Below are 142,856 nucleotides of genomic sequence, written 5' to 3' on the forward strand. Positions count from 1 at the left end.
AGAATTGTCCTATAGATTTCAAACGTTGTAACAATTTGATTATCAGTGTCTTAGATTATTTGTCCATGCTTCTTAGTTTAATATGATTTATTGTTCATTTTCTCCATAGACAAAATTATCATCATATCATAATGTTAAACATCAGTTCAGTTTTCATTAAAAATGCATTACATAGCATGTTTGGTAACGTCGTATTATGAAGAAAGCTTGAATCTAAGATTAATTAATTGAACAGAGTGGACATAAATTAGAAAGTAAAACAGGGATGACATCATTCATAGGTATAGATGTTACAATCTATGTTGTGACAGGCAAAGTTATTGATAGAAAAGAACCCTCTGCAGGGTCAGCTAAATTCTAGTTTCTGATTGTGTATATAGCACCCTCATCTTATCTCAGTATTTACTAAAAAAGCTTCAAACTTCCAAAAAAATCTAAATTTTAAAAATAAAAATTTTTGAATGTACTGTGGTAATACGGCAGCATACGGACGGGCATTTTACAGAGTTGCTACGCAGTGGCTTATCAAGTCAAGCCTTCTGCACTAATCCTATTATATCACCATTCACCTCATGACCGCAGATGACCCCATCGGCAGCAGTCAGATTGGACTGGCTAAATAGGGGAGGGGCACGGACACTTAGCAACCCCGCGCCCCTCAGGCAACTATCCTACCGGGAGATGGTGCCTTCCCCTTTACTGCAGCTTACCCCACAGATGCCTACCGCCGCGGGCTACGCCCTTGTCTCCCACACCCCCTTCAAACCTAACTCATTGTTATCATCTATTTTGTATATATATAGTAATCACCCATTGTAAATGTATTCAGTTTAAATATAATTTCTGTATGAGTAAATCCTGCTAGTTTGTTTTGGTAGAATACTTCAAGGCTAGGGGCTCGTTGGATTCGAACTCGCAACCGGTGAGCTGAAACGCTTCGGCTTACCACAGTACAATTAATAAATCGTTTATACATTATATCGCTTTTCCCTTTGACCGGAGTAGCTGTAAATAGATATTGCAATAGTTGGGTTATCTGCTGTACAACTTTGGAAATTAGGCAATAAATGGACAATCAATTTTCAGTTGATCCTCTGCAGCTGAGTAAATCCCATGGCTAGGCAGCTGCACGTCAGCCGCTTGTAAGCCTCAGGGAAATCAACCTTTTACTATTTTCAAAAACAAATTTTAAGCATCCAAACCATGGAGACTCGTTCTACCCAGAAGTTATTGATGGGTAAACAAATAGACAAACTAGGTTTTACATTAAATATCCTTCACAGAAATATTTCAAAAGCCTTTTTTTATTATAGCAGACTTATGGCGCGATTTAAATGGATTGGAAGTTAGAAAAAAGTAAATAAAAATATATAAAATATTAACTAAATTAAGATTGCTAAAATTTGATATTACAAGAAATTAAGCTAGAGTATCATATCAAAACTCCCAGATTCGAAATTAACGCTTACAGATATTGAGACATCCTACTAGTTTTATTTCAGGACCAATTTTGCAACAAAAAAAATTGTGTATTGTTGTTTGTTAGAAAAATATTAATCACTTTTGGACTTTGGCCAACATATTAAAACTTTGATTTCCTAGCTTCCAGTTAATTCATAAAAGTCCTAACAATAGAATGTCAAATGTTTGTTAAAAACAAAAGGTTTTAACTAAAGGACAGCAACTAAAGGCAGAGCATAATAAAAGTAATAATAGTTATTTATTGCATCGTATTATAAACAACTTTCCACGGATGTAAAATGTACAATTATAAGATTAAAATCAGTTTTTTAGCCTGAGTTGCTAAAGGTACAGGCCCAAAAACTGGTTTTATTCTTATGATCGTACATGCTATACATAATTTTTCAGTATGGCTGAAAACTGGTTCTAATCCACCGGATATTAATCCGTTTCTAAGCGATACTAGAAAATATTAAAAGCAAAGCCATAGGAGCCCCAAAAAACTTGAAAAACTATCTGGGGAATTAGTTATAGTCAGACACACTGACAGACAGTAAGTCGGTCAGTGCGTTATGAAGATGGGCAATAATAAAGATGCTATACATCTATTAACAAAGGAATTATTACAAACCAAGTAACCCCACTTAACTGTGTAGATAATGACTCCCCCTTTTCTGCACAGAAAGTCGTCATTAATATTTTTAAGGACATTTTTTGAGAATCTATGGACACTTCATTCGCTGATTTAAGGGAGATATGCAGATTTTTGTAGCTACTTGGCTGTGTTATGCCCCCTCTATTATCTTACTTTAATGCTGCATCCATAAATTAAGCACCCAAGATTTGTTATTTTTTAATTCAATAAATCTTGCATTTTCTTTGTACGTGTTAATACATTGAAGATATAATACTTGTTTATTCTAAGTTATTTAATTTGAAAATAATTGGAGAAGGAGTATTATTGTTGTTTGTTAGAAAAATATGAATCATTTTTGGACTTCAGCCAACATATTAAGACTTTGATTTCCTAGCTTCAAGTTAATATAATATTGTACCATGTTGTCTTAGGAATCATTATTCCAAAATAAAGATAAATAGGACATTTATATGAAACAAAACAGATTGTCAAAAATTTAAAAATCAGCATGTTTTAAATGGACATACCGACTTTCTGGTAATGATTATAGAGTTGCTATGCTTTCCTAATCGTACCTAACCGTTATAAGAATCATCATGCAAAGTTTTGTTGCATGACTGACGAACCGATGAATAAAGTAAATTATAAACAGGAAACTTAATAGTTTAGGCCGGGAAACATCAGCCATCCATCTTAAACAGCCGCTAAATCACATGTGCCTAATACCGTTTCTGACCTACGAACGGACAAGAGGACATCTTAAATTACAGAGTAGCTTCTTTATTGAATTTATTCATCGCTTAACAAAGTATCTACATCAATACTGAGTGATTTATTGAATGAGGGAGACGAACAATTGTAGAAATGATACGCATCTATAGAAGGGGGAAGGTGATGTAGTTCAATAACCACACACCTTGTCTCTCGGAGTATCGAATACAAATAGCGCACAACACGCTCGTACACACCAACGCCTATACACACACACACATACACACACAAACGCACACACATATCAATGATAAATCTATAAATACACACAGAAACCACCCCCCTTTTTCTCTCGGTCAATTGTTTATGTTTAGCGCTTAGAGGCGTGTGTATGTTTGTGTGTATTTGTGTGTGTGTGTGTGTGTGTGTGTGTGTGTGTGTGTGTGTGTGTGTGTGTGTGTGTGTTTGTGTGAGTTTACGTATATTTCTGTCAAACGTCGGGATGGTTTTTACCACTTTAGTTTGACTTAAACCCCTGTGCTAGATATTTACCAATAGACATTTGTTATAAAAGAATATAGTGTTTGTTATAAAAGTGTTTTCATTATTTTGTATAGGAGATATATTTTTAAAAGCGAAGCTTTTCTATAATTTGGGTCCGAACGTCCGTACGTAACGGATAGCTCTTTTCGTAACTTTAGGCATGTTAGAATTGTCCTATCGATTTCAAACTTTGCATGAGGATTCCTACAGGAGTTACCAGAAATTCCGTACGTTCATTTCAAACATGTTGCTTTTTAACTTTTTAACAACAAACTTTATGTGATAAAATTATCCGATTGGTCTGATTTTTGGAATACTGACTCCTAGGACAACAAAGTATATTGTTATAAGCGAAGCATCTCTATAATCAAGTCCTCTATCAGATCAATAAAAAGCTACATTTTAACTGTGAAAAATAAACCCTTAATAATACGTGATATAATAGGATTGATATTTAAAACTCAGCTAACAAACCCTTTATTTTTTTAACATTTAATTCCCTTTGTAAAGAACCTAAATTTACATGTAATATCTATTTAATTACACAGGAAAAACGAAAGAATCCCACTAACCGACAGGTAAACAAATTATAACCCCCTCTTGAATTTTAACATTAACATTTTTTATCTGCTATAGGTCTATTAGGTTCGAATCATGACATTAAAGACGTAACTTACTGCTACGTTGTAAGATTATAAAAAATTGTAAAAAAGTAAATAAGTTGCAAAACTGCACAAAAAAAGGATACTGTTTAAGAACATACTAACATTTTACTTATATCATTGTACTTTCTTTCGATGAATCAGTATTCCATACATCAGTTGAAAAGGATAATAGTAACACTTATATCACATAAAAATTGTTGTTAAGAAAGTTAAAAATCAACATGTTTTAGGTATTTGGTTTTAAAAATTATTGGGGTGGGAATACTCGTATATACTCGTTATTAAAGTATGTTTCCTAAAACTGTGTCACGGAAGTGATAATTATAGGTATGAACCATAATGAAGAATAAACCAAGGATGTCTCATGTAACTTATCATATAATGGATATTAAAATTATAGATGTAGTGTTTGAAAATGATGATAACAGAGTTTATATTTAGCTATTTCTTAGCCTCTTTTTCGGCCAAACTATCTATTTTACATCCTTTTAAACTATTCTGCCCTTTTTCTTTCTCATTTTCCATTTCGCTTTTTTTTATCTCGCGCTTTCTCTATCTATTTCTTTCTTCCTCAATTTAATTTTTTTCTCATAAATTGTTTTATCCGTATTGATTAAATCCATTAGTAATAATATATAAGTATGAACCTAATTTTAGACAGATTAAATATAATTTTATCAAGATTTTGTTTAGTAGTGTATCTTCTTTACAACTAGAGGATTTCAGTCATTCTATCCATACATATTACGTCATAACTTATATATACTTGCATATAAAAAAAGTAAGCTTTTTGTTTGTTTATCCTTTAAACACTGAAACAATTGAGCTCTTCATTTTATTATTTTATAGCTGCTCTACATATGTATACATATATGAGTCTTTGTTTTTTTGATGTGCGTCTTCTTATTATTTTTCTTAAATGCTGACTTATTATGATTCCAAGATTTTAAAATTATGTTCATATTTGTGGCTCGGCCCCTAGTCTCTAGTTTCGACCATAGAGGTGACAGGTTTCACCTATTTAAAAAAAAATACTACTACTTCATTTTTTTTGGAGGGGGATAGCTTAAAACAACCACATAAATATTCCCCACAAGCACAACCCCATCAGTTCATCGGTTAGTGAAATTTTGAGCTTCAGATAGAAAGACAGATACCGTTCTGCTCGTTTTTACACTTGTGCAACATGGCTATTTAAAAAAAAATTCGAAAGGGTTTTTATAACAAATTTAATAAACAACAAAAAACAAATTGTATTGAATGAACGTACTGGCATACTGTTAATAATCATAGAGTTTTCGCACTTTGTAGCGGATTCCTTATTATTGAAGGAATCTTTTTTAAAAAGACTTAAACTGATCGGCCGATTTAGAAATGCCTAATGTTGCAACTAGATTTTTTTGTTTTCAATGGATGGGTGGACAATAAATTTATAAAACTGCTTAATCCTTATATAAAAATAAGAGGATCTACGTATGTCCCTCTGTCTGTCCCGGAGGTTCTCGCTAACCTCTATACCCAAGAGAAATTGCACCTCGTAAGAAAAATGATCGGAGATCGACTGCCGCCACCCCCCCCTCTTCCCCCTTACTTCAAGTGCCCCTAGAGATCTCTAGGTGCGTAGCCACTAGTGTAACTATAATTATAAAGATTAGTTAATCACTAAATCAGCCTGGAAAAACATTAATTCTTAATGAGCGATATTATAAAGTATTTAATCATACGGTGTGAGACTTTTTTTGACTTACTTTTGTAATAATATTTTGTTTTTTTTATCATTTATAACTTTTTGCTATGTTTTTGTTAGTAAAATGTTTGAAATAATAAAAATAACTCTTATTTTATACACCTTAATTGGAACTGATGATCTATTTTTATAGAGAAACATATGTATTCCGCAAATAAATAGTTAAAAAATTAAATGTGTTTATACATATAATAAAGAAATAAATAATTATTGTAAATGTGATGATAATTTTTCAAAAAGAAAATAATTTTATTTTGTTTGAAAAGTCAGCCTAAAACCATCCCAAGACTTTATTTTAAAAATATCATATCCTAAGTCTATATTTGTACAATGTACGTATAGGAAGCTTCCCTGCAACTTAGAACTCAATCAGTTCAGTGAGTAGCGAGAGATTGAAGGACATATTAAAAACCTTTATACTTTTATTAAATGAAGTATAAACCCGCGATCGTGGCTGAATACGAAGCGCACCCTCTTGTCGCCGGGGAGGTGATACGTTCGAATCTCTGGCTGACACCGCGTCATAACTAAAGACGTTAAAAATGGTTCCTACTGCTGCTATGTCTGGTGTGCGACATAGATAGTAAATGTAGGGGGAATGACTTGGCCCATAAACAAGCGCAACTCACTACCATGCACAGTCAGGACTTCTCAGACAAAGTTCGTGCAATCAAAGGGTTGGTTGTCTGATGGATATACCTTAACCTAATATCCTTGGGTGCTAGAGTATCGCATCCCATTACACGTGGATGATTCTCTGTATTCTCTAGATTACCACTATAATCGAAGGTGATTCCCGCCATTACGAGGTAATGGTAAAAATGAAGTATAATTATGAAAAGAAAAAAGGGGAAGTTTTTTTTGCTGTATTGCTCTTGGGTGGGAGTATTAATTTACCGGTCTACATTTTTCACCAAAAGATCCTACGTTCTATTCAAACATGCTGATTTTTAACTCTTTGGCAAATTTTTTTTGTATTAAATAATTCTCCTATTCATCACATTTTTGGAATGTTAATATTCTGCTTATTAAGTTTTGGATCTACAAAGTGTGTAATGTCTGTTTGTTCTACCGGCTGATTCGCTTTATTGAACGTTACAATCCTTGTTTTATAATTATTTAATTTGGTATTGCCAATTTTTTCTTCAGATATTTTCATGCACAATATAGAATATAAACCTCAAAGAGAATTTTAAATTTTTTTCCTGAACAAAATTTACGCATTTAAAATTAGAAAATGTAATTAGATTTGTCTTTTAGATCTTTAAAAAGATAGACTAATAGCAATCTTATTTTGTTTGGTAGGTTTAATGCTATTTTTATTTAAAAGAAAGGTACGTCCTTCACCGACAAATGAGTTGAAAAAATATTACCTTCTTTTATTTTTTTTATATTGGAGTATCCAAAATCTGGACCTCAACTCAAATTATCAAAACAATCTTTCTTATACACAAGAATTTATCTTACCCCCCCCCCCAAAAAAAAAAAAAATCATTAATTAAGGGGGAGGGGGGGACTTGTTTTGGAGTCAGGGTAATACCTATAAAAAAAACTAAGTAGGTGGGCAAAATACCCTTTAACCATCCTATGTAAATCCCTATAATTAAATCTAAAGAACATTTTATTTTTTTTTAACTCATCCTTTATGCCTGATATTTTGAGGGTCATATAGATTATAGTATGAAACCATGCATATACGAATACAAATACAAAATGCAGCCAATTAAAAAAAACTTTTTATACTTTTTTTCTTTTATATCATAATTGCAAAGTTGCTCGTTGATTCATTTTTTCTTTGTCACTACGAAAGGATCTCGCTAACCACGAACCGATATGGTTCTTCTTTAAATTGCAACTTCTCCTATGTCCTGGAAAGGTTTAAAGCTATTTTGGGGGTCGGTACCACCAGCTTCCAAATAAAAATCGCCCCTAAAAAAAAATAATTTTGTAATTTGTCTATTAAAGTATTATCTTTTCAACATTGAGGAAGACACTATAATGTTGGATGTACGTCTATAAATAAAGTGTAGATGCACTATAATTTTGAATTATTTATAGTATAGCTGCAATATAATTTGGATAAAATTGTTCTTGTCCATAATTGCATATCCTTTGATTTTCCACAAAGAAACAAAACATTTAAATGCAGGCAGAAAAAAAAAGAAAAAACATGAAAAAAAACTATCCACAAATCAAATTTTTGTGTTGGCTTCGATAGGTGCATTACTGGCTCTTGTACAATTGTTAATGTTTGTAGGTACATGATGTACGATTAGCTCGAAAATGTTTTTGTCCTCGAAAAAATTTAAGAATTTACTGCAAGCCCTAACACTGTCCGGCCCTTTTAAAACTAACCTAAACAAAGCATCAATAAATTTGACAAATGCGGGATTAGCGGGAACATAGAACATGCTTGAATATAGGATTATTTCAAATTTCAAATTTAAACATTTAACTTGAAATAGTTATTTCTTTCATCGTATTATAAACCGCTTTCTGCGGACATAGAATGTACAATTATAAGATTAAAACAAGTTTTTTTAGCCCCAAGGATTTAATCTTATGATTGTACATTTTTATATTCGCAGAAAGCTGGATATAATACGATGCTAGACATAGTTTTTTCGTATGGATGGGACCGGTTCCTATCCACCGGATTCGAATGAATACGAGAATAGTTATTTCTCGTATCGTATTATAAACGGCTTTCCGCGGATATAGAATGTACAATTATAAGATTAAAACTAGTTTTTTTAGCCCCGTGGTGCCAAAGGCACCGGCTAAAAAAACAAGTTTTAATCTTATGATTGTACATTTCTATATTAGTAGAAAACTGGATATATTACGATGCTAGACATAGTTTTTTCGTATTCATGAGAACCGGTTCCTATCCACCGGATTCATATGAATACGAGAAAAGTAATTCTAGAATTTAAAAAATTAAAGAAGTTTTCCCTATTTTTTCAAACATTTCGTGTACTATACAAATTCAAGAAAATCGACAACATTACATGATAAATACAAAATCTTTGTACAAGATCTACAGATTAAAATTAAATAATTCAAAGAACTGTTTAGAAACTGAATTGAATATATTTAGTAAATGTCATTTTTTTTCAGCAATAAAACGTATGGGGAATACATAGAATAATAAAATAATTCGACTTTTTGTCCAAGTCTGTCAGTCTGTAATGTTATAAGGCTAATGTGATTTTATCGTCTGCTATTAAAGATAGAGTCTGCTTGTGAAGATTTGCTATACTATCTGGTGCGTAATTTACTTTGTTGGTTAGTCTGTTAGTTAGTCTTCAAAGTATCAAAAAATGATAATACGTGTTAAAGGTTTCATGGTGTTTTTTTTTGCAATAAATCTATTCTTGATTTAAAGTTTTTTTTTGTGCTTCGCTATTTAAAGATGTTGTCCTCCTTGTTGTTTACTAGAAGTTTTACAATCATAAATTCTTGGAGAAGGTCTTGTAAAACATTTGTTTGTTAGTTAGGGACATTGGTAAACATTATGGAGCGAGGAGGACAACTTCCGTAGACGCGCAACCATGTACGTAGGCATAGAGATTAAAAATTGTAGACTTTCAACCCATTTTGATATAAATTAAGATATTTTTGAGACAAAGGCTTAAAGTTTGTTATTGATTGAAGTGCAATATTATAAGTTACCAATATAATTAGTGAAAAAGAGCAAAAAACTGTTAACTATCATATAAAGAAGTAAGGTTTTTTTTTGTCTAAAGCTTATAATTTCAATTATTACTCAACTGATTGATTTCTTCCTTTTATGGAAGCTTCACATAGGTCCTGAAATAGTTTATGGCCATTTTATTTTTAGAATTAAGCCTTGGGATTGCTAATTTTCTCCTTCCTATATACCTCTTTAAATTCAGAGTCCCTAGTGTGTTTAAAAAGAAAAAACGTACTTGTAATACAATAAAACCTTTCATAATCATATATCATTTCAGTATCAACTATTATGCTCAATTAAATGTTGCAAAAAAAAAATCTATATGCAATATAATATCTTTAAAATCATAAAAGATATCTTAACCAGACTGTAAGTAAACATTGTATAACTTTTGCTAAACAAACTTGGAAAATTTCATAATTTATATTTTTGTTTATTTTAGAAAATGCAAGGAGAAAATGTATTTAAAATAAATAAAAAAGAACAATAAATTTAACATGAAATTTGTCCTAAACTGTCCAAATTATAAATTTTTATTGGAGACTTCTTCGCTGAAAAAAAAACAACGTCGCAAATTAAATGTTTTATGTTTTTGATAGCGAAGCTTTTTGCACATATAATTAGGGTCGTTCAATCTTTACGTCCGTTATTGATAGCTCTTTTTTTTAATTTAGGAATGTTAGAATTGTTCTAGCGAATTCAAACTTTGTTCTTTTGTTCCTGTATCAGGAACGACGTTAAAAGCGTAAAATTTGTATCAGAAAGTCCGTACGTCCATTTAAAGTTAGCTGCTCTTTAAAACTTTTTGACAAAATAAATTGTATGTTATAACATATTCAATATTTATATAATGATTATTTCCAATTATTCTTAAAGACAACAAGATACAATACCATAAGCAAAGTATCTCTATAACCAAGTCCTAAAAATTTAATTATGTCCTAATGACCAGTAATGCTTTTCAAGCACTTTTTACCAAAAAAAAGCACTTGAAATTTTGTTCTGCTTTGTTCTGACACTCAATTGTTGCTGTTTGTTTGATTTTAGAGCTTTGCTAATATGGATGTTGCCATCCTTGTTAGTTGTGCAACAGCTATATATCACAAGTTAATTTCAGATAAAAAGTTAAAGTTAATAAAATGTCAACACTTTATCATCTCTAACAAGAACCATACTTTCTGTGTAAAAGGTAAGCTTAGTTAATACAATTTTGATAGGTTATTTAAGATATCTCGCTGGAAAATAGCCTAAAACCTGCCCAGAATAGATAAAAGCTATTGGTCGGGAATAAAGAAGGTAGAAATTACATTAAACATATAAGTATAGATATAGAGTTCAGATAACTAAATGGATCCAGTGTTGGGGACCTTTTTCGTCTGCTAGTAAATTGATTTACAAAATTCTTTTGTAACGACTTTGCTTTGTTAATATTTACGACGCCATTGGCTGATATTCAAAGAACCAATTGAAAGTTGGGACAGGGTCCATGGGGTAGGGACATACAGTTATCTAACTACTTTCCCCTCTTTTGGTTTACATAAAATGAAATAACAATCTTTTATGTGATCACATTTATTGACAGAATAATTTTTAAAAATATTCCCTTATTTGCAATATTACGAAACTGCGATATATAATTTTAAGTATATTTTAAGCGAAATAAATGCTTTAAAGTATAAAAATCATACTGTAATTTTTACTTTATTGTTTAAAATGCGATAAAAAAGTATTAATCTCACTAACAGTTATAATGAAAAATCATTTCTTTTTCATCTTTGAAAGAAAACTTTTGACATATATTTGCTAATTACTTATTTTTTTGATCATTTCATAACAGTGAGATATGATACTGGATGTTTCACCAGATTTCCATGTACTTTAATAAAGTGATATCAACAGCTGGCTAAAATAACGATATCCCAATCCACTCTGTTACCCCATCCCCTCTTATCCTTTAAATGAACGAACTGGTCATTAAATGAGGTCCCTATTAGCAACCTCAATTGACGATAAATTTGCCCTGTCAATATATCCACATATACAATATCCATTAATATAAAGAATACTAGGATTTCAAATGCCTATGATTTAGTTGTTCGAATAATCTCTAATTTACTTATAGATAGAAGTTTAATATATTTAATTGTAGCTGTTTATTTTAAGATATAAAAGCCTTAAAAATTTCATTTAATCTTAGAATTATTTGCTTGAAAATGGTAAATTAGATAAACCGAACAAGTTATCATGATTACATTTAAGCGCCGCACTATAAAAGTTGTATAATGTTTTAGTGTTATTTGACGATGCGTAAAAATTATTTCATGAATTTAAGTAATCAATTTGAAAACTTTTACATTAAATATTATTATTACATAAAGTAGTGGCTATGCCCATAGCATTTAATAGCTTTATTAAAAATAATATAAAGATATTAACGGAGTATACAACTTAGAAATTCAAAATTTTAAAATTATTATTTTAGCCATTTGTATAAAGTCTAATAAAGCTCTAAAAAGATGCATTAATTAATATACAGCAAAAATTGATTTAAGATTATTTATTTTTCTTCTATAAAAGCTGTACCAACAAAAGCGAAATGATTAAATAAATAGTTGTATACTCTGTTTAAATCCTACGAGGCATTTTCATACTAATGATTGATTGACGAAAGACGACAGGTCTAAAAAATGTCGAAAAAACGCGGCATTCTTGACTCAAAAAATCATTAAATTACCAATTAATTTATTTTCTTTACATACTCATAGTTACACCCCTAGAGGCCTCTAGGGGACCTTAAGTTAGGGGGGGGGGGGGTAGAGTCACAAATTAACTCAAAGAAAGTAAAATTAATTCTAGGGTGTAATGCATTTTAATCTTTTAGATAAAGGTGACCAAACCCCGCCCCCCCCCCCAATAAAAAAAACATTTTAGTAAAGGTAGATATATTTCCTAAAGAGAAAAGCCCAATAATCCCAGCAGTTTAGGAGAACTTAGGCTTCAAACGGATAGGCAAACATCTCATTGCTAATAATTTTAATTCACAAAAATGAAGGAAAATTATGAAAAAATGTAAAATAAAACGAACATTTGTAATATATATTAAAACAATGAGAGCGTAAAAATTACAATATCATATATAATAAAAACAGTATAATTACCAGTATCCTTAATTGAGAATTAAACATTAGTTTTTAAGTAGCGTAGATACGCTTTAACTAGGGTATGTATGTCGCTATGTTTAAAATTTTCTACACTTTTGTGTTTACAAAGCATATTGTAAATTACCGCAAAATTCTGATTTGTCAAACATTACTTGGTACTGTCTTGGCCCAAAATAGGCACAACTCAATACTATGAACAGTTAGGACATCCAGACAAAGGTCGTTGATCAAAGAGTTGGTTGTCTTACAGGTGTTTCTTTTCCTAATACCCCGGGTGTTTAGATAGAAAAGGAGATATTTAGCTCACCTCGAATATCCTTGGTTGTTAGACGTGACATTAGAGTGTCATACACACCAGCCTCGCCCATATGAGGTAATTAATAGGTCGATAATCTATGGTTTTTTTTGCAGTTTACAATTTTCTTGTTAATTTACAAAAACTGATTTTCTAATGGATATAATTGTCTTTGTTTTGCTGAAACAAAATATTAGGGGTCATTGTTATCAGAGCTGGATCTTTAAATCATTTTAATGGTGATTTAGATCGGGGTGCGCCGAATTTCAGCCAATTACAGCGTGGCATTAGTAATATTTGCGTATGAATATTAATTGTCCAATTTATGGATGGAAAAATCAGTCTTTGTTTTCAATATTAAACATTAGAATAGTTATTTATCGCATTATAGACAGTTTTTGTTGCGGATATTGAAATATGAAATAATAAAACCAAAACCAGGTCTAACAAAACTGGTATTTATTTTATGATTTTTATTTTTATATTCGTTTTAAAATGTCATTATGTCATTATGGCCGAGACCCGGTTCTAGTCAAGCGGATATTAATCGGTCTCGAAGTCATAATTTAAAATGATATTTGTTTACATTGCATTCTCAACGGCTGAAAACCGCTCAAACGATTAGGAAAATTTATGAATTGTAAAATATTTTTTTAAAATTGTCCCCAAAAAAACCAAAGTAAAATAGTCATTGCCTTTGGACTGCAAGAATCATTAGTTTATTTTCTATTTGCTTATTCGATTCCTTTACTCCTGAGCATTAACTTGTTGAATATAACCACAATTTTAAATGTAAATAATAGAGTTTTTTAGAATATGCATAAATATTTTGAAATATAAATCATCGAATATCTTAGCATAATTAAAAAGGACATTTAAATTCAAGATGTATGTTTAGCTTTGAGGTTCCACAATCTTATTTTTTGAAAGAGATTATGCTTATTCTAGAAACTTTTCGTCTCTTACATGATATATCAGAAATGCATAATATACTTAATATTATATTAGTACTTTAATTAAAGAACTAGCGGCTTCGCCCCTAGCCTCTAGGGGCTTTGCCCCAAGAGGTTTGATCAACCTAATTTTTGTATTTTAGATTTAAAAAGAAAAGTAAAAAAAAAAATTTGGGGGGGGGGTATTTTTCATTTTTTGGGGGGGTTGGGGGTGTCCCACCCCCCGAGAAAATAGCTTAAAACCATCACAGGACCAGTAGGTATATTCCCTGAAGAGTAGAGCCCAATCGGTTCAGTGGTTACTGAGATCTTAAGCTTCAGACGGACAGACAGACGGACAGACGGACAGACAGACATCGTTCTACTTTGTATTATAGATATTCCATATAGGCGTTATGGAGGGGTCGCGATTATTTTGTCTATTGACCTGTTACTTTATGTTTCAGAGTTTAAATTGAAGAGCCACTTTATATATAGTGTTATAAAGTATTATTTAAGGTTGATCTAAGACAATTGACGTAGTGTGTTATGATAAAGTAAAGCTTTATTTTATATATGCCAGAGACAGGAAACATTATTGAAAAGATATGATTTATTTTGAAATTAAACAATAAATGAATCTGATAATTTGATATTTTGTTGATGTTTAATGAGAGAATGGTTTATATATCTGTTCTCTATCTTATGCACGGACAAAGACCGTGCAATTAAAGGGTTTGCTAACTGCTATGCACTGTACCATTAGTATGAGGTGAAGGGTCTAGACTTGAGTTGACAAGTTTGCTCAGCTGTTTAGTATAAAGTCATAAGTATATGAATTTATAAAGAACGTGTTCTAACTTTTGTGATTCTTTCAATAATTACTTAACAGAATTCAAAAAGTAAGGTGTCAAATTAAAGATCTTACTATTTTTGTTCATAATGGCAATTTTTTTCTTTTTTTGTTGCGTTTTAGTGCCTTAAAATCAACTTAATTTAAAAAAACTTAAATTACTTAAAAAATAAGAGGTCTAAAAAAAAGCTAATGAAAGTAAATTAATCTAAATGATTTTAGAATTGTTATAACAACGTTTGTCTATGTCCCCTAGAAATATTGAACTGTCATGAAATAATTGAATCAAGTATTAAATCATAATATTATCAATATTAAACATGTTAACAATTGTCCTTAGATTTAGTATTATTCAGGGATCTTAAGGGATAAGACATTGAAATATAAAGTGATTTAATTCCCAGATGATAATTAGCAGAATTAACCTTCTGTAGATTAAAATTATTAATTGACATGTATGAAATTTTGAACCAACTTATCAAGATTTTGTAGAAGTATTACAAGTTTGTATTCCAAACGAATGAGAAATCGTGTTTATAAAACTGTAATTACAATTAAATGTCCCCTCTATTAAGTATTATCACGGAGGAGGGACTTGGATTTTAAAATATACTCGTCCCCAAAATTTAGTAACAATGTTCTTACATTTGATGAGTATTTTTGGGACTTCACTTAAATGTTGATTGATTTGTATTAACTAATCACACTTTGAATTTACTGATTGTGTAATTTTGTAATTTGGGATGTACATTAATTCATTGTCTTATTGTTTAGGATATTAAAATTATTGTAGAATCACAAAACCTATAATATTGAAATAATTAATTGCAATAATACTTTAAGACTCATTTGCTACGCTCAACCAATAACATTAGTTTGCTCTATTTTAAACCTAATATGAGTTATGTCAAAATAGAAAAAACTAATTGTTTAATTGGACTTGCATACTTTGCAAATTTGAGCTGTAAATCATAGCTCCAAAAAGGTAAAGGAGAAGCAAAAAAAAACCGATGATTATATAATATCTAATTTATAAAATTTATAGCCTCCTAACAATAGAATAGCTTCGCTGTTAAAATAAATGAGAATCTCGTGGGGAATGATAAAAGAAAATTAAATGTATGTTCTGTCATCTTTTAATCTTTTAGTAACTTAGCGGAAAATTTTAATGTTTTATCGCAGCAGGACTTTACAAATCTTATTTTTTACAAGCAAAGCTTTTTATAACAAGGGTCTGTACGTTATACATGATCTGTGGCTTTACTTTGCCTTTATAGTTTATATCAATCAAATTGATTTTTAATTTAGAGGAGTTTTATAGAACTTATGCTCAATTTAAGTGTAGCTATACTTATATTAAACAAACGGATCATGGAAAGAAAACGAAATAGCGAGTTTTTTCATAGTAACTTTTGATAGGTAGTGACTGCCCCGCAGGGTTAGAGCCGCCTGCAGTGGCTAGAAATAGAAAAGTTACCGTGAAAATACGACGATACCCGTTACTTCGTTTTCTATCCTTTATCTAAACAAACTTTATCAATTATTTGTTTAAAGTTTATTTTTTTGCTTATATGAATATTAACATCCTTGTTTAAATTGTTTGACCATTTCATATTTTTTATGTCTGTGAACATTCTTAAATATATATGAAATGGAAAGATTGATAAATAGTAAGATATAGATTGAAGGACAGAAAAGAAAAGATATAAATTAAGCAAGGAAATAAATGAAAGAGAGAAAGAAAAAAATATAGAAAGATAGGAAACTGAAAGGGAAAGAGAATGTTTGCTCTATAAAAACTCATTGATGATTTCCTCAAAGTTCACCGTTGAGCATAAAATCCACTTTTATCTTATTTAAAAATAAAAAGCCCTGCATGGTTGCCTAATTACAGAGTAACTTCGCTACTAAAAAAGGGTTAGGGGGCAACAAGGGAAAAAATTGAAGTAAATTTAGTTGATTATTTGCAGTAATGTTACTTGTCAAGTAAAACAAATTAAACACACAGCTATGCCAGGGAGGGAGGGGACATTGGGCTGTTTATTACACTAGTCCCCAAGGTTATAATTACATTTTCTTATTCGTTGGCTCAAAAACTTTGGGGACTTTCAATGAATTTTGATTGGATGGTTCATTACGTTGGATGTCCAAACGTTTCAAGCATTAATTATGATCTACAGAAGGGTTATTTTGTTTATTATTACTGTGATGTATACCAATTTTTCGGCCTTTGTCTTATCCCTTTAAATCCCAGCAGCCATTCAGTCACGTTTGCTAATTTTTAAGAAACACCACTCTACAATTTGGATCCATTTAAATTTAGCGAATTAAATTTTAAGATTTGATGATGAATGATATATTTGATAACTGACTAACAAATGAATTAATATAAATTATTTAAATTCAATAATAATTATTTATTGCAACATATTGTAGACAGTGTTCCGCGAATATTAACATAAAATTTATAAATTTAATTCTAGTTTTGATGGTCCCTTATTATTATTATTTGATTAGTTGTGAAAAACATCTTTAATACGATACTATACATGTTTTTTTTAGTATGGCCCAGAAGCGGTTCTAATCCAGCGGATATTAATCGGTTTCGAAACCACTGGAAGTCGTAGTATTCAGGCGATGTTAATTGAAAATAGGAAGCTTTCTGATTAATTATATACTATTAGAGTAATTTTAAAATTGGTTTTTATCTGATTTTATTGATAAATTTACACCATTTTAACTGTTTCTATCAAATTATTAATTTAATTTGATTAAATTATTATAATCAGTTAATCAAAATAATATCATTAATTAAGTTTATGTAATATTTCAAAATTATGAACATTAAACAGTTCTTCTAATATGGTTTAAGCAGGGAGGGAGGGAACATTGGAAAAGAACTTTGAACTTATTCTGTCATTCGTTAGTACAAACTGTTTAGAGACTAACATTTAATCTTGATCGAATCGTGCAAAGTAAGTGTCCAAACTTTTTAATAAATAATTTTTATCTACAAAAGGGGCACTTTGTTTATCATAATTTGAGGGTGCATTAATTTTTGCCCTTTATACCATTTCCACAAACAAGATGAAGAATATCAACAATTAAAACTTTTAGATAATTTTTGAGACTCGAAGTGGCTGAAAAAATGAACCGTGTCACTAGATCCATCTCTTTTTCAAGGGTTTCCTTTCCCACTTCTCCTTTCATCTCTCCCTTTTATGACGTTATACGGCAAATTTTTCAGCCACTTTATATATATTCATAATTTTTATGTTTATCCTGATCAATAAATGATATATCTATTCATTTATTCCAGAATAAATGAGGAAGAACTAATATTTATAATTGATGAAGATACCACAAATGCCACTTAACAATGTATTTCTATCAACTGTTCATTGTGATTAGTTTAGGCTTTTTTGGGCAAATGTATTCCCCCTAATTATTAATGTCTCACAAATAATACTTCAGTAGTAAGTACAATTTAGTACGGTTACGGCCGTTTTCATTTTAGTAAAATCCTTATACAGGGCGTTTAAAAAAAAACTGCGTTTTCCGGTTTTGGGAAACAACCAGTGGGAGTATGAAAAAAGTAATTATATATTCTTATTCTCTATACAAATATGGATTAATTTTATAAAAGGTTTTTATTGATTACTCTAAAAACAACGGCGCATTTTAGAGTTGATTAATTCTAAAAAGCATGAATGATAATTTTTTCGGTCAGTTTTTAAGGCTTTTTATAATGTTTTATAAAAAAATACTATTCCTATCTGTCTAAAATGATAAACAAACATATTTTATTTTCATTTCAATTTTTATTCAACTTATTTACAGGTTTACTGAAATATAAAACGCATTTTTTTATCATAGACAAAATCTTTAAACTTTAAACTCTCCCCCCTTCAAATACGGATCAAATGTTTAATATTTACGGTCAAACCATAAATCTCAAGTGCATACATCAACATTTAAGCTATTAATTTGTAGGTTGCACTTTTAAGTAAATAAAACAAACTGCTGTAACTTTTTTGTTTTTAAAGATAACTTCTTGGGATAAAAAGTATTTTAATTTTTATGTTATAATCTAAAATACTATAAAGAGTTAGTCACCTAAAGTTTGTTCAACCAAGAGAAACGAGAAATGTTGCAATTTGTAAGGATCTAAAAAGCGTTTTTCAGAGAAAAAAAAGGGAAATAATGACAAAAAATTAAACATGCACTTTCATTTAACCATTTACCATATTATTAATGGGATTTTAAAACTTTTTTCTAAAAAATTTACAAGTTATTTTAATCAAATTGATATATCAAATTTAACATCAAGCATTTTTCTCCTACATGTACCTATCAGAAAAGCCGTATTTTTAGAGATATTAAAAAACACCTTAAGGAAATCTGGTGTACATTTATACATAGAATATGGACCTATAATCATTTTTTTCATACTCCTACTGGTTGCTTCCCAAAACCGGAAAACGCAGTTTTTTTAAACGCCCTGTATAAAAGTTTCAGGATGTCTGTCTGTTGCTAATGATCTCACTAACCACTGAACCGATATAGTTCTCCCTTACAAAAAAAAGATCACTAAAGCACACCCTTGTTTTAATCCTTTACTTTATGACAATTTAAAATCATAAATTATTTTAATTGGTTTTTGTCCTTCTGTATTCCATCATTGCTTTGAGATCATTAAATTTTATTTATTAGTTTTGGGGTCTCAATTAATATCATATATATTATTTATATCATATCATATAGAATGACGTGAGCGCTAGATGGAACCTTATGCGACCTAAAGCTAACGATGCTGCGATTAGTTTTTTTGTTTCTAAAGATATTGGGATAAATGAGCTAAATTTTGCTGACAAAAATTTATCCCTTTTAGAAGCTTGTTTGACATTCCTTTATATAAAAAAGTTTCAAAACAATTTGACGATTCTTCAAGTCTTAAATGAATATTGCGTCTTGTTGACGTTTTGATGAACAAACCCTGTTAATAAAAAGCTACACTCTTAAACGCATATAAGACCGTCTGATTAAAGACGATTATTTCACCTCAAATGACAAATTCTAAGTAGTTTTTATCTCATCTTTAAACAATAATTATTTATAAACGATGATTTTGAGAAAATTATTGGATTTGTGAGAAGAATTGAAATAAAGAGATAAGGTTTTAAAAAAAAATTACTGCTTATATTTTGGGGAATTTAGATATGTGTTTTTATGTTGCAGTCATAACCTATCAAGGTACTAAACTTTGAAAATAAAAACATGTAATTTTTCAAAATTTTTTTTCTTCTAAATTATTATTTATTACTGCTTGTCTATGTGAACTGTAAATAGGAACTGTTTTTAATTGTTGTCGTTACATTTGTTGACAATGGCGCTTCGATACAAGGGAGGGAGGGGACCTTGAACTGAAAATTGTACTGGTACCAAAAGTTTTAGAAACCTCTTATTGGTTGACTCAAAATTTTGGGAAATTTTATCAAATGTTGATTGTTTGGTTCAAACTAGCCTGGTACAAACTTTTTAATCTACTACTTTTATCTACAGAAGGGGAAAATTGTTAATGATCATTAGGGACGTACGTCAATTCATTTTTAAAAGCGAAGCTTTTCTATAATTAGGGTCGGTCCGTCCGTACGTCCGTCACGGATAGCTTTTTTCGTTAATTTAGACATATTAGAATTGTCCTATCGATTTCAAATTTTGCATGGTGCTTCCTTTAGTAGTTAGGTACGATTTAAAAAGCGTAGCAACTTTATAATCATTACCAAAATGTCCGTACGTCCATTTTAAACATGTTGATTTTTTTACTTTTTTAAATAGCTTTTTTCGTTAATTTAGGCATGTTAGAATTGTCCTATCGATTTCAAATTTTGCATGGTGATTCCTGTAATAGTTAGGTACGAGTTAGAAAGCGTAGCAACTTTATAATCATTACCAGATTGTCCGTACGTCCATTTTAAACATGTTGATTTTTTTTACATTTTTAACAACAAATTTGTATGTGACCTAATTATCCGATTGGTCTGTTTTTTGGTATACTGATTCCTGGGACAACAAAGTACAATATTATAAGCGAAGCAACTCTATAATCAAGTCCTAAAAAAGTAAGTATGTCCATAATCATTATCCTATATCAAGCAGTTTTTCAACAAATTTACTTACAATTTTGCTTTGACTCTTATACATTCGCATTCTGATTATTCAGTTCTGACATTATACAAGTGTTAATGTCCGTTTGTCCTACCGTTTCAGAGCTTCGCTTTTATGGATGTTGTCATCCTTGTTAAAGAATTGATCAAAATGTTGGTCTAACCATTTCTTCACGCCTATTTTTTTATTTTTTATTTCAGAACCTTTGTGTACATGTCCTAATTGTGCACGTTTTCAAGGAATTGATAAGGTATGTGTTTTATTTTTGGTATATCAATTTCCGCAATTCTATGAAATGCGGGTATCAAACCTTAATAATTAAATATTTTAATCAGTAGCATATACAATGGAACATGTACGCTTTGTTAATTGACCATTTATAACAAAAACTTGGTCCTGTGATATATGTTCTTTACATCTACATACATATACAAACAAAGTATGCTTAGACAAGTCATATTCTAATTTTATTCTGCTTCGGTTTTCGCAGAGGGGAGGAGGTGGGGGATATTTCATATGTTGGTTTAAAAACTTTTAGGGAATTTTGTAAAATCTTTTGGGGGTTTTAAAACCTCCAGTGTCGAAACTTTTCAACAAATATTTTTTTTCTGAAAAAGGTAAATTTGTTGAAACAATAACACATAAGGTAAGCTTTTTATAAATAATGAGAAAAATAGCTTTAAAACTGCTAGATATTAATATAAAGCTTTCCAGAATAATAGCAATAGTATTCTTAGCTTGACATTTGAGATATCCTATGTAACATGCAAATTGAAATACCTATATACAAGTCTAGCACTAAGTATAATCCGTTGCGATTGTTTATGGTCACGAAATTCCCCGAAGTCTTACAAACAATGTCGTAAATCTGACTAAACTTTTACCGACTTTAGTTATGACGCGATTTGTGCCAAGAATCGGACTCATCACCTCCCCGTTGACAATAGGATGTGTTTTGCGTATTGCTACAGTCCCGGATTTTTTAAATACTTTGCAATTTTTGTGTTGGGGTTCTTTTGGACAAATTCTGCGAGCATTTTTATTGCAAAATTAGCTATGCATGAAATACAGCCGATACAAGGCATATTTGCCAGGATATTAATCAAACTTTAGGGTAAGCACAGCCACGGATAGGGCTTAGGGTATAAAATAAACATTGTAGTTTACAGGTAAAACAGTTCATGGGGTATTAGACAGTGATCTCAAGGGATAAGACAAGTTATGATAAAATGATGCACATCCCCAATGATAACAAACAAAATTACCTCTTTTGTAATTAAAAGTATACTTTTAAAAGTTTAAACACTATTAGTTTGGAACCAAACAATCAAAATTGAATACAAGTTGATGAGCCAACGTATACGATATCGTGGTCATGAAGCATTGGTTACAAGTGTAATAAAGAGTTCATTTCCCATTGAGCAATATATAAAAATAGCCTTTGTATATCCCAATGTTTGTCCAATGACTTTGTGCTTACTATTCTAGCTTGCACTGAAGATTACAAATGTTAATTAGGGACTAAATGCTATAAGCATGGACTAGGCTTATGCCTGGAAATATATGTTTATATTTATGAATAGACAGATAGACGGTTAGAAAATTGCATATAAAGAAATAGATGGATAAAAAATAGATAAGTTGATAGATAAATATAATAAATCACTTTGTGAAACAAAGATAAATAGGTTGTAAGATAGATATATATTTAGTTTGGCGAATTAATATTTGGAATTAATAAAGAATTGTTAGACTTTTGCCTAGGAAATAGTTTTAAATAAATGAACACGTTGATGGAAAAATTTATAGATTTATAAACGGCTACACTATTTGCTATAAGAATAGGTTAGATTTGAGCATAAATAGATAATTAGAAAGATAGTTAGATTCAGGGATAGAGAAAGAACGAGATTGATAGAGCAAGAAAGAGAAAGAATGAATAAGAGAGAGAGAGAGAGAGAGAGAGAGAGAGAGAGAGAGAGAGAGAGAGAGAGAGAGAGAATAAAAGTGTTAAGAAGAGAGAAAGATAAAGAGAGAGATACATCTGAAAGTAATTGTAAGTAGATTTTAATCAAACATACTGTGTAAATCATGATTCTAACTACATATATCATTACTTTATGTATATACATAGTTAGATCCACAAATATACTTTGTAAATCATGATTCTAACTACATATATCATTGCTCTATGTATATACATAGTTAGATCCACAAACATACTGTGTAAATCATGATTCTAACTACATATATCATTACTTTATGTATATACATAGTTAGATCCACAAACATACTGTGTAAATCATAATTCTAACTACATATATCATAACTCTATGTATATTCATAGTTAGATCCACAAACATACTGTGTAAATCATGATTCTAACTACATATATCATTACTTTATATATAAACATAGTTAGATCCACAAACATACTTTGTAAATCATGATTCTAACTACATATATCATTGCTCTATGTATATACATAGTTAGATCCACAAACATACTGTGTAAAGTCATGATTCTAACTACATATATCATTGATCTATGTATATACAAAGTTAGATCCACAAATATACTGTGTAAAGTCATGATTCTAACTACATATATCATTGATTTATGTATATACAAAGTTAGATCCACAAAAATACTGTAGAAATCATAATTTTATTCTAATCATATGAATTCTACTAGTAAACTGTAATATGTGTATGCATCTAATTAGTTGCATATAGCTATTTAAACTCTACACCAAGAAACAGTATTATTTTTGTGTATCTAACTATTTGCATATAACTATTTAATTTCTACAGCAGTAAACAGTAATATGATTGTGTATCTAACTATTTGCATATAACTATTTAATTTCTACAGCAGTAAACAGTAATATGATTGTGTATCTAACTAGTTTCATATAACTATTTTATCGGGCAGGTTCATATCGGAATTAGACAAAGAGGGGATGTGCAACAGATAAAACTAACTTAATTAAAATTTCTGACTGAAAAAGAATTTTTAAAAATTGAGTTTTAGAACGTGACTACTTTAAAAAATGTATTTCATTAATAAAAAATATGCAAAGACGACATTCAAGTCCTGTCCACTTATAATCTCAGTTTCTAATAGTGCTAGAGCGCTAAATATTTTTGTGCATTTCCCCAGTTTAATAATGAATTTAGGTTTTAAGACCTAGGATAAATTTCAAATCATCCAGAGGTGTATTATACTCATAAAAATCAGTTGCAGATCCCCGCTTTAGTCTCAGAAAAAAGGCCAAAATCGACCCACCCTACTATTTAAACTCTACACCAGTAAACTGTAATATGTTTGTGTATCTAACTGGTTGCATATAACCATTTAAACTCTACACCAGTAAACTGTAATACGTTTGTGTATCTAACTAGTTGCATATAACTATTTAAACTCTACACCAGTAAACTCTAATATGTTTGTGTATCTAACTGGTTGCACTTATAACTATTTAAACTCGAGTCTTATCAAGAAAGTGGTAAATCTTCTTAAATCTTAAATTATGCATAAACTCAGATATGCAGGGAGCTTAAGGGATAAGACAATTGATGATTATAATTGATGAAAATACCTAATTACTAAATATAATTACCTCTTTTGTAGAATATTTGTTGAAAAGTTTGAAGAAATCAATCAAGATTCAATAAAAGTTCCAAAATGTTTTAAGAATGTTTTAAAACTTTGGATATCAATGTAATTTATGTTAGAATGTACACTCCCTCCCTGGATGGGACAATAAAGGATTAGTTATTTCTCGCATCGTATTATAAACGGCTTTCCGCGGATATAGAATGTACAATTATAAGATTAAAACTAGAGGCACCGGCTAAAAAAACTGGTTTTAATCTTATGATTGTACATTTTTATATTCGTAGAAAGCCGTTTAAAATACGATGCTAGACATAGTTTTTTCGTATGGATGAGAACCGGTTCCTATCCACCGGATTCGAATGAATACGAGAAAAATAATTCTCATTCCCCCCCCCCCCGTTATATATCCCAATAATGGTAAAAATAAAATATCCTTTAGACTTAATTAGATTAAATTATACTAAGATGTGAATAAAATTTTGGTAATCTACTTTTATAGGTTTTAAAATATGGTTTAAACAAAATCTTATACAACAAACTTTAGTTAAAGAGTAGATGTAATCCTTAAATTTGTATATTATTAAACTATGTCCTTTCACTATGTGGGATCATGAACAAAATAATTATATCCTTATATTATATTTATCATTAAAAATCAACACAATTGGGATTTTTAGAAAAATTATAATCATGTGTTTCATCGCTTACGTTTTTATAAAACAAATAAAGAAAAATTAATTATTTTACAACTAAATTTATTGTTCAGAATAGCGTTATATTGTGTACCTTTTTTCAATTCTACTGTTTTTCTCTTAACTTTTAAACTTTAGCCTGAGTTCTACAACCCTCTCCCTTCCTCCAAATAAATAAAACTAAAAAAGTATTTGCTCCCCTAGCATCTTGGGGCTAGGTCAAGGAAGAGCACAAAAATAGCCAAAAACCCTCCTAAGACTTAAATCTAAAAAATAGCCTAAACCCATCCTGGGATTTATGTGAAGCTTTCTTTAAAGATATAACTCAATTAGTTTAGTAATCATTGAAATTTTAAGCTACACACAAAAAATAACCTTACTACTTTACATAATAAAGGATATTATTGAACAATATGATTTTCTATTTTATTATTATTGTACATAATTGTCCGTTCTTGTTATTAGCTGTATTGAAAACTACATATTTATCGTTATCTATTGGTCATGCTTCAATGAAAGAACAATTTTTTATATCATTTATTTTTCATCAAATTTTTATCACATTTACGTACTTTTTTTTTTATAAATATAAACACTTTCGATTTTTTGGCCTTTTGAAAATAAGGAATATAGTTTTCACTTTTTCCATCAATTGAAAAAAAATATATCAATATTTTAAGTTGATTAGCATATGTTTATTATTAAAATATTACAGTTAGGAATTTCTTTTTAATTTAACTTATGTGCAAAATAATCTTTGTTGTTTTTGGAGACCTTAACGAGAAAACAAAAACACATCGTATTAATTTCTCGCAAGATTAAAAAATAATTATAAGAAGCAACATTTATTATTCATTGATATGATGTCTTATTGTTTTAAAAATCATCATAAAAGTTTCAAATCGATTTTAACATGCCTAAATTTGCGAATCAGTACTATTTGTTAGATATGAATGGACAGCCGAGCAAAGAAATGCCAAGAAATAAACTTATAATTCATAATTAAATAGCTGCCTTTGCAGTTGAACTGAAAATATGAATTATTCATTAAGTTTTAACCTTGTAGATTTTTACAACCCTTACACATGAATAAAACCATTGCCAGGGGTTAAAGAAACAACAATTAGAAAGAAAAACATAGCATCATGAATAGAGGGTGAAAGATAAATAATTAAAAACTCTTTTAAGATATCTATTGGGGTATTGGGATGGCTGGTTTGAGGGTTAAGCTACTCCTCCCTAAATTTTCTGCCCCCCTCCCCCCCTTAATTATTATTTTACATTTATTTCGCATCTTTGCTATACCTAATTTCAAACTTTTATTCCTTTATTTTTTTATAATTATAATTTTTAATCTTTTTTAACATCACTAAATGCATGAATCACACATAAACAATAAAATTGGTTAAATTGAACCTTACTACTTACAGTTATAGCTGCTGTTATAAATTGTTTGTATTTAATTACACAAAATTAAATATTTTCCGTCCGTTCTTAAAGAAATTATTGTCTTTTTTATAATCTATCCTTATACAAAAGTAACAGGATGTCTATCTGTGTATCGTACCTGCTAATCTAATGATTAAGACATACATAAGAAATGACACAAATTATCGAATTGCAGTATTTACCTAAATACATTAATGAAGTCTCTCCAAAGATGATGTGTACAATTAAATATTGGTGTGAAGAAAAGGGTTGAAGGTTAATTACTTAATATTATGTTTTTTAGACCATTGTAAAAAAATGAAAGAGAAATATTGTAAAAAAATATTTTCATAAATCGAAATGGTTTTTAAAATTTCTGAAAACCTATCAATGTCCTTTTCATAGTCAGGGAAAGGAAAAGTATTTTTTAATAAAAATTTATTTTTAATTTTCAATAGATAATCAGATTTTAAAGAACGTGTCCTAACTTTTTTTTTTATTAAAAGAGCTAGTTGGTGCTTTAAGTAAATAGTAGATATTAAATGATCCATAGAATTATTTAGATATGCAAGCAGTCTTTTGGTAGACCTCTTATTTTTGAAGTAATTTAAGTTTTTTTTTGAATTACGTTGGTTTTAAGGTACTAAAACGTAACAAAAAAAGAGAAAAAAATAGCCAAGATGAACAAAAATAGTATGATCTTTAATTTTACACCTTACTTTTTAAATTCTGTTGAGTAATTGGGTAGTCCCATAGGGTTATGACCACCCTAGGGGGTTAGACAAAGGAAATGCGTAAAATTATTATTCACTTGCGCATTATCCTTGTCCCTGTAATTGCAATGTGCATTTATTTGTAATGCATTCAAAATGTCTGTCAATTAATCATTCAAATGAAACTTAAAACATTGTTAAAAAAACAAGAATATTTACGTTCATAACAATAAAATAGAATGAAATAAAAATAATAAAGGATTGATGTAGCTGAATTTGTTTCAAAATTGCCCTCCCTGTTGGCTATTTCAGCTCTAAATTGAACAAGTTACTTATGGAATACTAAAAACCTGCATCTTCACACTAATTATTAGGAATAACGAGGACGATTACATTAAACAGTAGCAAAGCTGTTTCAAATTAAAAACATAACAATGTGAGAAAAAAAAGAGTATAGAAAAGGGACAGAAAGAGAGAGAAATTAAGAAAGAAAGAAATAGATTATTTTATGGAGAGAATAATAAGAAGAAGTAGACATAGAGACAGAAAGAACAACCACTTATAGAGTAGCTTTACTTCTAATAAAAGACAAGTATTATAGAACATATTATGCGTGTAAAAAAAAACAATAGCACGTATTTTCTCGCTACAATTTAGCCACTAGCTAAAAAGCGTTGATTCATATGAAAAATTGAAGGCTGTTTACTATATTATTTCTTATTCATAACATTATAACATTATACTTCCTACATATTAACAACTGGTTAGCCTTAACAAAACTATTTAAATTCACTGTATTTAACTTTTAAAAATTATGAAAAACTTTTCAGATCCAGACATACAAACCCTGATTTTAGAGATTTTACCCTTCAACTAGAATTTAAAATAATCAAATGCCATCTTACTTTTACTTTTAATCCAAGAAATCACCATTAATTTCCAAATTTTTTGTTAACATAATTAAAATTAGAATAAAAATAGCCTTCTTCTGGGGACATATATAAATATACTACGCTTTCTAAACCTTATCTGCAAGATACTTCAAACATGCAAAATATATGTTCAGAGCTATACGTTACGTTTCGTTCAGACGAACACTCTAAAATGAAAATGCTTTGCTTTTAAAAATGTTGGTATCAATAACAGATCTACATTATGTATTACCTCCCTTCCTTTTTCAATATCCTCTTTTGTCTGCTACCAAATTATTTCCAGCTGCTAGGCTGTGTTGATATCCTCGACACCGTGGGTTGATTTTTAATGACCCAATTGCAAGTCGGCACAAGAACATTGTGATGGTGAGATACAGTTATTTAACCCTTTCACCCTCTAGTGTTTTACTTTAATTTATCAGTAATCCAACACGTAATATGATGTTAATAGAATTCTTGTATTTTGTGAATATCCTATTTTACTTATATGGTAAATTCTAATGTTGTCCTATGTATTGAAATTATCATACATGCATCAATAGAGTGGATTAAAAACATTTAAATTCTTAAAATCTAGTAACGAAAACAAATCGGCAACTAATAAGAAATGTTCGTCTGGTGTCTGCTGTCTGGTGCTATTCCTCAATGTGCTTGGCGAGCGCGAGCGCATAACCCCCCCCCCCTCCCACACCCTTTATATTCTTATGTATTAATAAATTTAAAAAATATTAGAGGGATTCCTTCAGTCTAACCCTTACGAGGAGTACTAACCCTGTACCCAATAAAACCTAACTTAACCCAGGTTATAGAGGAATAATAACAACAGGCATAATTGTCCACTTTAATTTCATTTATTTATTTCCAAGAAAAGAAGGGGTGGGTTTGAACGCACTCTGAGGGAAACAGCAAAAAGAAGCAGATACCCTTTTCTTTGTTTAATATTTGTATTATTCCGTTGAAGAATGTTGATTTTAAGAAAGAAGAATGATGTTTATCTTCCTAACTGTGTACATTTTATGTATAAAATACATAATTTATACATGCCTTTACAAAATACCTCTTCCTGATGACAGATTAGTTCGAGGTCCTATTTTGTACTGTACTGTAAATTCTGTACATGTGGTTTTTTCTAGTTTAATACTTTTAAAATTGCTATAAAAGATTTTTTAAAATCCAAATATTTCTCCTATAAAATTGATATTTCAATGGTTATCTTTTCTTGTATTCATTCTTGGACCTATGGGTATCTGACACCCTCTTCCTATTTGAATTCTATGTAATAAATAGTTTATTTAGGATATAAATATAGTAATTCATATTGGTACAGACAGATTTTAGGCTATTTTACTAGTATAATATCCCCCCCAGTGAGGGAGGGGCAATTGGTTAAAAAAATTTCAAAACTTTTTGTGCTCGAACGTTTAAAAAATAATTGAAATATCCAAGGAGGTTATCTTGTTTATTATCATTGGGGGTCAATGTATATCAATTTATCGTCCATTTTCTGATCTGTTAATATCCCTGAATCTCGTCTCCTCCAAGAGCCAAGAAATTGCCGCATTAGTATTTTTTTAATTTTAAAACTGTCTTAATTTTTAACTTTTTATTGTAGGTATGTTTTGATAGCAATAGGTTTTTTTAAATGAATTTTTCAGTTTTTAAAATCTTTTTAACAAAAGCAAATCTTTAAGGCAAGACAAGTTATTGCTTTTAGACTTTTGTTTACTAAAAGTTAACAAAAAGGTAAAACTTAAACACTAATATTAAAAATTTTAAAATTTCAATTACTTAAATGATATTTTGGTCCCAATAAAAAAATAGCATTAAAAAAACATTGAAATACTTAGATTTCATGTTGTTGGTGTGTAAAATACTTTAATATTTTTCCCAATGGCCGGGGACAGGGAGATATTTTCTGAGATTTTAATCAATTTATTTCATTTAAGTTAAAGTTTATTTTAGTGTTTAAAAATCATCCTTTTTTTGGGGGGGGAGGGGGAGGGTAGAACTTCCGAATATGCATATACAATTCTTGAATTTTGTCAATAAACAAGAAAGATTATTTCCATTTCTTACTTATTAAGTCAAAATGTTATTTTGATTAGCAGCTAAAAACTCTGAATGTATGTTCCTTATTTCATGTCAATATTACAGGGTGTGGCACTTTTTCTGTCCATTTTTAGATACATCCATGGGAAATATTTATACAAAATTATTATTTATATAACAGTTTTGAGTGACATATATGTAATTTTTTACTTTTGTATTTCTATTTATGTATATATTATGGAATTTTTTAAGAAAAGAAATCTAAAATTTATTGAAAAATTGATATAAATAGGTCCATAAGAAAATTAGTAAAATATAATGCAAATGTCATAATCTAAGGATAAAATAAAATATCATTTATTGAATTGTGTCAGACTGACCAATGTCAAAATACGAAATGAGTAAAAAATTTGCAATATATCTTATTGCCGCATAAATTTGGTGTGCATGGTATCTCTGCACTTAGACAAGGAATACTTATAGAAAAATAAATTTTCCAGTATAGCTCCGAATCAGAATAATTTCCGTTAGATTAGAACTGGTTTACATTAATTCTTGTTTTTTGGCCTGCTAATTTGGCCTATAAGGTTTAATAAAACAGACCTACATCCTATAATTGTAAGATTTTCATCCGCGGAAAACTGTCTTTAATACGATGATATGAATAGCATAAAAAATTTGAAGTTTTTAATAAGAAATAAATCTTAACATTATTTGATGATTTTAGAATACATTTCCAATCCTTGGAACTTACAAAGGGTATATGATTGCGAGCACACGAGATAATATACTGTAATTACATCATTTAATCCTAGAATAATTTTATATAGAATATTCACTAGAATTTACTGTAATTACATCACTTAATCATAGAATAGTTTTATATAGAATATTCAATAGAATTTACTGTAATTATATTATTTAATCGTAGAATAGTTTTATATAGAATATTCCCTAGAATATACTGTAATTACAGTATTTAATCAAAGAATAGTTTTATATAGAATATTCACTAGAATGTACTGTAATTACATAATTTAATCATAGAATAATTTTAGAATATTCTCTAGAAAATACTGGAATTACATCATTTAATCATAGAATAGTTTATATAGAATATTCACTAGAATGTACTGTAATTACAGTTTTTAATCATAGAATAGTTTTATATAGAATATTCACTAGAATATACTGTAATTTCAGTATTTAATCATAGAATAGTTTTATATAGAATATTCTCTAGAAAATACTGTAATTACATCATTTAATCATAGAATAATTATAAATAGAAGTTACATAAGCACAGGAAATTATGACCATAATTCTATTTTATATCAAAATACTCGACTATCATTACTCTATGCAATTGTAAGGGCTTGTGGCAAAGATCAGTTTTGAAATGTCCCAATAAAACAGCAAATGTTTTGCTGTTGTTGAGCAGTAAGGCTTGTTGCTTAAAGTTTTGACGTAAAAACGATCAACTTAGCCTTTATTACGCACATGTTACTCAAGTGTCAGTCATGTCCAATGCCATAAATAATAATTTAAATGGCAATAAAACTTTTAGTAAAAAAATAAGTTTGATTGTTGTAACTCATTAAATAATAATTGTCATGCAAAGTTATATTACTGGACTTCAAACAAATATTTCAATAATTTTAATCAAAGCTTTGGGCTAGAATCAACATTTCCAAAGATTAAATTTCTTTCAAGTATAACTGTAATTTAATTGTTAATTGTTAAGTTTCTTTATTTGAAAATATCTTTTGATCTACACTTTTCATTACAATATGATTTGTAATCATTCGTTTCGACCCCAGAGATGCCCTAGCCGTCGAGCTTCAGACATAGACGTCCAAGGGTGGGTGTAAAGGGGTTTAACCCCCTCCAACTTTGAAACCTCTCATTTCACCCACTTCAAAATAAAAAAAAAATACATTATATGACTCCATCAAACCTTTAGAACACCTATTTTTACACCCCCCCCCCCCCACATCCCAAAAATTTTCGGCTGGAGAAAAGTTCTTCGGTTTTTAGCCCAAAAAAATGCACAGAAAACGATAAGAGTGTCAAAGACTCAATAATCTCCAAAAGCTATGCAGACAAACAGAAAACAGACCAAAAGCTACAAAGATAGACAGAAATCAATAGGTACTTTAGCTTCGCTACTAAGTGGACTTAAAATCTGATGTACAGACTTAGACTTACTTATGACAAGTTAAAAACAAACCAGCCAGCTTACTACAGAATGACACAAAGTCAGACAGACAATCAGACAAAGTTAATTATATAGTTGCTCTACTAACAATATCCCTATTGTTAAAAATAAAACATTATTCTGCTTTAGGATATTAAATAAAACAATTAAGACTTTTATTTTGAAATTAACATAAATTTTAATCTATTATTCAAAATACAATATGATTTCATAATGAAGTTAAAGATAAATAAACGGGAAAATAAATTGCTTATTGGCAAAATGATTTAATTTTCTTTGGGGAATTTGGTTGCCTTTGGTCTTCCTCATAAAAAAAGTAACAGGATGTCTATATGTCTATGTGTGTGTGTGTGTGTGTGTGTGTGTGTGTGTGTGTGTGTGTGTGTGTTTGTGTGTCTGTGCCTTTATTGTTCGCTAACCGATATGGTTCTCCTTTACACTGAAGCTTCTTAGAGGCCAATGGAATTAAGAAGTATTAGTTACTGGGGTAGTCGCTAGTTTAAGAAAAAATAAAATAAAACTGAAAAATAATGGTTGAAATTAATAATGATATAACTTTTGTTTAGATTTGATAATTTTTAATATTATTATTATCTTATCCTATATTCCTGTTATAAAGAGGCTAATTAGAATTATTTGTGACCATTCAAATGGAGAAGAACGCCCTTATAAGTTTTTGTATGGTTTACTATGAAAGGTTAAAATAAATAAAATTTTGCATAAAAACTTCTTAATCCTAATAAAAAGTAACAGTATGTCTGTCTGTTTGTAGCTTAAGATTTCGCTAACCGATATGGATTTCTAAAAAGAAGGTTTGATCTTGCCAACCGATATGAAGATTCTTATATTTCCAGAGAAGGTTAATAAATATCTTAAGTTACAGGCCTCTAGGGGCAAAGCCGCTTGTTACATATAAAGTGCATCACAACTTTTATGTTCTTTATTTCTCATGGCACTACGCCTTACCCGTTTCCGGGATTTAAATGAACACAATGCTTATAGTGTTTAGTAATAATGGCTTCTTAAGCATTATAAAAATTCATATAGATCATTTTTAGACGTTTTCCCCTCTGGGGGGCTAATTCAAAATTATACACCATTTTTAAAGTCAAAGCTTTTGTACAATATATTATTTATGTCCGTAGCGGATTTATTAAATAGTTAATTCAGGCATGTTAGAATCATCCTAATAATTCCAAATTTGCATGATGATTCCCGTGACAATGAGGTACTATTTATTAGCAGAAAGTACTGATTGGAATGGTTGGTTGAAATAAAATTTTTCTATTATTTATCTTTCCCTGCATTGTTTTACACTGAGAGTTGGAATAATGTTGTTGTCTTTAGAAACAATAGCAGTTGTTTAGACAAGGAAGATTATTCTGTAAAATTAATTAATTAAATTAAAAAAAAAAGAAATTACGAACTATTTATGTTGATAAACATATAATTTAACGTTCTATGTACAGTAGACCGCGGGTACATAATTAAAAAGAAACTAAAGATATTTATTTATATTTACGATTCTGTAGGCAATTTCTACAAAACCATTGTTAACATGATTTTTTCAATATTCCTAATGTATTCAGCAGGTGTTAAGTAGCGCAGCTACCTTATGAATATTACAATATGACCGTAATTGACACAACATCTACAACAGTTATCTAAATGGTGATTACCAATTAGATTACAATAAGTGGTTGAAACGTTTGAATACTCAACTTAATGAACCAACCAATTAAAATTCAATAATTGAAATCATTAATAAAATTTAGAAGCCAACGAATAAGAAAACGTTAATATAAAACTTTGGGGACTATTGTAATAATCAGCCCAATTCCCCCTCCCCCCTGCACCCACATACATTGACAACGCCTGACAAAATATTTGTCAGTATAATTGTTCCTCACCCTATATCCTAGGTCTAGCGTGTAAAAGTGGTCAATCATTTTTTCCAACAATCACACTTTACACCCCCAAGCTTAATCGATGTCCATTCAATTCAACAAAATTTGTTCTGTATTTTAATAACAAAGAAAATTTACACTTTTTATTCTTTTGTTAGTTGAGTTGCTTAATGGCTAAAAAGGTATAAAAGATACAACATTATAGAATTAAGTTAATCAATATCAAAAGCTTTAACTTAAAAAAATGTTTCATAAATTTGTTTTTTTAAGTAATTAAGTGTTCTTTGTTTACCCTAACTTGACCTAACCTAACTTAAATACATTTATTTTCTATAAAAATCATTAGGTGATTATTCAATAGTTTTTTCAGATTTTGTCAAACCAAAAATAATTTTATTTGGCAATTAATATCAAAACAATTTCAAATATTGAATTATATTTTTACAAAAACGCTTGAACATCATTTTTGAATCACAATTGAATTTAGTCGGCTTAAGTATAATTATTATTATAAACTCTCTGCATTTCCCTTTTTTATTTTCCCAACACTCCATTCATCTCCTTGCTACAGTAAAAGGAAACTCTGATAATTTGTCTTATCATTTCATAACATTGATTTTATAGACGAAGACATTTTTAGTTTACAAATTTAGTGTTTTCCAAATATACAGTATACGTTACAAAAAATGACCGGTCTTTAAAATGCTATTGCCCCCCTTCTAATAAAGTTTTAACCATATTTTTTGTGTGTGTGCTCTTTATACATATGTATGCTTGTGTTTGTTGCGGTCAATGAGATTAAAGAATATTTACCCACATTTGACAGGCTATAAAAGAAAATATTCAAAATGTCAAAAATCAACCAATTATGTATTTTGAGTGATTTTTTTCCTTCCTCTACTGAAGCGGTCTCACTAAAAGATGTCTCAGCTCTTTGATAGTTGAGATATCAAGCTACCAAGCTAGGATAGTACACTGAGATACCACAGTGAGAGGGAATCGAAGACAAAACTCCAATATCTCAACCCTAGCTCCACTTATAGGGAGCTAAAGTCAAACCAAAGACTCATACCTGGAGTCCTGAAAATCGAAAATGGAAAATGTCTCGATTCTAGCCTATGAGGGGCCCTAAGGGTACTCTAAAGTCATTTTAGACTATGGATTCAAATGGTAACTGCTTTTTATTCCTTCTGCCATCACCAAAAAGCTAAAGAACTTATTTCTAGCCCTTCTGTGGGCTGAGATCTAAAAATTGGGCACCCTGGGCACAAAGCCCAAATTTCATTGATTTTGAGTTCTTGATGCATGCTTTTTGTGCTCAAATGACTTGTATGAGAGCTAGGAAGCTGAGTAAGGTGTCTATAGAATCAAAATTTTATGCTTGAGATAAAACTCTAAATAACCCCTAGCCTAAAATTAATTTTACTATGTGATTTTTGGGCTTAAGTGAAATTCACTAAAAATAATAATAGGTTGAATTTTGGCATTTTTAATTTTTTCTTTTATAGCCTGCCGGATGTCGGTAAAAGTTCTTTAATTTAACTGACCACAACACTGCACACAATTATACATATATAAAAAGCACACATACAAAAAATAGGGTTACAACTTTATTAGATGGGAGGCAGGAACATTTTAAAGAGCGGTCATTTTTCGTAACGTATACTGTATATATATATATATATAAATATATGTGTGTGTAATGTATTAAGGATATACTAATAGTAAAAATTATTTGTTGTTATAATTCACAAAAAAATCTATTTATTGTATTAATTTCTTTGACCTTGCTCATTGTCATTTAAATTTAGTTAAATAATTTTTATATGGAAGGGGGGTTGACTTAAAAAAACTTATTTCTTCCTCAGGATTATGAATTTCTTGACGACCGATTGGCCTAGTTGTTATTGAGATCATGTTTGGCATATACATTCAGCGCTTTAGCATATAGGACTAGCAAATTTTAAAAACTATAGAGTTTCCTTTTGATAACCTTGTAAAAAGTCAGAAAAAATGGTGGAAAAAATAATTGACGAAAAGTGATTTATGCTTGAGGGGCAGTAATTCATTTATTAGATCTAGATCCATACTCAGGAAAACGGGCCAATAAGAAAACAATAAAGGAACGAAAGAACAGTTTTGTTTATTTGTTTCATTTTATTCATATATAATGAGCTTTTAAAGGAAATTATATCATGAAAAAGTTTCGTCGTGCGCATTAATGGAATAAATCATATGTTCGTATTTTTCTTTTATAAGTTGGACGGCTGATTTTGACTGAAGGCCCATCTAGGGTTATATATCTATTATTACAGTGCAGTGGTGGAAATAAATGAATTTGGAACATATTTAAGAATAACTGATAAATTACTTCATGTTTTTTACAAGTAGCGTAGGAGCGTAGCAATTAAATAATTAAAACTATGCTTATGATTATGTATGATTGTTTATCTAAGATATTTTTTTTTATAGAAATGATTTTATAATTCTTGACTTTTATAAAAAGAATTTCTTTTAAGATATTAAATAAGAAATTAAGGTCGAGACGTTTATGAGACATTACTTGGCACAAATACTTTATTATAAGACTAGCGGATACGCCCCTAGAGGCCTCTAGTGGCACTTTAAATGTTTTTGTTTGTTAAAGTCTCTACGTTACTTCTTTATGTTACGATACCTCTTTATGTTACGTTGAAGTCTCCCGTATATTTTAAAAAATTACATTTTCTTATCATTTCTCTTGGGAGGGTGGTTGTACACTCCCCCAAAATAGTTATAAACCTTCCCAGAACCCATAAGAATCTACCCTGTTAAGAAGAACCCGATCGGTTCAGCGGTTAGCGAGATCCTTCGGTATAGACACACAGACACACAAACACACACACAGACATCCTGTTACTTTAGTATAAGGATATATTATTTACAGACAGCTGAGAGTTCAGGAAAAAGGGGCGCAGCAATGTATCTTATGTAAAATAAGATACATTTTAAGTTTATAAATTTCTATAAGTTATACTTAGTGTCACCGAAAATATATACATATAACTAAAAGGTGGTTCCCAGTTTGGTACAGTATTGCTAGAGATCTTAAGGGATTAGACAATGGACAATAAATGATAATAAACAAAATTACCCCTTCTGTAGTTTAAATTATGAGCTAAAAAATTTAGACACTAATAGTTAAAAGTTTAGAACCCAACTTTAGGTGCATTTATGAAATTTTGATTGGTTGGTTAGTTTTAAACTATTCACCCAAAAATTGTAATATACAGAAGGGATAGTTTTGTTATCATCATTTGGAAACGTAAATCAATTTATAGACCATTGTCTTATTCCTGAAGATCCATGCGAAACATTACGCTATATCTTATGTATTTATAACTAATAAGTTCAAAGTTTAAATTCAGTAGAATGATTATAACTTTGATAAATAAAACACAGACATAATGACGATGATACCTTTATTGTATAAAAGAATCTCTTTTACAATAATTTTACTTGAAATTTTACAATGTTTTTGTCAAAATTTTTAACAAATATAAAAGAAAATTTATGTCTCTTTTACATCAAATTATAATGACCCTTTAGAAAAATGGAAATAATACAACTCACGCAAATAAATTATAACAAGGACAATTATTTTCATGAGTAGAACAGCTTTTGAAAAGCTAACAAAACAATAGTTTATAGTATTTGAATCCATCTGTTTCAGCGAGTTTCTTTACTTCGTTTATACTAGAGTGACGGGGAATGCATAGAGAACAATGTACTTTGTACACATAGGTAATTATATAGTTGTGTTAAGACAGATAGACAGACGTTTTAAAGAGTATGCTGTGCATTAAAAAATCCCACGATTGAAAAATTTGATCAAAACTTTTTAAAATTTGAAGAAGTGCCAGGGTTGATCCTATAGGAACTCCATACAATTTGTAAATATTAAAATAAGTAAAACCTTTACTTTAAACTTATACATGATTGAAATATCCTATAAATATGAAACCTTGCATGCTAAATAGTCTTTGCTATTCTCAATAAGGCGGATTTAGTTTTCTTTGTTTTGTTAACTTTTCCTGGTTCAATTTTCTAGCTTTTTTATCTTGACTTTGTCTTTTAAAAACATATTTGGCTACTCATTTTGAATATTATCTACCAAAACAGTACATCCCAACCCCATAAAAGCTTTATTGACAATGATAATTCCCCCCTCCCCCCTCTACAATCCACAAAATATCTAACTTTACTGTTTTAGTTTAATTAAAAGTCTTTCTTCTGTACATAAATTGAATTTAGCATTGTCATATATTTTTAAATGTGCAAAAAAATGTAAAGGAAATACACTACAACTATGCTCGGAGGATATTATATGTATCATTGTTCAATAATGTGTGAGTAAGTATTTTTATCACGCAAAAAGTGTTCTTGAATATATCAGTTAGGTCACTCTGTATGTGTTATTAGTTTTGCATTTATAGTGAAAAATAGATAAATAAAAGAAAGAGAAAGATTGAGAAAAAGAGAGAAAGAAAAAGAGAAAGAGAAAAAGAAAGAAAAAGAGAGAAAGAGAAAAAGAAAGAAAAAGAGAGAAAAAAGAGAGAAAGAGAAAAAGAGAGATAAATAAATATGGAAAGGGAGCGCATTAGAAAAGTTTTTAGCGAGGGAGGCTAAAATATATCTTAAAATCAAATAGAAATTTATAAAAAAGACTATAAATTATTGGTTGTATTTTATTTGTAAGCTTTAATTTGAACAAGATTGTTCTTGGTTAATGTGTGTGTGAGTAAATTTGTAAGTCTATTGTTTTAAATGCTTCGTTTGTGTTACAAAAAATTGGTCATAGTGCAAAATTCTACAAACACACTGTACCGCGCATTTTCTCTTCCTCATTTCATTTTCCTGTGTGACTTTGAAACCGATGAATATCCACTGGATTAGAACCTGTAATGGGCCATACAATTACATACAATTTTCCACGAATAATAAAATGCAAAATGCCAATCAGTATCAATTTATTGTACCGGGTCTTTGGCATCTTGGGGCCAACAAAAAATTTCCTATTACATTTTACTATCCGCGGAAAACTGTCACCAATACGATGCGATATATAACTAATGGTTGTTTTGTTTAAAGAAATAGCTTAAAATTATTTAGGGTCAGAGGTTTTCATGAAAAGCACCAATAGATTGGTATACCGTTTAAGAAATCTTTTTTTTAAAATGAAATTCATACTACTTATTACTTTGTTCGACATATAAAAGTAACAGGATGTTCGTCTCTCTATAGAAAACTACTGAACTGTTATAGTTCTCCTATACATTGAGGCTTTTAATAGGTCCAGGAATGGTTTACAACTATTTTTATTTCGGAGGGTATCTCAACCCTCACAAGAGGAAAAGGTCCCAACCTCCAAAAATATTTATTTTTACTTTTTATTTTAGAGGCATCTAGGGACGTATCGTATCCGCTAGTATAAGATAATAGGAAGTTTATTAAGGTATCATATAAACTTAATGAGGCTAATAACTTATAATAACTGCTACTTGTCTATTGTAAAACAAATACAATACCCCTTGGTATCATATTTAGGCGGCAAGAGATAAGTATAATTAAATATAAATTACTGCCAGCTTCGCAACCAGCATATTGAGGATCTGTGTATAAAAGGGATCTGAGAAAATAGCCTAAAAGCTTTCAAAAAATAATTTAAATGTAAAAGAGTCCATTACAATCACGGGACCTATGTGAGATTCTCTTTAATAAAGGAAGACGAAGAAAGTCCCTCAATGACGTCATAAAAATGAGGGATGAGGAGAGGAGGAGTGGGAAAGAAAACCCCTAAAAAAGAGATTTTTTGAGGGACTTTCTTCGTCTTCTTAACCCTTAACGGTCGGGGGTTTCTATCTCATTTTCTATCTCATTTTCTCTGTGTGAAAGATAAAGAGCCCAAACTGCTTGACTTTTTAAGTGTGGGTATGAGACATAACTAAGAGTTGAAATTTTTTGAATATCTCCATCCTGGCGGGCACAGGATGCCAGCAAACCTGGCAGGGTCATCCAGGTAAAGAGCAAAAATATTTTTTTGACTTAAACAAAGCATTTTATCTTACCAAAATACTAAAATATCCTCTAGTAGTACATCCTCATATTCAATATAGGTGTTCAAGTCAATTTTAGGTTCCAGGTATGATCCTGCAGGTCCTGATCCTCCAGGTCTCCAGAAATCTTTAAAAGGCTCCTGTGGCCGCAATTTTTGACTTAGAGACTTCATTTTTCAAACTTAAGCTTATCTTACGTGTCTACATAATGTATAAAAAATTTCATAAAGATCCGCCGCCGTTTTCCCGCCGAACGCCGACTGCGGCGGCTGGCAGCTGCCAAGTACAGCTGCGGCCGCTGAAATTATATTTTGATATTTCAAATATAAAATTTACATAAAGATAAACATTTTCTGCAAAAAAATTTTATTCTAGGTTCAAAAATAAAAAAATTACAGCCGTTTGAAATTTATAAGTAAAAAAGGACCTAAAAACAAAGGTTGTTAAACAAAAGGGTGAAGGAAGCGAAAATTGACCTTGACTTACTTAAGGTCGGAAATTTATCATAACACAGGGGACTTGCACAAAATTTTTTAGCCCTCTAGCTCTAATAGGAACTAAGATAATAGGGGGGGGGGGCGTTGAACGCCCCCCCCCCCCCGACTGATTAAGGTGCGGCAAGGGGCCTGACTGTAAGGGGTTAATAAAAAACTCAATACGTTAAGAAGTCAGAGAAATCTTAAAGTAAAAAATAGCATTCGGACTTTTTTAGAGATCTTAAGTATAACATCTCAGCCAAACATTTAATTTCTTTAATTTAATAGGATAGTTTCTTAAAATCCTTATTACTGTTCGTAACTAATAAACCAAAGCAACGAGCATTATTTTTATAATTACTGTGTAAATTACAACAAATTTTATCGATAATGTGCTTGGACGTCCCTTTGTTTCAAACATTACATCTTCTGAAAGGCTATAAGAATTGAGAATATTGTATCTATGTTCAGATTCGATGCCAGAAAGTGTCAAAAATATGAAATTTGGTGAATTTGTTAGATTTTTATTGTATCTATGTTCAGATTCGATGCCAGAAAGTGGCAAAAATATGAAATTTGGTGAATTTGTTAGATTTTTATTGTATCTATGTTCAGATTCGATGCCAGAAAGTGGCGAAAATATGAAATTTGGTGAATTTGTTAGATTTTTCTTCTTGTATTAATAATTATTTTTACCTTTCAGAATGTCTGGGCTGCCTCGAGACAGACGCCATCCTCTAGCGGGCCGAGAGTTTTGTGACAAACAGAAAAAGTTATACCTCAGTCATCCACACATCATACAGACCAATAACGACGGCAGTATCATGTTCTACAGACCAAACCAACCAATGGTCGGGGCTAAAAGTAAATCTCGGTCTGTGATTGGCCCAACCAAAATAAATCAATCCAATGGCGAAGTGTATAAATTAGCTGAAGAGACTATAGTTAAAAAGCCCGCCAAAAGTGAAAATCGGTTATTTTGGTTTCTAAAGCGGGACAAGGGTAAAAGTTCACCCACGAAAAAGACAGAATTGCCTGTAAAAATTTCACAAGAAATGAGAAAAAACAAAGAGATTGTAAAGACACCAGCTAGAAGCAAGAGCTTTGAGACAAATTCTAGCATAAGGTAAGATTTAAACCTATTTTTACAGTAGCTTTGCTTCTAATAGTAGATTTATTTTTCCTAATACTTATAAGTTTTAGTCATTTACTTAATGATTTTTCTGTTTTTTTATTGTCAGGTAAATGAGAACAATGGTATATAAGTCTAAAACATGTATCACGAATTAGGGATGGTGTATGTGGAAATAAATAAACTCTAGAAATATGGATAGCTATTATATAAAAGAGATTTGTTCCTTTCGATCTGGGAAATGGCTAGACAAATTTATTTATCTAAAGATTTATAAGGACCTATGCACAGGTTTTAATATATTTTTAGTGAGGAAGATTTTAGAAGAACAGTTTTTTTTAACAAAATTACTTCATTAACCCCATTTAACGCTCTAAAATCTCAAGAAAAATTGCCCCTTCAAACACCCCTCATCCCCCCCCCCAAATGCTCCTCTTTTAAAATTTGCATCTTTGAAATTGTACCATTTTACCATGCTCTATCCATTTATCCTAAAGTTTATTTTTTTTTAAAAATCTGAATCCTTACATTCTTGTACTTGGTGCATTTTTATTTTAACAAAATTGCTGCAGTTCAACGTTTCAAGGTCATTTTAGCGGCAAGTAACAAAAAATAGATATAGCGGATCTAGATGGTTAAACTGGCCCCATATTCTAGAAAACTTAAAAAGGAAATTTTAGCAGAAATCTCCTATACAGGGTAGGTAGCTTTTGTTTATTGTTAAATTTTATATATACTATATATTCCAATAATGCGACGGGTAAAATCTTTAAATATAGAAAATATAAAATACTATTACCATGAACACAGTAAAAGTGTCGGAATGATTATGACGTAAAAAAAATGAGAGGCCATTATTGACCAATGGTAAAATTTATAGTGGCCTCTCATTGGCTAATTTTTTTTTACCTCATAATCAGTCCGACACTTTTACTTTATGTGCAAATTAGCAACTTCAAAATTACCACATTCATTTAGAAAATATTGAGGCAAAAATACAATTTTTTCGAAACTTAAATTGTTTTAGCATTTATTTTTATTTTAAAACTAAACTCTTGTAAGGGTGGTGGTACCCTCCCTCAAAATAGTTATAAACCTTCCCTGGATCTATGAGAAGCTAGCCTGTATAGGAGAACCCTTTCTGTAAATAACTGTCCTTGTCAAAAATTGTATTTGTAACAAAAACAATCTGCAGTCAAAACTTTAAAATATAATTGACAGATCAAGACATTTACGTCCAAAGGTAGAATATCTTTGCTAATATATAATTACTGACATTAAAAAATTTAATAAAATGTAAAAAAATATACAAGCAATCTGCATTTTAGAGATTTGTATAGCTTTTTACAATGCATACATCTTTACGTTAATGTACTGTACATCCCCAATGATAATGCACAAAATTACCACTTTAATAGGTTACAATATGTTGGTTAAACGCATGGACACTCAACTTAATAAATCAACCAATCAAACCAACCAAATTCCCAAAGTTGTTAAGCAAATGAATAAGAAAACGCCATTGTAATACTTTGGGGACTAGTGCAATAAACGGCCCAATTCCTACCCCCCCCCTTCTTTGAAAATTGTAGTCATATTGTTTAAACAAACACCCTTCAGTGAATATATTAATGGCAACAGACCTCCATACATATAAGACTTGCTGAGTAGAATTACTGTGGACAATGACACATATATAAAACATATTGATTTATAAAAGTTAAGGTCAAAACCTTGAATATGCCATATCTGTTTATTATATCCATATTAAAAGGACGCTCTACAATTTCAATTTGTAAAATGTTATAACATATATTTATCATGAGATTTATAAACAATTGGCCGCGTTTATGAAAATTTAATTTTTAACAAAGTATAGATCGTTGTTTTTACGTTTTTATGGGAATTCAAATTAATAAATGTATGCTTTTTAGCAAATAGTCTTAAACTTAACTAATCTTTAATATTTCTGTTTCTGTTTTGAAAAAGAAAACGTAGAGTATACTCTGAAAGAGACACACGCCAGCCAATGGCTAAAACCTGCCCCTGGCAAAAGTGTTGGTCTGGTTTCTTCCTACCATCCAGCAATTTATGTTTATGCATTACAGATAAACTCTGAAAAAATGTCCATTTGTATGTTTGTACAACTGTAACATCTCTTATGAAACCTAAATTTTTAGTTTGCTATTAAAGATAGATAAGCAAAAATACATCTATGTTAGACACAATTGGTATATTGATATATGGTTAATTTCTTCACCCTCAAAAAGGCTTGGACGTCTTTGGTGGGGGTAGTGTTATTTTCCTGGCAAAATATGATATTTATGTACTTTATTTGACTATTCATTTGTAACACATAAAAATTAGCAAACTTTATTAAAAGCCAAACATTTATTGTTTCATATGGACACCGTATTTTTTCTGTCAAATTGTGTGTTTTTAAGAAAAAAATTACTTATTGTTTTCAAAAAATGAATAATAATGTTTGTTCTAATTGTTCTATCTATCTATCTATTTATCTATCTATCTATCTATCTATCTATCTATCTATCTATCTATCTATCTATCTATCTATCTATCTATCTATCTATCTATCTATCTATCTATCTATCTATCTATCTATCTATCTATCTATCTATCTATCTATCTATCTATCTATCTATCTATCTATCTATCTATCTATCTATCTATCTATCTATCTATCTATCTATCTATCTATCTATCTATCTATCTATCTATCTATCTATCTATCTATTTCAGTGATCCAGAGAGTTCTAATTCTGACCTACTGCTGCCTAAAAATCAAGATTCTCTGAAATATGACTTAAGCAGGTACAACTTCTTTATTTTGATAAGCGCGAACTAGTGGCTTCGCTTCTGACTTTACAGATATGGGATGAAATTTATTTCAGGGTAATTTTTCTAAGAAAACAATTCTACCTCCACACATATCCTGATCAGATCAGTACTGGAGTTGACGAGATCTTTTGGTACAAACGGAGAAACGGACAGACATCTCATTATCCCTTTATTTGGAATACTGTAGTAGCAGTTATCTATTTCATAGGTTTAAAGATTATAGTCGAGTATAAATTGATAATCTAAAGTGGTTGATTAAGTGCATCCAAAAGTTTCTAGTGGGAAATTGGCCTCTTATCTAATATTGTTAATCGACGTTATGACATAATATTTTCCCCCTTCTTATCTTATTAATCCAATTTTTATATCTTGCGGCTATGGAAATTCATGAAAAAATCCTCCAATATAAAAACATCTGTTTTAAAAATATCCTTAAAGACAAGGAAAATTTTTGCTTTTAAATGGAGATTATAAAATATGAAAATAAAGATAATTACGAAAATAAAATAATTTTAACTTTCAAGAACTTTTCTTACTAAACATACATGTGCTATGTTCAGTGGTCCTAAATTCATAGAGAATATAATATATATGATTATAATAAAATTTTATTATTTTTTAAAAATTAATTCTATAATAGAGGGAGGGGGGGGGGGTGTTCGTCGCCCCCCCCCCCCAAAAAAAAAAAAAAACTTTTTAAAAATATTTTCTTTATAAATTTTAAAAAAATGAGTTATCTAATTCAACCCTCCCTTCCCCCCCTCTCCTGAATAGACCTTTATAGGCCTCTATTGGCGTAGCGAATAGTAAGATTATAAAGTAGATGGAATAGTATATAAATATTTAGTAGCTCCGTTACTTAAAATAAATCAAAATTATATGTGTTTGTCTACTAGAAAATTACTTTATATTTGTTTTAAATTTTAATGAATAAAGATAAATATATTTAAAGTATATCCTTGATTTGATCTTTCTAATATCTTATCTATAATGTAATCCATTTTACAATGATAGGCAAATATCAAACATTATCTTTTTATTTTGATTGCTACCTTATGATATCAACAATATCAAATTCATCTATGCATCCTGTACTTTAAGTAATAGGATGTATGTATGTCCACAGGGCATAACCCTCTAAAAAAATTGTTCCAATCCGACAAATTTAAACAAGGATGACAACATCCATAAAAGCGAAGCACTTAATCGGTAGGACAAACGGACATTTACACTTATATAGTGTCTGAACTGAATAATCAGAATATAAAAGTATAAGAGTCGAAGCAAAGTTGTAAGTAAATTTATCGAAAAACTGCTTGATAAAGGATAATGTTTATGGACATACTTACATCTTTAGGACTTGATTATAGAGTTGCTTCGCTTAAAATATTGTTGTTTGTTGTCCCAGGAATCAATATACCAAAAATCAAATCAAACGGATAATTAGATCACATAAAAATTTGTCGTTAAAAAAGTAAAAAAATCAACATGTTTAAAATGGACATACGGACATTCTGATAATGATTATAGAGTTGCTACGCTTTCTAAATCGTACCTAACTACTAGAGGAATTACCATGCAAAGTTTGAAATCGATAGGACAATTCTAAAATGCCTAAATTAACAAATAAAAGCTAACTATCTCGGACGGACGTACGGACGGACCGACCCTAATTATAGAAAAGCTTCGCTTTTAAAAATCATAAAAAGAATATGGAGTGTTTTCATAACCGATTTTGGAGAACAAATAGTTAGGTCAGGCATATAGCCACTTGAAGAAAAGTAAATAATTTATCCTTATTTATTTCTATCTCAAAATAAATACATACTTTATAAATAAAGTGAGATTTTTAGTTTGTAAGTTAAGATCTCGCTAACCTGGCTGAACCAATTATTATATTAGGGAAGTTTCATATAGGTCCCAGTATGATTTTAGGTTATTTTTTTCAATATTTGAGTTTTGGGGTGGTTTTTATGTTTTTATTCTTATATCCAATACTTCATCTTTCGAATACCCCCAAGATGTTAGGGGCGGATTATCAATCCACATTTATTTGATATACTTCTTTGTAAAACATAGAATAATAAATGTTTATAAGTTGAACAAGAATCATGGTATGTTCATAATTTAACCTAGTTGTTTTTTTGATGATTTTATGTAAACTCTAAGGTAATTCTAAATGTTATTTTCTATGATTTTATATAAACCCTAAGGTTAATTTGCAAAAACAAATGTTTTGATGTAGCATAAGATACCAAATTTAATTTGACCTTTTCTTAGACAACAATCTTTCTACTTCGTTCTCTCTCTCTCTCTTTTTTTTTCTCTTGGGTTAAATCTATCTATGTCTCTCTCTATTTCTTTTTTCCTTTCTTTTCATCTCTCTTTCTCTCACTCTCACTCTGTCTCTCTCTGTCTCTCTGTCTCTCTCTGTCTCTGTCTGTCTCTGTCTCTCTTTGTCTCTCTCTCTCTCTCTCTCTCTCTCTCTCTCTCTCTCTCTCTCTCTCTCTCTCTCTCTCTCTCTCTCTCTCTCTCTCTCTCTCTCTTCGTCTCTCTCCGTCTTTCTCTCTCTCTCTCTCTCTTTAGTCTTTTTCTTATGTAGATATTAATATAAAAGATTACAAGTTTAATGCTGATTGTCATGAGATTTAAATATTAATTTTTTAGGGTCTTTAAATCAAGGCCATACTAAAATTTCTAGGTGTTACAGTTTTGGAACAAAAAAGCAACATTTTAGAATAGCTTTTTATTTGTTTTCTAGACGTCAATATTTCTAGGGCCAATTTGGTCAAATGTAATTTCAAACACAAAAGTAAAGATTTTTTCTTGGGGATTTTATCTTTGCAGGATGGAGGTAAACTATAAGAAGCTTCATTGTAAAGGAGAACACTCAAACATCCTTATACTTTTATATAGTAATAATAATGATTTTAGGGGCACGCGAATATCACCGATCAAGAGCCAGGATTCCGGTTATTCCGACTCTGAAGAGTGGTGTCGGTCACCAAATGACTATCTAACAACCGCCGCTGAAAATGACGGCAGACGTGAAAAATCGCCGTATAAAGGCAGTGCTCCCGCCACAACGACTGATTACAATCATGGCTCCAACGTGGCGGGTTTGCAAGAACCGGAAATTTGTGGGCTATACCCTGGAGGGGCGAGGGAGCCAGATCCGTGGGGTCGGGTGAAGCGGGCATGGAGCCAAGAACAGGCAGTGTGGTCACGGGAATTGAAGGTAAACTGCATTTTTAACCTTTCAACTTAACATTTTTTACCGTTTGTTATTGGTTGTTTTTTTTTTTGGGGGGGGGGGGATGGGTGCAGTAATCGTTAATTCAAAAATACTTTGATACCATTCTTAGGTTAGGTTAAGTAGGATAAGTAAGGGTGAGAAAATCCCCTCAGGAATAGGAACAGAGCCAGGCATTGTAAGAGCTCCTAGCAAGGCTAGAAGCACCTTTTTTAAATAAAGATGTGTAGGGGGGGGGGGGGGAGTATCGCTAGTTCACCAACGAAACATTATGATTATACCTATTTTAATAAAATTCATTAAAACATCTTTTATCTGTCCAAGGATCTGGACTATGAGGACTGGCGCAGGATGCAGGACTCCAGGACAAAGGTTCTAGAATTTCTGGACAACACAAACAATATGATTCATATGCCCACAACAGCTGATTATCACACCAACAGTATTCTAGTCACTGATTATGACCTAGCTGCTAAAAGCAGCAGCAAACATAACATCAAAAGCAGTTGTAGCAGCAGTAGCATTAGTAATATTAGCAGTAACAGCATGAATAACATCAGCATGGACCCTGGCGCCAGTAAATCATCAAAAGATGAAAAATCCACGAAAAAATTGAAAAAGAAGAAACTTCGCAAAAAGGAAAAAAGCAAGCAGAAGCCGACTTTGTCTGAATCTGAAAATATTGATAATCAGTCACAGACAAAAACAGCTGGTTCGGAACAGTTTGTGTCGCGGATTTTTGTACCGTTCTCGAGTAATGTTTTCCAAGATGGCGGCGTTCAGAGTGGAGCCATTCCTGCAATTGAAAAGACGTCTTTTAATAGAGATTTATATAATGTTGAAAGTCAAGAAAATATTACAAAATCAAACAACAATTTAACAATCCGCATCCAGCCACAAATGACGCATCACACGTTGCCGCGGACTAATCCTGTGGTTGTGCGGACGCGGAGTGATGCGGCTGGGGGATTAACTGCCGTCAAAGATGATCCTACTGCTGCTGCTGATATTGGTGGGGTTAAAAGGTCAAAGAGTTTGACTGCTGCCGAGCCTAGTCCCGTCAAACAGGTTGGAACATTTTTAAAAATTCTTTTGAGGAAGGTCTTGTCTTAGGGGTCGTTATGTAAATCGAAATTTTTTTATCTACAGAGTTAGCCCCTAGATTTACATCCTTTATATCAAAATTTTATTATCATAACTACTTCATATATGAATATTATAAACCAAAATGATCGTTGTAAAATGACTTTTTCCCTATTAATTGTTATTTATAATGATTCCTATAATGAAATTTGACTTTCATAATATGAGTGTTGCAATAGAACAACAAATACAGGATTTTAATTTTTTCTATCATTCATTTGTTTAATAGTAATTTTACTGCAGACAGACCTAATTCAATAAGTTGCGGAGCCCTTTTTATGTGAGAATCCTAGCGTCTTAATGGGAAAGCATCAACGGGCTTTAAAAATTCCAAACCGAGAGTTATTATTTGGCCATATATTTGCGCCATTTATTGCCACGTAGAATAGCAAAAATACATTTTTCCCAACCTCATTCAGTAGGTTATTGAAGCTAATAATGAAATCATGTTTTTCTGTTATTTATATTTTCAAAATGACTGCATATCTGAACCAAATAGCAGAAACTTTATTGTAAGATTTTTTATTATCGTAGCTATTATATAGTTAAGGCACGTTTGTATGTCAAAGGCGTGCGACTGCCGAGCCCTGGAAAAAAAACATTGACAAAAAAATGTTTTTCATGATTTATGAATGTACAAATTTAAAAAAAAGTGATTTAATAGGTGTAATAAAATTATAGTAATTTTTAAGTTATCTTTAATTTAGTCAGAAACTTAGTGATAGTTAAATAAAGGATAAATTAACTTTTAAAAACGTCTACCTCTTACAACAATGTTAAAACTTTGCATTAGCCTGTACTATAACCCTTTTAATTTATAATAGCGTCTACGCCCCTAGAGGCCTCTAGGGGTACGTAAAATGGTTTTTTTTTGTCTTTTGAGGTGGTGGTATACTCCCCTAAACTACAAACCTTCGGCGGTTAGCAAGTTCTTTGGTACAAAAAGACAGATAAACATCCTGTTACTTTTTTTATAAAGATCTAATTTAGAATAGATGTTCAAGTAAAAATAATACATATAATACTCTATTTTAATATAAGTAATAAGTATATTCCCTTTTCCCAAATATTTTTGTAAGATAATAATTTATTAGATAATTGTAAGAGTTTTTTATTACTTATAGACAGTTTCTAATTTATTTGATTATTTAGTTATGATTTTCTTTTCTTTTTAGTTTTAAGAATGACAAAGCTTGTAAAAATTGTTAATTTTAACTTTCTAATCTAACTTATCTATAAAATTGCTAACCTCTCTAGATTATACTTTATCGCAAAAAGAATCAACATACAATTATATGTATATTTCCTGAATTAACTTTTTAATGTGTTTTTCCAGTATGGCTTTGAAACCGATTAATATCCGGTGGATTAGAACTGGTTCTCAGCTATTTTTCTTTAACATGGGCCTTCGGCCTCTCGGGGATAATACAATTGGTTTTAAGGCGTTATCCTCTTTGAAATGTTGAAAATTTGTTTATCACCCCCCCCCCCCTCGACAGATAACAACTATTTTAGGTTAGGTTAGGTTATAGGCTAGGGAGCCGAGCGCTGCGGCTAGGCAGGCCCGGGAGCCGAGCGCTGTGGGCAGTGTTCATAGTTCTGGTGGGGGGGGGGGGGGGGTACTCAAATTTTCAAAATAAAAAATTCTTAGAGGATATTCCCGGTTTTTACCTTATTTTTTTCATTTTAATATCCGCGGAAACCTGTCTAATACAAATGCAATAAATAACTATTTTAGTGGCTACATGAGTTACCATGCAATATTGATCAAGAATGCTCGAACATGCTACAATCAAAGGTAAATTTATTTAAAAATATATGTCCATTTGTCAATTGATATTTTGCATTTCAATGATGATTATCAAAAGTCTGTAAATTTAAGTTATTGGTTGAAACGTTTGGACACTGTTTTCCTAGAAGTACCAAAACTTTCAAAGTTTTTAGGCCAAAGAAATAGAGAACGTATCTATCTATATATCTAGAGCCTACAGCTGGAGGAGGAAGCAGATACCTGACCCTGGATATATCTATCTAACTATCTATCTAGAGACTACAGCTGGAGGGAGGAAGCAGATACCTGACCCTGGATATATCTATCTAACTATCTATCTAGAGCCTACAGCTGGAGGGAGGAAGCAGATACCTGACCCTGGATAACCTGTACAAGCTCCAAAGTCAAGCTGTCACCCTTTCAAATACTTTTGCAGCACTCTGCAGGTGACAGAAAAATCACGAAACCTCTGATTGCAATAATCTTGGGTTACAAATGATTTCTTATGCTACTTTTAAAAATTGCTGAAAATGTTAAAATTTGCGGAAAGGGAGGAAGACGTCAGTCGACTCCAACCCCCCTCCCCCCCTAAATTGTATTTTTAGTTTAAAAAGAAAGAGAAAAAAAATGAAAATTCAAGTTAAATAACCTTACCAGGACCTATGAGAAGCTACAATGTTAAGAAGAACCATATAGGTTCAGCGGTTAGCGAGATCCATTGGTACACGTAGACAAACAGACATTATGTTATTTTTATTAAACCAGCTTAAATACCTGCTTTTCAGGGACTTGGAGCAAATGAAGAGACGTGAGTTGACCAGCAAGGTGAAAGAGCTGGAGTCTGGCCTACAAAACCTCATGAACAGGCAAAACATACAAAAAGAATATAATCTATAAAATATAGATGTAGCAGCGACTAAACCTCAAATTTAAGCCCGTTTTGATGCTTTGATTTTTTTTTATAAAAAAGGGATTGCCATGTTTGGGTTAAATTCTAAATTTGTAAAAGATTGATTTTCTGAAACTTATGGGCGGCTGACGCGAGCTGCCAAGCCATACAAATTAGCGTTCATTCTATAGGTCAATTGAAATTTCTGATACAGATTTGTATGAGAATCTACTTAACATCTCACTGTATCTGTTTGTCTGTCCATCACGATAGAGTTGAATTGAGAATTCCAGTAGAAAAATGCATTTTTTTTCACTGCTACCATACTAGTAAAGCTACCCTTGTAAACGTTATTTTTTATGGTTTCGTGATTTTCTTGGAGTTTTTCATATCCTCTCTCTTTTTTTCATTGTTATGAGAACTGAACATCTACTCTATATTTCCCTAAGTCTGCTTGTCCATTCTATGATTTTTTGTGCTTCGCTACTTATGGATGTTATCATTCTTGTTGTTTTATATGTTTATACTTGATAGGCACAATAGTTGGAGGTTTCAGAGCTACCAAATTGATCTAGTCATTGCTGAACTTCCTGGTTTAAGGTAAGACAGAATAATAAAACCGTTTCCCTCAGAGTCGAGAACTGACTCCAATTTTTTTTTTTTGAGGGGGGGGGGTAGCTTTTTACTTTTGGTTAGCTAAAGTCATTGCAGGTATATGCTACGAAGGGTAAACTCCTCGGGTATTATGTCAGATGACACCCAGCAGACAACCAGTGCTTGAACGATCTTTGTCTGTTTGTCTGTAATGCATAATTATGTTTTAGAATAACAAGCAAAGGGAAGGGAAATGATACATTGATGTCTGTATCTCAAAGAATGTTTCATCTGCTACATAAGGTAAAGTATCTTTTTAAAACAATAACAAAAATCACGAAACCTTTTAAAATATAAATTAGGATTTTATTGCTGTAAATTTTTTTGCGTGCTGAATTTTTTTTTTTGGTCTCTGCTATCTAAAGTAATTTCTAAGCTGGCCTTTAATTAACACAATGCCTAGCTGTAGGATGATTTAAAATATTTTCACAAAGGATAATTCACAGTATTTGTTTATAAATATCTTTCGGTGAACCCTTTCAGTCTATTGCAGTTTAGCTATATCCTAGTACAACTTAAATTCATACTGTTATGCGTGTGCGTATTTAGATGAAGATTATGGTTTCGCGTGGGGTAGCCTCCAGAAGTCAACAGGATCTAGTCAATATTTTACAGGTAAAATATTTCAACATCTATTAGCATTACTTTTAAGAAATAGTAAAATGTTAGAAAAACACATTTTAATAAGGCAGGTTATGTTTTGCAGTTGTTGCATTTGAGTTTATATGTAAGCTGTGTCACTAAGTTATTATTTAATTTTGGGCTATGGGTTTAATTAGGTTTGGTTTGTTGCGGCAAGTTGAAAAACCCCGAAGCCTGAATTAACTGAAATTGAATATCAATCATTTCATCTCAAATATTTTATATTATATATTTTTCTTTAAAAATAGATTTACTTACACAATTATAAAAAAAATCATTCAGAGTGAGGGAATTATCTTTTAACATATTTAGGAGTATGGTGACATGTTTACAAATTTAATTGAGGCTCTGCTCACTGATATAGTAAAGGAAAGTTTAGATGTGTTGGGCAAGTGCAGAACAGAAGCGTGTCTCAGGAAAGGATTTATATCAATTATAGAATAGCTACACTATCTAGGGATCTTAAGGGATAAGATAATGATGTACATCCCTAATAATGATACACGAATCTACCCCTTGCGTATATTATAATAAGTGGGTAACATACATATTTAGCCACTAAACTAAATGAACCAACAAATCAAAATTCAATAAAAGTCCCTAAACTTGTTGTGTCAATAAATAACAAGTTGATATAAAACTTTGGGGACTGGTGTAATAACCAGCAAAATTACCTCCCTGATTCATAATACATATGAATGCATATTTTAAAAAAAAGAAATAAAAATTTCCCATTTTTTAGAATATACAGGGTGTCCAAAAAGTAGGAAAATATTGATCTGGTCAGAAAACAATATGGCCAAACAAACTTAGACAATTAGTAGAGTAATTTGAAAAAAATAGCCAATTTGGACCAATTTTTAGCTCTACAGACGCTAAAATCACATTTACAGGGAATCCCAAAGTTAAATTTGACAACATTTTAGTCCCGGGTTGTCCGGACCGTTATATATGTACCACATATGCCCACAGATAAAACACAGGATTTAAGCCAGAAAAAAACGTTTTTTTTTCGGACAGTATGTATAGGTTGGATAAAAGTTTGATAAAAAAATATTTTTTTAAATTGTGAAAAAATGGGTGTTTTTTAAATTTTTGTTACCTACCTCCATAGATAGCTAGATATCTAGACATCCAGGGACTCTAAAACTTTTTTTTGGCCATCCAGCATCCTTGAATTACCCAACGGACCAAAATATAGAGTATTAACAAAATCGAAGAGGTACAGAAAAGTGGTACACTTGGCAAATAATGCACCATATAAAAGATAATATTAAGTCTGATCTTTTTTTAAAAAAATTATTTTTATGTCAAAACCTTCTGCAAATACTTGGCAAACAAACTTCTAAAGATTACATTTACTGAAATTGCCATAAGATGATAGTATTAATATTTGTTTAATAATTTTGTAAGCTTTTTATAACTGCAATAATTGTAAGTTAGAATTTAATAATGTTTTTAATATAATCCAATTATGACAGAGACTCTCTATGCCTGATATCAAAACTCGGACTGGAAGGAAACCATATTTGCCGCATTTTTGCCCGTGAGGGCGGAGTTGCAGCCCTTATTAGGCTGCTGGGACCTACCTCGCCATTTCCACAACATGGCGCGGTTGTGCTTAGAGCTTTAGGTACAGTTTTTTCTGGAAAATATCAAATGAGGAAACATTTATGTACACAGATTTGTTAGGTTGTTATCAAATTATCTCAACATTTTTTTGTTCGCACTTTAAAACCAACTTTAGAATATGAATAAAAGATAACAAAATTATGAATGTTTTTCCAAAAAAATATAAGAAATAAAAAAAAAAGATATAGAGTTATAATATTAATTGCTTGATTATACTGTGAAGATACCCCCTTCCTCTCCAAAATAATATAATAAAATATTTTGTAGTGTTATTAGTAAGATTTTTCCTAATAAAGTAGTAAACCCACTCTAAAATTAATCTTCTTAATAGTTCCAATGGTTTGGCTAGCTTTTCATGCTTATAGAAAACTTAGAAACTTTTAAAAATTTCCCTAAAAGCTAAGAATATACAATTTCTGTAAATTTTTAGAATAATATTCAAAGATAACTAATGGACATGTTTACATAGGAACCATTTGTTGTGTGGAAGAAAGTATAGAAGATCTTCAGCTGAGGGGAGGGTTAGACATCCTAGCACAAACCCTGCGGGAATCCACGGAAACTGTACAAATGGAGGCTGCAGGAAATTAGATTTTAGAGTGATAAAATAATTTATTTACATTTTTTAGCACAGAAACCCTATCATTAATTTTTTAAGTTTTATCTCTCTCCTTTTTTATCTCTTTCTCATTCTCTGTCCCTCTCTCTCTCTTTTCTTTCTTTCTTTCTCTCTCTCTCTCTCTCTCTTTCCCCAGGGTACAATATTAAAAACAAAGCTTCTCTGTAAATCAAGAATGTAAGTATGCATTTGTTCTGCTGTCTGACTTTAAAGATTCGCTATTATATATATTGAATAATCTTGTTTAAATATATGATCAGGACACATAAACTTATTATGACTCTAAAATCTGACAAACTTGTGCAGGAGTGATGGCCCAGATCACTAGCCCCTGGATAGAGAACTGTATAGATTCTACAAAGCTGGACGAACACGCCTATGATATTGTCAACTCCCTAACTAGCCTGGCGGGGCGCACTAGGTTCACACAAAAATCTTTATTTAACTAAATTAAATGTTTTTGTTTTAAGTTTTTTTTAAAGTTTTGGTGCTTCTCTTTTTAAAGTTTTAATCGAGAACTGACCCCCTTACCATACTTTTAAAAATAAATTGATAATATGGGGGTGGGTAGTTTTTTTTCCTATGCCTAAACTCTTGCAGAAGGCCCAAATCCTGCGGGGGCCTATACTTGCTTTAGTTTTGTGTGGCTAATCAGTACAAAATATGACCTAACCTATTTCTACTTAAAGTAATAATAAAATATTTCAAAATTAGGTGTTCTTAATTAAATAGGGAAACAACAAAATGTTAAATACACATTTAGAAAAAAATGAACAGACAGACGGCTAATAATTTTTAAAAGTAAAAAACTTAAACCATAAAGATTTTGTTTGTCAAAGGTCAAGCGAGACATTCTTGTTATGCGCGGCCGCGCTGGCCAACCTGAGCTACCAGTCCCCGCTCTTCTTGACCGCCATGTCCCAGCTGGACGCTGTTGCCCCACTCCTCACATTTGTGTACGGACGTGTGAGGCCGAGTATTTATATTATGGATCAGGAAAGTTGTGTATATGTTCATTGGGTCAAGATAAATATTCTGATAATCATCTTAGAATCTAAGAATCTTTAAAAAAATAATCATAATAATCAAATAGCACTTAATTAACATTTTTTCGGCAAATATTGTCTTTAAAAATGAAAAAATCTTTAGCCTTTTATCTATTTTACATCAGGATCAGTATTCAACTTTTTTTTATTATTTCATAAATGAATCATTAAATATCCATTTACTATGGAGTTTTAGGTATAAGACAATGTAAGATAAATTGATATACAATTATACATACATCCCTAATTATGATAAACAAAATTACCACTTATGATTATTAATTATTTGCAAAGTTTGTACACCAATAGTTTTGAACAAACACATTAAACTTCATTTTGGTGCCCAAAGTTTTGAAAATCTTGGGTACTAGTGTAGTTTTAAGTTTAACATCCTCCTCTCCCGGCCCATAAACACATTGCAATATATGAACTAGGTTGCCACTATCCTGGCAAATTTATCCGCTAGTCACCACACTAGAGAATCACTTACTAGACAGGTAAAATTATGTATTGTATAGCAGCTACTAGATAATCACTTACTAGACAGGTAAAATTATGTATTGTATAGCAGCTACTAGATAATCACTTACTAGACAGGTAAAATTATGTATTGTATACCAGCTACTAGAGAATCACTTACTAGACAGGTAAAATTATGTATTGTATAGCAGCTACTAGAGAATCACTTACTAGACAGGTAAAATTATGTATTGTATAGCAGCTACTAGAGAATCACTTACTAGACAGGTAAAATTATGTATTGTATACCAGCTACTAGAGAATCACTTACTAGACAGGTAAAATTATGTATTGTATAGCAGCTACTAGAGAATCACTTACTAGTCAGGTAAAATTATGTATTGTATAGCAGCTACTAGAGAATCATGCACTAGACAGGTAAAATTATGTATTGTATAGCAGCTACTAGAGAATCATGCACTAGACAGGTAAAATTATGTATTGTATAGCAGCTACTAGAGAATCATGCACTAGACAGGTAAAATTATGTATTGTATAGCAGCTACTAGAGAATCATGCACTAGACAGGTAAAATTATGTATTGTATAGCAGCTACTAGAGAATCATGCACTAGACAGGTAAAATTATGTATTGTATAGCAGCTACTAGAGAATCACTTACTAGTCAGGTAAAATTATGTATTGTATAGCAGCTACTAGAGAATCACTTACTAGACAGGTAAAATTATGTATTGTATAGCAGCTACTAGAGAATCATGCACTAGTCAGGTAAAATTATGTATTTTATAGCAGCTACTAGAGAATCACTTACTAGACAGGTAAAATTATGTATTGTATAGCAGCTACTAGAGAATCACTTACTAGACAGGTAAAATTATGTATTGTATAGCAGCTGCTAGAGAATCACTTACTAGACAGGTAAAATTATGTATTGTATAGCAGCTGCTAGAGAATCACTTACTAGACAGGTAAAATTATGTATTGTATTGCAGCTACTTGTAGTTGTAAGATTACAATTCATAAATTATCATAGAGTTGAATCGCTTTTTATAAGTTAACAAGCTATTTAGACAATAAGGTTGTACCTGATCGGTCTAAGAATCACTATTTTCAAACGTTAAAATATTAGTAAATGAGAAAAAGTTGAAAAATGAACAGTTAAAAATGGACATTCGGACTTAATGGTAATGATTAAAGAGTTGCAAAGCTTTCTAAACTGTGCTTAAATATTTCAAGAATCAACCTGCTAAGCTTAAAATCTATAGGACAATTCTAACATGCCTAAATTGACGATTTCAGCTATTCCTTACGGATGAACAGACATATTGGCCTACCCTAAATATTGAAAAGCTTTTAATGATTACATAAAAGTTTCACTTTAAGAATACTTTTTAGTGTTGTTTGTTCTTGTTTAGGATTTAGTACCTGCACTGCTTTTACTTTTGGCCGCAGATCCTAACACCCCAAACACGGCTAATTCTGCCACAAACGGCGGCCTGGCTGCAAACCCAGCCGTTACTGTCAATACTACCGGCGGCGGCAACATATCCTTGCCTATTCTGGCGGCTACGCAACGAGTGCAACAAAAAGCGGCCATTGCAATTGGCCGGCTGTCTGTGTATCATGATATTTGTGTGTCTATAGTTTCTGGCGGCGGCCTGGAGCGGCTGGTTGAGTTAGCCGTTTGCCGAGCGGCTAGATTAGACAGTGATTATACTCTAGTGTCCGTTGTAACGGCTGTACGTAAAGTAGCGGTTACTCTAGATATTCGTGTAGATCTGGATCGGCTAGGAGCCACTAATCTTCTAGAATCTGATATATTACATTCTCTGAAATTATATAGTCCTTTACAAGAGAGCTTTGTATAATAGTATTTTTGTTTAATGTTTTGTTGAAATCAAATTAACAATTGTTAACTATTAAATAAAAATTATTAAAAAAACAACATTAATTAAGCAAAAGCACTTATAATATAAATATTTTTTATTTTATTTTAAGTGATTTTATATTTTTTATTAAAACTTATATTTATTTATATTCTATATCTAAATTTGTAATATTGTATGTCGTACAAATGTTCAGTAATAATATAATAAAAGAAAAAAAATATTTTATTAAGGAGAAATGTAATTAAAGTTATTTAAGATATAAGGTAGTGGGTTATTTATGTATTTGATAGTTATTTCTCGCATCGTATTATAAACGGCTTTCCGCGGATATAGAATGTACAATTATGAGATTAAAACTAGTTTTTTTTAGCCCCGGGGTGCCGAAGGCACCGGCTAAAAAATTGGTTTTAATCTTATGATTGTACATTTTTATATTCGTAGAAAGCTGGATATAATACGATGCTAGACATAGTTTTTTCGTATGGATGAGAACCGGATCCTATCCACCGGATTCGAATGAATACGAGAAAAATATTACATAATTCAAATACCCTCTGAAATTTTAGATCTTTAAGTACAGTATAAATATGCAAAAGTGGTTTGATTGTTGTTTTTCTCATTGCGGTTGATATAGAGAGCAAATAATGTTTAGAAAGTTTTAAAATGTTTTATAAAAACAAGTATGAAAATATTCATAAGTAGAAAAATATTATAGATGGGCAAATGGACAAAGTCATTAACAAGCAATTGCCAGTTGTCTGTTAAAAAAGAGAGGAAGAAATAAAAAACATGACAGAATATAATGTAAACTTCCTAAAAATATTTATATGCATTCTGTTGCAGGGTCGATTAATTGGAGAAAAAAATCTAACTTCAAAAATATGTGAAATCCAAAATTAAAGCTACGAATCCTATTATCTAAAAAAACAAAAGTTCATTATAACGACGGAAAACTAATTTTGATAGCAAAAACTTTGAAAATCGGAACAAAAACACCTAAGCTTTATACTTTAAAAAAGGGCTAATAAGCTTCTTTAAAGCAGTCTGGCCACCATGGTTGTTTTATACTTAAATATGAAAAATGGTTGACAAAAATCTTCAGCCGTCCATCTTTAACAGGAGACAAGAAAATAACTTTTCCCAAAAAATGTTTCAGCGAGACGGACGGACATCAGACTTACATTTTTTATAGAGCCGCTTCGCTACTTAAAAATGAAATAAAATGCAAAGTTATCTATCTAATATTGAATTATATATTTAAAGAAAATATAGTCTAAGAATATTTATATACAGTCAATTTCCAAAGTTTTAAAGGTCATTCATATAGTCATTTCTATTCCAAATAAAGCCATCAGTCTTGACATAATCTAACCAGCAATGGTTGTTGTTGTAGTGGTTGTAGTAGTTGTGGTTGTTGCCAATGCAGCATTCAGGGGGAAGAGGATGTTGCATGGCAGAGTCGAGAATATCAGAGTACAGCTGGTGGTAGAGGCAAAGCTAACAGCAGACTTAAAAGAATTTTTTTTTAATAATTGAAACCCTTAGATTTACAAATTCATTGAGGCGGTTTCCCTAACAGTGCTTAGTCGAACACTGAATCCCCTTCCTTTATTTGAAATAAATTGAAATAGTGAGAGGGGTATTTTAGGTCAGGTTTTATACTGTACGCAGTAGTAGAGATAGGAAAAAGTATGGGGAAAAATTTAAAATTAAATCTAATGGGATAAAATTACATTCTGCAACTAAAAATTAACTTTATCTAAACTTTGTAAAAATATGACATGTATGAAAAATGGAGATTAGCACTCGATAAGTCTGGAAAAGGTAATACTTACACAGGTGTTGAAGCATCTGATCTTGGCAAGAACAAAGAAGAAGAATCTGTTGCTGGATTCTGCTTTTTCAACAGCAGATGCATCAGTGTGGATAAGTACAACTGACAGCACAAGGAGGGCAGCAATCAGATTCTTCAGCATCTAAAGAGTTTAAACATTAGTCACTAGAAAGGCATTAATCACTGAATAGTATCCAAATTGTTCAAATATTGGCCACCCTCTTTTACATATTATTTAATATCTATTTAGCTTCACTGAAGCCTCCCCCCCCCCGCCCCATTATTCTTGAAAAAAGAAGATATGGAATAGGGGGTGATTGGTGCTTTATCCTAAACACATTTCTTGACCACATCCCTCCCTCTAAAATGCAAGTTTTTAAAAAATTGTTTCTAATCTAATCAGTACTATCCCTTCAGGGATCATCTATACTTTATTTTTAATTAACCTTAAATAATCATCAAAAATGAGGTTTTTTAAAAAAATTTGTGGTTTCAATGCAATGAGGAAACTATTTGATAAAAAATTATTTTGTTGCAAAAGAAATTGCAATCATTTGATTTATATAATTGGGTAGTAAATATTATTCTGCAATTTGAAACTAAATTGTAATATTTCTTACCATTAAAATGATAGTTTACCAAATAGATATTTGACTAAATGATAACTATTAAAATCTTTTCAATCTTTTATACTCTTTTACATTCTTAGTTTGACGCAAGTTTAAATTGCACTTGTGTTTTTATTAGATTCTTTTGTTAATTTTTCAATGAAAGAATGAATTTATAAGTTATGGAAACTGGATTTATGAAAGATTTTATTACAAATTTTGCAACAATAATATGTATAATGATAATTTTTTCATTTGGGCTTTTCTTATATCAAGGCATTCAGACGATTCCATAAATTAATTAAATAACTTTCAATCAAGTTTCAATTATCATTTAAATTTTTCATTACTAATGGTATTTCTATTTCTTTTAATTTCCCTTTAAAATTTTGTTTACTTTCCATTTAGTATTTGCTCTTTTAGCTTAAATATTTAGCAAAGATTAAATCAATGAGCAACGTAAAGAAATATATATATTTCATATTTGATTTTTTGAAAGGTCTCTGCTGCATTATGTCTTCACCTGCGGGGAGCCTCTGGGGGCAACTTTAAATTTGAAATGAAAATAATATAGGGGATCAGAATATTAAGGTTGGAGATGGGAAGAGGGAAATAGTCCCAAAACATCCCAGGATCTATGTAAAGCTCACCTAAAGAAGGTGTATTAACTTTTTTTTTCATAGCTAGCCGGTGCTTTTAGTAAGTAGTAGATGTAAAAATTTTCATAGAATTCAGATATGCAATCGTTTTTTTTTGTAGACCTCTTATTTTTTAAGTAATTTAAGTTTAAAAGAAAAAAATTAAGTCGATTTTAAGGTACTAAAACGCAACAAAATAAAGGAAAAAAATGGCTATTATGAACAAAAATAGTAAGATCTTTAATTTGACACCTTACTTTTTGAATTTTGTCAGGTAGTTATTGAAAAAATTGATTTTTTTAAACCCACGAGAATAAAAACTTTGAACTTAATTTTATCATTTCACAGGTAAAAAAAATATGGGTTCATATATACCTTTAGAATCAGAAAAATATTACGAATCCATTGTAGGCAAAATTGAAAAAAAGTAAAAAAATACAAAATAAAAAAATGGCCTATTGTATTTTGTTGTACATGCAACACTTTCGTCATCCCCTAGTTACCCCCTCTTTTCCCCCTTCCCATTTTTATTCTCAATTAAAAAAATAAGGTGGTTGCCTGTATAATATAATATAATATTTTCATATAATTCCTTTTATTGTAGTTTATAAACTATATTGTAAACTTTTTATTTCAAGTTTGCTTACAATGGATTTGTAATATTTTTCTGATTCTAAAGGTATATATGAACCCATATTTTTTTTACCTGTGAAATGATAAAATTAAGTTCAAAGTTTTTATTCTCATGGGTTTAAAAAAATCAATTTTTTCAATAACTACCTGACAAAATTAAAAAAGTAAGGTGTCAAATTAAAGATCTTACTATTTTTGTTCATAATGGCCATTTTTCCTTTTTTTTTGTTGCGTTTTAGTACCTTAAAATCAACTTAAATTTTTTTTAAAAAACTTAAATTTTTAAAAAAAAACTGAAATTTTTTTTTAAAAAACTTAAATTTTTTTTTAAAAAACTTAAATTACTTAAAAAATAAGAGGTCTACAAAAAAAACCGATTGCATATCTGAATTCTATGAAAAATTTTACATCTACTACTTACTAAAAGCACCGGCTAGCTATGAAAAAAAAAGTTAATACACCTTCTTTAAAAACTTATTTCATTAAGAAGTTAGAAAGATCTTACATACATTAAAACCTTACTACTTTTAAACTAAATATAATTATTCAATTTACCTGTTTATCTTCTACCAGTCAGTATAGATGTAGGGACCAGAGCTGCATTTATGGGTAAGAGGATATAGCAGGGCAAGTCGAGAAGATCAGGATGCAGCTGGTAGTAGAGGCGAAGTTGACTGCAGACTAAATATTTTTTTTTAAATTCATAATAGATTTATAACCCCAAATGGGCAGTAAGACACAAGAATCTGTCAAATAAAAAAAAGGAATTTCTAGCATCTGTACGTTTTTGTTAACATTTATTAATATAATATGTTTCATTCTATAAATCTCAATTGCGGCTTCGCCTCTAGCCTCTAGGGGCTGTTCAAGAGGTTTAATCAAACCAATTTTTCGTATTTTAGATTTTAAAGAAAAATTTAAACAAAAACTTTTTTGGTGGGGGAGAATTTTTTTTTTTCTCAAGAAAATAGTTATAAACCTTCCCAGGACATATGAGAAGCTACCCTGTAAAGGAGAATCCAATAGGTTCAGCAGTTAGCGAGATCTTTCGCTACAAACAGACAGACAACAAACAGACAGACAAATAGACAGACAGACATCGTTCTACTTTGTATTATAGATAATACAAAGGAAATAATAAAAACTAACTGCTATTTCATATTAATGTAAACATTCCAATCAACAATATGGCCAGATTGTTCCTCCGCTAAAATCCTATTGGTCCAATCTGGAGAGTATTAATCTAGATCTTTAATATCTATTTATAAAAACTTGGGTCTTGTTTAGCTATCCACATTTAATGAGAGGTTATTAAAAAAAACAATACTTCGATACAACAATACTTTTATAAATATAATTTTACAAATAGAAAATTAAAAATGAAATTTTAAATAATTATTTGTTTAAGGGGGGGATAAACCCCCTCCAAAAAAAAACTTATTTGCTGAAACATGATAAAATTTATACAGTGGTAGAAGCTAAATCTGAAGGGGCAATTGGATAGCTGTATAATGTGATAACAAAATTCGACTATGAACTGTAGATTGTAAAATTCTGTCATCCTCATATTAAAAACATCAATGAAACACTAGAAATAAACAGAATAAATAGACTCGACAGCCTTTAAAACTTACACAAGTGGTTAAGCATCTAGCCTTGGCAAGAAAAAAGAAGAAGAATCTAATGCTTGGCTCAGTAGCTTCAACAGCAGAAGCTTCAGTGTACATAAGTACAACTGAAAGGACAAGAAGAACAGCAAGAAAATTCTTAAACATCTAAAAATGCATTGTTAGAGATTCTAAACCAAAAGTTTATTAATTTAGATTATTCTCTATGACAGGATTCATTATAAAATCTTCATAAAAGTAACAGAAAGACTGCCTGTCTGTCTGTGTGTGTGTCTATTTGTCTGTCTTTTTGTATTTGTGTCTGTTTGTCTAATCTCTCATAATGTTCCTCCTTTACAGTGTAGCTTTTCAGTTTAGGTACTGGGAAGGTTTATAACTATGTTTCCAAAAAGAAATTGCTCCAAGAGAAAATGACAAACTCTAAATTTTTTTTTACTTCTTACTAAAACTAAAATTAAAAGTGAGGGAGGTACACTTTACTGTCCCCAGCCCCCCTCCCCCCTTAGAGGTGTCTAGGGGCGTAATAATTATTAAAATATTACATTTTATACTAATTGATAATGTTACCTTAAAAATGAAGATCAATCTCAGATTTGAAACTGAATGGTGACTTTTGATGTTTACATTAAACTTTTATACTTAACATATTCATCGATTGATTATGTAACTAATATCTGCACACTTAAGTTTTTTATTTCATTTTATGTATTTGCAAATATATAATATATCTGCAAATAACATACAAAAGTAAGCACTAAAGAAATAAACATAAAACTAAGCTTTTCAAATATTTATTTAACTTACAAATAATAATTAAATTATAATACAATTGCTGTTTAAAATTTTCCATTGTCCAAATATCATTATCAAAATATTCTTTCCATTGTCATAAACCTGGAATATTATCAATATTAGTATAACAAAAAATATTTATATAGATGACAAAGGGGGCCGGGAGGGGGCTGGGCTGTAGGGTTTAACTCCCTCAAACTTTAAAACCCCTAAAAATATCATAGATTACACCATATCAAACCTTTGAAAACTCTCATTTTAACCCCCTCTAAAAAAGCTTTGACGTCCTTGATTGGGTTTATAAACTAGACAAATTTACCTTCGTGGAATTCTCAGCCAAGAATCACTGGTGCTGAAGTAGCTCCAGCCAGCAGTGCCTGGATGGGAAAGAGGAGATTGCAGGGTAGGGTCAAGAAGATAAGGGTACAGCTTGTAGTTGAGGCAAAGCTTACAGCAGACTAAATAATGATTATTAAATAAATATGAACATTATTTTATTACAGTTAATAATAATTCCTAATATAAGAAATAATTTAACAAATAACACATATTTATATTTTTCCTAAACATAAAATAGAAGAAAGTAGTCTTTAAAAACTTACGCAAGTAGCTAAGCATCTTGCTCTGGCAGAAAAGAATAAGAAGAATCTATTGCTTGGCTCAGGAGCATCAACAGCAGCAGCTTCAGTGTACATAAGTACAACTGAGGACAACAAGAGCAGCAAGCAAGTTTTTCAGCATCTAAATAGTTCAAATATAAGTCACTAGATAGCTCTAGTGTTCTTAAGTAAAACTGAGAGGACAAGAATAGCAGCTAAAAGGTTCTTCAACATCTAAATAGTTTAAATATAAAACACTAGGTAGCTCTAGTGTTCTTAAGTAAAACTGATAGGACAAGAAGAGCAAAAAATAGATTCTTCAGAATCTAGATAGTTCAAATAAAAGTCACTAGGTAGCTCTTGTGTGCATAAGTAAAACTGATAGGACAACAAGAACAGCAATGAGCTTCTAAATAGTCCAAAAATTTGACCACTCGATTTCTTTAAGTTTTTATTTATAATTATAAAAATTCTTTTCAATGTAAATAGTTCTAACAATATAGAGAGAATATTAATAAGATATAAATTAAGCAAGTAAGTAGTATACAAAAACGAACATTAAATAAAAAAAAGATAAACAAAGGTTGATATATTCTTACCTTGTGCTAACACTTAATCTAAGTTCTATGACTATTGACTCTTCTGAATTTGCTACCTTTTTATACTCAAGTTGCATATTGATTGATTATGCAACATAAATAGCGCTTGAAATTTTATAATATTCTCTTTTTTTAGTTCTGCAAGAGGATTTATCTTTTTTTTTCTTATTTAGTAGAAAAGAAATATTTTGATAATTTATAATTAAAAATTTCAAAATCTCATTATTCTACAAAATAAATCAAATGACAAAAGATTTACTCTATTGTTATGGATTATAATCCAGCAAACTTTAGATGAGGCACTTTTTTAATGTGTAGAAGTAAAAAAAAATTTTAAAGAAAAAAATAATAAAAAAAGAAAAAAAAATTAAGGTTGTTTGGACATTTTTCTAGCATTAGGTAATACATCAGACTTGTTATTTATAGAGTTTCAACAAAATAATAATATTAGAGAGAAAAATCTAGTTTCATACAATAGAAAAGATTTTGCAGTTAAAATAATTTGTTAAAGTTTTGTTTTAATCAGGAATAAGGTATAACCAACAAGCAAAATAAATCTAAAAAAATATTTGGGGGGCAAATGGAGAGGTCGTCAATTTTACGATGTGTTGCCCCCCAACGACAGCTGAAAAACAAGTATAGGTTTCGTGATTTTCTTCCGAATTAATTTCGTTATTGGTATGAGCTGGTTTTAATTCTAATATTTCAAGAGAAAATAAATTCATATTATAATAACATATTATTCAATTTAATTAACACTAAATCAAGAACGTTCCATGAGGGGTGTGGTGGGTTAATGTTTACCGTCCCCCCAAATAAATTAAAAAGCACTGTGGACACTACCAATTTTTTTTTATAAAATACATTAGATTTTACCCCCTAGATAAAATTCTAACCATGCACTCCAAAGTATTTTGCAAAAGAATTACGGCGCATTTTTTGGCCTCACTCAACCCCCCAAAAATATGTATAATTACTGTAGACACTACCAACTTTTAAAAACTCATTAGATTTTACCCCTAAATAAAATTTTAACCATTCACTTCAAAGAATTTTGACAAAAAAAAATACGGCTCATTTTTTACCCTACTCATCCCCCCAAAAATATGTATAATTACTAACTCTATTTTAATTATGCTACTACTACACAAATAAAAATAAAAAAAAGCTTGGACTTCCTTGTACTAAATATCTTTATGCATTCTGATTGGAAAAGTCAGATTATACCAGAAATTATGGAAAATAGAACTAGAACACCACAAAGATTCCACGAATTATAATGTGTGGAAATTGGGCACTTATGGGTATAAAATTATGTGTTTTTTTCTCAATGAAAAGTCGGTTAAAGGAACCCTGCAAGAAAAACCCCGCTTTAACTGCTGAAAGCCTGCCACGAGTAGACCCAATGCCTAATATTTGAAGCCTCCAGCTTCAATAACAAAAAAGATACAGACATTTCAAAATGATTATTTTAGTACAATGAAAATTTTGAAAGATTTTGATTGCTCATTATGGAAATTTCAATATTAAATTACGTCGTTTGGAAGCAGAATTAAAAGATAATCTTTGTCAGAAACTTAGAATGCCAGTAAAAGCATATAATCATAGCAAGGAAAAATTAAACTAATGTAGGTAATACAGATGCTCAGCTGTGATTGGTTGTTCAGCGGACTTAGCGACGACTCAGACTTCTGATTGGCTGGAAATCCTAAAGGCTGGCATTCTCACGCTACAGTGCTCTCAATACAACGCAAATTTTTTCAATGATTTTGACTATAAAGAAGAGTGTTTTTATTGTAAAAATGTTATCAGTTGTTGGCATCTTAAGTTTCTGCCAAAAATAAGCTTGTAATTTTCTTTCTAGGAGACGTATTTTAATAATTTTAGCAATGAAAAACTTTTAAAATTTTCATTGTATTAAAAATATGATTTTGAAATGTCTATAGCTTTTTTGTTTTTGAAGCTGGAGGCTTCAATTTTTGGGTATTGGGTCTACTTGTGTCAGTCTTTCAGCAGTTAAAGCGGTATATCTCTTGCATGGTTCCTTTAATAAAATCCTTCACTCTATGAAGAATAAATTCATTTTTTTATTTCATGTTGCTATTTGAATTATATGAAAGTATTAAACTTCTATTCATAAAAATTTAAATTTATAAAATAGTAAATCAAAGAAAACTTAGTTTAAAATAATTTGATATTAAACAAAAATTTAACATTTAACTAAATATTTTAACCCTTTCAGTATGATAATTTAAAACAAAAAAATACTAAGATCCTGAAATATCTTAAAGAGAGAGAGAGACAAAACTATAAATACGGTTTTAAATAAAAATAATGAAATTTTAAAAAAAGACAGAAGGAAAGGGAAGTGAGAGAAAGGGACATTAAATCTTTAGAAATGATGTGTAGTAACTTTTTTTTGTAGTTCGGTTGATATTCAGGGATTGGACAATGAAAGAAAAAGATTGATATTCAGGGATAGGACAATGGAAGAAAAAGTTTAATATTCAGGGATAGGCCAATGGAAGAAAAATAATAATATTTAATCTAGCCAATAGCGGGATAATTTTAGAACGCCGCCTCTAGTTTAAACATATTGACTGATTAGTTTCAATAGATTCAAAATTTCGCTTACATTAATATTTGGGACACTACTCCTCAACTTTTCCAAGGTTTTGAATACATATTTGAAAAAGTAGAATCAATTATTAATATTCTTAGCTCTAAATTATATTCTTTAAAACAACCAAGGTAGACACATATTTAATTTTTTTATTAATTTTCTTTTGTTTTGCAACAGTAAGATCTTACTACCAATGGGTAAGGTAGTTCTTACTCATAACAGTTAAATCGACCCAATAAATAAAAGAAACTTAGCTGTATTAAAAATTATGTCAGTTATTTTATTTTATTTTTAACTCTGCAGTATAATTCTACAGGTGCCAGAGTATATTTTGATACGCCTTTTAAAAATGGTCCATTAAATCTATCTTTATAGAGGTGTTAATAGTTATCATGATCCAATTCCTGGTACGTAGGTACAAAGGCTTTAAGAGTAGATTTACAACCTATAAAAAAAGTTCTTATATAATTAATACAATCATCTTACTATCAACTTTATTCAAATCAAATAATTAAGAACAAATTTCGACAAAGTGGTTTATTTAATATTAATTTCTTAAAAATGAAAGGAAGAGTTTTATTTTATTAAGAGGATCAATATATATTGACAGTAGTCATAATTAAAATCTCATGGTCAGTAATGATCATTAAAAGTCAAAATGATAAAAATATTTCATGTCAACATGTTGATAACAGGTTTAGTTGGGAGTCATCATTCAGCGTCCGGCCAGGAGTGCATTAACAGGGAAGAGGATGTTGCAGGGCAGGGTAGAGAAGATCAGGGTGCAGCTGGTGGTGGAGGCGAAGGCAACAGCAGACTAGAAAAGAATAATTACTCCTTTGAGAAACTTAACAGATATTTAGCATCTAATTCCAAAGTCATCTTAAATATTTTATATAGTTTCTTAGAAAAACGCATAATTTGCACTGCCACAAACAACGACGACATTATAAAAAGTATTAGTTTTAAATAATTTTAATTTGTTGGCCAAGTTGAAATTTCTGCAGAATATAGCATATTCATCTCAACAAAGTCAATCAATTTGTTGGTTTAATTTAGATTCATAACTGTTTTCATGCGAAAAAAGGATTGTTGCTTTACTTAATAGAATTGAAAAATTAACAAACAAAAAAATACATACACAAGTAGTGAAGCATCTAGCCTTGGCAAGAGCAAAGAAGAAGAATCTATTGCTTGGCTCAGGAGCATCAACCGCAGCTGCTTCAGTGTACAAAAGAACAACTGAGAGGACAACAAGAGCAACAAGCAAGTTCTTCAACATCTAAATAGTTCAAATATTAGTCACTGGTAATTACAAATCAGTAAATAATTGCACTATTAGATGGTTAAGTACAACTATGAAAGTGGAGAGACAAAAGGATTCTAAATTATTTAATTACTAATTACTTGGTGATTCTTGTGACCTTGACAAAAAAATCAAAGCATTTTTTTTATGTTTTATATACAAGAGTTGATGAGAGAAATATAATTTCAATTTCAAAAAGTATTTATATTAATTCATTAAAACCTGAAGTTAAATCCCTTCAGATAAATAGGTTTTTACTGAAATACTGCCAATTACACATAAAACTTATTGTACCAAATATAAATTTTTTATAGTTAAATTGATTTGAAAAGTTTTCATCTAAAATAATTTTAGTTTATGCTTGTAGATAAATTTTTAATTCTTACCATGACTGTCTTGAATATTCTAAACTGAATGATGCCCTAACTCTCTTTTTGCAAACTTATATACACATCTCAACAATTTTTTGTTAATATCTTTATGTAAACATATGTATAAATGTATAAATGAGATATCATGTACTTTTTGTCGGCCACTTTGCCAGAGATAATTTTTTTTTACAATATGAAATAGAATTAGGGTGATATAAATTTGTCCTTGAATTTTCATTTTTTTTAAAGTCTAAAGAGTCATATAGATATGAACTATATTGAGTAATGATAAAATACAGAACAAGGGATGTTAAATGCCCAGAGATTAAAAAAATAATCTCAATTAAAATGAAAAAAAAAATTATTATGTGGTGGGCAAAAATAAAATAAATAAATTTAAGAAGCAAAATCAAATAAATTAACTTTGATTTTCTGAGACTGTGAAAAAGCGATTGATTAGAGTTAATTTCCAGTTATTTCATAAATCTATTAACCATAATACATAAAAATAACTAAACATTTTGATCTTGCTAACCACAGAACTTTTTCAGGTCAACATAAACATAAACATAAAAAATATTTATTCAGTTCTATTTCTTACTGAAGACTGATTTAGTTTTTGGTTGAGATTTTACTTATTTTCAAGAGAGGTATAGTTCCTAGTAGAAAATTCTAATAGCCTTGTTTACTTAATTGATTTGAAGGAAATAAAAGATGTAAAGTTCTTCTGTAATTCAAACAATAAGAGAAACATAATTCATGAATAGTGAAGCATGAAAATAATACAAAAATATCAAGAGCAGCCAAAAGAGATACAATAAGTTACAAGTAAGATATAAGATAATTAGCTTATAAATCTTTATATAAAATCAAATAATTATTAGTCATACAGATGGTATTAACTCTCAGTACCCCTCTAAGTAATAAGATTGGAATGAAAATGATCTCCTTGCAAACTATTTTGCTAATGGTTCTATATAGTTTTGAAAGTATAATTATCATCTTGGTTCTATTTATGGTATAGAAGCTAAGTTATTAAGTGTCATTAGAGTTATATGCTGTAGAAATAATACTGTTCAATCAAAGATATTTCATTACTGTGACTAGTTTATTATCAAATTAATAATCTTTTGTCAACAGAATTTCTCAACTGTATTGAAATAACATATATGATTTTGTATTTTGTATTTTAAGACTATCAATTAGAGTTGTTTACTATTTATATTTACAAAAAGACTTTTTATTTGAAAAGTTTTATTGATTGAAAAAAAGTTAAACATTTTAAAAATAAGTTTAAACATTTGAATTATACAGATATAATAAATGGAGTCCAGAGGGCATTCTAGTCATTCTTTTCATCAGGGTATGGATGGTGTTCTAAAAACAAAAAAAAATATTGAGTTTTTAGATTGTAAAGTTACTAAGACTGGGAAAATCTCATCTTTCAGCGATGCCTCTAGATTTGCTATATCCAAAGAAGATTGAAACAGTATTGTGAGTGGCCTATGCTAAGGGAAGAAGAGATAACCAGGATGGGGATGATGAATATTACTAAGAATTAAATTTAAAGTTAGTCTTTCTGACAAACTATCACAAACCACTGCTTTCTACTTTTTTTTTGAGAAAGTAAATTGAACATTGAATGTAACATGTTTTTTTTTGATAATTTTATTAAACCTACCATCATTGCTAGACTAGATGATGCCTACCTGTATTAACCAGCAAATGGGAAGAGAACATTGCAAGGAAGAGTTGAGAAGATAAGAGTACAGCTAGTGGTGGATGCAAAGCTAACAGCAGCCTAAATTATTTCATTAAAAAAGCTTCTTTGTTATTTCTATTACTAAAGCTAGAAACCTGGCTGTCCTTGTGGATGTTTAGCCTTTTTTTGGTAAGGTGACTTATAGAATGTTATATTAGGTCTTGCCAGGTTTTAGGAAAAGTATAATTTTTTTAGTCAATTTTCAATATAATAGATATAACTCAGCAAGCTAATTAAAAATCTTTTTCATTCTAGAAGAAAGTTTGGGCTTACCATCTTTGCTGGGAGAAGGCCCTAAACTCATAATTACATTAGATTATTGAATTAATTATACTTACACAAGTGTTGTAGCATCTGGCCTTGGCAATGGCAAAGAAGAAAAATCTGTTGCTTGTTTCAGCAACACCTTCAAGAGAAGCAGCTTCTGTGCACATAAGTACAACTGAGAGAACAACAAGTACAGCAATCAGATTCTTCAGCATCTAAATAGTTCAAATTTTAGTCACTTGGTAGCTCTAGTGTTCATAAAGACGGAACAACAAGAAGAGCAGCTCTTCATAATGTATATTATGAAATAATTTAAAATTTAGCCTCTAATAGACTCTGGTGGTTTATAGTAAAACTATGATTAGAATAGTTACAAAAAGTACCTAGAATACATTTTAATATAATTGGTTTTATTTTATAATACAGAGGGAAGGAATGGACATGGGACCCATCGTTTTATAAAAATGTTTTCTTTTTGGTTAGCTCAATAACTTTGGTTACTTTTGTTATATTGTGATGGGTTAGTTCTAAACTAGCTGTGTCCAAACTTTTCAACCCATAATTTAATCTACAGTAGGCGTATTTTTTGTAATTTAGGATGTATAAATATTTTTATACTAATTAGATGCAAAGGAAAATGTTTTACCTTGTGTTATTAATGTATCTTCTCTTAATAGAATGACAAATTTTCAGTTATCAATCATTCTTTTTATAGTAATATCCATTACAAAGGCAAATATTTGCTTTTTTTATTAATATAAGGAGGAAAGGATAAATAGAAAGTAATGGGGAGGGTTAATGTAGATTATATTGTTACTAAAACTAGATCATCAATATTCATAATTAGCAACTACAAAAATTTAAAGATAAGTTCGGTGGTTTCGAAAACCTTTTCTTTTGATATTTCTAAAAAAAATCGATGCTTATTTAATTTTAGGTTAGGTGAAGCTATGACAAGGAAAGCCCACAGGGTTGGCTCCCCTCAGTAAAGTTTAACCACTACTAAGGAAATACAAACGTTGTTTCAAATCTTAACAATCAAAGGGTTGTTAAAAGTAATTCGAACCCTGGTATCATGACAATTAGAGAATTGGGAGGATTATCATCCCCTTGTTTAACGATCCTCATGAACTGTAGCGCAAGCCCCTAGAATGAGGATTATACATTGTTTATAAATATCAAAAAAAGACAAATAGTGAATTTTAGACTAGAGTAGATGTGCAGAATTCTAAAAAAAAAATTGTAGAAAATTCATAGGCATCTAAAAATATCGTATATCAAACGAATATATCTCAGTTTTTTATATTTAAAAATTGAGTTATAGAGTAACTTTGCTACCAAAAAGTGCTTAACTTTACACACTAAAAAAAAATATGTTGGGCTTTCTCTCATAGTGCGTAGCGAACATGGAACCCCCTCATTACAATTAAAATAAATTGGAAATAAGAGCAGGTAGTTTTTTTTACATAACCCAAACCCCTGTTGAAGACCTAACCCTCTTGGGCTTAAACCTTGGTGCCCTTAAACTGCGGGGCTACCCTGTTCCCACTTTAACCTTACCTAAACTAACCTAAGGTAAACACATTTACAACCTCGAGCTTCATTTTTTTTTAAATAAGAGGGTATCTCTGCTGCTCGACAAAGCACTTTGAGAGAAACTGCTTAATTTGTTCCTAACAAGATTCATAAATTTATAGGCATTCAGTATTAGACCCGATCTCAATTATAATTTATGACTAACAATTACTCGCTATTTTGTGAAATATTTACAATTATTTCCTCAGCATTTTATTTAATATCTGTAAACCTTTCCCTGAATCTCGTTTAACCCTTTACAGTCGGGCCCCTAGCCGCACCTTAATCGGTCGGGGGGGGGGGGGGGGCGTTCAACGCCCCCCCTTATTATCTCAGTTCCTATTAGAGCTAGAGGGCAAAATTTTTTTGTGCAAGTCCCCTGTTTAATAATGAATTTCCGATCTTTTATAGGTCTAAGTCAATTTTCGCTTCCTTCACCCTTTTATTTAACAACCTTTGTTTTTAGGTCTTTTTTTACTTAAAAATTTCAAACGGCTGTATTTTTCTTATTTTTGAAGCTAGAAGAAAATTTTTTTTCCAGAAAATGTTTATCTTTATGTAAATTTTACATTAGAAATGTCAAAATATAAATTTCAGCGGCCGCAGCTGTACTTGGCAGCTGCCAGCCGCCGCAGTCGGCGGTCGGCGGGAAAACGGCGGCGGATCTTCATGAAATTTTAATACGTTATGTAGACATGTAAGAAAAGCTTAAGTTTAAAATTTGAAGTCTCTAGATCAAAAATTGCGGCCACAGGAGCCTTTTAAAGATTTCTGGAGACCTGGAGGATCAGGACCTGCAGGATCATACCTGGAACCTGAAAGTGACTTAAACACCTGTATTTTATATAAGGATGTACTACTAGAGGATTTTTTAGTAATTTGGTATGATAAAATGCTTTGTTTTAGTCAAAAAAATATTTTTGCTCTTTACCTGGATGACCCTGCCAGGTTTGCTGGCATCCTGTGCCCGCCAGGATGGAGATATTCAAAAAATTCCAACTCTCAGTTATGTGTCATACCCATACTTAAAAAGTCAAGCAGTTTGGGCTCTTTATCTTTCACACACAGAAAATGAGATAGAAAAAACCGGAGGGGGGGGGGCGTTCAACGCCCCCCCCCCCCCCGACCGTTAAGGGTTAAATAAAAATGCCCTTTGGCTGGCGCCAGATGCGCTAAATCTTTTACCTTTCTGTTTTTTAAAGTCCTGTAGTCAAATTATTATTAGCGCCGAGAAAAAAGTAAAACTTGAGGGCATTCTGTAAAATACCAAGCTAGGAAGCCTTTTCTGCTTATCTTAGGCACCCCAAAACTTTTTAACTTTGAACTTTTACCCCCTCCCCCCCCCCCCTAAAAAACAACAAAAAAGCTTGGACGTCCTTGTCCCCCCCCATCCCAAATGCAAAAGCTTGGACGCCCTTTTATTAGATTCCCCTACTTCAATTTTATTTTTAAATGTATTTTGATATTTGTCTTGAAACAATTCTAATTCTAGTGATTTTTAAACAATCTAAACTCTTTTAACTAAAATAATCATTTATTGTATCGTATTGGTATTGATTTCATGATTATTTATATTATTATTCGTTGAAAATTGTCTATGATAAGATTCGATACATGATTTTTTATCATAGCTAATAACCGGTTATATTCCAGCGGATATTAATCGGTTGGAAGCCATACTGGAATAATGAATTATATATATAAGATGCATTATATCTTTTATATTCAAATGATATATTCTATTTATTTCTCTCTATAAAAACTGCATTTATTATTTCTTTATATGATTCATAAAAACAACATTGAAAAAAATATGACCACATCAATAAAAGCGAAGCTTAAAATCTAATCAACAAACATTGCGTTTATTGTTTTATATTAAACTTAGGAATAATCATTGAAAAAATCTAGAAAAATTGAGGTATTACGTAGGGTAGAATTGCTTCGCTTATTAAAATTGTACCCACCTCTTGCAGAAATCATTATATAAAATTTCAATTTGATTGGACAATTACTAATTTAATGACGAGAGCTATACGTCACGGACAGACCGTCCGTAATTGTAGACAATCTTCGCTTTCAAATATATAAAATTGATCATTTTCTTTAACATTTAAGATATATAAAATAAATATAAATACTTTATTTTCTTGTTTATTTATTAAACAAATGTTCAATTGTTTATTTGAAGAAAAAATCCTTTGAAAATATCATCTGTTTATCCCAAATTTACGTCAATTTTTACTTTTCTTAAGAAAATGAAAAGAAAAAGTGTACATATGATAAACGTTGTATTGACTCAAATGAGTAGCGTAGATAATCTATAATTTGGATTTATCAGTAGGTTTGTCCATTTGATGGAGTTACATACGTACTTAACGGCATTTTCTTATTCAAATGCAGATTTGAACTACTTTAGTTATATCCAAGGAAATTGTTAAAACTGAATGTCAGTTGTTTCGATAATATGTCAGTCTTTGCTACCTTTATTCAACGTCATGTTTTGATAACATAGACGTCCAAGGGGGGGGGTGGGAGGGGTGGTTAACCCCCCCCCCCCCCAATGAATTTTGGATTTTCAATTTTTACCCCCCCCCCCCCAAATAAAAAAAATGAAATAAAGATTACCCCCCTCCAAAATGAGCTTTGGGGTGCTGTAGGCACCCCCAAAATTTTTATTTTCAAAATTTTACCCCCCCCCCCCCAAATAAAAAAGCTTGGACGCCCCTGTTTGATAATCATATGTAGCGATTGTGAATATTTCATTATGTTTTATAGTTAACTAACTCTAGTCTTCACATTTTCTTTTGACTAGAATTACTATATTGCAACTACTACTAAATTATTGCAACGCTGTTTATAGACATTAGTGTCCTTGCTCTCAATCGTTTGAAAATTCTACGTAAATTATTTGTAGGGTAGATACTCTTTATAACCAAGCTGTTTGTCATAATTACTTATAGAGATGCGTAAATATTTGTGGTACCCTCCCTAAAAATACATATATATAAACCTTTCCAGTCATATGAGAAGCTACATTGTAAAAGAGAACCATATCGGTTCAACGGTTAACGAGATCATTAAATAAAGACAGACATCATGTTAAATTTATCAAAGGATTGATTGTTGTAATAAAACCTATCTATAATACAAAGTAGAATGATGTCTATCCGTCCGTCTGTCTGTCTCTCCGTCTGTTTGTCCGTCCCTTAAGATCTCGGTAACCATTGAACCGAACGGATTCTACTCTTCAGAGAATATACCTACTGGTCCTGTGGTGGTTTTAGGCTTTTTTCTTGGGGGACGGGACACCCCCAACCCCCCAAAAAACAAAAAATCCCCCCCATTTGTTTTTGCTGAAGATTTCCTTGGTCCAAAAATTTCGCCAAAAATTTTTTTGATCACCTCTTGAGGCATAGCCCCTAGAGGCTAGGGGCGAAGCCGCTAGTAGCTTCATATAGGACCAGGGAAAGTTTATGGAGGAGGGTATCTAAACTCTAAATTACCCCACCTCCCAAAACAACGAAAAAAAACATTCCTAAATAAAAAACTAAAAGTAAATAGTTAACTTTCCTCACCCCACTTTCCATTATTGTCCCTAGAGACATCTAGGAAAGTAGCTACTAGTGTAACAAGTCGGAATAAAATTTGCATTGTAAGTAAATTTAATCTATAAAGTCCTCTCCCTCCATTCAACCAAAACAATGTTGCAAGCTTAAATTAATATTTCTAGAGAAATAAATAAAAATATGATTTTATCTATAAAAATAATCAATTAAATATGAACGAGGAAGATAGAAATTTATAAATATTGTTTGAAATCCGAATATTTTTTTGTTTGTTTCCAATTCAATTACTTATTAAAAAGTTATTTTTTTTTTCTTAGTTCAGTTTAACCAAACATTATCAGAAATAGGATAATGAACAATAATATAATTTATATATTTAGCAGTGAGCAGTATCAAAGTTTGGAGGATAATTCTTTGTACAAACCAATCAAGATTAAATAATACAAATGTCGTCATTATTTCAAATGCTGAGATCTTTAATGTTAATGTAATTTGATTAAATCAAATCATTTAATTTCCTTAATACGTAATTTTTAGCTTTTAAGTGTATTAAAACTCAAAATTTTTTATTTCTCTTGTATAAAGTAGCAAGCTTTTTTTGTCTGTAGCAAAGGATCTCGCTAACATCTGAACTGATATTTTGGGGGAGGGTTCCTCCACCTTACTAGGATGGATTTTTACTCTTTCTTTTTTAAAACTTAAATTGAAAATATGGGGTTGTCAGAAGTCTTCTTCCCACTCCCATCTCAAGTGTTACTAGAGTCCTCTAGGGGTGTAGCCGCTAGTAATCCTATTATATAAAGTAGTAAGCGTTTTTGTCTGTCCCGAAGGACCTTAATAACTGCTGAACCGATATTGTTCTCCTTTACAGTGAAGCTTCTTATAGGTCCTGGGAAGGTTTTAAACTATTTTTGGAGAGGGTGTCTTCACCCCCCTCCCCCCCCCAAAAAAAAAAGTTTTTACTCTTTTGAAACTCAAATTTAAAATGGGATGAGGTCGACTTTTCCCCCTCCTACCTTAAGTGCCCCTAGAGGCTTTTAACTATCTATTTTAGATAAGCTTCACACATGTCCCAGGATAATCTTAGGCTCTTTAGTTTTCTTTTTTGAGTCTTGGGATGGTTTTGAGTTTTTTCTAGCTTCGAATATATAGCCCCTATATGCTAGGGGCGCAGCTGCTAGTATTATAATATGATAAGTAAATTTCTAAGAAGAATATTTTTGATAACAAAAACTATTTACATAACTAAACAAAGTAAAATAAATTTTCACCTGTGGCATGTAAATAATATCAAATAAAAAGTTATTAAAAGATACATTATTCATCAGATACTTACAAACCTTCCTAACAACATGAACATTTTCCTTACTCTCTTGGCCCTGTCCGCACCTGCTCTGGCCTGGGACGGGGGAGAGGGAGAAGATGGTGTGTGCCTGGATTCCATGACAACTGGGGCCATCTGCATGTATGGATCAACCCTGGAGGCCAAGTTTCCTGCAGCTATGGTTGCCTGCATGAATGATGAACCCACTATTATGGGCAGACAGGGTAAGGGCAAGGGAAAGGGTAAGGGTAAAGGAAAAGGTAAGGGTAAGGGTAAGGGTAAGGGCAAGGGCAAGGGCAAGGGCAAAGGAAAGGGTAAGGGCAAGAACAATGACTGTCCCACATTTGACGAACTTATTTCATCAGCTGAAGAAGAATACACTGTTGAGGCTTGTGTACTTGTCAGCCTCGGCTGGGCTGATGAGGAGGGCAATGTTCTTCAGGACACCATTGATGCTGACCTCGCCACTCTGAGCCCAACACTTCAAGCTGGCCTCAATGAGACAGTTATCGACTTGTGTGTTGATAACATGGTTGCTGGTATGGAGGAAGAGCTGGGAGAGTGTGCTGATAACTTCTCTGATGACGAAACAACTATCCTCGAGGAGGTCGCCGTCAAGATTGCAAGCTTTGAGTGCTTCATGGAGAACTTTCATGATTCCTGCAAGAACTTCATCAATACTGATGTGATGTCCTACCTTCTGCAGAACCTGTCCACTATCCTGTCAACAATCCCAACTAATGTCCCAGCCCTTGGAAAGTAACTTCCTTGTCAACTTCTTTCAATTGTAAATTGTAATAATATGCATGTTTAATGTTTATTTGTTGAGACTAACATTTTCTAATAAATTACAAATGAAGCATTTTTTTTGTGTTTTTCATAAATAAATATTCCTTCTTTATTGTTCTACTAGCAGCTGCGCTTCAAGCATCTAGGAGCTCTGTATTTAAAGGAGTAAGGAAATTAGTAAAATAGCCTAAAACCTAACTTAGATATGAAAATAGCCTTAAACTATCCAGGAACCTATAAGAAGCTTCCATAAAACAAAGAACTCAATAGGTACAGTAGTTATCGAAATCATAAGCTACAGACAAAAAAGCTTACTACCCTATATAATAGGATTATTAAAAGCCATGCGTTTTACATCTACGATGTATCTGTCGTCGGGCATATCGTAAGATTCTCGTAAAAAAATTAAGGAAATAGCAACTTAATGAGATTTTTAAAATCAAATTTTAAATTTTATTCAAGTCGATATTTAAATCATTTTCTCCCATAATATTTTGTATAATTATTTTACTTCGTAAACCTTTTTTTAGATATGATATTTTTATGCAAAAAAAGTCTTAACTGCGTAGATTTGGTAAAGTTTAGATTGCGTTTGATTCTAGTGGAATCTCACCTTCATAGGATTTCACATATTAAATGTACCTAGCCCCTGCGGGATAACCCAAACTAATAAATTAAACTCTATTCTAACCTAAAAAAAAATTAAGTGGATACACGTTCACACTTACTGTAGAATGTACCATGTAGATAAGCAGTTTAGACAATCTAAATACTCTTTACAGCCTGCGTCATTAAATTCTATACTGCGTTGATCTTTTAAATCTAGACTATTCAGATACTGTAGAGTCTAGACTGTGTAAATACTGTAAAGTTTAGACTGCGTGGATATTGTAAAGTCTAGACTGTGTAGATACTGTAGATTCTAGGCTGTGTAGATAGTGTAAAAAAATAAAATGAAGATATTAGTATAGAATAAATGTATTTTCTTCACATCGTAGTTGTCAACTTATAGGAAAATGAAAGATGCTAGGATTAACTCCTGTTTTTTGGCCCCTAAAAGATTAGGAATGAATTATGTATTATTTATTTTTCTCAAAAGTTGCCTACGTAGTTGCATTATCAGATATACAATATACATGTTTTTTTTATTTGATTTCAATTCAACGGAGCAATACTTCCAAAAAAGTTATTTTCGAAGCTGTTTTTGCATGATTAGAGCATATTATATACTAAACAGGCCGCCTGTTCCAGACCAGATTAAAACTTAAATCATTTTATTGTGGTTTACAACTTCTAACTTCTTTAGCAGCTGTGTGTCAGCCGCCAGCCGCCTTTAAGCCTCAGGGAAATCAACCTTATACAATTTTTAAAATCTGCTGGAAGTCTAAAAGCGACCCAAATATGGCATTCCATCTTTTTTAAAATCATTTTCACAGCATCCAACAAGTTTAAATTAAATTCGGCTGACCATAAAATTGTTGTTCATATGATTTATAGGAATAAAACAATTAAATTTATACATCTACCAAAAATGTACCTTTTTTAATATGATAAATCTATGAATATATTATAGTCAATTGTTATGTGTAAAATGTAAATATATAATTAAATTGAATATCAGCACTTTTTGATGTGCGTTTCATGTCTATTAATAATCACAATCCCAAGAAAAATCGCCCCGAGAAGAAATTACCCCCTCCCCCACCCCCCAAAAAATTAAATTTCTTTACTGTTTCCTATTAAAACTAAATTAAAGGTTGGGTGGTTAAATCCTCCTCCCCCCTTTTCCTTAAGTGGCCCTAGAAGCCTCTAGGGGCATAGTTGGTAGTATCCCGATAAACAACTAATACTTTTGTAAACATCAAGATAAATCTGAATCTTTGCTCTGTGCATTATTATTTTTAGAAATATGTAATTATCCTAAATATGTCTAAATAATCCTTAAATTTAAATAATAATTTATATTCATTTTATAAAGCTTGATATTACTTTGCTATCAAAGGACATGATTGTCTCATAAATCACCCCTTTGCATTCTAATTATTCTTTACTCCATCAATCAATCAAAAAAGCAAATATATTGCTCTGTGTATAGATAAAATTATTTTGTATATAAAGTCTGATTGTCAACTGTATAATTATCAATCTATTAAGAGAAGATATATCACTAACACAAGGTAAAAATTTCTTTGATAGTAATATTAAGGATTACAATCATAAAAAGATTATATTTAAAAGTAAATTGAAGTTAGTTTAACAGGCATAGGACAATGGACAAAATATCATGAAAAATAATTTCTAAGCTGTTAAAGGTAAAACTGTAAAATTTAATGTTTTGGGTGGAAGATTCATTTTAAGTCCATTGCCCTCTCTCTCTGCGTGTACAATAGGGCCATCTAGTGAATAACATTTTCTCTTTTTTGATCCTGAATAATTATTCTTAGTGTTGTGTTAGAGCTGTCTGTAAGTGCAGTCAATAATTTTTTTTGGGTGGAAAATGGTTGCAGCTACTTTAAAAAAGGTAGTTAAAAAATGATTAGTTTATGAAAAAGTAATTTTATGGTAAAAGGTCCATCTAAATCACATTTGTTACTTGTTTGTAGTTCAAAAATTTTCTTAGAGTGACATTTTCATTTCGAAGACGACATTATTATATTTATAATATACGCAGCATTTATAACAACTTTAAAATCATCGTTACGTGACAACCAGTGGACGGATTTTTGATTGGTCAACGGATTTGAATTTATTACGACCAGGACTATTTTTTTGCCACCTTGGCCGACTAAATCGGCCAAGAAATAACCGGCTACGGTATTTTTAAATTTTACTTCTATTTTATGCAATTATTATCATGTCTACAACTTTAAAAACATCGTTACGCGACAACCAGTGGACGGATTTTAGATTGGTCAACGGATTTGAATTTATTACGACCAGGACTATTTTTTTGCCACCTTGGCCGACTAAATCGGCCAAGGAATAACCGGCTACGGTATTTTTAAACTTTACTTCTATTTTATGCAATTATTATCATGTCTACAACTTTAAAATCACCGTTACGCGACAACCAGTGGACGGATTTTAGATTGGTCAACGGATTTAAATTTATTACGACCAGGACTATTTTTTTGCCACCTTGGCCGACTAAATCGGCCAAGGAATAACCGGCTACGGTATTTTTAAATTTTACTTCTATTTTATGCAATTATTATCATGTCTACAACTTTAAAATCACCGTTACGCGACAACCAGTAGACGGATTTTAGATTGGTCAACGGATTTGAATTTATTACGACCAGGACTATTTTTTTGCCACCTTGGCCGACTAAATCGGCCAAGGAATAACCGGCTACGGTATTTTTAAATTTTACTTCTATTTTATGCAATTATTATCATGTCTACAACTTTAAAAACATCGTTACGCGACAACCAGTGGACGGATTTTAGATTGGTCAACGGATTTGAATTTATTACGACCAGGACTATTTTTTTGCCACCTTAGACGACTAAATCGGCTGAGGAATAGCCGAATACGATATTTTTAAACTTAACATGAAGAAAATTTGGGCCGATTATGTTCATCGGCCGAATCCGGCCGAAGTCGGCCGATTTCCGGCCGGCCGATAACGAAAACAGCTTGCTAATACTGTTCCAATTTGGTTACACTTTTAAGGGAAGGTTTATAAATGTCTTAGGGTTGGTTTTAGGCTTTGTTCCTGACCTCCATCAGACTCCCCAATAGGATAAGGATCAAACAACTAATATTCTAATATTATAGCTTCTAAAATCCTTATTTCTGAACCGATTTTTAAAAAATAAAGGTCTAGCAGCACAGTTATGGGACCTGGAAAACGATTAAAGCAATCGTTATATGCGTGGATTGAATCATAACAAAGATATTAAAAACCGCATGAAGATTTAGGGTTAGCAGAGTTATAAAATTAAAAAAAAAATTTAGCTCAAGGATATAAACTTTTCAGATAATTGGCAATTAAAATCCTTATTTGTATCATAAAAGGTAATAGCTGCACAATCATTCCAAATGTTATAGCCATTTTAGAGAATATTGACTGCACTTACCAGTGTCTAGTGACTAAAATTTGAACTATTTAGATGCTGAAGAATCTGATTGCTGTACTTGTTGTTCTCTCAGTTGTACTTATGTGCACAGAAGCTGCTTCTTTTGAAGCTGTTGCTGAAACAAGCAACAGATTTTTCTTCTTTGCCATTGCCAAGGCCAGATGCTACAACACTTGTGTAAGTATAATTAATTCAATAATCTAATGTAATTAATTCATAGCTGCTCCTCTAGGGCGTTTTCACAGGAATGCTTAAGGGGGTAGACAGGGAGGGGGGGGGGGGTTAAATTGTATTTCCAACCCCAAACTTGTTGTACCTTCAATGTTTTATGAAAGTCATTTTTTTCTGATACTTTTGTAATAATTGACTAAATATGCAATAAATAGGATGAATATGCTTTGAATTTGTATATTTATATATTTTAGGCTGCTGTTAGCTTTGCATCCACCACTAGCTGTACTCTTATCTTCTCAACTCTTCCTTGCAATGTTCTCTTCCCATTTGCTGGTTAATACAGGTAGGCATCATCTAGTCTAGCAATAATAACTTTAGTTTTAGGCAAGCTAGCAACCATATCATAACTTTTATGTAGATCAGGTTAATTTTTGTCTCCAAAACAACTCTTTTTACCTTTAAAAGTTATGTTATTTTTAATTTTCACTTTACAATATAAATAAAACTTTTAATTTAGTTACTTAATTAATCTTACTAATGTAAAATTTCAAAATACAATATGAATTTTAACTAGTTTTGTTATCATAAGTTTTTATTTTATAATTATACCTAAGAAAAAGATGACAACCTTGTTTATGGAAATGAAATGGATTGATGAAAGAAAATATTTTAAACTTACTTATTTTAATGAAAAACTATGAAAAAAATATAAATTTGAACATAACTCTAGTTTAATTTTCTTATTTTGAATGAGTATATAAAAATAATTAGCAATTTTTTGGACTTTGTTAATTATACTAGTGCCCATAGTTTCATAACCACGTTATCTTATTTATTGACTCAAAAACTTTTGGTATTTTATCTGAATTTTGATTAATTATTTTAAAACTAGTAGTCTCCAAACCTTGAAACCAATAATTTTAATCTACAAAAGGGTCACTCTAAGTCTATTCTCATTGGGGATGTATATCAATTTATCATCATTGTTTTTTTCCCTTTATATTAATTGCCTGAAATAATTTAAAGAGAGTCTGAACAACTGATCTAGTTTCCTAATAGGTAAATTAGGACGGATAGCTCTTTTCGTTAATTTAGGCATGTTAGAATTGTCCTATCGATTTCAAACTTTGCATGATGATTCCTATAGGAGTTAGGTACGATTTAGAAAGCAAGCAACTCTATAATCGTTACCAGAAAGCCCATACGTCCATTTTAAACATGTTGCTTTTATATCTTTTTTAACATCAAATTTTTATGTGATGAAATTATCCTATTGGTCTGATTTTTGGAATACTGATTCCTGGGACAACAAAGTACATTGTTATAAGCGAAGCATCTCTATAATAAAGTCCTAAAGATGTAAGTATATCCTTAAACAATATCCTATATTTAAGCAGTTTTTCAGCATATTTACTTACTATTTTGTTTCGTTTGAAGTTTATAAATTTATATTCTGATTATTCAGTTCTGACACTATGTTCGTTGGACATACCGTTTCAGAGCTTCGCTTTTATGGATGTTGTCATCCTTGTTCATGAATCAATTGTTCATTTAATAATGTATTAGGCTCTATTTATCAGAGAAAACTTTACATTTGTGTAAACACTAGTTTTTGCATAGATCATTCAATACAATATCCAACACTATTCCCTGGAAAGAAACTTTGAATTTTATGAAAACAACGAAAAAATTTCCTAGAGTTGAAATATTTTGAAAATTCCCATGATGTATGTAAATTCACTTAATACGTAGTTTTGCCTATCTGTCTGTTTGTGATGCTATAGAAGATTTTTTTATTATTACAAGAATAAAATTATTTAAAAAACTACTATTTTGCAGTGTTCATGATAAAATTTCCTGGTATAGAAAAGCTCCAAAAATCTATCAACTTTAAATGGGACTAACAGCTATTTGGCAGCTAGCAGAATTTAAAGTTCCTAGATTTTTGGAGATAATCGTTACCAGGAACATTTTATTGTGAAAAGTAACAAAAACAAGCTTAGGATCTTTTTGTAGTTTGAAACCCAAGTGTCAGGTAGATGTATTATAAAATGTACAATATTTTACTATAAAAGAAGAAATATAATAGTAAAGTTTATCATTCAAAGAAGGATATCCAAGAAACAAAATCATGGTGAGAAAATTTTACTTTCAATAAATATCTAACTTAAAGAATGGTTCTTTCTTTTAGAAGCAAATTATCTTATCTTAATTGAGATTTTTTATTACTTCATAAGTTTTTCTATCAACTTGTATATTTATAATTAATCTATTATCTTGTATTTGAATAGATGAATAAACATAGTTCTGATTATGTTTCTTTGTATCAGAGCTGTCTAACGGCAAATATTCCAATTCACTTAAGTTTACTTTGGTACCAAATATTAAAACTATTTATAGATGATTACAAATCTGCAACAAAGCTAATTAGTGGCTAATAAACCATCTAATGGCAATTATAATTATCTATTAAATAATATTTGAACTATTTAGATGCTGAAGCACTTGATTGCTGCTCTTTTTGACCTCTTAGTTGTACACTGGAGATACCTAGTGACTAATATTTTAAATATTTAGATTTTAAAGAGACTTTTAGCTGCCCTTCTTGTCCTGTCAGTTTTATTTTATACACTGGAGCTACCTAGTAACTGAAATTTGAACTGTGTACATTGTACATATTGAAGAATCTGATTGTTGTTCTTGTTATGCTTTCAGTTTTACTTCAGTGCACTAGAGCCATCTAGTGACTAATATTTGAACTATAAAAATGTTAAATAATGATTGTTGTTCTTGCTTTGCTGTTATTTTTATTTAAAAAATACTATAGATACCTGGTGACTAATATTTGAACTATTTAGATGTTGAAGAACTTGCTTGTTGCTCTTGTTGTCCTCTCAGTTGTACTTATGTACACTGAAGCAGCTGCGGTTGATGCTCCTGAGCCAAGCAATAGATTCTTCTTCTTTGCTCTTGCCAAGGCTAGATGCTTCACTACTTGCGTAAGTTAAATATGTTTTTTCTTGCCCCCAGCTTTTTAACTTTTTCTTTTTAAAACTTCAATTAAAAGTTGTTGGGTCGACTTCCCTCTCCCCCTTCCCCTTCTCCTGGGACGTATCAGCTAGTATACCATAAAGTAATATACAATCTAAAAGGCCCTGAAGTAATTCATTTATAAATATTTTTTCCTAGTCTGCCGTTGCCTTCGCCTCCACCACCAGCTGTACCCTGATCTTCTCCACTCTGCCCTGCAACATCCTCTTCCCTGTCAATGCACTCCTGGCCGGACGCTGAATGATGACCCGCAATTTGACCATTTGAACAAAGTTCATCAGAGAAATCAAATGGCAATTGTATATTTTTTTAATTTATGCTTTCAACCTTTTTTTGAAATTCTAATATAAATATTAATAAATATTTTTGTTTAAATTCTGCCAATTCATTTCTAAAAAGATTCTCTCTAAACATGGTATGTCCTTTACTTTGTAACTGCATTTAAAGAGCTGTTTTAAACTAACTTGGTCGTTTCCTACCTCAATGTTATCAATTGCAGCATGTTTGCAAAGTTTGCGGCATTTTTCATTTGATTTATTTCATAAAAAATCTTTTTCTATTCTTATAATAAAGTAACAGGATCTGCGTCTGTCTTTCTTACCCCCCCCCCCCCCCCCACTCCAAGAAAAAGAAATGAAAATTTGCTTTTATTTCTGGAGGTTCCGATTTTAATTACAAATAATGAAAGGTGCAGTTGTTAGGGACACATAACATAAATTAATTATGGGCAAATATGAATCAAGATAGCTTTAGAAGATAATCTTCTATGAATCAAAATCATAATTTTGGTATGATACAATTGTTCTATTTGAACCCGGGTGCCAAAATAGGCCAAAATTATTAGAATTTATAATTTGTTGAAGAGTTTATCTATAATACAAAGTGGATTGATGTCTGTCCGTCTGTACATCCGTCCGTCCGTTCATTAAGATCTAGGTAACCACGGAACCAATCGGATTTTACTCAGGAATATACCTACTTGTCCTGTTGTGGTTTTAGGTTTTTTTTTGGGAGGGGTGTTGGGACACTCCCAACCCCTCAAAAAACAAAAAAAAAACCCCTATTTTCTTTTTAAAAAAGAATTTTTAAGAATTTTGCAAATTTGCTTTTTTTCGCAAAAATTTGCGATTCATTCGAAGCCGCTGGTACAAGTTTGTCCAAGCTTTTTTATTTTGGGGGGTTAAAATTTGTTTTAGGGGGGGGGGGGTAATTTGTTTTGGAGGGGTGTGGGGTGGGGTGAGGTGCACAGCGCGCCACAAATTTATTTTACCCCAAACGTAAAATTTGCTTTGTTGGGGGGGGGGGGGGGGGAATTACCCTCTTGAAATCTGTTGACAGGGGTAATTTTTTTTACCCCCAAAAAAATTTTCCTCCGGGTTAAAATTTTTAGGGGGGGTAATTTAATAATGTAAAAAGGTACCTATCAAATAATCAAATAATGAAGAACTATTAAATATTTACTAATAAAAACGTGCGAGAAACGCAGTAAAAGTTTTTTTTTTATTTTATTGGGGGGGGGGGGGGGGTTATTTACCGCCAAAAATTTGCTGGAGTTGCCTTCGGCACCCCCAAGGGGTAAAATGAATTTTTTTTTTTTTTTTTTGGGGGGGGGGGGTAATCACCCCTTGGACGTCCTCGCGCTGGTATATTGTATATTATGACAATTTTACTTTACCTCTTTTAAACCTTTACCTAATAAAGTGACACTTCAAATGTTTTTTTTTATATTTAAAATATCAGATCTACTGCATTTCACGGTAAAATATTCCTGGTAACGAATATTGTCAAAAATCTATGAATTTCAAAAGCTGCAAGCTGCCAAATGGCTGAACGTACAGATTATACCCGCACACCATTTTAAGCGGTATAAAAGGCCTACAAATAATCTGGAATAGCCAAGATCCAATGATGCACAGGGAAAGCTTCACTGAAGAAAAAACGCGTAAAATAGGCCTTTTTGCGCATTTCTCTGAACTGCGAGATAATTATGCATTATTGATTTATCGCTATTTCAGATTATCTGTAGGCCTTCTTATTCCGCTTATATCAGTGTGCGGGCATGATCTGTACGTTTAGCCGTTTGGCTGCTAGCAGCCTTTAAAAGTCATAGATTTTTGGCAATATTCCTTACCAGGAATATTTTACCGTGAACTGCAGTAGATCCAAAATATCTAATTTCATAAACATTTTGTTTACTTTAAGATCAGCTGTTTAAAACGAAGATTTTTTTATAATTATAGTCGGTCCGTGTTAGAATTGTCCTATCGATTTCAAACTTTGCATAATAATATTCTGTAGTAGTTAGGTACGATTTAGAAAAAGTAACAACTCTATAATTGTTACCAGAATGTCCGTCCGTCCATTTTAAACATTACCGTTTCAGAGCTTCGCTTTTATTTTTTATTCATGTTTCTACGACATTTTTTGACATTTTTGGCGATTTCTCTAGAGAGGGTGGTGGTACTCTCCACCAAAATAGTTATAAAGCTTCCCAGGCCCTACCCTGTAAAGGAAAACCATATTGGTTCATCGGTTGGCGAGATCCTTCGGTACAGACAGATAGACATCCTTTATAGACATCCTATTATTAGGATTCCAAAAGAATGAGTTGATAAGTGTGGTTTTGTTTAATCCTAATTACCAGGGAGGGAGGGGACAATGAGCTGCTTATTTCATTAATCCCCAAAGTTTTATAATAATGTTTTTTTTTATTTGTTGGCTCAACAAATTTGGGGACTATTATTCAATTTTTATTGGTTTGTTCATTAAGTTGAGTGTCAAAACATTTCAACCACTAATTGTAATTTTTGCATATCCTCATCGGGGGGAGAAGGGGAATTTGTTTTAGGGGGTTAAAATCGCACCCCTCCCCCCCTACTCCAAAATTTATACCCCTGGGGTAATGAATAGAATAATGATTATATATCAAAAAGATGTCAAAAAGTTAAAAATGGTTTAAAACGATGTATGGACATTCTGGTAATGATCATAGAGTTCCTTGGCTTTTAAAATTATACCTAACTGTTACAGGAATCGTCATCTGAAGTTTAAAATTGATAGGACAATTATAATATGCCTAAATTAACAAAAAGGGCATAATGCACGAATGTAAATACCTAAATTATAGAAAGCGTAGTTTTTAAAGGACGCCTGCAAGAAATACCACAAGTAGACCCAATACCCCAAATTTGAAGCCTTTAGCTTCAATAACAAAAAAGTTCTAGGCATTTCAAAATAGCATTTTATGTTCAATGAAAATTTTGAAAGATTTCCAATGCTTATAAAAGAAAACACAAAATTAAATTACTTCGCCTAGACACAAAATTATGACTTTATCTTTGTCAGAAACTTGCCGGTAACTGATTATATTTTTAAAAGCGAAGCTTTTCTATAATTAGGGTCGGTCCGTCCATACGTCCGTAATGGATAGCTTTTTTCATTAATTTAGGCATGTTAGAATTGTCCTACCGATTACAAATTTTGCATTGTGATTCCTTTAATAGTTAGGTACGATTTAGAAAGCATAGCAACTCTATAATCGTCACCAAAGTGTCCATACCTCCATTTTAAACATGTTGATTTTTTAACTTTTTTAACAACAAAATTTTATGTGATCTAATTATCCGATTGATCTGATTTTTGGTATATTGATTCCTGGGACAACAAAGTATAATGTAATAAGCGAAACAACTCTAAAAATCAAGTCCTAAAAATGTCCATAAACATTATCTTGAATCAAGAAGTTTTTCAACAAATTTACTTACAATTTTGCTTTGACTCTTATACATTTATATTATGATTATTCAGTTCTGACACTATACAAGTGTTAATGTCCGTTTGTCCTATTGTTTCAGTGCTTCGCTTTTATGGATGTTGTCATCCTTGTGACAATAAAAACACCACATCTCATAGTCAATATCAGTGAAAAAAATTCGATTTAAATTGCATTTTTAAACGAAAATCATAGCGGAAGCAAAGGGGGAAACTAATACAAGCTCAGCTGTGATTGGTTGCTTAGCTGATTCAGCCTTCTGATTTGCTACAGTACACTCGGTACAACGCAAGTTAAACTTGAATATTTTTTTAATGATTTTTACTATAAAAATGGGTATTTTTTGTAAAAATATAATTAAATACTGGTTGCCTAAATTTATGACAAAAACAGCTTATAATTTTGTTTCTAGGCCACGTAGTTTAGTTTCAAAATTTCTAACATTAGCACTGAAATTCTTTCAAAATTTTCATTGTACATAAAATGTTATTTTAAAATGCCTAGAACTTTTCTGTTATAGAAGCTGAAGGCTTCAAATTTGGGGAATTGGGTCTACTTGTGGCAGTCTTTCAGCAGTTAAAGCGTGGTATTTCTTGCAGGCTTCCTTTAATGTTGTGTTCAAAATAAAAATCTTTATTCTTGATTCTATTCTGATTTTATTCTTTTTATCTTCAGAATTCTTTTTCTCGTCCATACAAAAAAACTATGTCTAGCATCCATGAATAAGGTATAACCAACAAGCGAAATAAATCTAAAATAATATTTGGGGGGCAAATATAGAGGTCGTCAATTTTACGATGTGTTGCCCCTCAATGACAGCTGATAAACACGTATAGGTTTCGTGATGGGGTTCGGACTGCTCTTCTGGATGTTTTTGGCTATTTTTGTATCTTTTAAATTTCGGGTATAGTCCCTTTCGTGACATAGCCTCTTAAAGGGAGTGTGAACGTAAAAATTTCTCATCTGATTATCAAATCTTAACATTTACTAAGCACATTTCACTACACTGATCAACCAAAATGTCCTATTCACAAAAATATCCAGAAATAAAGCCTTGATTTTATGGTATTTTGAGAGGGAAAAAGGAAAAAACAGGGAAAATCTGAACGTTTTTATTTCTTATAATGTTTGTAGGGATATTTAACTTGTCATATATAGGTGAAACAATTTACTTACTGTTAAGGATTTATTTTATGCTATAAAATTGCCAATTCGTTTTTTTATAACGTAGTAATTAGGTAATAAAGACATATTTTAAATTCGTATTATTGACAAAAAAATACCTCACTGTCTACAAAGGGTTGAATCTCATAGGTTATATAAAATAATAATATCCTTTTTTATTGTGTTGAACAATAAATAACCCACTTTGGAGAATTAGTTTACACTTTTATCAGACTGTTTATAAAGAAATATTGCGTCTTTATTTTTACAAATTTGTAATTAAAGGTGGGCGAGAGATGGGCCATTTAAAGTTAATTGGATACTAATAAAAAACCTGTTTCTGGCTTTGTTATTGTATTTGGTTTTCAATAAAAAAATATTGCTTATTTTATCAATTTCTAAGTAACTATACATTGGATTAAAGCAAGGATTATGTTAAAAGTCAGCTTAACTGTTAGGAAAAATCTAGAACTATGTGAAAAAGTTTAATTTTAGCTATAATGGGAGAAAAAAGCAATTTAATGCACATTTTATATAATACAGAAAATTTCTTCCTTTCCCCGTACCTTATAAAAATCGTCGGAAAAAGCCGTTTTTTAAGCAAACAAAAGCGCGTTTTGCTCTATCTGTGAGATATTATGAATGAGATAATGTTAAGATTTGATATTAAGATGAGAAAAATTTACGTTCACAGTCCCTTTAAGGTGGTTTAGTCGTATTTTCACAGTAGCTTTTTCTCTCTAGCTCCTGCGGGGCCAATTGCCTTACCCTGTGGGGAAATTACCTGACCTAACTTAACCTAGAATAACCTATTAAAAGCTACTGTGAAAATATGACGAAATGCCCCTTAAGAGGTGTTGCCACGAAAGAGACTATACCCCAAAGTTTTCTATATTTCTAAGAGATTTGAAAGGACAAGTAATTTTTTTTTATTTTTAACATAGTTCTTTATATCTTTGGTTTTTAGATTAGATTAGATTAGATTTATTATTCTTGGGTGTACATACATAGAAAAAAAACAACAAAATAATAAATGAATTAAATGAATATTATATATATTTATATATACAGTCAAATTTTATTGATATGGTTAATTTATAAAAAAAAATTTCTTCCCAAATGGCAGTTTCCTAAAAACTAGGAAGTATGCAGTAATGTGTTTTCACACATTGTTTTCATACAGGCCATATAGATAAGACAAAAAAATAGAAAAAAGATAATAAGCAATAAATAAAATCATATTGGAGAGGAAAGAATGATAATAGGAAGGATTGATTAGGGCATACAAGTCTCACACCATTATTGCAATAATAGAAATTTAAAAAAAAACATTTCAACAAATAGATTTTGATTGATTTATCAGATTTCAAACAATATTGAAAAGAAATATAATTTTATCTACATTCTTGACATAATGGGTTGTTACACATTAAAGTTAAGCTTGATAACAAAGATTCTTTTAGATTTTTTATAAATTTTTTTCTTGATTGATTGTGGGTTAATAAATCATTATTACAATGGTTATTCCATAATTCTTGAAAATGATATTTAGGAAATCTTTCAATAGATTTAAACTTCGGTTTTTTAACATCAAACATATTAGAGTTTCTAAGATTTCTGTTATGTAATTGATTACGGCGAAGCCATGTACCTTGAAAGGAACTTGGTAGGTTACTGTTTATAAAATCATACATAAATAATAATTTCAAATAATTAGCCGATTCATGTAAAGGAAGGACATTCATTTTTTTAAATAAAGGCATTGTGTGTGAGATGTGTTTCTTACTAAAAACAATTCTTATTGCCTTTTTTTGCAATTTAATTAATGGTTCCATAGTAGATTTAAGACCACAACTCCAGGCAGGTAAACAGTAAAGTAAATGACTATTTAAATATAAGTGAGTGAAAAAGCATTTTTTTGCTATCTAAATTCAGTATATGTTTAGCTCTATTTATAAGAAATAAGGAACTAGAAATCTTTTTACGCAAATGTTCTACATGATATTTAAAATTTAAAGAAGGATCTATAAATACACCTAGGAATTTAATTGCAGGAATATTGCTACTTGAATTGACATAATTTAAGATTTTTATTTTCTCAGGATCAAACTCATTTTCATTGTTAAAGTTTAGCTTAATATTAAGAGCATTCCAATCAATAGTATTTTCATTTTTATTAAATATCATGATTTTAGTTTTATCAGGATTTAAGCTCATTTGATTACTCCTAAACCAATCGGATATCTTTTTAAGTTCATTGTTTAATTTCAGTTTAATCTCTGTAAAGTTTTTACCAGAAATTAAAAAATTACTGTCATTAGCAAATAATAGGGTAAATAAATCAGTACAGTTTTTAAGATCATTTATGTAGATTAAAAATAGAATTGGTCCTAAAATAGAGCCCTGTGGGACACCTCTATCTATATTCAGCTTTGTTGAGTCAGTATTGTTTACATGTACAAATTGCTGTCTATTACTTAAATAATTTTTAAACCATTCAAGTTCAACGCCATTAATGCCAATTTTTGACAACTTTTTAATTAAAATAGAGTGTGGAATTGCATCAAAACATTTTGCAAGATCACAGAAGACTCCAATTACAGTTTTATTATCGTTTTTTGCTTCAGCTATATAATTTAAGAGGTGTATCACGGGGTGTATTGTAGACTTTTTTGATTGAAATCCATACTGATGTTCAAAAATGATATTATTTCTAATCAAATAGCACGACAGTTGTTGATAAATGACTTTTTCTAAAACTTTTGAGAAAATAGCTAATAAACTTACTGGCCTATAATTTGATGGATCAGATTTTTCATTAGAATTATTCCCTTTTAACTTAAAAATAGGTATAACTTTTGCAATTTTTAATTCAGAAGGTATTTTTCCAGTTAAAATAGTTTGGTTATCATCTGAAAAAATAACCCCCCCCCCCCTGCCATCTATTAAAATAACCCCCCCCCCCCTGCCATCTATTAAAATAACCCCCGCCTCACCGGTATCATGAAATTTTATACCCCATCATGTGATTTCATTATGAAATTTGATCCCCATCCTAATGTTTTGTACCTCTCCAAGAGAAACTAAATAATGTCAGAGAAGGGATAAATAATTGAACAGGAGACAAAAATAAAGGATGAGGTCTAAATTAGAACACGGGGCCAGAATTGGAAGGTGGGGTCTGATTTGATAGATGGGGCCCAGACTAATAAGATGGGGACATGATTAACAGAAGGGGAATTAAAATCTGAGTAGGGGGGAGGGGAGAGTCTAGAGGGGTTAGCGAGGTAAGACACACGCGAATGAATATACGTTAGGTGAGCATAAAGCTACCTGGCTACACTGTAGTGAAGCTATACCTTTCACTCTTCATGATTTAGCTATATTTTAAATAATATATGAAAATGCCTCTATTTATTTTTTCTATTTTTCTTTTAAGACTTTTTTTATACTAAATCACCAACATATTCTGATACTTTCCTTTACTTTATATTCTAAAAAAAAATTTTGCTCCATTGGCGAACAAATACAATAGTTTGTTTGAAATAGGAACATCTAGTGGCAGATTATTGAACTACATAATATACATTTTTCTGAATGTTAAAACATGATTAAGGGATAAAAAACACACATGGGATAGCAAACAATGCTATGATATTAAAATTGAAGCAAGTGGTTAAAACTCACACATGGAGGTCAAAAAATTAATATGGGGTCATTTTTTCATGATGGGGTAGCTTATATCTGGAGAACCATAAGAGATAGAGGCCTAGTTGCTTGTCTGTGGTAACTCAGATTTACATAAGGAAGCCATTTATGCACATGGGGGACCAAAATTTGATATGGGGTATTTTTTTCATGATGGGGGTAGTTTCAAGTGCTTATATCTGGAGAACCGTAAGAGATAGAGGCCTAGTTGCTTGACTGTGGTAACTCAGATTTACATAAAGAAGCCATTTATACACATGGGGTACCAAAATTTGATATGAGGTATTTTTTTCATGATGGGGTAGATTCAAGTGCTTATATCTGGAGAACTGTAAGAGATAGAGGCCTAGTTGCTTGTCTGTGGTAACTCAGATTTACATAAGGAAGCCATTTAAGCACATGGGGAACCAAAATTTGATACTGGGTATTTTTTTTCATGATGAGGTAGGTTCAAGTGCTTATATCTGGAGAACCGTAAGAGATAGAGGCCTAGTTGCTTGACTGTGGTAACTCAGATTTACATAAAGAAGCCATTTATGCACATGGGGTTCAGTTCAGTTTAGGCGCGTCTCTCTTTTGGAATGTGGAGTCCAGAGAATACGGTCACCAAATGCACATGGGGTACAAAAATTTGATATGAGGTTATGTTAAAATTATGTTATGTTAAAATTTTAGTAAAAAACACTAAAATTCTAAAGAAAAAAGTTGACAAAATTATTTTACTGAAATTCCATCAAAATTTTACTAAATTTAGAAATTTTACAGGGTTTAATAGATTTTCATTAAAAAAACGATTTTCACTCGGTAAAATTTGGGAGCTGGGATCCTTATAATTTTACAAGTTTTTTACATGTTGAAGTTGGAGATTGAATCTTTGAACAATGAAATCATATAGTTCCAGATCAATTTGTAATTCTTGTCTAAGTTTCTGTATAACTGTGTTACTCTGCTCTGGATGAGGATTCACGTTTTCTTTAAAGTTTTTAGCAGCATATGATTCAGATGCCCCTTTGAAATAGCCTGGGTCATACAGTTATGTCTATAATTTTCAAAGAAGGCGTCTTAACTTTTTTGCTTTATATTTAGAATAGCTAGCCGGTGCTTTTAGTACGTAGTAGATGTAAATTTTTTCATAGAATTCAGATATGCAATCGGTTTTTTTGTAGACCTCTTATTTTTGAAGTAATTTAAGTTTTTTTTTAAATAATTAAGTCGGTTTTAACCCTTACAGATTGGGGGGGGGGGGCTCCAAGAGCCCCCCCCCTCTAGTTTTTTCAATCTCATTTTTTTGTAGGTAAGATGGAGTGCTGTGACTTCATGACTTTTTAAGTTTAGTAATTATACGTCGGCAAGAGTTGATTTTATTAGGATATCTGGTCAAAGTCGGTTGGGTAGCACAAAAATTAAAAAAAAATCTTAATTTCTACATTATGACTTTTGTGTATAAGGAGAAACCTAAAATTTTTTTGGTGAATACTTAGATATCAATGACCTTCTGATAAAAAATGTGTTATGACCGTTTGACCGCTCCCTGACCGACTTTATGACCGATTTTTGTCCGGCTTTTACTACAGACATATATCATGAATATCGTGGCTTCTATTACAGCTAGAGTCCTAAAATTTTTTTGGTAAATCCTTGAGCATAAATAAAAGTTTGTCCTAAAATTTGATCATCCTAGCTGCAAAATTGGCCGCTCTACAGCTGTTTTAAAATTTAGCGGCTGGCCGCTAAAAAGCGGCTAAGGAGCGGCCTGGCTGCTATGACTAGAAAAAGTAATTTTCTCTAAAAATACACATGAACCACCAGAAAAAATTTTTACGTCTTTATCTGTAACAGGAGCCGAGATAGAGGGGAGGGCTCTTGGAGCCCCCCCCCCCCCCACCCAATCTATTAAGGTGGGAATTGGGCCCCGAGCTGTAAGGATTAAGGCACTAAAATGCAACAAAATAAAAGAAGAAAATTGACAGTATGAACAAAAATAGTAAGATCTTTAATTTGACACCTTTTTTTTTAAGTTCTGTTGAGTAATTTTTGAAATAATCTATTGTTTTAACCTCGGTTTAATAAAAACTTAAAACTTAAATATTTTCTCACACAGACATAAAAAATATGGGTTAATATATACCTTTAGAATCAGAAAAATAATGTGAATCCATTCTAAGCAAAATTGAAAAAAAGTAAAAACTTTAAAAAATAAAAAAAGCCTAAAATATTATATTTTTAGGCAACACTTAATTGTAACTATTAAACTAGCCAATCAAAAATCTCAAAAATTGACAAATCAAGAAGCTTCAACTCAAAACTTAACCTATAGAATTGACAAAAAAAAAGGATAATGTTCATACAATATATACAATAGATACTACAATAAAAATAGTGATACTTACATAACATGTAAAGAATGAAATATTATGAACAAATATGCTTTAATCTGTTTATAAACTTCAAAACAATGCAGTTAAAAATGCATTACTGTTTCTTGTGTTTAAAAAATATCTGTTACAGTGTATGTACATTTGTTTAGGTTTTGTTCAGGTTTTGATCAAGTCAACCCTTTAAAGCCGAAAAGTTATGATTCTTAAAATAAACTTATATTTTTTATTATATTTTTATAAAACTTTTTCAATCTTGCTTAAAATGGATTTGTAATATTTTTCTCATTCTAAAGTCATATATAAACACATATTTTTTATGCCTGTATGAGAAAATATTTAGGTTTAAAGTTTTCGTTCACCGAGGTTAAAAAAATTGATTTTTTTTAACAATTACTTAACAGAATTAAAAAAGTAAGGTGTCAAATTAAAGATCTTACTATTTTTGTTCATTATGGCTATTTTTTTCTTTTTTTTTTGTTTCGTTTTAGTACCTTAAAACTGACTTAATTATTTTTTTAAAAAACTTAAATTACTTCAAAAATAGGAGGTCTACAAAAAAACCGATTGCATATCTGAATTCTATGGAAAATTTTACATCTACTACATACTAAAAGCACCGGCAAACTATTCTAAATAAAAAGCAAAAAAGTTAAGACGCCTTCTTTAGTTTATATTATGCTTGCTACGCCCCTACATGCCTACAGGGAAATTTAAAATAGGGAAATAAAATTTTTTAAAGCGAAGCTTTTCTATAATTAGGGTCGGTCCGTCCGTCCGTCTGTCCGTCCGAGATAGATAGCTTTTATTCGTTAATTTAGGCATGTTAGAATTGTCCTATCGATTTCAAACTTTGCATGATAATTCCTGTAGTAGTTGGGTACGATTTAGAAAGCGTAGCAACTCTATAATCATTACCAGAATGTCCATACGTCCATTTTAAACATGTTGAATTTTCTACTTTTTAACAACAAATTTTCAAGTGTTCTAATTATCCGTTTGATTTGATTTTTGGTATATTGATTCCTGGGACAACAAAGAACAATATTATAAGCGAAGCAACTCTATATTAAAGTCCAAAAATGTAAGTATGTCCATAAACATTATCCTGCTTCAAGCAGTTTTTCAACAAATTTACTTACAATTTTGCTACGACTCTTATACTTTTAAATTATGATTATTCAGTTCAGATACTATACAAGTGTTAATGTCCGTTTGTCCTACCGTTTCAGTGCTTCGCTTTTATGGATGTTGTCATCCTTGTTTTTATATTCTTTTCGGGTTGTAATTTTTTTTCAGGGGTAATTGTACTGTTTTAACCTTCCAAGGGCTATGAGAAGCTAAATAGTAAAGAAGAATCATATTGGTTCAGAGGTTAATGATTTCTTTTGATACACACAGACACATCCTGTTTCTTTTATATAAGAATTTGAAATAATGTAAATATATTTCTACCTTATATATTTACATTTTTAAAATGATGTGTTATAGTCTTAAAGATATAAAATATATCTGTATTCCTGGAATATAATGTTCAAGTAGGAGCATTGTATTGGCAAACTCTTCCGCAATTCCAACTACACTGTATTCTTCTTCTATATGCTTCTTGGCCAGCTGTAGAGCATCCAGAGATCGGCTAAACAAAAAGTGAAAACTCATAGAATCAGTCATTCTACAAATATTGTTACTTTATCTTTTTTATTGTTAAAGGAAGCCTGAAAGAAATACCACGCTTTAACTGCTGAAAGACTGCCACAAGTAGACCAAATACCCCAAATTTGAAGCCTTCAGCTTCTATAACAAAAAAGTTCTAGGCATTTTAAAATGACATTTTATGTACAATGAAAATTTTGAAAGAATTGCAATGCTCATGTTGAAAACTTTGAAATTAAACTACGTGGCCTAGAAACAAAATTATAAGCTTATTTTTGTCATAAATTTAGGTTTCCAGTAACTAATTATATTTTTACAATAAAAATACACATTTTTATAGTCAAAATCATTAAAAAAAATTAAGTTTTACTTGCGTTGTACTGAATGTACTGTACCCAATCAGAAGGCTGAATCAGCTTAACAACCAATCACAGCTAAGCTTGTATTAGTTTACCCCTTTGTTTCCGCTATGATTTTGACTATGAAATGTGGTGTTTTTATTGTAAAAATGTAATCAGTTACAGGCAATCTAAGTTTCTGACAAAGATAAGGTTATACTTTTGTGTCTAGGCGACGTAATTTAATATTGTTTTTTCTTTTATGAGCATTGGAAATCTTTCAAAAATTCCATTGTACATAAAATGCTATTTTGAAATGTCTAGAACTTTTTTGTTATTGAAGCTGAAGGCTTTAAATTTGGGGTATTGGCTCTTCTTGTGGCAGTCTTTCAGCAGTTAGAGCGTGTTATTTCTTGCAGGCGTCCTTTAATGCAATTAAAGGTTCCATGAGTAATTTCTTTTCTAAAACATCTAATTATTAACATATTATTTTATCCACCATTTTCTTTCGATATCCTTACAGAAAAGTAACAAGATGTCTGTCTGTGTGTATAAAGTGTCTCTGTAATCGCTAAACCAATATGATTCTCAATCAAATTGCAGCTTCTCATAGGTCCTTAGAAGGTTTATTGCTATTTTTGTACCACCACCCTCCCAAGAGAAATCAGCTATAGAAAAAAAAGACGCCCCAAATGCTTTTCTTCTTTTCAAAGGTGAAATTAGAAGTAGAAAGTTTTTTGACTCCCCCTCATCCTCTAGAAGCCTCTAGAGGCATATATGCTTGTACCATGATATAAAGTTAATATATAACCTGTTTCCACACTCCCAAGCTCTTCCACAGAAATATGTTGTCATGAGTTCTTGATATTCTCCAAACTTATATATAGTAAACCGATTAAAGGGACTGTGAATGAAAAAATTTCTCGTCAGATTATCAAATCTTAACATTATCTTCTTCATATAATCTCAGAGATAGGGCAAATCGGGCTCTCGTTTCCTTAACAAAGGGCTTTACAGCTGTTTTTACTAAATCCAATTGTCTTTTTTCTCTTTCTATAGGTAAAATTAAACTTTTTGACATAGTTCTCTATTTTTCCTAACAGTTAAGCCTACACATAATCCTTGCCTTTAACCTATGTATAGTTACTTAGAAATTGATAAAATAAGCATTATTTTTTTTAATTTAATATCAAATAACAATAACAAAGCTAAAAACAGGTTTATTTATTAGCAACCAAGTAACTTCAGTTGGCCCATCTCTCGCTCACTTTTGATAACAAATATTAAATAATAAAGGTGCAATTTTTCTTTATAGACAATCTGATAAAAGTGTAATCTAAATATCCTAAGTGGGTTATTTATTGTCCAACACATTAAAAAAGGATATTATCATTTTAAATAACCTCTGAGATTGTAGACAGTGAGGTATTTTTTTGTCAATAACACGAATTTAAAATAGATCTTTATTTCCTAATTACTATGTTATAAAAACATAAATTGACAATTTTATGTCATAAAATGAATCAACACGAATTAATAGATCTTCATTTCCTAATTACTATGTTATTAAAACATAAATTGGCAATTTTATGTCATAAAATGAATCTTTAATAGTTAGTAAATTGTTTTAACTATATATAAAAAAGTTAAATATCCATATAAACAATATAATAAACAAAAACGTTCAGATTTTCCATTTTTCTTTACCAAAATGCCGCAAAATAAAGGCATAAATGTTATTGTCAATAGGACGTTTTTGGTTGATCAGTATAGTGAAAGGTGCTTAGAAAATGTTAAGATTTGATAATCTGATGAGAGATTTTTACATTCACACTCCCCTTAAATGCATTTCATAAGACTGTATCTATATTATTTATATTAATGTATTTTATATATTTCAGGACTGTAAAATTATCTTTAATACAAAGTAGAATGATGTCTGTCTGTCTTTCCATCTATCTGTATGTTCATCTGTCCGTCTGTCCCTTAAGATCTTGGTAACCACTGATCGGATTCTACTCTTCAGGGAATATACCTACTGGTCCTGTGGTGGTTTTAGGATGTTTTCTTGGGGGGTGGGACACCCCAACTCTCCCCTAAAAACAAAAAATGCCATACCCCTAATTTTTTTAAAATTTTTACAAATTTTGCCAATTCACCATTAATTCACAAAAATTTGTAATCCATTCGCATTTTTTTTGGCTGGGTAGGTAATAGAAGATGTAATTATATCTCTTGGGGCAAAGCCCCTATAGACTAGGGGCAAAGCCGCTAGTTCCCAATAAAGTCATAAAATTATCTGACATCCTGTTTGTATCTTGATAGATCAGAATCAACGCTGTTGTGTTTTGCACATAAAGATCTCAGGACTGAATAAATAAAGCACATCTCGCTGCACTAGTGAGACATGTAAGGGAAGCAGAACTTAAACTAAAATAGTGTAATTTACTATTCCTGACATTCTGGATCATCAGAAAATAAACACTCTTCAAGAGTTTTATTGAACCATGCTTGTGCTGGTCTCTTCAGGGCATATCTCCATCTCTGCTCAGCTCTCATAAAGTAAAACTGTAGAATTACCAATAGGAGACCATAACTAGTGTAGCCCCCTGAAATTCCTAAGGAAATCTGGTCAATTACCTAATCAAGAGCATTATCCACTGGCGTTGCTACAAAAGACCTACCCGCGACCGTGGCTCAACACGTAGCGCATCCGCTCGTCGTCGGGAAGGTGTTAGGTTCGAATCTCGGTCCGACACCGCGTCATAACTAAAGACGTTAAAAATGGTTCCCACTGCTACTATGTCAGATGCGCGACGTAAATAGTTAGAGTGGGGGGAATGCCTTGGCCCGAAACAGGCGCAACTCGTTACCATGCACAGTTAGGACTTCTCAGACAAAGGTCGTGCATCACAGAGAGTTGGTTGTCTGTAATGTACTGTACCACGGGTATGAGGTGAAGGACCAAGAGTCTGGCCTTGAGTTGACAAGTTGACTGTTCAGTCCAGGTGCAACTCACCCATACGACATTAGCATTAGCATATTATGCTACAAAAGACCTACTCTAAAAAAGACCTATATAAACAAAAGACCTACAGTACAAAAGACTTATAACAACATAAGATCTATATCTATATAAGACCTACACCTACAAAAGGGTAGATTTTTTAAAACCAATGTTGTATTGGGTTTTTTGGTATCCCATTGTAATTCCACAGTTTTAGTTTTTTGTAGAGTAGGTCTATTGTAGTGCAAGTCTTTTGTAGGTGTGGGTCTTTTGTAGAGTAAGTCTTTTGTAAGTAGGTCTTTTATAGTGAAGGGTTTTGTAGAGTAGGTCTTTTGTCGGTGTAGGTCTTTTGTAGAGTAAGTCTTTTATATGTAGGTCTTTTATAGTGTAGGTATTTTTTAGTGTATGTCTTTTGTAGAGTAGGTCTTTTGTAGCAACGTCTTATTCACTTCTTATGGGATATGATGCTTTAACACCCAGAGATAATAGATAAAGTAACAGACAACCAACCTGGAAGTACTAACTGTGCATAGTAATGGTTTGTGCCTGTTTGAGGACCAAGGCATTTACCATCAATTTTGATTTATGTTATGAGCCAGACATTGCAGTACTTTTAACGTTTCTAGTATAACATGGTGTTGACCAGACTTGAACCTGAAAAAAGCAGGCATGCTATCATTTATGTTAATCCCTGAGGATAATATTTAAAATACAATTTTTAGAACAACCTAATCTAAAGTAATATTGGCATTTCCTTTGAAATCATTCTCTGTACTGGATCTCTTACAACATTCATCAATATTGGGTTAAAATTAAACTTTTTAAAATCTACATAATAAAAATGATTTTCCCAAACTAGTTTGTCTCTTTTCAAAAACTGCATTGTGCCAATAATATTTACAATATCTTGATCATCCAGAGCATGGCTTAGAGCAATGCCCTCCACATCAAATTCATTTACATCTATTAGATCATACATCACTCCTATAACTGAAGAGGATCCACATTTTGGCACTCGATTGTAGACTAGATATGATGGATCTTTTGACTTGGTTACATTAAGACTAGTTGGAATTATAGCTACTTCTGGTATAGTAGGAAGTGGTATGTTTAGCAGGGGCTGTTCACTTTGGCTTCCATATTTCCTTTCAAATTATTTAATGGTAGCAAATGAATCTTAATGTATAAGAATATATTTGTTCAATAAATCAAATTATGATTGCTTAAATCTACTAGTGGCTTATATATTTTTTTGGTAAATATACTAGGGTTCTGTGTAATATCATTATATCGTTTAAAAAAATTTCACCATGGTTTTATATAAAAAAAAACTTTGAAATGTTAGGCATTTCAAATGTTTTGTTGATTTCATACTGCGGTGACACAAAAGTAAAGCTTTTCAATAAAAAATGTAAAGGGATATTAACTTGTAATATTATAAACAGTTTTATTAGTGTACTTACTACTCTCGTAATTTTTTATTTTTGTCATCCTTGTTTTAAAGTGCAAGGTGCAATAAGTGGGTGGAGATTTTTCAGCTTCTTAAATTCAAGACAAAAACATTCGTGGATTGATTTATATTTAAATGTTATTTATTATTTATAAGTTTGAGGATATCTAATTTATGGAATACTGATTCTTATTACGCTAAGGTATAATGTTATAAGCCAAACATCTCAATAATCAAGTCCTAAAAATGTCAGTATGACCTTAAACAATAGCATATACTTAAGCAGTTTTGCAACAAATTTACTATAATTACAATAATTTTATACAGACTTATGCATTATTATCCTGTTAATGTTAGTTTGTCCTTTCATTTCAGAGTTTCCCTTAATGGATTTTCAATAATTGTTTTCTAAATCTGTATTAAAGTTAAATTATAGGTGTAAATTGCTTGCATTAATGTGCTTTATTGTAATGGGAATCAGCATTATGAAAGAATATAATGAAAATACCAATAGGAAATATTGTGAATATTCAACTAACATAGGGGAAAAGTGTGGATATTCAACTACTCTTGGGAAATACGCGTGGATACTCAGCTACTATTGGGGAATTTGTGGATACTCAGCTGGTATTGAGCCAAAATATTTTGCATGGGTCATTTTTTTGCATAAATCTCCATATTTTGGCTGGGGGCCAAAATTTTAACAAAATTTTTCTAAAACATGACGGGTTAATAATGATATTACACAGAACCCTAGTATATTCGCCAAAAAACATTTAGAATCCCATCTGGAAGGTGCTTAGAATTACTTGCTCTCGTTCGTGAATAGTCCCCTTTATTATCATGAAAAATTACATGAACTGAGATGGGTTTTTGAAAGATGCCGCGTTTTAAAATTTTGAATTCTCAAGTTGTATACCCTGTTAAAAACCTTATTCCATCTTGAAGATCAATGCCCCGTACGATTTTAACAGAGTAATCAACTTGAGAATTCAAAATTTTAAATTATTATTTTAGCCATTTGTATAATGTCTAACACATCTCTAAAAAGATGCATTAATAAATATGCAGCGAAAATGGATTTAAGTTGTATTAGACATTTTAATATTTGAATTCTTATGTTGTATACTCTGTGTTGAAATCCCTCCGTCTTCGTTCAATCAATCAATGTCTAAAAAATTGTCGAAAAAACGCGGCATCTTTAAAAAACCCATCTCTGATTGAGAATTTTTTACAGTTTAAGATACAAACAAACATCTTTATCATTATATTCAGTGAAAAATAGACTTCTTAATAATATATTTTTTAAATTGTTTAGTTGAAAAACAATTAAACATAACTTCTGAGCCAATTAATCTTATGCATTCATTGGTAAAGTTGCCACCATTGTCCTAACCCTTTCCAAATATCAACTTCAGTCCATCCACCACTTAAATAATTAGCTGGCAGGGTTTTGTTGTATGCTTTCTTTACCTAGGAAAAGTAAAAAGGAGAACCTAGTAATAGTGTCTAACTTTTTATCTTTGTGACGTAACAAAAATCCATCTCTTTTTTAAGGGTTTCCTTTCCCACCTCCCCTCTCATCCTTCGATTTTTGTTACGTCACAAAGATAAAAAGTCAGACACTATTACTAGGTTCTAAAAAGGATGACAGCATCAATGAGCAAAGTAAATCAAGAAAATCTAAAGAAATGGACAACTAAACTAATGAGTTGTTTAATAATTTGATAATTTTTTTTATTTGATTTAACAATTTTATTTAATAGTTTATCCTATGTAGCATTAGATGTTAGACTTACAAATATGTATATTGATTTATGGTTAAAATACAAATTTCGATCTGGTCCAAGGAATCAACACAAATAATTAAACCTCTTTCTTGTATTGGTGCTTATAAATCCTGTTATAACCCAATATATTTTGTTGAAATTATAGTTTATTCCAATAAATACTTTTTTTATAGAGTTATTTTGGCCTTACCTGTCTACTCAGCTGTTTTCCCCCATCTTTGATATTCATTTGTTCTATTTCTTTTACTGCTCTCAGGCTAAAATTATAATAGTCCTCTAATGCATTTTATAATTGTCTCCTTCAAAGACGTCCAAGGGGGGGGATTTAAAGTGGGGATTACCCCCCCCCCCCAAACGAATTTGGGGCACCCCTAAAATTCATTTTAACCCCCCCCCCCATTTCAAATTTACCCCTACCCTGGGGGTGCCGTAGGCACCCCCAACCATTTAGGAGGGGGTATTTACCCCCGCCCAAACAATCATGGGGGGGGGGGAAATACCCTCCCCCCAAAAAAATAAAAATCCCTAACAAAAAAAATTTTTGCGAGCTTCGCGTGCATTTTTAATACTAAATATTTAATGAGATTTAAATAAACCCACCCAAAAATTTTACCCCGGGGGTAAATTTTGGAGGGGGGGGGGGGTAAAAAACTTTACCCCTGCCAACAGATTTCAGGGGGGGTAATTACCCTCCCCCCCAAAAAATAAAAATCCCTAACAAAAAAAATTTTTGCGAGCTTCGCGTGCATTTTTAATACTAAATATTTAATGAGATTTAAATAAACCCACCAAAAAATTTTACCCCGGGGGTAAATTTTGGAGGGGGGGGGGGTAAAAAACTTTACCCCTGCCAACAGATTTCAGGGGGGGTAATTACCCCCCGGGTAAGAATTTTTTTGGGGGTAAAAAAATTTGCGCCATATTACCCCCCCCAAAAAGAATTACCCCCCCTTAAAAAAATGTTACCCCCCCACCAAAAAAAAGCTTGGACGCCCCTGGTCTCCTAACACAGATAATGAAATAAAAAAGATATAATAAATTCAAAACAAAAACTAGCAGATATGTAACAAATACTAGCAGACATGTAACAAATACTAGCAGACACGGAACAAAACTAGAAAACATGTAACAAAAACTAGCAGACATGTAACAAAAACTAGCAGACATGTAACAAAAACTAGCAGACATGTATAAAAAATTAGCAGACAAACTAGAAGACATGTAACAAAAACTAGTAGATATGTAACAACAACTAGCAGACATGTAACAAAAACTTGAAGATGTAGAACAAAAACTAGAAGACAGGTATAAAAAAAAAACTAGAAGATATGTAACAAAAACTATCTGACATGTACAAATCAGACATGTAACCCTAGATATACCTGTAACTTGATGTATACAGATGTATACTGTAAACAGCCAGAAATTGAAATATTGCTGATAAAAGAACCAGTGTTTTCTTCTTGATCAAGTTTTCAAACATTTTACACGTTCATCTGAAATCTGGTAGATGCCTTAAAAGAATGGTTTTCGCATTGTATTAGAGTTAACTGTCTGTGGATATTAAAATGTTTGTGTCAAAGATCAACATGGGCTTTATGTGAAAGATACTAATAAATAAATGAATATATGTCAATTGTACAATAATCGATATATTATCACTTTGGATGTTGTCCAAGATTTTTATGTACTCTAATCAAATGATATTTGTAGGTGGCAAAAATCCTCTTGGATGAAGCAATAAATTAGGTCCATATTAGCAACCTAAACTGAGATATATTTTCCCTTGTCAACATATCCACGTATTCTATATCCATTATTGTGAAATACATTAGTCGTTCACCCATATCTAAAATGTCTCTTTAGAACAGCTGAACTGATATGATTCTCCTTCACAGTGCAGCTTCTCATAGGTCCTGGGAAGGTTTATAACTATTTTGGGAGAGGGTACCACCACCCTTCCATGAGAAATAGCCCAAAGAACAAAGAACCAAACATTTTTTTTTACTTTTTAAAACTAAAGTGGAGTGGATCGACTCCCTACCCCCCTCCCCCTCAAGAGCCATATAGACCTCTGAGGGGCATAGCCGCTAGTAGATAATAAAGTAGAACCATATTGGAATTTGGTTCAGTGGTTGCTAGCTAGATCCTAATCTTAGAACATAAAGTTACAGACACAAAGTAGTGACAAAAACTAATAATAAGAATATAGTTGTATAAGAGTCGAAGCAAAATTGTAAGTGAATTTGTTGTAAACTGCTTTATACAGGTTAATGTTTATGGACATACTTACATTTTTAGGACTTGATTATAGAGTTGCTTCTTTTATAACATTATGCTTTGTTGTCCCAGGAATCAATATACCGGATAATTAGATCACACAAAAATTCAACATGTTTACGTACGGACATTCTGGAAATGATTATAGAGTTGCTACACTTTCTAAATCGTACCTAACTACTAAATGAATTACCATGCAAAGTTTGAAATCAATAGAACAATTCTAACATGCCTAAATTAACGAAGAAAGCTATCCCATACGGACATACCGACCCTAATTACAGAAAAGCCTCGCTTTCAAAAATTTTAGATAAAATATCTTTTTCTCGTATTGATTCGAATCCGGTGGATAGGAACCGGTTCTCATCCATACGAAAAAACTATGTCTAGCATCGTATTATATCCAGCTTTCTACGAATATAAAAATGTACAATCAGAAGATTAAAACCATTTTTTTGCCCGTGCCTTCGGCACCTCGGGGCTAAAAAACTGGTTTTAATCTTATAATTGTACATTCTATATCCGCGGAAAGCCGTTTATGATACGATGCGAGAAATAACTATTATCTTCTTTCTAATATTGACTGAGGGGGGGGGGGAATATTTTTTTCTAGGGGTGATTTTTATTGGAAGGGTAGTGGTACCTTCCCCCAAAATATTCATAAACTTTCCGAGAAACTATGAGAAGATCATTGTATTTCGTTTCAGCAGTTAACGAGATCCTTGAGTACAGACAGACACACAGGCTCAGGTCCTGTTACTATAAGATCACAAAGTGTTCACCGTTCATGAGAAACTAATCGGAAATCGAACAATAATAAATTAATTTTGCAAGTCATTCTTCAACTTTCTTCTGTTCAGTATACTTTAAACTGCTTCGCCCCCCCCCCCCCACCTCTCTCCCACCTCCCCATACCCTTTACAATCAATAGAGAGGGTTGAGATGGGTTGGTATGCAGGAAGGGAGGGGACATTGGGCTGTAAATTACACTAGTCCCCGAAGTTTTATAATAACGTATTTGTATTCGTTGGCTAAACAACTTTCGGAACTTGTATAAAATTTTGATTAGTTGGTTTATTAAGTTGAGTGTCCAAACGTTTCAACCACCAATTATAATATAAAGAAGAGGGTTATTTTGTGTATCATCATTGGGGATTATACGCCATTGTCTTATCCCTTTAGATCCCACATATCTACCTTTTTGTAAAAAAACACTATTTTAAACAAGGAGGACACCATCTATGAAAACGAAGCTCAACAATTCAGACAGACATAACGATTAATAAATTTTCAATCTATAGAAAAAATGATTAAAAATAAGATTTTGAGGACATACTTAAATTTTAAGACTTTATTGTAGATACGATTAGAATATGTATATCATTTACAAGGACGTCCAAGCTGTAGGGTAAAGGGGTGATTACCCCTCCCCCCCCAAAAAAAAAAATTTGTGAAAAATTTTGGCGCGCTATGCGCGCATTGTCACTACTAAATATTTAATAGTATTTCATTATTAGGTAGGTACCTTTTTTATATCTATTTCTTATGATTTTTTACAATTTTTTGATCTCTTCTTTTCTAATATCACTCTTTCTTTTTCTTCCTTTTTTATGACACTGCTAATCCCTATTTTTTTGCTTCATTGCTCATGGATGTTGTCATCCTTGCTTTACCAAATGAGATATTTATAGCGGACTCTATTCAACATTTAGGATACGTCCGTTTTATTTCACTTAATACTAATCTTATAATATAAAGTAGTAAGCTTTTTTATCTGTAGATAAGGATGAAGCTAACCACCTAATTGATTTGGTAAATGTAAGTCCAGGGAAGGCTTTTAACTATTTAACTAAAAAGCACATATTTTTCTTACTTTTTTTAAAATTAAAAATGTAGTAGGCCTAGGCTTAGGCTTGGTGAGGATTAGGGTCCTGGCCAAATATATCTGATACCGAGATCTAGTATATTATACTTGAACTAGCGGCTTCGCCCCTAGCCTCTAGGCCCTCAAACCAATTTTTCGTATTTTAGATTTAAAAGAAAATATAAAAAAATTTCTTTGGGGAGAGGGAATTTTTTTTTTTTTTTGGGGGGGGGGCTAGTCGACCCCACTATTTAAATTTTAGTTTTAAAAAGAAATTTTTTTTTTTTGGGGGGGGGGGTGTATTTTTCATTTTTTGGGGGGGTTGGTGTTGTCCCACCCCCCCAAGAAAATAGTCATAAACCTTCCCGGGAACTATGAGAAGCTACCCTGTAAAGTCTGTACGTCCATTTTAAACATGTTGATTTTTAACTTTTTTAACATTAAATTTTTATATTATAACAATGTACTTTGTTGTCCTAGGAATTAATATTCTAAAAATCAGACCAATCGGATAGTTTAATCACATAAAAATTTGATATTAAAAAGTTAAAAATCAACATGTTTAAAATGAACGTACATACTTTCTGGTAACGATTATAGAGTTGCTTTGCTTTCTAACTCGTACCTAACTCCTATAGGAATCATCATGCAAAGTTTGCAATCAATAGGACAATTCTAACATGCCTAAATTAACGAATAGAGCTATCCGTTATGTATGTACGTACGGACGGACCGACTCTAATTATAGAAAATTGTCGCTTTTAAAAACATTTTCGGACAACAAAAAAACATCACTACTTTATATACCTAACTAGGGGCTTTGCCCCAAGGGTTAATTAATGAAGAAAAATAAATAAGTACCTGTGGAGATGCCCCCACTCAACCACTAATTTTAAATCATTAAAAAAAGAATTTTAAGTACCTGTTTAAAAGCCCAAACTCCACCAGTAATTTTAAATAAATAAAAAAAAATGGAGGGGGGATTTTTTCATATTTTGGGGGGTTGGGGGTGTCCCACCCCCCAAGAAAATAGCTTAAAACCACCACCGGACCAGTGGGTATATACCATGAAGAGCAGAATCCGATTGGTTTAGTGGTTACCGACATCTTAAGGGACAGACGGACAGACAGACAGACATCGTTCTACATAATTTTAGAATTGGCCACCTTAGTCAGGAAGGTTTTGTGTTTATTCAATGCATTTTGTATTATTCTATACCTATATGAGCGATTACTTATTCTGTTTTTTACCTTATGATTTATTTTTGACAGATTTTTTTTATAAAACGGCTTGCTTTATTGCATTAAGATCCATGACAGATCTATATAGGAAATAAACGTCTATAATTGAGCTCAAATCTTCCAATAGTAGAGTGTTTAATACTCATAGTGCTCCAATAATCCATAATAATAAGACCCATTATTTTACTCTACGAAGAATAAATTTATCTTTTTTAATTCATGTTACTATTTGAATTATATTAAAGTATTAGATTTCTATTCATAAAATAGAAAATTTAAATTTATAAAATAGTAAATCAAAGAAAACTTAGTTTTAAAATAATTTGATACTAGCGATGCGTCCATAATGTGTTCAAAAATTAAACTAAAATTTAACATTTAGCTTAACATTTTAACCCTTTCATGATGATAAATGAAACAAAAATACTAGGATCTTAAAATATTTTAAAGAAAGAGATACAAAATTATAAATACTGTTTTAAATAAAAATAATGAAATTTAAAAAAGACGGAAGGAAAGGGAAGTTTGTAGTTGGGTTGAAATTCAGGGATTGGACAATGGAGGAAAAAGATTAATATTCAGGTATAGGCCAATGGAAGAAAAAGATTAATATTCAATCTAGCCAAAATAAAAATAGAATGATGTGTGTCTGTCCATCTAATAGTCTATCCGAGATCTCAATTTTAAAATGAAAGGCAGACAAATGAACACTACAGACATCATTCTTTTTTGTGTTACAAACAAGGATGACAACATCTATAAAAGCGAATCTTTAAAACGGTATGACAGACGAACATTAACTCTTGTTGAGTGTGAGAACTGAATTTACAAAATATGAATTTATAAATTTTGACAAAATTATTCGTTAATTAGTTGCTAAACTTCTTAAATACAGAATTATGTTATAGGACATACTGACATTTTTAGGACTTGATTATAGAGATGCTTCGCTAAAAATATTGTACCTTTTTGTAATTGGAATCAGTAATCCAAAAATCAAATCAATGGAATGATTTAATCACATAAAAAATTGTTATTAAAAAAGTAAAAAATTCAACATGTTTAAAATGGACATACAGACATTCTGGAAATGATTATAGAGTTGCTACGCTTTCTAAATCGTACCTTACCTTTACATGATCATCATGCAAAGTTTGAAATCGATAGGACAATTCTAACCTGTTTAAATTAACAATAAGAGCTAACTGTAATGGACTTACGGACGTACGGACCAACCATAATTATAGAAAAGCTTAGTTTTAAAACATAACTGAAATGATAGAATGCATTTTTATTTAATAAAAGAGTTGAAGTGCTGAATTGAGAAAATTTGCTACAAAAAGACAATTACAAATAATTCAGTCTTATAGGATACAGTAAAATCACACAATATATAATTCTGGTATGGATTCATAAACAGTTACCTACAGATAAGAAGAAAAAAATTTTTGGGTATGAATGCAACTTAAAGCCAATAAAATCAGTATATTTACATACTATACTCGTAATTTCATCATGGTTAAGAAAACCTTTTATCTAGTGTAATGAATTGTATTCTAAAAATGATAAAAAATTTTATACAAATTATCTTATCACATAAGTATGGTGCAATTTTGTTGATTTAAATGAATGTTTCATTAAAGTTCATAACCAATAAAATTTTTTTTTTATATTTACACCTCTACATAAGTTTGTGCCTTTTTCAATAAATTTATATTTTTCTAATTATATATAATATATGTTTTATATTTTATTTATAACAATATTTATCAAGAAACCACAGTGTTCTTAGAGGTAGTAATTGTAGTTGAAGTATTGTTGTGTTAATCAAACTCATAGTTGATGCACTTGATGCACTATCTTTACCTTATTATTATTATGACTAGGGCTGGGCCAGATATCCAGCAATATCATTTTTGTATTATGACTAAAATCGCTGTTACAATTATTATTTCTTAAATTCTTGATACCGTATAGTAATAAGTATCACTCCATTTGTATTACAGATTGACAGATTTTTGGATGTATAATATAGTTTTTAACCCTTACAGATCGGGGGGGGGGGCCCTCTTAAGCCCCCCCTCTAGTTTTTTTTTAATGTCATGACCTTTTAAGTTTAGTAATTATACGTCAACAAGTTGATTTTATAAGGATATCTGGTCTGTGTCGGTCGTGGTGTCCGGTCAAAGTCGGTTAGGTAGCAACAAAATTAGAAAAAATTCTGAATAAATCTTAATTTCTACATTATGACTTTTGTGTATAAGGTAGAGAACGAAACCGGCAACTTCGTTTTATTTCCATGATCCAACTAAATTACTAAGATATCAATAAACATCTGAGAAAAGTGGTGTTATGACCATTTGACCACTCCCTGACCGATTATTTGTCCGGCTTATACAATAGACATATATCATGAATATTGTGGCTTCTATTACAGCTAGAGACCTATAATTGTTTATGGTAAATCCTTGAGCAATAATGAACTTCCGTGAATAGTAAGGTCAGGACCGTATGACCACTCCTTGACCGATTTTTGACTGATTTTTTATTTCCTACCTGTAGTTTTGCTGTTTTTAAGCTGCCAGTTGCCGAATTTTAAAACAGCTTTAGACCAGTCAATTTTTGTATGTAGTCTATATTGTGATCATAACAGATAAAAATATTTTTCCGTTATTTGCCGTTTTTCAGCGATGGTCAGAAAAAGTATTTTTTTGGTTATGAAAAATAAAAGTTCGTCCTAAAATTTGGCCACTCTACAGCTGTTTTAATATTCAGCGGCTGGCCACTAAAAAGCGGCTAAGGAGCGGTCTGACAGCTGTGACTGGAAAATCAAGTTTTCTCTAAAAATACACATAAACCACAGGAAATTTTTTTTACGTATTTATCTGTAACAGGAGCCGAGATAGAGCCCCCCCCCCCCCCCCCATCTTATAGGGTGGGAATTGGGGCCCGATCTGTAAGGGTTAAATTTTAAAATTTACCTTTTTTATATAATAAAACACAATTTTATAAAGAAAATATTTTTTGTAATCTGTCTAATACTTGATATCTAGTATTAGATATCTGCGGAATATACGGAGGTGAATTCTTAAAAAACTTTTGCCCCACTATTTGTTATTACTAGCGGCTTCGCCCCTAGCCTCTAGGGGCTTTGCCCCAAGAGATGACAACAAAAAAAATTAAAAAAAAAAAATAAGAAGAACTAAAGAAATCTTCTACAAAAGAAATTTTCTTCAAAAGAAATCTTCCACAAAAGAATTCTTCTACAAAAGAATTCTTCTACAAAAGAATTCTACAAAAAAAAAAAAAAAAAAAAAAAAAAAAAAAAAAATGGGGGGGGATTTTTTTTGTTTTTGGGGGGGTTGGGGGTGTCCCACCCCCCAAGAAAATAGCTTAAAACCACCACAGGACCAATAGGTAGATACCCTGAAGAGTAGAATCCGATCGGTTCAGTGGTTACCGAGATCTTAAGGGACGGACGGACAGACAGATGGACAGACGGTCAGACGGACAGACGGTCAGACGGTCAGACGGACAGACGGACAGACATCGTTCTACTTTGTATTATAGATTACCATTATTTCCATTATTACCATTATTACTGTTATTACCATTATTACCATTATTACCATTATTACCATTATTACCATTATTACCATTATTACCATTATTACCATTATTACCATTATTACCATTATTACCATTATTACCATTATTACCATTATTACCATTATTACCATTATTACCATTATTGCCATTATTACTATTGTTATTATTATTACAATTGTTATTACCATTATTATTAGTATTACCATTATTTCCATTATTTCCATTATTTCCACTATTTCCATTATTTCCGTTATTTCCATTAGTTACATTATTACCATTATTACCATTATTACTATTGTTACCATTATTACAATTGTTAGGTGTAGTTGTAGTTGTTGTAGTTGTTGTAGTTGTAGTGGTTGTAGTTGTTGTAGTAGTAGTTGTAGTTGTGGTTGTAGTTGTAGTTGTTGTTGTAGTTGTAGTTGTAGTTGTAGTTGTAGTTGTAGTAGTTGTTGTTGTAGTAGTTGTAGTGGTTGTAGTTGTAGTGGTTGTAGTTGTTGTAGTAGTAGTTGTAGTTGTAGTTGTAGTTGTTGTTGTAGTTGTAGTTGTAGTAGTTGTTGTTGTAGTAGTTGTAGTTGTTGTTGTAGTTGTTGTTGTAGTTGTAGTTGTAGTAGTTGTATTACCATTATTACCATTATTACCATTATTGCCATTATTACTATTGTTATTATTATTACAATTGTTATTACCATTATTATTAGTATTACCATTATTTCCATTATTTCCATTATTTCCGTTATTTCCATTAGTTACATTATTACCATTATTACCATTATTACTATTGTTACCATTATTACAATTGTTAGGTGTAGTTGTAGTTGTTGTAGTTGTTGTAGTTGTAGTGGTTGTAGTTGTTGTAGTAGTAGTTGTAGTTGTGGTTGTAGTTGTAGTTGTAGTTGTAGTTGTAGTTGTAGTTGTAGTAGTTGTTGTTGTAGTAGTTGTAGTGGTTGTAGTTGTAGTGGTTGTAGTTGTTGTAGTAGTAGTTGTAGTTGTGGTTGTAGTTGTAGTTGTTGTTGTAGTTGTAGTTGTAGTTGTAGTAGTTGTTGTTGTAGTAGTTGTAGTTGTTGTTGTAGTTGTTGTTGTAGTTGTAGTTGTAGTAGTTGTAGTGGTTGTTGTACTAGTTGTGGTAGTTATAGTAGTAGTTGTGGTAGTTGCTAAACAAAATTTTTAAAATAAATTTTATGTTTATAAAATGTGTTTATTTAAAAGGAGGTAATTTTTTTCACATATTTTCCATTAAGATGAATGTGACCTTTTATTGAAATGCTCTTTTTTAATCAAACTTTTCTTTATTGTGACCATTTAATATATTATTTTATCATTACATTTAGTCATAATTAAGAACAATTTGATTTAATAAGAGTATTTGACTACAATCAACTTTACAGAAATTATGCCAAAAAAATGACCACCTTTATTTACCTTTATTTTGTTTGTCCAGCTGTCACAATATCTATATTTCCACCATTCAGAATCACAATCTTGTGTCTGTATGTCTGTCTGACTTGTCCCAATATTTATGACAAAACAATATTTATTGTATTTTATTATAATCCTGCGAGACCGTGGCATAACATGTAGCGCATCCCGTTGTCGTCAGGCACGCTTTTCCTCAACAGTTTAGCGGATTAAAAACAAACATGTTTGTTGTATCAAAACTGGTTTTACCTAAATTGTATCTGCTCTTTCTTCAGGATAATAGGATTTCAAAGATTTGAACAAAAAATGTGTGATTATTTGACTTTAAAATAGCCTTTAATCAAAAATCATCTTATGCTTTATGGCTTGTTAATATAATTTTGTCATATTTGTTGAGGCTTCAAAACAATATTTCTATAGACAATTCAACACTGCATATTTAGAATGTATAACAATGTTTTTTTTATGCATTATTAAAGATATAAAAAGTCATATCAAAAGTACTTTTTATATAATAATTCTAATTATTTAGATACTTAGCCGTTTATTACACAAAAGTAAAATTTTTCTTTTCTAAACCATTTTGAACTTTATATGGATAAAATGATTGATATAATGAAAAAGTAAGTAGGTTAATACATGACGCAAAAGTTTTCATTAAAAACATTATCTTAAAAAATCTTAAAGAAGGTGTATCAACTTTTCTTTTTATAGCTAGCCGGTTCTTTTAGTAAGTAGTAGATGTAAAATTTTTCATAGAATTCAGATATGCAATCGGTTTTTTTTGTAGACCTCTTATTTTTTAAGTAATTTAAGTTTTGAAAAAAAAATTAAGTCGATTTTAAGGTACTAAAATGCAACAAAAAAAAGAAAGAAAATGGCCATTATGAACATATGAAATTAATGTCTTGTGTATTTAACCCTTACAGATCGGGCCCCAATTCCCACCTTAATAGATCGGGGGGGGGGGGGGGGGCTCCAAGAGCCCCCCCTCTATCTTGGCTCCTGTTACAGATAAAGACGTAATTTTTTTCTAGTCATAGCGGTCATAGGACGAACTTTTATTTTTCATAACAAAAAAATTACTTTTTCTGATCATCGCCGAAAAACGGCAAATAACGGAAACCGGTAAAACGGCGGTTGGCGGTGCTAATTAATATTTTTATCTGTTTATTGTTGCTCAAGGATTTGCCAAAAAAAATATAGGTCTCTAGCTGTAATAGAAGCCACAATATTCATGATATATGTCTGTAGAAAAAGCCGGACAAAATTCGGTCATTAAGTCGGTCAGGAAGCGGTCAAACGGTCATAACACCACTTTTCTAAGAAGGTCATTGATATCCAAGTATTTCCAAAAAAAATTAGGTTTCTATCTTATACACAAAAGTCATAATGTATAAATTAAGATTTGTTTAGAATTTTTTCAAATTTTGGTGCTACCCAACCGACTTTGACTGGACACCACGACCAACACAGACAAGATATCCTAATAAAATCAACTCTAGCCGACGTATAATTACTAAACTTAAAAAGTCATAAAGTCACAGCTCTCCATCTTTCCTACAAAAAAAATGAGATTGAAAAAACTAGAGGGGGGGGGGGCTCTTGAAGCCCGATCTGTAAGGGTTAAGATTATTTAGAAATTGAAAACAATTATTATTTAATTTTGAATCTTACTTAAGACATGGGAAAACCTTTTTCAAAATATGATCATAATCTAAATAGGTCAAAGATTTTGGTCCTTGTTGATCTATAATTGTAATTTTTTAAAAACAAGACTCTTTCAAGATAAAGAATAAAGGATATAAACATATACATACAACAAGTATCTTTAATACATGAAGGATTTTACTTTATCAAACTTATAAAGGTTAGTCTTTAGGTTAGATTAGAAAACCTTTACATCTCTTTTCTGCTGCTTGATTTTAAAAGAAAAGCTTTTCTATACTCAGGGTTGGTCTGTCTGTCTATAACGGATAGATCTTATCGTTAATTTAGGCATTTTATACATAATTGTCCTATTGATCTTATACTTGGTTATTTCTGTAGTAGTAAGGTACGATTTAGAAAGCATAAAAATTCTACAATAGTTGTCTATCTAAAAAAAAGTTGATTTTAAACATTTTTGATATTGCTACTACAAAAAGAATGTTATAAACAAAGCATATTTATGATAAAGTCCGAAAAATGTAGGAATGCCCTTAAACAGTGAATTATATTGTGAAACAAATTTACTTACACTTTTTAGACTTATACATACAAATTTGCTTATTCAGTTATGGCACTCTACAATTGTTAATGTTTGTTTGTCCTACCCTTTCATAGATTCACTTTTATGGATATTGTCATCCTTGTTGTCATATGAAAGTCATTTACCTAAAATCATATGTTTTATGTAAAAAAGTAAAACTATTTTATGTACATACTAGCGGCTTCGCCCCTAGCCTCTAGGGGCTTTGCCCCAAGAGGTTTGATCAACCTAATTTTTCGTATTTTAGATTTAAAGAGAAAAAGTAAAAAAAAAATTTTTGGGGGGGGTTATTTTTCATTTTTTGGGGGGGTTGGGGGTGTCCCATCCCCCAAGAAAATAGTTTAAAACCATCACAGGACCAGTAGGTATATTCCCTGAAGAGTAGAGCCCAATCGGTTCAGTGGTTACTGAGATCTTAAGCTTCAGACGGACAGACAGACGGACAGACAGACAGACAGACATCGTTCTACTTTGTATTATAGATAATGTAAGTTGTTAACTGATTTGACTAGGTATACTTATTAATAACAGTCCTTTGATATAATCAATTAAATGCCTAATGTCTTCAACAATCTATTGTTTATGTGATTAATAACTTTGCAAAGTTTGAAAACGATAGGAAAATTCTAACATGTCTAAGTTAACGAAAAAAAATAATTGCTAACTGTTACTGACAGATAGACGGACGGACGTACCGACCCTAAATATAGAAAAGCTTCAATTTTGAAAACAAGTATATGTTGTAAATCAATTGTGTCAGTATCTTTAGTTAAATAATATGTTGATTTTTATTACTATTTTTACTTTCTAAGTTTAAGATTTCAAGGTAATTTGAAGAAAAACAAGCATTAATCAAAGTCAGAAGGTACCGTCGTCGACAATTTTATAAGTTATAATTATGATTAATCTACAAAAAAGGTTTTTAAAACAACTACTGCTTTCATGTGTCAAGGGTAATACATATAGCATCTGTATTTTGCATCAAAGGCCATTTTAAAGTCAAATTATAGCACATTTTTAGTTAAAATCTTTGAAATTCTATAATCCCAAAGAATGAGCAGATACAATTTACATTTAGGTAAAACCTGTTTTGATACAGAAAATATGTCTATCTATAGGATCTATTGACTGCTTGTTACGTTTTTGTTTTCAATCCGCTAAACTGTTGAGGAAAATCGTGCAGGGAGGTGATAGGTTTGAATCTCGGCCAGACACGTGTAATAACTAAAGGCTTTAAAGATGGTTCCTACTGCTGCTATGTCAGGTGTGTGACACAAATAGTTAGAGTACAGGAAATGCGTTTGACAAAAGGTAAATGGCCGGTAAATTGATTTACATCTAAATAAAGATGCCTAAAATTACCCCTTCTGAAGATTAAAATTTGTGGTTAAAACCTTAGGACACTTAACCAATAAAAATTATTTCAAATCCCCCGTTGTAAAGCCAACGAATGGAAAAACGTTATTTTAAGACTTTGGGGACTAGTATTATATACAGCCCCATGTTCCTTCATTCCTGAATCTATTTAGTCCTTTTTAAAAACTCAATTTTAAAATGAATGTTACTTACTTGCTGTGGTTGGTGTGTTTGTAGCAGTTGTAGTTGTAACTTATGGACTGACATGAGTCTTCTTAAAAGTGAAGGTTTATAACTATTTTATTTAGGAGGGAACCCAAATGAATTCGTCAATGGAAAAAAAATATCCGTCATATTATTATTCTTTTATTAAAGCGAAGATTTCTATAATTAGGGTAGGTCCGTCCGTACGTCCGTAACGGATAGCTTTTTTCGTTAACTTAGGCATGCTAGAATTGTCCTATTGATTTCAAACTTTGCATGGTGATTCCTTTAGTAGTTAGGTACGATTTAGAAAGCGTAGCAACTCTATAATCATTACCAAAATGTCCGTACGTCCATTATAACTTGTTTTTTTTTTAATTTTTTAACAACAAATTTTTATATGATCTAACAATCTGATTAATCTGATTTTTGGTTTACTGATTCCTGGGACAACAAAGTATAATGTAGGCGAAGCAACTCTATAATCAAGTCCTAAAAATGTAAGTATGTCCATAAACATTATTCTTTATCAAGCAGTTTTTCAACAAATTATTCAGTTCTGACACTATACAAGTGTTAATGTCCGTTTGTCTTAACGTTTCAGTGCTTCGCTTTTATGAATGTTGTCGTCCTTGTTTTATATTAAAATTAAAAGTAGATGGTCGACATTTTCCTCACGTCTCTAAAAAAAGCAAGAATATTTTTAAAATTTTCGATTCTTTTGTGTTTTCTCTTGGGAGGGTGGTGGTACCCTCCCCCATGGTTCCCACCCCCCAACACCTATCCCGAACCTGTTAGAAGCTACCCTCCAAAAGAGGGGGCGGGTATTTTTCATTTTTTGGAGGGGGTTGGGGGTGTCAAACCCCCCAAGAAAATAGTTATAAACCTACCCGGGACCTATGAGAAGCTACCCTGTAAAGGAGAAACCGATCTCTTCAGCGGTTAGCGAGATCCTTCAGTACAAACAAACAGACAGACAGACATCGTTCTACTTTGTATTATAGATTAAATTTAATATATAGTTGATTTTATGATTATTTGGAAACCATTTATTACGGACGACGGATATTATCTAGTTTTAGATTAGCTGCGCTGTTGTCTATTAAAAGGGGGGAGGGAGTAAACATTGGGCTAATTTTTACACCGGTCCCCAAAGTTTTATAATAATGTTTTCTAATTCGCTTAACTACTTTGAGTACTTTTATAGAATTTTGATTGGTTGTTTCATTAGGTTCAACTACTAACTGTTATCTTCAGAAGGGGCAATTTTGTGTATAATCATTGGGTTTGTACATCAAATTATAAGCCATTGTCTTATTCCTTTAGATTCCTAATTAAAATAATACCTAGACCAAACAGAGAACAAAGAAGATTCGGAAAAATTTCCTAAAAATACAGGGTGATTCAGAAAAAAAATTATGTTTTCCGATTTCAGATACAACCAGAAGAAATATAGAAATAATAATTATACATCCTTGTTCTCTGTAAAAAAAAATTAAACTTAGAAAAGGTGTTTTTCAATATCTGTGAAAATAATGGCTCATTTTAGAGCAAAACTATTTCAAAAGGTGCGTATGATGCTTTATTCTGATAGAATTTTGTCTGTCTTTATATCTATCTATGATCGGCTACGCCCCTAGAGGCGTTTTTTGTTTTTGTTATTTTTGTGACATTGTTTTCATGCAACCTACTTGTGTAAATGGATGTGATACTTGATGAGGTTGAGGGTGTAGATAAGGAAGTTTCGGAAAAATTTCCTAAAAAATACAGGGTGATTCAGAAAAAACTGTGTTTTCCGATTTTCTGATACAACCAGAAGAAATATAGAAATAATAATTATACATCCTTGTTCTCTGTAAAAAAAATTAAACTTAGAAAAGGTGTTTTTCAATATCTGTGAAAATAATGGCTCATTTTAGAGCAAAAATATTTCAAAAGGTGCGTATGATGCTTTATTCTGGTAGAATTTTGTCTGTCATTATATCTATCTATTATCGGCTATGCCCCTAGAGGCCTCTAGTGGCACTTTAAATGTTTTTGTTTGTTTAAGTCTCTATATGATAATTCTTTATTTTATGATACCTCTTTATTATTATACGTTGAAGTCTCCTGAATATTAAAAAAATACCCTCCCCCAAAATAGGACCTATGAGAATCTACCCTGTTAAGGAGAACCCGATCGGTACAGACACACAAACATCCTGTTACTTTAGTATAAGGATTAGCTATTAATATATCTTTCTGTATTTCTATAAAACTATTAAAATATATGCACTTGAGGAGGGGGGAGTTGAATTTGATAACTCAATTTTTAGTAGCGAAGCTACTCTTTAATTTGAAATATCCGTCTGTATGTATGTATGTCTGAAACGTCTTTGGGGAAACGTGATTTTCTCAGCTCCTACAAAAAGGCTGAAATTTTTTGTCAACATTCCCATCAATAAGGAGCATAAATAAGTATAAAACATCGTTAGCGGTCGGACTGCTTTTAAGCAGCTTTTTGGCCGCTTTTATTTTTCAAAACTAATTTGGTCGGCACCTGTAAAAGAGAGAAGGCTGAAACTTCTTGTCAACAATCTTATTGATATGAAGCATTATTAAGTATAAAACATCAATAGCGGTCAACATTCCTATTGATATGGAGCATAATTACGTATGAAACATCAATAGCGGTCGGACTGCTTTTAAGCAGTTTAGAGCCGTTTTTATTTTTTAAAACTGATTTTCTCGGCTCCTGTAAAAGATAGAAGGCTGAAACATCTTGTCAACATTCCCAACAATATGAAGCACAATTAAGTATTCATCATCAATTGCCAGACTGCTTCTAAACAGCTCATTAACCGCTTTTACTTTTTGCAACAGATTTTCTCGGTTCCTATCTTTGGTAGTCTGATTGCTTTTAGCTGCTTTTCTTTTTAAAACTTTCAGAAACCTTAATTTTTCAAAGTTTCATGATTTTAAATTTTGCATATTTATTTATTTCTTTTCTTTGTTATGATAACAGTTAATCAGCTCTATAAATTACTTTGTCTGTTTGTCTATTTTTTTTTATAGATTTTGTGCTTCGCTACTTTTGGATGTTGTCATCCTTGTTTATGTTAGATTTTTAAAGAAAAAGCTTTACACCGCAATTAAGACTCAGAGTATGTTTCAATGTATGCGGAGAGATCTAGAACCCAAAGTACCACCAAGACCACTAGAGGTAATTATTGTACTAAATTATCTTTTGTGACATCGTTTTCATGCAACCTACTTGTTTAAATGGCTGTGATAATTGATGAGGTTGAGTGTGTAGATCAGGTTGTGTTAGTTTTACAAGTAATTCAGCTGGTCTTTGCTAAAAAAAATAATAATAAGCCAAAAGGGGTATTTTTTGTCGCGTTTTCTGTAAAGTTTTTTAGATTATTTGGCCTTTTACGCTTTGACGTCTATTTCATGGATCTTAAGGGATAAGACTATGGCCAATAAAATAATGTACATCCCCAATTAAGATACACAAAATTTTCCCTTCTGTAGATTACAATTTTTGGTAAAACCATTAGGATAAAAATGTGTTTTAAGTTTGGGACTAATGTAATATACAGCCCAATGTCCTCTTACATATTTCTGCGTCTATTTAGTCCTTTTTAAAAATTCGATTTTGAAATGACCTTACTTGAAGTTGGAGTAGTTGTTGAAGGAGTGGTTCTAGTTGTTGTTGTAGTAGTTGTTGTAGTTGTTCATAACCAGAATACAAATGTATCAAAGTCTAAACAAAATTGCAAATAAATTTGTTGAAAAACTGCTTAAATACAGGATAACCTTCAAGGACATACTTACATTTGTAGGACTTGATTATGGAGATACCTGGCATATAGCATTGTAATTTGTAGTCCTCAATGATGATACACAAATTACCCTTTCTGTAGATTAAAAAAGTTATAGTTGATAGGCTTGAACACTTAACTTGATGAACTAACCAATCAAAATTAATTAAGGTCCTTGAAGTTGTTAAGCCAACATAATAAAAAAACGTTATTATAAAAGTTTGGGGACTGGTGTGATAATGAGTCCATTGATAATTACCTATTATTTTAGTACATATTTGGTTCGTTAAACAATATTGTACTCAAATAAATGCAAAAAATCTATGATTAAACTCAATTTAAACAAAAACTGTATGGCAAATAAATGTATAATTATGAAGTTACAACACTACCTGTTTATCTGTCAATACATCAAGGGGGCTAGCTAAACGTACATTAAGGGGGCTAGCTAAACGTATATTAATCGGGCTAGCTAAACCTGTCACAGCTACATAGAGTAATAAAAAAATACATGAAAATTTCTTCATTTTTTAACATATGTTATTATTTATAATTCTGAAAAACAAAAATACTCATAACAAAATATATATAAACAAGGATGACTACATCAATATGTAGCGAAGCTTACAAATTATGGATGGTCATCCCAATAAAATGGACAGTCGGACTGGCTCTAATTATATAAAAGCTATAGGCCTCTAGTGGCACTTTAAATGTTAGGTTTCTTTTAAATATAATACGTTACCTATCTATGTTGCATTAAGTCTCTGCATAAAAAATTTGATTTTTTTTAGATTTCTCTTGGTGAGATGGTGGTACCCTCCTCTAAAATAGTTATAAACCTTCCCAGGACCTATAAGAAGCTATCCTGTAAAGGAGAACCTGATCGGTTCAGCCAAGAACGTCCAAGGGGGAGGTAAAGTGGGGATTACCCCCCCCCCTCCATTTAAAATTTACCCCTACCTAAGGAGGGGTTATTTACCCCCCTAAAACAATTTTTACCCCACAAAAAATATATAATCTCCAACAAAAATTTTATATTAAAGATGTAATAGTATTTAAATTACCCCCCCCCAAAAAAATTTACCCTGGGGGTAATTTTTTTTGGGGGGAGGGGAATTTACCCCTGCCAACAGATTTCAGGGGGCGTAATTCCCCCCATAAGGAAATTTTACCCCCGGGGTAAAATTTTGGGGGGAGAAAAAAATTTGCCGTCCATTTTACCCTCCCCCCCCCCAAAAAAAAAATTAAAATTGTACCCCCCCCTAAAATAAAAAAGCTTAGACGCCCCTGTATTCAGCGGTGAGCGAGATCCTTCGGTACAAACATACAAACACACAGACAGACAAACAGACATCCTGTAACTTTATCATAAGGATTCAAAATTACCCCTCGCGTTTATTAAAACTATTGATGGATAAGTTTTGACATTGCTAGTTTTACGATATTTAAAATTACCCCTCGCGTTTATTAATACTATTGATGGAAATGTTTGGAAATGTTTGGGCTAGTTATATACCCAAATTAAGATTTAATAAAAGGTCCCCAATATTTTAAAGACAACAATCAGGTATAAAATTATAATCAAGAAGGATTGACAAAATCTGTTAATATTTCTGGGAAAATATTTGAATATATTTTTCATTACCAATGTCAGGGATCTAAAGGGATAATACAATGGCCGATAAATTGATGTAAATAAAAAAATAGTGCCAACAAAAACTATTTCTGTAGATTATAATTATTGGTTGAAACTAAATGAACCAACCAATTCAGTTTTTTTCAGTCCCAAAAGTTGTTAAGCCAACAAAAAGAGAACTTCTAATTGTTACCAGAATGTGCATACGTCCATTTTGAAAAACTGAAAACTCTATAATTAAGCCCAAAAAATGTAAGTATGTCCTTAAACATTTTCCTGTATTTAAGCAGTTTTTCAACAGATTTACTTACAATTTTGTTTCCACTTTTATACATTTATATTCTGATTATTCAGTTCTGACACTCTACAAGTGTTAATGTTTGTTTGTCCTAGAGAGCTTCGCTTTTATGGATGATCCTTGTATCTTATTCATAAAGTGTTTTTTTTTAATGAGAACATTTTTTTCTTTTCTATAATTAGGGTCGGTCCGTCTGTACGTCCGTCCGTAACGGATAGCTTTTTTCGCTAATTTAGGCATGTTAGAATTGTCCTATTGATTTCAAACTTTGCATGGTAGTTCCTGTAGTAGTTAGGTACGATTTAGAAAGCGTAGCAACTCTATAATCATTACCACAATGTCCGTAAGTCCATTTTAAACATGTTGATTTTTTTTACTTTTTTAACAACAAATTTTTATGTGATCTAATAATCCGATTGATCTGATTTTTGGTATACTGATTCCTGGGACAACAAAGTACAATATTATAAGCGAAGCAACTCTATAATCAAGTCCTTAAAAATGTCCATAAACATTACTCTGTATCAAGCAGTTTTTCAACAATTTTACTAACAATTTTGCTTCGACATTTATACATTTATATTCTGAATATCCAGTTCTGACGCTATACAAGTGTTAGTGTCCGTTTGTCCTATCGTTTCAGTGCTTCGCTTTTATGGATGTTGTCAGCCTTGTTTTCTTGCAAAAGGTAGAAGATTTCAGCATAAGAAAAATGCGCTAAAACCATTTTTAGATGTTGACACCAAAGTCTTGAATTTTAGATTTTACTGTACTTTTTAAATAAAAAACTGAAATATTTTTGTTGTTGTTCTATTTATTGTCTTTAAAAATGAAGGAAATAAGCAATTAAATTCTGATAACTATAACTGGGGTAAAATTGCTTTCAAAACAGTTCTCATTAAAAAACACACTGTATTATAAAAGGGCTTATACCAGAATTTGGCGAGAGCCAATAAAAATCACAAACAAAGTATTTGAAGTTCACTGTATGAACATATATGATATATTTTTTTTTTTTAATTTTGATTTTTGTGTATGCAAACAACCTAGGTCTAATTTTTATGAATTGAAATTTTTGTGTATACAGCAAACAACCTGGGTTTAATTTGTACAAATTAAAATTTTTGTGCATAAAGCGCACAACCTGGGTTTAATTTTACCACAGAGTAATTGAACAAATTTTTTAAATATTTCTATTAAGGAGGTTTGACTTCCCAAAACTATATAGGGCGAAGCCCCTAGAGGCTAGGGGCGAAGCCGCTAGTATATGATATAATACCGAGTTCTTCGGAACAATGATCGTATGTATATTTGTTGTATAGCGGTTGGACGGAATGGATAAGGGGGGGGGGGGACGAACAAATCTTAATCTAAACAAGCAGCAAAAAATTTGGTTTCTTGGGTTTGTCTAATATCTAACACACAATGTCCTTAGGCCGGATCTTAGGTCAGATTTGTGGACTGGTAGATCGTTGGCTTTAAAACCCTTACAGTGGGATATATTTTTTTACAGTTTTTAATGTGTTTGAAATGCTTCTTTGATACACTGTGATTATACTACTTTTTGATTTACACACTTTTACAACACTTTTAGAATGATTTTAAAGTTGCACGAAATGCATTTACACTTGAATTTAGTGAACCACATTTTTTCTTCTGCTCTGCAAGGGTTTAAACTACATCTATAGGGCATATATTTAAAAGAATTTCAATTTTCTACCAGGTAGTTTTTAAAAATATCAAGACTTAAAAATTGTATTTTTGTAAAATATGCAATTTATAAAGCTTGTTTTCACAAAAAACAGCATGTCGACTAATTTAGTGATGTCTAATTGTTTGTTATCCTATAATATCAAGTAGTAAGCCTATTTTGTTTGTAGCGAAGGATCTCGCTAACTGCTGAACGTGAAACTACTTACAGGTCCAGAGAATGTTTTTAAAAACTATTTTAGGGGAGGATATCTCAATAAATGGTTCCATTGGAATTCAGCCCACACGGGATTCAACCCACGGAATTCAGCCCAGCGGGATTCAACCCAACGGTATTCAGCCCACACGGGATTCAACCCATGGAATTCAGTCCATACGGGACTCAACCCACGGAATTCAGTCCATATGGGACTCAACCCACAGAATTCAGTCCATACGGGACTCAACCCACGGAATTCAGTCCACATGGGATTCAACCCATTATATATGTAAAATTACCAGTTTGAAAAAAAAATATTTTTTTTTAAATTTGAGAACTAAATTTTTAGAAAATTTTTTTTTTTAAGTTTTGAAAAAATTTTTTATTGTAGAATTTTTTTTTTATAAAATATGCTTTATAAAAAAAATTTGAGAAAAAAGAATTATTTTCAAAAAATTTGTTTCTCAAATTTGAAAAAAAATTATTTGTTTTTAAAACTGAGTTTTATATATATTGGGTTGAATACCGTGTGGACTGAATTCCAATGGAACCCTCAATAAATGTATGCTTTTAAAAAATAATAATAAAAAAAGATCTACACAAAAAATATATTTTTCTTTTTAAATTCAAACTGAAAAGGGAGTCAGTCTACTTTTTCCCCTCCCACTTTACGTGCCTCTAGAGGCTTCTATTGGGCGTAGTCGCTAGTTTATTCTAATACAAAAATATTGTAAGTATATATGTTTGTTGGTTAATTGTAACTTATGCTTGAAATCATTTTTGTTTAAAATTCACTTCATGCAACTATCCCTATTTTCATAAAATATATGGGTATACTTATAGTCCCTTTTGTGGCAACGCCCTTTAAGGGGCGATTCGTCATATTTTTTAAAGTAGCTTTTTTCCTATTTCTAGCCCCTGCGGGGCCAATTTCCTAATCTAACATAACCTGACCTAACCTAAAATAACCTCTAAAAAGCTACTGTGAAAATACGAAATATCGCCACAAAAGGGACTATATTGTTTAGGTTGAAAACTCAATATTTTGACATTTTTTCCCATAGTGCGTAGCCTGTGCATCTTATAACTTCTGTACCTTATAACGCTTATTTTTCTGCCTGTCATGTCGCCTGAGAACCCAGGGATCTAAAGGGATAAGACAATGGCTGATAGATCCCGAATCGTCCCCAATGATGATTCACAAAATTACCCCTTCTGTATGTCATAGTTATTGGTTGAAACGTTTGGACACTCAACCTAGTAAACCGACTAATCAAAATTCAATAAAAGTACCCAAAGTTGTTAAGCCAACGAATAAGAAAACGTTATTGATAAACTTTGGGTACTAGTATAATAAACATCCCATTGTCCCCTCCCTCCCTGCTGAGGACCACTCCGTTTTCTATGAAAAAATTTTCTCATCCTTTAACCACTCACCCCCCCCCTCCCCTCCCCACCACTCTTTTGCCCCCAGTCTATCAGTGTACCTGTTAATGGTTATTATCATATGGTTGCCCAAACCCCTTTTCTAGCGAAACTTTTCCATAATTAGGTTGTGGCCAATTCCGTCCGGAAAGAAAAGTTTTTTTCGTTAATTTAGTCATATTAGAATTGTCCTATCGATTTCAAACCTTGTATTGACATTCCTTTTGTAGTTGAAGGTACGATTTAGAAAGCGTAGCAACTCTACAATCATTAATAGAACGTCCGTATGTCCATTTTGAACGTGTTGATTTTATCATTTTTAACCACATTTTATGTGATGTAATAATTCGATTGATATGATTTTTTTAATACTGATTCCTAGGACAACAATGTACAATGTTATAAGCAAAGCATCAAGTCAAAAAATGTAATGATGTCCTTAAACTTTATCCTGTATTTAAACAATTTTCCAACAAATTTGCCAAGAATTTTGTGTCGTCTTTTTTCACATTTACATTCTGATTATTCAGTTCTGACACTCTTCTAGTGTTAATGCTACAGAGCTTCGCTTTTATGGATGTTGTCATCCTTGTTTATATAAAGTAGTAGGTTTTATTTGTCTGTAGCTAAAGATTTGCATAGCTAATTATCCATTTTAAGAAATTTTTACATACGTACTGGGATGGTTTTAAGCTATTTTTAGTCACATCCTACCATTTCGAATACAGAGCACCTAGTATCTATAATACAAAGTAGAATGATGTCTGTATGTCCGTCTGTCTGTATGTCTAAAGATCTCAGTTACCACTGAACCGATTGGGCTCTGCTCTTCAGGGAATATACCTACTGGTCCTGTGATGGTTTTAAGAAATTTCCTTGGTGAAATGTCCTTATGTATGTTGTTTCAATAGTGTGTGATGTGATAGCTTTTATACGAGACTATGTACATGTAGCTCCGGCGATTTCTTTTTTTTTACATGTAAAATGCATGATTTAAGACAACTGACTGGCACTAGTTGTAGAGTAGGCTTTGACAAAAGATTTTTTTGAGATATCATATCGTTGGCCTTATATGTTTTAGTTGAAATATGCAGAAGAGCAAAAAACTGCCCATTGCTGAGAAATTGTTAAAACCGCCTGGTTTAGCCTGGCTAGCCTACGATAACCAACTCGCAAAAAAAAAAATGAAATACCAAATTTTTTTAGCCAACTTTCAAAAATTTCCAGCGTTCAATAACGTCCGCAAAACATATTTGTACATTTTAATATTCAAAATCAAGGATACAAAAACAATCTTTAATTTATTTTAAATTTACTTTTATTTTTGCAAAAACAAAATAACAGTTTCCATATTATTTCAATAATAATATTAAAACATAAAAAATACTAACTTGTTTTATTAGCATTAAACATTTAATTTATTCAATTATTTTAAACTACTACTTAGACTACAACAGTTTTAAAAGCGAAGCTTCTCTATAATTAGGGTCGGTCCGTCCGTCCGTCCATCTGTAACGAATAGCTTTTTTCGTTAATTTAGGCATGTTAGAATTGTCCCATCGATTTCAAACTTTGCATGGTGATTCCTGTAGTAGTTAAGTACGATTTAGAAAGCGTAGCAACTCTATAATCGTTACTAGAATGTCCGTACGTCCATTTTAAACATGTTGATTTTCAACGTTTTTAACAACAAAATTTGTATCAGATAAAATTATCCGATTGGTCTGATTTTTTTAATACTGATTTCTAGGACAACAAAGTACAACTGTTTTTTAACAAATTTAATTATAATTTTGCTTCGACTCTTCATATTCTGATTAATCAGTTCTGACACTATACAAGTGTTAATGTCCGTTTGTCCTACCGTTTCAGTGCTTCGCTTTTATGGATGTTGTCACCCTTGTATCAAATTTATATAAGATTATTAAACAAGAAAAGCAACAATCTTCATTATAAATCTTATAAAATAATTTCCATGTAAGTAAAGGGAATAGATAGAACACCCTATCTACGTTACTAGCATACATACCAAGGTTCAGCTAACATAGCAAAAACTGCTGCAAAAACTCATTAAACAACTGAACCCCGGACACGACCAAAAAGATGATTAACCTAAAAATAAAACAAGTTATTTTCCTAACTTTACTGTAGATTATCTTAGCTCTGCACGTGCACGTGCACAACCTAGCTCTACACAACAAATACAACCTATACAACCTAGCGTTTTGTATTTGGAACTAGAAAAATATTCTTATTGCGTTGTATTATTTGAAATTATTATTTGAAATACAAAGTAGAACGATGTCTGTCTGTTAGTTTGTCTGTCTGTCTGTTTGTTTGTCTGTCTGTATGTTTGTAGCGAAGGATATCGCTAACCGCTGAACCGATCAGGTTCTCCTTTACAGGGTAGTTTCTCTCATAGGTCCCGGGAAGGTTTATACTATTTTCTTGGGGGGTGGGACACCCCAATAATCCCCCCTCCCCCAAAAAAAATCTTTTAAATCTAAAATTAAAATAGTGGGGTCGACTACCTACCCCCCTCCAAAAAAAAATTCCACCCCCCAAATTTTTTTAATTTTCTTTATTTTTCTTTTAAATCTAAAATACGAAAAATCGGTTTGATTAAACCACTTGGGGCAAAGCCCCTAAATGCTAAATTACACCCCCTGAAATCTGTTGGCAGGGGTAAATTTTTTTTATCCCCTCCACCTCCATAATTTACCCTGGGGTAAAATTTTTTGGGGGGGTAATGTAAAAAGATACCTACCTAATAATGAAATAATATTAAATATTTAGTATTAAAAATAAATTTGAAGCGCGCAAAATTTTTATTTTTTTTTTTTTTTTTGGTGGTAGTGGGGGTATTTACCCCACTTAAATTGTATGGGGGGGGGATAAATATTTCCTTCCTTCCCCCTTCCCAAGGTAGGGATAAATTTTTGAAGTAATTTAAGTTTAAGGTACTAAAACACAACAAAAAAGAAGAAAATTGCCATTATGAACAAAAATAGTAAGATCTTTAATTTGACACCTTTTTTAACCCTTACAGATTGGGGGGGGGGGGTCATATTGACCCTCCCCCCTCTAGTTTTTTTCAATGTCATTTTTTTTGTAGGTAAGATAGAGAGTTGTGACTTCATGACTTTTTAAGTTTAGTAATTAAACGTCGGCAAAAGTTTTAAACTTCCAAAAAACAATTTAAAGAAGGTGTCTTAACTTTTTTTATTTTTATTTAAAATAGCTAAATAGGTGATTTTAGTAAGTAGTAGATGTAAAATTTTCCATAGAACTTAGATATGCAATCAGGGGCGTTCAAGCTTTTTTATTTGGGGGGAAGTAAAAGTTTTTTAAGGGGTGTGTAAAATGGCAAATTTTTTTACCCCAGGGGTAAAATTTGCTTTGGAAGGGGGGTAATTACACCCCCTGAAATCTGTTGGCAGGGGTAAATTTTTTTTATCCCCTCCATAATTTACCCTGGGGTAAAATTTTTTGGGGGTTAATGTAAAAAGATACCTACCTAATAATGAAATAATATTAAATATTTAGTATTAAAAATAAATTTGAAGCGCGCAAAATTTTTTTTTTTTTTTTTTTTTTTTTTTGGTGGTAGTGGGGGTATTTACCCCACTTAAATTGTATGGGGGGGGGGGTAAATATTTCCTTCCTTCCCCCTTCCCAAGGTAGGGATAAAATTTTGAAGTAATTCAAGTTTAAGGTACTAAAACACAACAAAAAAGAAGAAAATTGCCATTATGAACAAAAATAGTAAGATCTTTAATTTGACACCTTTTTTAACCCTTACAGATTGGGGGGGGGGGGGTCATATTGACCCTCCCCCCTCTAGTTTTTTTCAATGTCATTTTTTTTGTAGGTAAGATAGAGAGTTGTGACTTCATGACTTTTTAAGTTTAGTAATTATACGTCGGCAAAAGTTGATCTTATAAAGATATCTGGTCTGTGTTGGTCGTGGGGTCCAGTCAAAGGGGCACCAAATTTTAAAAAAAATTCTAAATAAATCTTAATTTCTACATTATGACTTTTGTGTATAAGGTAGAAACCTAAACCAATTTTTGTCCGGCTTTTACTACAGACATATATCATGAATATCATGGCTTCTATTACAACTAGAGACCTATAAATTTTTTTGGTAAATCCTTGAGCAACAATAAACATATAAAAATATTAATTGGCTCTGCCAACCGCTGTTTTACCGCCGTAACCACCGAAAATGGCGGTTTCTGTTATTTGCCGTTTTTCGGCGATGATCAGAAAAAAATTTTTGTTATGAAAAATAAAAGTTTGTCCTAAAATTTGGTCATCCTAGCTGCAAAATTTCCCGCTCTACAGCTGTTTTAATATTTACCGGCTGGCCGCTAAAAAGCGGCTAAGGAGCGGTCTGACCACTATGACTAGAAAAAGTAATTTTTTTCTAAAAATACACATGAACTACCAGAAAAAAAATTATGTCTCTAACTGTAAAATTTTGAATGTATAACGTATCTGCTGTACAACTTTGGAAATTTGGAAAGTAATGGGCAATCAATTTTCAGTTAATCTAAATTAAGCTTGGTGAAAAAGGTTTTTGTACAGTACATAGTGGTTCCCGCAACAAGAATGTTTTTTTTGACCCAACACAGGTAATTTGTGTATATTGTGTATTATAATGGGGGGGGGGGGGGGAAGATTCACATTTGTCTCTTTACCCCTTTGTCCTTGGCCAACGATGTCAGACATACGGATAAGTTATCTCAAAAACTGTTTTGTTTGCCTTATATATTTGTAAAAAAGGTAAAGTTTGAAACTCAATAATAATAAAAAGACTCAATTTCCATGCACATATGATAAACTTCATAGTGATATAAATCAAAAGCATTTTATCAGTGGATCTTTATTAAAAATCAAAGTTTTTACTACTTAAGTACTATTACAAAAGAAAAGGATTGTACAAAACTATAGACGCGCGTACTAACTCACACATAAACACACACACACACACACACATACACATATTACACACTGTCACGGTGCTATCTGAGCAACCGTATATCCAACTTATGACGTTAGAAATTAGGCCTGTTCGTAAATTTGAATTCCCGTCCCTAGGAAACAGTATGGGAATTAATTAAATCAATTAGTAATTATCTCGGCTGCCATTCAAGATTGATACCAAGATGAGCAACTAGTATATAATTTACTTGGTCCCTCGGTTTGCCAGTAATGCTTTGACGGATGTCAAATTTACACACAAAGGAAAAATTTATTTACTCTCAAGCTACTTGCTGCTATTATCTCAGAAAATGCTGCTCCGAATTCTTTGTACTTTTCAGTGAAACTTTTCAAGTATGATAGATAGATAGATTTTTTTTTTTTTTTGGGGGGGGGGGGGGGTAAAATGGCCCGCGAAGCGCGCCGCAAATTTCTTTTACTCCTCCCCCCCATAATTTTTACCCCGGGGTAAAATTTGCAAAAAGTTACCCCCCCTAATCTGTTTGCAGGGGTAAATTTTGTTCACCCCCCCAAAATTTACCCCAGGGGTAAATTTTTTTTTTTTGGGGGGGGGGGGTACTTAAAATATAAAGTATTAAAAATGCGCGCGAAGCTCGCAAAAATTTTTTTTATTACAGATTTTTTATTTTTTTTTTTTGGGGGGGAGGGGGTATTTACCTAAGGCACCCCCAAATTCGTTTGGGGGGGGGGGTAATCACCCCTTTACCCCCCCCCCTGGACGTATATGCCCCCCCCACCATTCTGAAATAACTTGAGATTAAGAAATGTTAAATGAGTAGACTCCCCTACTCCTCCCTTATTTTCAACTAGCGGCTACGCCCCTGAAGGCCTCTAGTGGCACTTTAAATGTTTAGGTTAGGTTAGGTAAAGTTTTAGGGGTAAGGCATAAGAAATAAGGATGACAATATCCATAAGCAAAGTTCTGAAACGATAGGACAAACAAACCTAAAAGTTTTGTTTATTTGAGTTTTAATATCGAAGCTACTCTATATTTCAAAATTTCTGTCCGTCTGTTTAGAGGAAAAAGTTTTTTAGAAAAAGCACATCATAAGGATGACAACATCCATAAAAGCAAAAGAAATTAAATGTCAAAATTAAAAATTAAACAAACAGTTGCAATAAAATATTTAAGTATACCTATGATTTGAGCGGTCAAGTTCATGACACATATGCTCAATCGCAAGTTGACTCATTGACGGTGGTCGGTGCAGTGGTGAGACATGATTCATGTCATTTAAAAAAAATGTTCACTGTAACAATTTAATAACACAACTAAACACAAAAAAGATTTTTTTTATAAACTAAAGGACAACTTATTTTGAATCAAGATTATAGATTTCGTATACAAGTATTTAAAAATTACCCACTTGGTGATTATTTTTCAAAATACATATTAATTTGGCGTTTTACCTGAAAGTCATTAAAAACCTTTGAGGTTGTAAAATTTCCCCCTTCCCCCTACGTAACGAAAAATGGACAGTTGAATTTATTCAAAAATATATTTATTATTAGATTACTTTTTGTGGACAGAAAAATTAATATAAAAAACTTGAACCCTTCTTATCTGGACGAAATTATTTATTTGAAATTTCTATGGCTAGGAATGAGATATTTTGAAACTGACAAAAGTTCCTGAGTCTACTCCTCAAGACCTTTTCTGGGAGCACCATGAAGACATAGATCTGATTCAAAACAAATTTGAAATGTCGTCTTTGCATATTAATAAGTAATGAAATACATTTTTAAGTGGTCGCATTCTAAAACTCATTTTTTAAAATTCTTTTTCAGTCAGAATTTTTTTAAAAATTAATTTTATCTGTTGCATATTCCCTCATTGTCCCCCGCCCTAGTATAGATGTTTGTATTCATCCTCTTTAATTTTGACAGGGGAGTTTTTAAAATCCCTCCTGCACGTCTCTGAAAGAGTAATCCCGTCTTTGCCCCATTGTGCATTGATTGATCGGAATAACCCTGCAAATATATAATATTTTTACAGAGAAAGAGGTTAAAATTGGCTGATTATTAAAATAGTCCCCAAAATTTTATAATAGCGTTTTCTTAATCATTAGGTTAACGAATTTGGAGACTTTTAGTGAATTCTAATTTGTTGAATTATTAAATGTCCAAACGTTTCAACCATTAATTGTAATCTACAGAAGTGATACTTTTATGTATCACCATTGGGGATGTACATCAATTTATCAGTCATTGTCTTATCCCTTTATATCCCTGAATATTTTCATAATGCTGTAAATTTTCCCTTTTCATAAGAATATAATAATGTTTTGTCGGTTTCATGATTTAAGGAAAAATGATCGAGTATATAGGGGGTAGCTTTATAAAACAGAATATCAAAGCTCTTGGGGCAATGCCCCTAGAGGCAAGGGGGAAGCCACTAATAACATTTAAAAAGCATATGAAAAAAATAGTGGAAGAATTTTATAGACAATGGGAAATCAATTAATGTACAAGATATCGCCAATAATTATGAACAAACTTATAAAGTAATTTTATCTGCTGATTAAAAGTATTGGTTGAATAGTTTGGATATTTGGACACTGTTAGTTTGAACCAGGGGTTCTAGCCAACAATACTATAAAAAATCACAAAACCTTATTATGTATCTGGTGGTATATTTTGTTTTTGTCATGTAATTTAAGAGGGGTGGGAAAGAAGGGGAAGAAAAGAAAAAGGGGGTTGTGGGAAAATTTTCCCTTTTCCCTGAGTTTGATTTAATCTAAGATTTAAATATGAACCTAAAGTTTTAGACCAGCGAAAGAGAAATCTTGATTCAAAAGGTACAATAATAATTTTCAGACTAATGTAACCTACCTAACTTTCCTTCCCCCCCCCCCTTTAAAGGCATATCAAAGTAACTGAAACAAAACATAAATATGAAAGTTGAGGTATGGAATGGCACAATAGGTTGATTTGTAGAGCAGCCTTCATAATATAAATTATTAGGGATGTAAAGGGATAAGACAATGGCCCATAAATTGATGATATACAGAATTACTCCTTTTCTGTAGATTAGAATTAGTGGTTGAAACGTTTTAACACTCAACTTAAAGAATCATTCAAAATTCACTAGAGTCCCCAAAGTTGTGAAGCCAACGAATAAACAAAAGTTATTATAAAACTTTGGAAACTAGTGTAATAAACAACCCAACCTCTCACTGAAAAATTCCACTCTTGGAACAAAGTCTTGGTACGCCCTTGTCGATAAATCTAGGTTTCTATCAGTTTAGTCTGTTTTACAATTTCCAATAATACAACTCTATAGTAGTTACTATTGAACCGATTGTGTATTGTAGTAATGTTTCTGATAACTGTTGCAAAATTTTGCGCAAATTTATCAATATTGTGCAATTCAATTAGATGCTGTGAAAAAGATAGTTTCTTGAAGTTTTTTTTTAAAGCGAAGCTTTTCTTTAATTAGGGTCGGTCCGTTCGTACTTCCGTACGTAACGGATAGCTCTTTTCGTTAATTTAGGCATGTTAGAATTGTCCTATCGATTTCAAACTTTGCATGATGATTATTTTAGGAGTTAGGTACGAGTTAGAAAGCAAAGCAACCTTATAATCGTTACCAGAAAGTCCGTACGTTTATTTTAAACATGTTAATTTTCAACTTTTTAACATCTAATTTTTATGTGATAAAATTATATGATTGGTCTTATTTTTGGAATACTGATTCCTAGGACAACAAAGTATATTGTTTTATGCGAATCATCTCTATAATCAAGTCCTAAAAATGTAAGTATGTCCTTAAACAATATCCTGTATTTAAGCAGTTTTTCATCAGATTTACTTACAAATTTGTTTCGTTCGACTTTTATACATTTATAGCCTGATTATTCAGTTCTGACACTATACAAGTGTTAATACCATGTTTGTCCTAACGTTTTAGAGCTTCGCTTTTATGGATGTTGTCATCCTTGTTTTAACAAGAATTGACATTATGTTAGCGAGATTCTTCCACGAGTTTAAGTGATCATCTAGAGACTCCAGAGCATCATACGTGTGCAATGGAATCCAATACAACATCCAAGGATGTTAAGTTAAGTAACACCCAACAGGAAACCAACGACTGTGCATGGTATTGAGTTGCGTCAAGGCATTACCCATAATCCCATAATTAATGTCGTGTACCTGGTATGGCAGCAGTAGGAACCATTTTTTACGTCCCTAGCCGTGGTTCGAACCTATCTTTTTCCTGACGACGAGACGATGCGCTAGCTACGTGCTGTGTCATAGGCGCGGGTATTAACATATAAAAACTTTGTGCTTATATCATAGCAATAATATAGGATTTATAGACCATGGTAAAAGGGATAAGATAATGACAAATAAATTAGTGTACATCTCCATTGATGACACTCAAAATTACCACTTCTGTGTATTACAATTATTGGTTGAAATCGGCCCTATAAAAAAAATGCTCTCTCCTAAAAAAAAGTTACAATTGAAAGCGGGGTTGTCTACTTCCCCCTTGCCTCAAGGGCGCCTAGAGGCGTAGCCGCTAGTTAATGTTGAAATAATTACGAAAAATCCGTAAATTATAAATTATGATTACTATCATTTTTGACACAAAGTTACTCTACATGTTACTTAGGAATGACGCATTTTTAGTAGCGAAGCTATTCTATAAGAAGACGAAGAAAGTCACTCAAAGAAAGACGTAACATGTTGTTTTTTTTGAGGGACTAGTGTCCGAGACAGAAAGGGGGCATATAAAAGATAGACACTTGAAATTTTAGGGATTGAATATGTTTCTATTCTTCATACTTTCACCAAGTTTCATTAAGATTCGTCAATAAATTGAGGTGCTAGATCGATTCCTACATTTTTAAAGATTTCATGAACCTTGTAAAAGTGTCGAACTATGACGTCAGAAAAAAATAACAATTAACCAATGAGAAGCCATTATTCACTGTAATTGACCAATGGTAAAATATATAGCGGTCTCTCATTGGTTAATTATTAATTTTTTCTGACGTCATAGTCAGACACTTTTACTGGGTTCGATTTCATAATTTTCTCAACTCCTATTCAAGATGGACGGCTGAAATTTTCCGTGATTGAATAATTTGATAATCTGCAAACTTTTATCAAGTTTATTGAGATTTGCCCATTGGTTGGGGGTGCTAGTTCGATTCCTAGATTTTAAGTTTTCATGATTTTCTTTATTCATATTCGAGATAGACGGCTGATATTTTTAGGAATTTAATAAGTTAAAAATAGCAATTTACATATCCCCACAAAGTTTCATTAAGATTTGCTTATTAGTTGAGGTGCTAGATTGATTCCTAGATTTTCAAGTTATAAATCTTTAGTTCATTTTTTCCGGATATCGAACCTAGTAATAGTGTCTAACTTTTTATCTTTGTGACGTAACAAAAATCGAAGGATGAGAAGGGAGGTGGGAAAGGAAACCCCTAAAAAAGAGATGGATTTTTGTTACGTCACAGAGATAAAAAGTTAGACACTATTACTAGGTTCACGTCGATTGTGATTAGTTTCAGATATATAGAACAGAAAGGGAGGGGGCAATGGGCTGTTGATTACACTAGTTTCCAAAATTGTATGTAACGTTTTCCTATTCATTGACGTAGCAACTTTAGGAACTTTTCTTATATAATGATTGGTTGGTTAATTTAGTTGACAGTCCAAACATTTCAACCATTAATTGTAATCTACATAAATAACAATTTTGTGTATTTATTATTATAATTGATGTACAGTAAATTACAGTAATTATAAACAAATTTTTTACTCACATTCTCTTTTACTATTCTTCTTTGTGGTGTAAAACTTTTTCTCGTATTCATTCGAATCCGGTGGATAGGAACCGGTTCTCATCCATACGAAAAAACTAGTTTTAATCTTATATTTGTACATTCTATATCCGCGGAAAGCCGTTTATAATACGATACGAGAAATAACTATTAAATCCTTCTCAACATTTTATTTTTTCGAATTCATTTAAAACAAGTATAGCTTTTGTCCAATACCGTGACAAAATAATAAAAAATTAGAACTCAGTCAATTGAAGAATGAGCTAAAATAAATACCTACTATCAAAAACAGTCATGTTATATTTATGTAAATTACTTCGTCTTTCTTGCAACCTAAGAATATAAATCATTTATTCTGTCTGTTAGTTCTACAAGCATTTTTCTCTTTCTTTATTAATTACTAGCGGCTTCGCCCCTAGCCTCTAGGGGCTTTGCCCCAAGAGGTGATATAATTTTTTTTAGCGAAGGAAATCTTCAGCAAAAAAAAAATTGGGTGGATTTTTTTGTTTTTGAGGGGGTTGCGGGTGTCCCATCCCCCAAGAAAATAGCCTAAAACCACCACAGGACCAATAGGTATATTCCCTGAAGAGTGGAATCCGATCGGTTCAGTGGTTACCGAGATCTTAAGGGACGGACAGACAGACGGACAGATAGACGGACATACAGACGGACAGACAGACAGACAGACGGACGGACATAGATCATTCTACTTAGTATTATAGATAAAAAACTTAACATCTGTTAACTTTCTCAATCTATAGTAAAAAAAAAACTTTTAAATCCCCCCAAAAAAGATATTTGAGGGCCTATTTATACATTTATCTCTACAGTATGATTCTACAGGTGTCAAAGTAAAATTTTGATATGCCTTTTAAAAATAGGTTAAAAACAGTTGTTTAACAATTTTGTCAAAACTCTTACATTGATATTTTGCATATTCAGTTCTGACACTCTACAAGAGTTAATGTTCATTTGTCCTACCGTTTCAGAGCTTCGCTTTTATGGATGATGTCATCCTTGGCATATGAAAATATTTCAAGTGTAATACAGCAACAATAAATGAAGCATGTCTTAAAAACCAAAATAGTTGAGTACAAAATATTAAAAAATGACAAGTAAACGAACATAAAAACAAAGTAGCATATATTGTGGATGCTTTCTTAAATGTAACTTATTGTTACAGGAATCATCATGCAAAGTTTGATATTGATAGGATGAGTTTAACATGCCTATGTTGACGATTCTTTACAGACGGGCCAACCATTGATTCAGAACTTTTTAACTGATTTTTTTTTATGAATGGACAGTTTTACTATTAGATAAAATCTTCCTTGGTTTTACAAGAATGATAAAATCATCAGTTACGAAGCTTAATAAAATTAAAACAAGGATGACAACATCCATAAAAGCGAAGCTCTGAATCGTTAGGACAAACGAACATTAATTCTTTTATATTGTCAGAACTGAATTAGTAGAATATTAATGCATCAGTACAAACAATATTGTAAGTAAATTTGTGGCAAAACTGCATAAATAGATGATACTGTTAAAGGACATTACTCTTTCAATATTGTACCTAACTACTACAGGAATCATCATGCAAAGTTTAGAATCGATAGGACAATTCTAACCTGTTTAAATTAACGAAAAGAGCTAACTGTGACGTACGGACGGACCGACCCTAATTATAGAAAAGCTTCGCTTTTAATAAATAATTCACTATGATATCATTTTACCTAAGAATCAAAGCATCATAAAATTGACAGATATACAAAGTAAGATATAGAATAGTTATTTATCACATCGTATTATAGACAGCTTTCCGGGGATATTGAAATAAGAAATTATACGAATAAAACCAGTTTTGTTAATCCCGAGATGCTGAAGAGCCGGGCTCACAAAACTGGCATTAATCTTATGATTTTTATTTTAATATTTGTAGAAAATTATCTGTGATGCTATACATGATTTTTTTTGTATGACTGAGAACCAGTTCTAATCCACCGGATATTTGTCGGCTTTGAAACCACACTGAAAGGAAGCCTGCAAGAAATACCACGCTTTAACTGCTGAAAGACTGCCACAAGTAGACCAAATACCCCAAATTTGAAGCCTTCAGCTTCTATAACAAAAAAGTTCTAGGCATTTTAAAATGACATTTTATGTACAATGGAAATTTTGAAAGAATTGCAATGCTCATGTTGAAAACTTTAAAATTAAACTACGTGGCCTAGAAACAAAATTATAAGCTTATATTT

The 142,856-nt window shown here is 31.4% G+C and overlaps 3 protein-coding genes and 6 long non-coding RNA genes across 9 annotated transcripts; 3 read left to right on the forward strand and 6 right to left on the reverse strand.

Moving 5' to 3' along the window:
• Nucleotides 1-10,576: 10,576 nt before the first annotated feature.
• LOC145319433 (uncharacterized) lies at nt 10,577-59,039 on the forward strand. The gene is made up of 18 exons (XM_080161572.1): nt 10,577-10,650; nt 41,705-42,127; nt 44,894-44,965; nt 47,927-48,230; nt 48,570-49,313; nt 51,127-51,186; nt 51,502-51,605; nt 51,945-52,025; nt 52,583-52,648; nt 52,873-52,945; nt 53,252-53,317; nt 53,657-53,757; nt 54,823-54,977; nt 55,446-55,554; nt 55,897-56,016; nt 56,435-56,589; nt 57,074-57,138; nt 58,536-59,039. The coding sequence occupies exons 2-18, from the start codon at nt 41,706-41,708 to the stop codon at nt 58,986-58,988; spliced, it is 3,150 nt and encodes a 1,049-aa protein (XP_080017698.1). The 5' UTR covers nt 10,577-10,650; nt 41,705; the 3' UTR covers nt 58,989-59,039.
• A 1,207-nt stretch (nt 59,040-60,246) lies between these two features.
• On the reverse strand, nt 60,247-61,598 carry LOC145319434 (uncharacterized). Its single transcript, XR_013879843.1, has 3 exons — nt 61,464-61,598; nt 60,845-60,985; nt 60,247-60,517 (listed from the first exon to the last, which is right to left on the reverse strand). It is a non-coding gene; the product is annotated as an uncharacterized LOC145319434 (long non-coding RNA).
• Nucleotides 61,599-65,125: 3,527 nt separating this feature from the next.
• On the reverse strand, nt 65,126-66,412 carry LOC145319435 (uncharacterized). The gene is made up of 4 exons (XR_013879844.1): nt 66,341-66,412; nt 65,745-65,883; nt 65,462-65,600; nt 65,126-65,244 (listed from the first exon to the last, which is right to left on the reverse strand). It is a non-coding gene; the product is annotated as an uncharacterized LOC145319435 (long non-coding RNA).
• Nucleotides 66,413-69,443: 3,031 nt separating this feature from the next.
• On the reverse strand, nt 69,444-70,749 carry LOC145319436 (uncharacterized). The gene is made up of 3 exons (XR_013879845.1): nt 70,656-70,749; nt 70,105-70,245; nt 69,444-69,780 (listed from the first exon to the last, which is right to left on the reverse strand). It is a non-coding gene; the product is annotated as an uncharacterized LOC145319436 (long non-coding RNA).
• A 1,128-nt stretch (nt 70,750-71,877) lies between these two features.
• On the reverse strand, nt 71,878-73,355 carry LOC145319437 (uncharacterized). The gene is made up of 4 exons (XR_013879846.1): nt 73,316-73,355; nt 72,741-72,884; nt 72,350-72,441; nt 71,878-72,017 (listed from the first exon to the last, which is right to left on the reverse strand). It is a non-coding gene; the product is annotated as an uncharacterized LOC145319437 (long non-coding RNA).
• Nucleotides 73,356-81,991: 8,636 nt separating this feature from the next.
• On the forward strand, nt 81,992-84,535 carry LOC145319440 (uncharacterized). The gene is made up of 3 exons (XR_013879847.1): nt 81,992-82,103; nt 84,043-84,186; nt 84,435-84,535. It is a non-coding gene; the product is annotated as an uncharacterized LOC145319440 (long non-coding RNA).
• A 1,718-nt stretch (nt 84,536-86,253) lies between these two features.
• Nucleotides 86,254-87,609, forward strand: LOC145319441 (uncharacterized). Its single transcript, XR_013879848.1, has 3 exons — nt 86,254-86,317; nt 87,042-87,182; nt 87,373-87,609. It is a non-coding gene; the product is annotated as an uncharacterized LOC145319441 (long non-coding RNA).
• Nucleotides 87,610-99,738: 12,129 nt separating this feature from the next.
• On the reverse strand, nt 99,739-101,121 carry LOC145320137 (heparan sulfate 2-O-sulfotransferase 1-like). The gene is made up of 2 exons (XM_080162577.1): nt 101,056-101,121; nt 99,739-99,889 (listed from the first exon to the last, which is right to left on the reverse strand). The coding sequence occupies exons 1-2, from the start codon at nt 101,097-101,099 to the stop codon at nt 99,739-99,741; spliced, it is 195 nt and encodes a 64-aa protein (XP_080018703.1). The 5' UTR covers nt 101,100-101,121.
• A 2,863-nt stretch (nt 101,122-103,984) lies between these two features.
• On the reverse strand, nt 103,985-107,996 carry LOC145320138 (heparan sulfate 2-O-sulfotransferase hst-2-like). The gene is made up of 4 exons (XM_080162578.1): nt 107,874-107,996; nt 106,682-106,748; nt 106,098-106,174; nt 103,985-104,396 (listed from the first exon to the last, which is right to left on the reverse strand). The coding sequence occupies exons 1-4, from the start codon at nt 107,972-107,974 to the stop codon at nt 103,985-103,987; spliced, it is 657 nt and encodes a 218-aa protein (XP_080018704.1). The 5' UTR covers nt 107,975-107,996.
• Between the last annotated feature and the right edge of the window lie 34,860 nt (nt 107,997-142,856).

The sequence above is a fragment of the Acartia tonsa genome, chromosome 5 (assembly GCF_053477335.1).
Source record: "Acartia tonsa isolate MP-2025a chromosome 5, ASM5347733v1, whole genome shotgun sequence".
Taxonomy (NCBI): domain Eukaryota; kingdom Metazoa; phylum Arthropoda; class Copepoda; order Calanoida; family Acartiidae; genus Acartia; species Acartia tonsa.

Coding starts and splice junctions, on each gene's coding strand:
- LOC145320138 (XM_080162578.1), bottom strand. CDS start 107,974: ATGTTTGAAAACTTGATCAAGAAGAAAACACTGGTTCTTTTATCAGCA. Junction 106,749..107,873: donor CTGTATACATCAAGTTACAG/GTATATCTAGGG, acceptor TTATAATTTTAG/CCTGAGAGCAGTAAAAGAAA. Junction 106,175..106,681: donor GAAAACAGCTGAGTAGACAG/GTAAGGCCAAAA, acceptor TACTTTTCCTAG/GTAAAGAAAGCATACAACAA.
- LOC145320137 (XM_080162577.1), bottom strand. CDS start 101,099: ATGACAACATATTTCTGTGGAAGAGCTTGGGAGTGTGGAAACAG. Junction 99,890..101,055: donor GCTTGGGAGTGTGGAAACAG/GTTATATATTAA, acceptor CTTTTTGTTTAG/CCGATCTCTGGATGCTCTAC.
- LOC145319433 (XM_080161572.1), top strand. CDS start 41,706: ATGTCTGGGCTGCCTCGAGACAGACGCCATCCTCTAGCGGGCCGAGAG. Junction 42,128..44,893: donor GAGACAAATTCTAGCATAAG/GTAAGATTTAAA, acceptor TATCTATTTCAG/TGATCCAGAGAGTTCTAATT. Junction 51,606..51,944: donor ACTTTTGCAGCACTCTGCAG/GTGACAGAAAAA, acceptor CCTGCTTTTCAG/GGACTTGGAGCAAATGAAGA.